General features: G+C 51.3%; 3 protein-coding genes across 4 annotated transcripts; 1 reads left to right on the forward strand and 2 right to left on the reverse strand.

The window, feature by feature from the left end:
- Positions 1-2560: 2560 nt before the first annotated feature.
- Positions 2561-51587, reverse strand: LOC140915541 (proton-coupled amino acid transporter 1-like). Of its 2 annotated transcripts, XM_073355303.1 has the most exons (11): positions 51482-51587; positions 41423-41570; positions 40288-40378; positions 38566-38654; positions 36832-36927; positions 35000-35084; positions 31915-32133; positions 31143-31241; positions 25969-26135; positions 19381-19550; positions 2561-8153 (listed from the first exon to the last, which is right to left on the reverse strand). In XM_073355303.1, exons 2-11 carry the CDS (start codon positions 41563-41565, stop codon positions 7894-7896), a joined length of 1419 nt encoding a protein of 472 aa, XP_073211404.1. In that variant the 5' UTR covers positions 41566-41570; positions 51482-51587; the 3' UTR covers positions 2561-7893. The 2 variants fall into 2 exon arrangements, with proteins under 2 accessions (XP_073211404.1, XP_073211405.1); XM_073355304.1 differs by lacking the exon at positions 31143-31241.
- A 2134-nt stretch (positions 51588-53721) lies between these two features.
- On the reverse strand, positions 53722-66996 carry GM2A (ganglioside GM2 activator). Its single transcript, XM_073355305.1, has 4 exons — positions 66554-66996; positions 61852-62004; positions 58731-58913; positions 53722-57450 (listed from the first exon to the last, which is right to left on the reverse strand). The coding sequence occupies exons 1-4, from the start codon at positions 66665-66667 to the stop codon at positions 57295-57297; spliced, it is 606 nt and encodes a 201-aa protein (XP_073211406.1). The 5' UTR covers positions 66668-66996; the 3' UTR covers positions 53722-57294.
- Positions 66997-78192: 11196 nt separating this feature from the next.
- CCDC69 (coiled-coil domain containing 69) lies at positions 78193-108845 on the forward strand. The gene is made up of 9 exons (XM_073355306.1): positions 78193-78347; positions 90024-90096; positions 98580-98749; positions 99820-99907; positions 100863-100936; positions 102123-102224; positions 102811-102930; positions 103412-103509; positions 104066-108845. The coding sequence occupies exons 1-9, from the start codon at positions 78300-78302 to the stop codon at positions 104232-104234; spliced, it is 942 nt and encodes a 313-aa protein (XP_073211407.1). The 5' UTR covers positions 78193-78299; the 3' UTR covers positions 104235-108845.
- The last annotated feature ends 4070 nt before the right edge of the window (positions 108846-112915 follow it).

Raw genomic sequence — 112915 nt, forward strand, 5'->3', positions numbered from 1 at the left:
TTCTTATGCTTAGAAGCCAAGCATCTTTCAAACGCAGAGACTCATTTCTTGAGAGTTGATTTTCCAAATGGCCCTGATAATGACATACAGCAGCAACATGAATTAGTATCATCATCATGATGAATTAATTATTCAGCAGTACCTGAAGCTAATTCAAGTTACAACCTTGTTGCTGTACTTTCCAAATGAGTAACTATCAGAGAGTACAGGTTGAATATCAGTTACTCGGTGAGTCATATCACTCTGTTGGGTGGATCGGGTACAACTATGCATCCAGGTGGCCATAGACAGACTCATATATACAGGAGGTGGATCTACAGACCTTTCCTGATTATATTGATACTTTCTGAAAACCCATAGCTCCATCTGCAGTTTAGAAAGAAAACACCCTGTCTGTACTGTAGAAAGGTTGATATGTCCCATACTTAGAGCCCTGCAAATCTGCGGATATCTGCTTTATGTGAGTAGACAGCGGATGAATGCGGAAAGGAGTTTTGCGTCCGCACAGGTCTCTTCTGTCACTGATGGGAAGAGCAAATTAATTTCAATTGATAAGTCACAACCATTGGAGCCACAAGCTTGACCTGCTAATTGACGATCAAACTTCTGCTTTGCACACAGGGACCAGCAGTAAAGATTCTGTAACAAGCATTTAGGCAGCAATTATGTTGATCATGCAGGAGGCTAATAGAACACAGCTGGCTTTCCTGCAATCCCTGTAGGAAAACATTTTGACCAACACTAGACAGCGAAAGGAACAAACCCAGGTCTTCCACACAGATGCAGAATTAAGGCATCATTTTAGTCACTGTTCTTACAAGGAGGTTACAAAGTGAGGTGATGGTCAGAACTTATTACAGTAGAAACAGAAAATGTAAAACTGAATACTAGTAAGTTGGGCCGTTTACTAGAGAGGAAAAATCATTTTATGGTGCAGGCACAAAAGGAGGAGCCAGGATGCTTAAGTCCTAGTGACAGCTCTGCTGCAACTTCCTACATGACCTTGAGCAAATCACTTACTTTCTCCCTGCCTCAGTTTTCCCACCCATAAAATGGGGATATATGAATTAACTGGCATGTTAGTTCATTGGTGTTTGGAAGGGGAAGTACTATACAAGTGCAAAATCAATTCACTGGGTGTACTGTGTAGCTTATCCTTCCAGCACAGACTGTTGAACCCTTTGCACTTCCCTCCTCTTTGGCTGAATGCTTGTCTACACTGGGAAGCGACATTGTGGAGTTATGGTAACAGTGTTAAACAGAACTTAGCATTCGGTGCTCACCACTCGCTGACACAACGTCAAATGATAGTCCTTGCTTGCAATTCCCCAGCATAACAAGTCCCTTGGAAGAAAATAAAAAGGAAGGTCATGCTTGCCATATAAGGGCAAACAGGCTGGGGTATTTTAATAAAGCATTTGTTTAGCATACTGCCCAGTAAAATTAGCAGTTTCTGTTGCTCCCATTTGCATCTCTTGGGTGCACCAAGCTGCACCTATTCAATAATCCACTCCCGACCATCTCCCATTGAGGGAGTATAATTTCTTGCAGATCAAGCCCTGTGAATTCTCCTATGCCGTAGAAGTCTACACGTTTCGATACAGTGCTTGGAACAGAGGGATTACAGAGTCTGCATGCCCGCTGCAGATGGGCTGGCTTCGCTCTCTCTCAAAAGCAACATATTAGAAAGTGCTAGGAGGGAAGGGAGGAGAGAGGTAGGAGTTGTAGGCATCAATTTTCAAAGCTCATGGCAATCAGGTGTCTGGGTCAATGAGAAATACATGGGAGCTGGACAGCTATTTCCCCTGGTGGCTTTGAAACCCCTTCTCCCACAATACAGATTTATAGTCATCATGACCTCTCCTTTCCTGGTCAGGGAAGAAGTAAGCAATTTGCACAAGTCTGGGATACTTTAGAACCAGTCAGACTTGTTCATTTTATGTTGCACCTGCAACCTCCATACCCTTATTCCCCTGCCAGCTGCCTTCTCTTTTGTTTTTCCCTTCCTGCGTCATCGTCATGACCCACGTGTCTAAAACCCAGGCCCACAAGGTTCCTGAGGGTCAACGCTCCACCCAACAGCTTAATAGCATCAGCTAAAAGACTCCACCCCTGGGCCCTGATTGGTGGAACACCAGAGGTCTTGATTGGCCTTCTCCCCCACCTACTTAAGTCAGAAGAAGGAACAGGAAGTCATCTGTACAATTGGGCTCCACCCTGATCACCAAGTGCTAACTGCTCCTGTCCCCTGATCCTTAACAGGCTTGATTCCTAATAACCGACTCTCAGTTCCTGACCTCAGCTCCTGGACCTGACAGGCATTTCATCATTTACATGCCTAGCCCTTTGGGGCCGGGACCCATGGCTTAAGGTAACTGATAAAGCACCTTGCACATTTTGGGTGCCAAACAATATTTAACAGCGTTAAATAATTAAGAATAGCCTACTTGTTACATATAAATGATCACAGCTGGTAACTATGGACATTTAACCCAAAAGGGTAAAATTTATCCAACATCTAAAAAATAAAGTTGAGTATAAAAATCGCATCATGGAAGCCTTTAATAAAATAAAAATAGACCTTATTTATTGAATAAAACAACAGAATACATGATCCGGGTACAACACCAAATACAAATCAGTTCTTTCACTGGGCAGATATACATACTGTGTGCTGGCAGTACACACACATGCTGGCACAAAAAAAATACATCGACAGATTAGATATATTTATACACACGCTTTTCCTGGTCACTGACCTGCTGACAACGTGGAAGTCAAATGGTAGGTCTCACGGATCATCCAGACCAATGCTGGCTGTGACTACCTTATGTCACATTACACTTCGCTCCGCAATTATTCAGTCATTCCATGGATAAGTGTAACCCCAGCTAAATGCACCCTGTTCCCCACCCCTTTATTTTCATTTAAATATAGCTGAAAGGCCCAACATTTAAGCTAGTCAAAAAATTTTGAATAATGTTGTCCTGATCATAGGAATCTACAAGCACCTCAAATGCGAGGACTTCAGCACTGATTACAGTCTAAATTCACAGTTACTTAAACTGCCATGCCAACCATTCATTCTAAACACCAGGGACCAAGTGTTGTTCTCATCAGGGGTAAATCCATTGACTATGAATGGAGTTACTCCTGTTACCCAGGAGTAGATCTAAAGTGGAATTTTGTCCTGGGTTTCTTTACCATTGCAGATGGGCATGTCATGCACTCTTTCCCTCTACTCTGCCATGAAATCCCCTTTTCATTCCCTTGATTGGAGATGTGGTACCACACCCGAGTTAGAGGGACAGCATGATATGCATGTAAAATGCAAACAGGGGCTCCAAAAGTAGATGTGGCCACTTCTGTAATATCCCTCTAAACATGATCATATGGCCAAGACAGTTAGTACAAACAAAACAATTTTCCCCCTCTTCTGAACCAGCAGCAAGCTGCTAATATTCAGAGAGCAAATAATCCCGTGTTATCCAAGTGCTCTGCAAAGTTATATTTAATCTATGTTGTGTTCTGTGCAAGAGTGCCCACTGAGCCAGCCCTCAGAGCTGTACAGTGCTGTATCAGCTCAGGGCTGACAGTAGAAACAGCTTTTAAATGGAGGTGGGGGAAGAGGACACGTACTGTTGGGGGCCATAACTTATAGTTTATGTCCCATTAGCAATAATTCTGACATTAGTATTTTACATGGAGCAAGGGAGGGGAGGTTGATGGAGTGCTGGGGTTAACTTGAACGGTCACTTCTACCTGGGGAATTGGAGAAGAGACACCCCTCCACGGTCAATCAGGACTGTGTAGAGGCCAAGAGCAGCATACGTGGATGGGTGGGAGTGGGAGGGGGAGCCACACACATTAGTGTTCCATTAGATGGAATAATCCTTACGCTGGCTGGCAAGGAGAGCCTGGCTGATAACAGGAGGTAGTGGCTATCAATTGCTGCCAACTTTCCATCACGCAGAAGACAAAGCCATGAAGCCAAGAGAAACTGTTCCGAGACTCCAGCATGCAATGATGCTGGGTAGAAAAAGGTGAGGCTCAGTGAGTTGCATGTCAGTAATGAAATCAGACACCAGAGTAAGTTCTATAGGAGTCAATATAAAATGATCTTTTACATTACACTCTTTCCATATGTAGTGTGCACGTCAAGCGCCGTTCCCCAGTGCAGTTCCCGGAAATAGGGGTCTGCTGATCCTGATCTCGTTCACACTGCTCTCAGCGCAATTACTTGCAATTTACACCAAAGCAAGAGACAGCAGGATCAGGTCCTTGGTCTTAAAGGGACACTCCAGCTAGATATCAACTGGCAACTCAAGAGCTTCACCTAAGTAAACAGTAACAAGCCCTCACTGGCGGCTGGGCTTGCTATGACCTTCAGCACGAAGGCTGCAGATGGAGCAGGTTTTGTTTTGCAGATGCAGCCACCCCAATGATGAGAGTGGCAGTAAAAATGTAAAGGAGCATAAGATATAGCTACCTGCAGCTAAAAAAAGCTACATCTCTGTACAACTGGCCTGAAAATCTTGCAGGAAGACACCAGGCCTGGGCACACTGGTGTAGATAACGTATGCAATGCTGAACTGATGCTGAACTGAATGCAATTTCTATACTATGACTGCATCGTGGGGAAAGAGGCTACTTACATACAATAGGAGGGACCTGAGTGAAGTTTATGTATTGAAGCTCATCTCCAGATAGCTTCTCATCCTGGCATTTTGTCTTCTCTCAAAAAAGGTCTAAAACCCCAAAGAACGGTAAGCCCCACTGTTTCCCAGAACCAAGAAGCCAGCACACCAAATTTGCCTACATTTCCCCAAGCTCAGTTCAAACCAGTCACAGTATTCCTTGCTGAAACCAGGGCTGGCTCTTGGCCCAGATGGAACTTGTTCCTAGAGTCTGTTGACTGCACTGGGGCTGCAGAGATAGCAGGGTATCTGCGGGGTGGGAGAGGGGATCTCTAAAGGAAAGGTGTGCCCCTGGAGAGGACACACTTTGAGGCTTTGAAGGAGAGGTACTAGAGAGTGGGAAAGAAGCTTGGCCCACGCCAGGGTCTGGAGAGATGCCGATATGCATTGTTTTGGTCAGGCTGTTTTCAAGGAAATATGAACTTAATGTTCTGCTAAGAGTTTGTTTGCTTCAGGAAACAACCTGCATAACAGGAGCTGATGAAGGAAGTGAATTCTCCATTTAATGAAAACATCTGTGTTAGGAATGTACATGGAGAGAGCAGCACAGACAATGTAGGTCCACAATTGCTTCCTGAACATCTCCCTGAGGGCTCCTGGAGACAGAAGCAGCTTTTGGGAAATGCAAAAGCACAATAACCCCATTTACCAGGGTACCTTTTAAAACCAACCCTTGGTATGGCCACAGCATAAATCGACACCTTCCAGTAAAGCCCTCAGGGTCAGGTATTCACGACCCAACCTCTTGGGTGGAGCAGGACCTGCCTGCCATGTTTTGGAATTGCCATTAAAAAAAGCCTGCCTGAAAATGCCATCCTGCCATTTCACATGTGCACAGACTCCACTTCCAGGCCTGTGTTAGGGCTGCAGAGACTTGCGGCTAGGCCCTGCTAGTTACTTAAGACAGCCACTTTGTGGCCAAGGGGAAATCAAACCCTGCTCCTGTTCTAATTAAATGAAATGCTCCAGCCATTGTATAGACTGATCTTTCCATTGCTACACTAGTCCAAGAGCTCAGAGGTTTTGGATGGTTTAGAGACAGTATCAACCCTCCCTTCAGACCATTCATATTCAGCACAGGGCTTTGGGAACAAACCTCTGCTGATCACCCGCTGCAAGTTTGGCTTCCAAGCTTTGATTTCAAGATGTATATACATTGGCCATACTTGCCCCACCGTAGCAAATAAATAAATTCAGCCCAAAGCCCTTTCAGATTGTGCTTACTTTTAGACACGAGATTAACAAACCATCCTGCTGGAGTGTTGGCAACGCCTTTAAAAAAAATCAATGTAAAAAACTAAATTACAAAAAACAATCACTACAAAGTAGTCCTGGATGTGTGCTGAAAGCGTATGCTGGGACGCTATTGGATTTCCAGCCGTCGCTTTACGAACACTCCCTTCATTAGCACTTTCATTCACACTTGAGTGATCCCCTCCTCTTACACTAACCAGAAGGAAGAGATTTTTAAGTCAAACTCTGTATCTATATCCATGGATTGCTTACTCTAGTCCTTTGGTCATTGACAAACTGTTGCAAGCCACAGGAATATGAGAGAGGGTGTCGTGTCAAGCCACGCCTCACCAAAGCATGACAATGACAAAGCTTTAAACAGCTTATCGCTGCCTAGAGATCCAGCGCAAAGTAAAGGGAAATCAATGAAAGAGAAACATGAAAGAGACAGCTCCCTTCCCTCACGAATCAAACCAAGTGGATAAAACAGATAACGCTTCTTCCTACCTAGCAAGTAGTGGGACCCCCAAAGGATAGATCCAGCAGGGGAAGAAAAGAGAAACGCAGGTTCTTTATAACAATTTGCCTTCGGTTCTCATCGGCATGATTCAGCATTTGTGCTATCAGTGATTTATAACAAACAGCGAGGTAGCACCACCCAGCAGGGGCATAGCTACGGTGGGTGTAAACACAAGACATCCCTTGTAGGCAGGGAGCGTTCCAGGGTGAGGTGGAGTGAGCTTAAAGAAGTACTGGCAAGGGGACATCCCTGTCCCATGCCCTTTTTTGAAAGAAAGGGGTAAAGGAAAGTGGGCTCCTAGTCCAAGAATAAAATAACTGCCTCAGCAAGGAAGTGAAGCTCCCAGACACCATCACAGGCTGCTCCGTGCGTACCTTGTTCCTAATGCTTTCGATAAACCCCACATAGTTTATACAGAGTCTACAAAGGAGGAAAAAAAAAAAAAGACAACTAAACTTAAGTCAGGGATTTAGCACAATCCCCCAACTCTTCTCTGAAACCCAAACACACACACAGACTTGCCTCATCCCATGCGACCTAGAATGGACGGAGCCTGAGATGGAGTGTGGCAGGGATCTAGGCTGAAAAAGGCCCAGACAGTTGGGTTTGTAATGTGGATTCCAATAAACAATGCCATCTAATACTTATGTGTTTGGCTCCTCAAGCTAGAGAGCGCTCTACCCACCGAGGCCCGCCTTACACACGGCGAGTGTCAAACCGGGCTGTGACTATCAGCCTGCCAGGTCAGTGCACGAAAGAGATTCTCTCTCATTGTGCAGTTTCCTGCTCCCTTTTCCCCTTGTTGCCACTGTAATTTTCCAGGTTCTACAGCTCTGAAGGATGAGGGCTCTAATGTGTCACTCACTGGCTGGAGTTGCTCTGTTGCCATGAATTAAAGTGCTGAAAAAAAAAAAAAGGGTTGGCACCAGAAAAGAGTCAGAGATTCTCTTTTTCTGGGCAGAGGGGAGTTTGGGAAGCGTAGAGGTACCCTGAGCTGTGAAGCAGTCATCTAGATCCCTGAAAGAGCCCAAGGATTTCTTCCCTCCCCTTGGTACTCTATAGTCTAGAAGCATGTCCACTTAAAACTGAAGTACCTTGGCACCTGTAGGTATGTCACCTTAATCTGCCAGAAGGATCCCGGTGGAGCAAAGGAAGGCACTCCATCCCAACCAGGGGCCGCAAGTCATCTCTGCAGGGCTCCCAGAGCCAAGCAATGAGACCCCCCCCCCCAAAGTGGGAACTGCAGACTAAGAGGAGAGGGAAAGGGAATGGGAATCGGGGTCCTGTCTTTTCCAGTTGTGCATTCACCCTCACTTCACCTGGACAAATACATTTAAAGAGAAGGAAGGGAGAGTCACTGCCTCGACCCTGATGAAAACCCAGTGAGCTGCCAAGAGGCTGTATGGCGCTGCTGGGGTGGAGTGAGGGAAGGAAAAGGGGTCACTAGACCAAGGCTCTGGTGGTGTTGGCAATGGGGGGTGTGGCCAGTGCCCAAAGGGACTCGTAGGTGCCCACCACAAACCCCGCCAAGCCCAGGATGCTGATCAGGAAGTCTTTGGCGACGGTGACGGGGTGGATGCCTTCGGCATAATAGGTGGTGATCTCCAGCAGGGGAGGGATGATGAGGGCGAGAGCACTGCTGCTCACAGAGCCCACCAGAGAGATGACGATGTCCAGGCGGGGGATCAGGATTGCCAGCAGGCCTGGGAGAGGGAGAGAGAAATACAGGGCTGTTAGTACTGGCATCTGGAGAGGGACCACTCTCCTCTGAGCAGGTGGGAACAGACAGGCCATCACAGCATAAGGTGAATAAGGCAGCAGGGGTCGGTGTATGGTCCCGTGGGTTAGATCTCTGCCTCTGCCCACCAACCAAATGAAGCTTTGCTGGAAGCCAGCAGCCTGGGTGTCTCTTCCCGCCTCCCTCCTCAAAGTCTGTTAAAGTGACAACACACATCTAGGGTACAGAACGACCCAATCCAGGCACAACTTCCCCCGCCCCCAAGGTGGGATTGTCTGTTGGATAGGGCACTCCGAAGCCCCGGGCTTTACTCCTGGCTCTGCCAATTGAGTCACTGTAACCTGGGCAAGTGAGATTCTCTCTGGAGATAGCACTTGTCTACCCATCTAAAGCGGAGAGAGCTACAGATGACAGGTGCTGGTGTCATTAACCAAAGCAAGCAGGAGCTTTTCAGGGGTTGGTCTTCCGGAACAGCCCCTTGGTGCTCGGTATTTAGAGGCCATTTGGAGCTCCACCTTGCCCCAGTTTGCACACAAGATTGGCTAGAGAGACTGTGACCAGATTGGGGGGGGGGGAGAGAAGAGGGGGAACAACTCCTCCAGGAGTGCACTAGGGTTCCACGGAGAGCCATCGTGCACAGGGATTCGGCACCATCGTTCCTGGACTCACATATCATTAAATGATGAGAAACGCATCAGAAATCCCCACAGTGGCAGCTTCACTCCAGGAATCAGTCAGGTTCACGGTCCCAAGAACTGTGGCTATTATCTTTTCCCAGAAGAAAACCGACACATGGTCATGCCTTCTCCCCTTCAGTCTGGGGAGCATGGGGTCCCCTCAGTGGCCACCAGACTGAGGTGTCTTGTTTGAGCAGGAGTCAGAAGGGCGTCGTGCTCCCAGCTGGCTAGGCCACAGAAAGGCCAGCAGCCCAAGGGGCGAGTGTCTCCTTGCAATGGGGAATACTGCTCTTCAGCAGAGGGTAGGTTCCTTCAGAGCAACAGGACATGTCAGACAGCAGCCCAGTACAAAGGAATAAGCCACAGATTCCCAAGCCGCATCCGCTGTCTCTGGACTCCCTGGACAAGGCTGGGCATACAGGGGCAAGTTATTTTTGAGTTTAAGCTTAGGCCCCCTCTACTGCCAACGTAACCCTCCCCACCTGCCATGGGTTCTGTTGCCTCTGAGGGAAGGTGGAGAGAAGATAGAGGCTGGATCATTAGTGCACAGGGCAGCTTGCAATGGAGGAGGGGAGCAGTGACCCAGCGCTCTCACCAGTCAAACATTTACACATTCAAGGCCGCCTGTGGAACAGAGGCTCACTGGTTAGGGTGAAGCAAGGGAGGGATGTGGAAAGCAGAAGGAGCAGCCCACTGGACAGGAGGAGTTCAGATCGCTATTTGGAAAATGCATTTTGAAGTGAGTCGTTAACGGCACCATGGCAATAGGACTGGGCTACTTGCAGAGCTTCAGTTTTATGAGGAGGAGGCTCATTTAACTTATTTCTATAGGGCCCACGGTTGTGGCAGTGAGACATCCACTTATAGACAGCAGGCGCATCCCCTGAGAACAAGAGCTAAAACCAGTTTGTTGCTAAAGACCCAGGCCTTTTGCATCATGCCCTGGAGGTCTGCTGGACTCTGGCTCCAACAGGCTACAGAGGGGAGTGAGAAAACCAGGCACACACAGGGCCTGACAGCCAGGGCCCCCAACCAATCTTAACAGCAGTGACAGAAAGCAGAGCTAGGCACTAACGGATAAACAAGCCTCGGGAAAATCTGGGCCTTTACAAGCCTGCCAAGGCCTTGGGCTGCATCTGGCGAGGGACAGGGAGCCAGCACACAAACCAGGTGGTATGTGCTTACCGCAGGTAAGCAGCTGCACCTGCTGCACAGGGACACCAAGACCTTTGTTATGCTGCACACAAACGGAGCTTTCCAGCTAATCCAGAGTCATGTCCCCTCCCACTGCCAAGTAAGGACCCAATTTTCAAAATCAGGGGGTTAAACTCAGATCTACATGCCCAATGTCAGGAACCCATGCTTCAGATTAGGACCAACACCAGCAGGGTTGGCTGCGTAACACGTGCTCAGATCTGTGGTTGTGCGGACCATAAGAGCAATAAAGAGGATTTTCGAGGGACACTGATCTCTTAGGGCAGAGGGAGGGTTAAATAGGCCTTCATAGCATTCCAGTTGCCAATAAGCACTGTGATAATTAGCAATGATCAAGGCAATATGCATCAAGAACATGATGCTTTAAAAAGTGAATTTGGACCATTAGAGGGGGAATTTTTACACTAGAACAAAACCTGAAAGAAAAAACGAGCATGTTCCTTGGCCAGGTGTTTTCTCTATTCGCCAACACGTGTGTCCAATATTGTGTTGAAACAGCAGCTCTCTCCTTAATCCCCCACCCAAATCACAGTCCTGAATTAGTGGAACCATTCTCTTGCTACTGAAGGTAACTGTGGTGTCACACATGGCATGGCAACTTCAACTCTTCCCACCTAAGGGCTTGGATGGTAGTTAGAAACATGCAGACTTTCGCCACACGTGTCCCATTTTCATGAGGAACCTCCCGACTTGATCAGCTAGCAGTGAAGGGCATTTACTACAGGATGCTTCTCCTGGCCATCTTCATACAACCATGAATGAGGGTCACAGCTCCGGCTCAGCCCTCACTTAGAAGATAGGAAACGTGTGTGCCAACAAGAGGGAGGAGAGGAGGGTGACTGCACAGAGCCTGAGGCAGAGAGGTGGGAACAACACAGAGCAGGAAATGACGTCAAAGGCAGCAGAGGAAGCTGGACTGCACTGCCTCGGACTTTACCACTTGGCCCGCTGAGTTGTTAAACACTGACCTCCCTGATAATGACCCGAAACGAGGACCCTGCTGCCGGGCCAAGGCCTTTCGGCCCAACTGAACTCTATCGGCAGTCCCAGCATTCCTGCACAATTCACATTCTTCACCCAGACAGTAACCGCCCAGAAAAAAACACCTAGCACCCTGCTCTACCCCAAAAAGGTGTAAATTAAAACAGAGGTCGGTGCCCATCTTCTGGCACCAGTGCCGAAGGGCCATCATCACAGCGAAGAAAGGAGCACATGACGGCAAGTCAGTCAGGGTGACAGCCAATAGACTCCACTTCCAGAAATGTGAACAACTTCCGAGACTCTGGTCTGACAAAAGGCCCTGCCAGCCATATGCTGTCATGAGACTCCTCACATCCATCTCCGCCTCTCCCCACTTTCCCAGTGTCTCAGGCCATTCCAGTGCTCCATCATAGCCACCAGAACATCTCTGCGTTTCATACCACGGTTTAAACCATTGACTCCGTGAGCTCCGAGCCCATAAATCCAAAACCCCTTGAACCACAAAGAGGAGGAAGGGGAAAAGTTGTATCCCGCTATGTCAGAATAGAGCAAAGAGATTTTTTTTGCTTACCTTCGGAAATGACACCAGCACAGATGAGCCTATCAATACATCTAGAGAGGTTTTTAGAGTTAAGAAATTCCTTAAAAAAAAACCACACAGATGGCCTAGGTTTTTTTTGTTTGACCCTACAAGTGCCCCCAAAACAGTGCCAGGTTCATTATTTTGAATTTATTCAGTTGTCGAGGAGAAGTTTTTCCAAGATGGCACACACCCCAACCCCAGGCCATTAATTTGGTGGGTGAAGCTCTTGATATGATTTGTAGAACTGGTTGAAAGTTTTTTGTTGAAGTCTTACCCAGCAACACATGGCTTTTTGATCAGGACAAAAATTGTGGAAAATTTGTTTTGGTGAAAATTTTGAAGACTGAAAACACTAGACTGACAACTGAAAAAAAAGTGGAGAATCTGGGATTCTCTGCCCCCGAGCTCCCCAATGTCCCCCTACTCTTCCAGTTGGGGTGAGATGAGAAAAAGACAACCTCAAATTTTGTTTCAAGCATTAGTTTTATTTAGTAAAAACCCACAAGATTCCATGGATAGTTTCAAATGAAAAAAATCTGTCTCCCCCCTCACACACCCCAGCTTCAACGCTTACAGAAAATACTAACCCTGGTTTGACTGCCCCTAATGATTTCCATTACTGAAGTTGTATATTGGGCCCTGGGTGTGACACATGCTCTGCTACACAGAAAGAGAGAGAGAGAAACTCCAAGCTAGTTGTGGGATGTTCTCTCAGCTGCCAGCCACATTAGCCTGGGTGTATGCTGCTTCACTCTTTGTAACCCTAAACAGAACGATGACCCTACAACACTGAAGAGAGATGGCCCAGTAGTTAGGGCACTAGACTGGGACACTAGAGAGCAGAGTACAATCCACTGCTCCGCCACAGATGTCCTGTGTGACCTTGGGTGAGTCACTTAGCTTTATAATGCCTCAGCTTCCCATCCGCAAAATGGTAATACCACCACTTACCTCCCTCACAGGACTGTTGTGAAGATTAGTGCATTAAAGACTGAGGCACTCCAGCACTACAGTAGTGGGGCCGGATAAGTACCACAGAGAGCAGTTCAATAAAATAAATCAATTTAAAAAAATTGTAAGAGCCAAAGCCCCAGACAGCTAACTTATTAAGAAAGGAAAAGACAAGGTGGGCAGCCCTCTTCATCGTCGGTGCTCAATGGCATTGTTAAGGCTTTTCAGTACACAAAACCTTAAGGACGAAGGCAACCGGATTCTGCACAACAAAAAAAAGATTCTCGGCAATGGAAGTAGGGCACTTCAAAGCATAATCACCACAGAGAAAAGGAAATTGGTTGATTGCTTTGAAAACAAGGCCTGTCAAAAAAAAAATACTGTCTGCTACACACTCGGGGGGGGAAGAATCCAACTCCTCGAGCCCAGGATATAGGAAAAAAACATTGCATTTTTGCACCCAGAGCTTATTTATTTTAATATGGGTCACCAGAAAACAGATCTCTTGTGCAACGGAACAAGAAATGTGCCTGGAAAGAAACGTGGCTCTGTTCAGCTTGCATCACAGCGCCCCCGACAACAAGGTCTTCAGTCCAGGGGTCATTCTGCCAACACAGCTCCAGTGTGAGGGCTAGGGGCAGCCAGGTAAGATGGCAACTCAACTCTATGACAGCCACTGGAGCCGCAGGTTCTGACACACCTAGTTCGGTGGCTACGCTGCCCCGTGACACTCAGACAGCGAAGTACACGGCCGCCGCTGCAAGCAACTTGCTTAGGTTAGCGCCTCTGACAGAGCTTTCTAATCACATCACAAGATCAGGGCCTTGAAACTAACAGCCATCTAATTCAACAGCACCGGCAAGCCTGGCTGGTTAGCTCAAGACTGGCCACGGTGGAACCTCAGGGAAGGGCTGAGGGGTTGCAGCAGAAATCTGTTCTCAATCGAGTTTTGCTGGAATTAAACACAATGTCACAACACAGGCAGCAACTCCTAAGTTAAGGCCAACTTGCCCTTCTGTGGCCCCGCTCTGCTTAGACAGCGCAGGACCTGCTGTAGCATAGGATTTTGCAGCTGTGTGCTGCGGTCAGTCTCCAAGTAAGGTTACAGCAGCGCGAGACCGACTGGATGCCGAGCTCATCCTACCCCTGTCCGCTGTAAAGGTGACCTGAGAAAACAAATCCGATGTGTGCTCCTGGCTGTCTTTGGAGCATATGCGAAAGGGGCGGGGAAGTAGTCTCAGGGTTTGTCTACCCCATACGGCATTGAGCTCTTGTGGCACTTAGTGAAGATGCTATTTATGCAGATAGGAGAGCTTCTCCCATCGGGGTAGGAACTCCACCTCCCCGAGAGGCAGTAGCTATGGTGACAGGAGAAGCCCTCCCATCGATATAGTGCTGTCTACACCAGGAGTTCAGCCGGTATAAGTGCATCAGCGGGGGGGGGGGGGGGGGATTTTCCACACCCCTGAGCAATGCAGTTATGCCAACATACGTCTGTAGTGTAGCCCAGGGCTTGGTGTCAAGTCTGGTCTTCCCTGTTCTGCTGCAAGTCTCCCTGGAAAGCCCAGGAGCACCGGAGCTGACAATTGTCTCAGACTGATCAGAGGCACAGAGGACTATGGCTCTTATGGTTTGGAGCAAGTAATCACAACTCACTCCACCGGCTGGAAAAAGCAGCGTAGGCACCAGGGTTCTGGCACATTACAGTGCTTTCCTCAATGAGGCGTTTTGCATGCCAGGTAGCAGGAGCCAGCCCGCTAGGAGGCATGCAGTACCTAGCAAAGGAGGCCACCCGTTCACGGATTAAGAAGCAACGAGGATAGGAGAGAGGATCACAATCAAGCCAGCAAGCAGCTCACCCTTTGAGTGCTGGAGTGAGATTCCTGCTACAACCTGTTCATAATGCAGCATCCTCTAACGCCAACAGGGGGCACCTTTGAGCAATTTATGGCCTTGTAGCATTCTGTGTAACTTTTCCTATATTACTACCCCAGCTCTGTCTGCCTGGAGTCCTGCGCTTTGCTCTAGACAGACATCTGGGCACTGAACTTTCGTGTCTAAAGCTAGTAAATTAGCCTCTGTAAGCAGGTTGCTGCTTGCACAAGACAGCCACAGATGATTGGACGTTATTCCTCTGATCACAGGATCAAGATGCTCATTTGAGTAGCACAAGGGGCAACCTGCAGACATGGAATGGCATTTCAAATGGAAAGGATTCAGTGTAATAACTCTGCCAGAATCACTGTCCCCCTCCCCATTCTTCTCTCCAGTAGCAACAATAGCTGAGAGAAGGGGCCGTAGTGCAAGAAAAGCTCTTCGTGAAGAGCTCTCGGGCATTGAAAGATCTCAACAGCTGGACTGAGGGCACTTTTGCAACTGTTTCTTCTATCACCTCCAGATCTTCCTTTACAAGAGCTACTGGCCGTCCATGAGGACCATGTTAGAATTTGCCTCAATCTAAGGAATTGTGTACGTGGGCAATTTGTTGTCACAACACCTGCTGGATTCAAAATCCTGACTCAGGTAACTAATTCAACGGGGTTTGATAGTCTCACTGCAGTCTTCCATGGGCCTTTTTGTCCCTATCCCAACACCGCGGTTTGCCACAGTTCAGCTGGACTGAGAGCTGTGGGCTTAATGGAGAACAGACCCGCACAGTCTTGCTGCCATCATCAGCTTCTCATTTATGCATACTAAAGCCACAAAGCAAGAAAGGCCTACAATTGTGCCAAGGAAAAAGGGAGAAATCTTGGTTTTCCCACTTTTGATGGTTTTGCACCCAAATATTATTGGCAGGGGGTAAACAGAGAACCTTAAAAGCCTGGATATTTTACATTGGGGGGGAAAACCACATGGCTGTAGATCTTAAAAACTGAAGTGTTCTGACAATACTGGGGCCCAACTCTGCCCTCAGTTACAGGGTGTAGCTCCCACTGAAGTCAACAGGAACTGTAGCCACATAACTGATGGCAGATGCAGCCTCTCAGAATGTACACAGTCCTTTTCACCTCAAGGTGAACCACCTTGTCAGGAAGGCTGGTTAGCATCAAAGTCAAGATTAGAACTCAGGTCTTTGGCTCCCAGGCCTCAAAAGCAGGCTCAGAAGTGGCCCAAACACTACACCGGACAGAGTGATGGTACTGAGATACTGGCTGCTACACGGAAGCAGATATTTCACTGCCACTGAGCTGCTTCCAGGAACAGCCGGCCATCAGGCCACGGCAAGGGAGTGAAGGAAGCCTGGATCACTTACAAAGCTCCATGGAAAGAGGCTTCACCTCTTGATAAAAGCTCCGCATTCCAATGCTGCAGTTTAAAGAGGGGGCTGCCCTGCTCCACTGCTTAACTCAAGTATGGCACTTGCTCAGGTCTGGCTCAAGTTAAGGGTGTGAGCGAGATGGAAGGGAGGGATGCTGAGGAATAACAGGAGCCAGACACTTTTGCACCTCATTTTCCTCTTTCTCATCTCTCCTTCCCCCAGTCAAAATATTCCCCACCCATCTCCTGGCTCCAAAGGGCACAACCCTACAGAGACAACTCGCAGGGCAAGCAGAGTAACGGGCTGCAAAATGTGCTATCGTGTGTCCCCTACGACTCCTTTAATTGTGGTGGTTCAAAGTAAACACAATTAAAACCCCACTGAAAACAAGCAGCAAAAGTAAATCACCGGCTGCAGTCCCTCAGCCTCAGGGGACAACCATTGAGCTTTCCACAGATATTAATTCAAAGGGCTTTTAACGGTGTAGGTTTAGAAGTGCTAAGCTAAAACAAATCCAAACTGCATCCTCTCTTGGGCCACCGAAGCTCTGACAGAGGCTTAGTCCAAGGTCATGAGATCATTCCAATGAATATTCATGCCAACCACTTAATGGCTTTTATCCTCTGAGAGCCCGTGATCTCACTCCCCTCTGAGTGAACTCACACTCACTCCCCTCTGAGTGCACAAACCCAGCAGGGATATGCGTGACAAAGGAATCCATGCCTGTCCCCTTAGCACATCTGGGACTATTTTTAATCCACCATCTGTGGGCTCGCTGCAGTCACACACGGATGGCTACCAAAACCCATCTCCTTTAACCCTTTGTTCTTTCCCAGCCTCTTGATGTATCCGCTCGGGGAGTCCATTTCTAGTAGTAGATACTACTGTTAGTACAAACTCTGGATGCAGGAAAATTGAAGTTGTGGTTTATTTGTAGTACTTACTGGCCATGAGTTGTTTGGAAAGGGGGTGGCACTGATGGGTTCCCCCTGCATCCATCCTCCTTGGCATCAGAGAAAGGCTCTGGCGTCAGCCATGCATAGGGACCATCTACACAGCAATTCTCACTGATTCAGTAACTCCGTTTGATCCTATCAACACAGGCCCCACACAAACCCAACCTGGTGAGAATTTCTTGGTGCCCAGGTTCTTCGTCTGTTGCTCACCACTGTGGTATCTAAGAGGACAGCACTGGAACAGTCTTATTAGCAGCATAGCCCCTGCACCCCCAGCATGGAAGGCTATTTGGCGGCTTCCAGTCTTTCGGAGAAGACCTGCATACAGAAGCATGACCTGCTTCATCCTCTGGCGTGATCCAAGCTCAGCAAAATCTGTGGCAGAGCGCTCCTTAGGCAAAGGCCCTCCACCAAGAGCTCCCCAGTCCACAACTGGCTCTAGGTCCCGTCAGCCTCTGAATCTGTGTTGCCTTGCACAGAGAGGTAGCCCAGAGGTAACTGGCATACCGAAAGCTTTGATGAGGGCCAGGATGTTGAAGATGCTGGATTGGACGGGGAGCAGCAATACAACAAGCTTTTGATTGGTCTGGCCTAGCCTAGGAGACCGGCAGTAGCCAGTTGTCCCTTGCAGCCTTCTAAGTCAGTGTCTGGCGACGTGCGTTGCAGTGACTCGAGAAAGGTGATACAGCAGATTACAATGGTTAGGTCGGCATTGAGGGGAAGGAGCGCAGTCTTCCCACTAGCCAGAGATGGAATGAGGCATCTCTGGCTGCAGTGAACTGAATATCCAGGGACAGCAATAAGCCCAGACTCCAAATCTTTACCTACTCACGATGCTCCCTACAGAGGATGCAATCATCTCAACCAATTCCTTGGTACACAGGTTTCAGAGTAACAGCCGTGTTAGTCTGTATTTGCAAAAAGAACAGGAGGACATGTGGCACCTTAGAGATGAACCAATTTATTTGAGCTTAAGCTTTCGTGAGCTACAGCTCACTTCATCGGATGCACAGTATGCATCCAATGAAGTGAGCTGTAGCTCACAAAAGCTTATGCTCAATTGGTTAGTCTCTAAGGTGCCACAAGTCCTCCTTTTCTTTTTGGTATACAGGTCGTCTGCATTGCTTCCAGGCAAGACCAACGCTAAACACCTGCTGCTACAGCCACTCTATCAGCCTTCAAAGTTCTTCGAGGTTAGGGCTTCCCTTTGGGCTATTCAGCTTCCATGGAGTAGACTTATTTGAGCCTCTCGCCCTGCTCAGAAGATTGTTCTGTTTCATTTTGCCAGTTCTCCATTCATATACTGTGATTCGGGCATGTGCGCTCTCAGCAGTTGGGACAAAGAACAGAGAGCAGGAACAGATTAAGTTACCCTTTCACGGTAGGAGTGACCCATCCACTCTAGAGTAAGGGTGAGTTCCCCCAGCAGAGGAAGCATTGGGGTCAGATTGGGGAAGCCCATATTGCTACTGGCTACGCTGCACCTGTTCTATAGATAACCATGATTTCAGCCTCCTGGCCTACTACATTAGAACTTCTTTCCAAGAACTACCCTCTTGGCAGGGGAAGATGGGCAATTTCAGATTTTCTGTGTCCATCCGGCACAGCAGCCCTGGGATGTGCAGTTGGCAGGAGGCCCAATGCTCACGCCAGAGTTTGATTATAAACCATCTATGTATTGTCTCCAGTTGTTTACCTTCCGCTTTCCTGCATGCGGCACTTAAGTGCGGGCTTTTAAGAGAGCTCCCGTGGCGGGAACAAGGGAGATGGAGATTCTCTGTGACAACTGAAGAGATTTGCTTTCAAAACAGAGTCCACAGAATGCAAAAGACAAAGGCCTGGTAAAGTAGGTCAGTTATATATGAAAGCGTGGTTGGCCGATTTAACATGCTCCCCCTCCCTGTCTTGCCTCCTCCCATCCAGCTACTGTATTAGCCAGCAACTTCTGAGTCACTGGAGGAAGTTGCCTGTTTGTGAGCTGCTCACAAGCCTTAAAGCAAGGAAGAGCAGCCAGAAACCGTCTGCAGAGTGTGTAACTGTCCAATACAAACATACATGAGCCCTACGCAAGTGGACAGGGAAGGCACCACACTGCGTACTCAGTGCACCGGGAGGTTTGCCCCATGCTTTGCATTCTGAAAGGGATTTCCTCGCCCAACAGCCGGCACTTTGGGAAGGAGTCCCTGATACGTGACCTAACACAGGCAAGCGTTGTGCATGGTTCCTATGTGCTGCTCCAACACACAGACCACCTGCAGCACCTACTCTGGGTGCATGCAGAGCCAAGCATGACCGCCTCCGAGTACAGCCAGGGAAGGGATAAATGCTGGGCAAGTCCTAACCAGCAATACGTCCGATCCCAGTACCCGGGCTCTCCTCGGCAGGGTCTAACGATTGTGCCAAAGGGCGTCAGACTGCATGGAGGTTTCGTAATGCAAATGAGTGACCGCTAAGCACCGGGGGAGATTCCGGGATACGCTGCCAACACTTTCACAAGGGTTCCCACACCGCTGGGCCCCCATCCCCCCCCGAGAAGGCGAGCAAACCGAACGGGTTTGGCTCCTACTCACATGTCACGCAGACGAGGCACGTCCTGAGGAGCAGGTTGACCCACAGCGCCCAGCGCTCTGGCACCTGGGAAACAGCCCCGGGCACAATGATTTCAGCCGGGACATAGAACTGCAGCGCGTAGGTGAAGAAGATCCCAATGGAGTAGAGCAGCTTGACAGATTGGTACAGCCTGCAAAGGGAACAGGGAGAAATCCAGTCATCTCCACTCACATCCCAGCTCCCTCAGAGGCAGAGTTAATCAAAACAAAATAAAAATAGCTATGTGACAAGAGCGAATTTAGAAGGGAAAGAGAGCTGTCTTAATCCCCATGTCTGTGAAGCCTGGCCCGGGATCCCTAGTTAAGGGGTAAGCGAGCATCCCCCTCCCAAGACAGGGCAGCACAAGCCCTAAGCCCACAGCTGAAAGGCACTTGCTCTGACCAGGTGACTGTATCCACAAGGAGAGAGATCTCAGTGTGGGTGGGTGCCCTAGGAGTCGAACGGACCGGAGTTATCGACGATGAGTGCTTCGAGCGCTCTGACCCCGCCCCGACCGTCGTGAAGGTATGAAGGGCCAGACTGACACAGGTGCTTAAAGACGCAGCTGGGTGCCTGGGGGAATTTACAGAACTGCCTAAGGGAAGTGCCTGCCATTGAAAACAATGGGAATTAGGCGCCTAAGCTACTTTGGATGTTTGGAAAATCCCACTAGATGCCTCGCTGCGTCTCTGGGCACTAAATACCTCTGGCTTCCGTGGAAGCTCCTCAGACCATACATTCAGCCCCTGGCTTAAAGCAGGTTGCTGCTAGCCAGTTCCAGGGCTTTGCTGCTTGCATATGGGTCTTCTCCCACCTCTCAGAAAATGGGACATTTCATTCCCTAGTCAGGGTGGATCGCAGGGGCCAGGGATTTGAACTTGTGAGCACGTGCACACACAGCATGACACCGTCCACCAAGCTCCTGCCAACTGGAGTCCGAAGGCCTTTGCTCAGCTGCTGAACGGGCACTGTCCCAGCAGCACAAGCTCCCTGACCGCCTTCCCCAGCCGGAACTGCAGGGGCCACCTTTAAGGAATGCAGGGAGGCTAATCCCTATGAGGGCACTACCCACTGGGGCGCCTGACCACCCATCCACCCGGAAATGGACAGAGACCACAGGTCGCCTCACTGAGGAGCCAGCTGATCAGACTTCAGTAGCCACCAGCAACCCACGCTGGCTGTCAGCCAGTGAGCTAGAATTACAGAAGTTGTCTCTTATTACTTGCTCCCTGAGCTCTCTCTCTCATCCCTACCTTTGCTAGCAAAATTTGGGTTCTTCGCAGGAGGAAGAAAAAGCTACATTTCGCCTTGCTCTGCAGCGAGCCCGATTCTACTCTGTGCCTTAAAATAAAAAGATCAAGGCTACCTTCAAAGTGGTTTATCAGCTTTCAACATGAATATTTCACAGTTTTCGATTTCTGCCCCCCTCCGCCCCCCAGCCAAGGGGAACTACCAGGATTAGCACAGGCTTCGGAAGTTAAAAGCAATGCAGACGTCACCACCGCCTGCACTTTAACCTGCTCGATAAAAAAAAAAAAAAAAAAACACACACCAGACTATTTTTGGAGCTCGACACAGAGGGTTTGGGGGAAGGGACTGTTAAAATAGCAATGCTGGGCAGGTTGTGTGTCCTGGTAGAGCCCCTTGCTAAGTCCTCAAGTCAGCAGGGGGCTCGCTAGGTATTCATTCTACAGTGACAGACACCAGCAATCCAAAGGGAAGGAGTTTGTCTTCTCTGTGTGAGAATGACCCCAATCTGGGACCAAGGATGGCTAGAGGATACCAATTGCTGTGCAATGTCAAGGGATCCCTGGGCAAGAGAACCGGCCTTTTAGAAAAAGAGTGTTGTATAACCTGGGCCAACCAGCTGACTAGATCCCAGCATTGCATGGGCCAATCTCGATCAGGCTTCCAGTTGGTGTACATGTGTGCACGCCTGTCTGGAGAAATAAGAACAGAACAGGGGAGCAGAGCTAGACAGAACTTGTGTGGCACGGGGGAAGACAAGTGGAAGCTGGGGATGCAAAAGCTCCAGCCAAGGAAGGAGGGGCTAGCCACCTTTTTACAATCCTTTAGTGCTGCTTCTCTGCTCCACACCGAACCTGATGGGGGTTGTGGTGAAAGGACATTCCTGCTTTGGTTTGGGAAGATCAACTCAATGGTGGCAGTGCCGGGAGAAAAGCTACACACTGCCTGAAGCAGTGATGGGGACAGGTGAGGTACAAAGTGCAAGCTATAGACAGGAGCTATTTGCTGTGCATATTGGAACAGATCTCCTTTAGATTATTCCTATGTCAATATGCCTGGAATATCTTTTATAAATTCTCTAGTCACTTTACGCAGTCTTCTTAAGATAGCAAGTAACTCAAGAATTCAGACTACATTGCCCACTGTGGCTTTACAGGACATACTAGCAACTGAAAACGCCCACACTTATCAAGGCAGGCTAATGTACAAAAAGCTACAGGCAAAATTTTCATGTTGGCGAGAGACTAATTTAAGGGTGTAAATACCCTGACGCCTGTTGTGCAAGTTGGGGTTTGGGGCATAAGCTACATCCAGGTATGGGGGTGAGTTTCTGAACATCTGACCATAAGTCACCTGTTCCTGTGTTTGGTTGGTTATATTCCTACTGTGTCACACTAAGTGACCACCAAAGATGGGAAAAGGCTACACAGAACTAGCTCCTAAAGCAAGAAGTTTGTATGAATGTAATGCACGTCTTCAAAGATCCAGAGCAGGGCTGGCCCAGGAGTCTCTGCAGGTCACAAGGAGTCAGCAACTTCGCCCCCTGCTCCCCTAGGTGGGGGCAAAGCACAATGTCACTTAAGAGTTTGGAAAAAGCCATTGATGTTTTAGAAAGTGGATGATGCTGCACAGAGGAAGGATGGTCTTGTGGTTAAGGCACTGCAGAGAGCTGGGTTAAATTCTTAGCTCTGTCAGATTCCTTGTGTGACTTTGGGCAAGCTACTTTGTTCCTCTGCCCTTCAGTTCACCATCTGTAAAAATGGGGATAGTAATATTCCACTCTCCTACCCTGTGTCTTGCCTGTTTAGACTGTAAACTCAGACAGTTAGTTCTGGCTGTGTTCTCTATTTATATGGCCATTAAAGGTCAATATCGGGGAAGTCCAATGATTCAGGATGTACGAGTTTTACTGTAACCTTTATCACGCAAGGGTAAGGAATGGCAAGTCGGGTCACATGACAAGTCAAGACACTTTCCACTAGAGGGAAAGGGTAGGGCTAGCAGGGAACAAGCCAAGATTAAGCACTGCTATCTGGTTCATAAGCCACCTTGGGACACGCAGGGTTCCAGGCCAATGAAGGCAAAGAAACTGCACACTTTTAAACTTTGAATAGTTTCCCAGACCTCTCTTGCCAATAGCACCCTGGCTCATCCTCTTTGGCAAACATTTTCTCTCCATCAGCCACCAAACATCCTGAAGACCTCAGCCTCGAGAGACTGGGCATAGCTATTCCACTACAAGTCAGTGCACAAGAGCAGTGTCACAGTTTCTGTACGAGGCACACCCATTCTCGCACATGGCCAGTGAGTGGAAAGATGGCAAAGGGGCAGCCACAGAGCCAGACAGAGGGCTTTCCTCATGGGCTGGTGTTCACATGGTTTCCCCTTTCACCAGGCAAGGAGAAGAGACCCAGCTTCAATTCCCTGATCCACCAGACTCCCTGTGATCCATTAGGCAAGCCTGTGCCTCAGTTTCCCTTCCGTGCAATGTGGATAACAGCCACGCCCTACATCCCTGGGGAGTTGTGAGGTACTCAGATACCATGGTAATAGGGGGACGCAGAAGTACTAAGACAGGAGAAATGTCATCCATTGTTCTCCAGGGCTACACTGTATTTCACAGAGCCACATGCTTCCTACAGACAGGCTAGTCAGACTCCGCGTAGCTCACAGATTTCTAAAGCATTCTTCCATCAGAGAGACTCGGCAGCACCCGAGACTCAACATGTCTCTTACGTAGAGAAACACAGCTAGCGCTGGGAGCAGGACACGTAGCCAGTCTGTGCCCCCAGTCCAACATGCTTTTTTTTTTTTTTTTTTTTTTAATTAAAGAAAACCAAAGGGCAGTGAATAGCTTGTCCAGCTGGAGTTACCAAAGAGGACAAGAGCAAGCGAAATATTCTGACACATTGGACAATGACCAGGGCGCCCAGGATAAGAGGCGAGACAGATGCCGTGGATTCTCCAAGCTCCTGGACACCCAGTGGCTCGGCTGGGTCTCCCCTGGGTGGGGATGTGCCATCTTTCCAAGCCATCCTAGGGTACTGGTTCAACACCAGCTTGGTCAAGGGCTAGTTAGTGACCCAATATCCCTTCCAAGAAGACCCATGTCTGAAACTTACTCAAAGTGTTTGAGGAGAGAGAGGAGGCAAATCAGATTCTTGTCTGTTACTTCTGTCCATTGCTCGAAGTGCTGTACACGAGCAGAGCACACCCGTTCCAATCAGAGGCCTTCCCGTGAACTGTTATAAAGCACGGCAGCCCGCCGGGGAGGGAGGGACTCATGATTTGTCCCATTCTGAGAAGCTCGTGGCTTTCCAAACACCTAAACCGGGGCAGGCTGGAGAAACAGAGCACACTGGGCAAGTCCTTACATCTAAGCATCTTACTGTATCAACGACACGCCTCCCCCTGTCAAAGCATATGGTTTTCCACCATTTCTTGTCGTGATGCCAGGGGAGACGGGGAAGGAGGAACAGAGCTGAGCTGACACAAGGAGCGGAGAGATGTTCCACTTTTAGAGACCAGAAGTTGGAGTCACTCTGCATCCTAGTAAAAGGCCAGGAAGCGGGGGCCCACTTAAATCCTCCCCTACAACCACCTTCCTGAGTGGCGGAGGTGGAAATCAACGTCAGGAAGTTGAGACAAAAAGAGAGTTACACAACATGCCTTCTCCTGGACTTAGGCTGGCAAATGTTAAACCTCAAACAAACAGTTTCAAAAGCCTTACATCTGTGTGCCTCATTGAATCGATCATCACAGCCTTCACGTTCCAAACAAGCTGCAAAATACAGCCCCTAGGTGCTAGCGGACAGCACTGGGCTTTTAGTTAGTTCCTGCTGTCCTGCCTGCCCGCTACCTTAGTTCCTCAGAGTCCTTTGAAACCTGCCTCTTGCCACAACAGAGAAGGCAGCTCTGTAGCTGGAGGGTTTCAATTGGAGCAGCTGCTAGCACCTTTGTCTGGGCCCCCTGGGGGCCGAGCAATTTTGTTTTTAATCTTCTCTATGACAAGGCTAGGGTGTGAAACACTGGGACGGGGTGGGCGGCGTAATAGGTGCCTATATAAGACAAAGCCCCTAATATCGTGACCTCTGGTCACCCTAAACAAGGCACTCCCCAACATCAGCCTATTAGTCAGTTTTTATTTAGATGAAATTCCTATTTGGTAAAGCGGAAGGCAGCGCCAGGCAGCACAGGCTGCCGATTGACACCTGTCAGTTAGAATGCCACAAACAAACCATTCCTGTAAGCACCCTGCTTGAATTGTAGCTATGTGTTGCCCTATGCTATGAAGTGTGTGTTGGGCTGAAACGCACCTGGCACTTCTCATCCTCAAACCCCATTACTTCTCACGGCCATATCACCCAAACTTCAAAGACAGGGAAACTACGGCAGCAAAATTAAGTGATTTACCCAACGTCAAAAGAGAGCCCTGTTTACAATCTGACTCCCACTCACACCTTTCCCAGTAACCTACAGGTCAGTCACCCTGCAGACACTGAATAACTCTCCTTGGCTCCCTAATGAAGGAGAAGTTATATATATAACTCTGGGGCAGTCTGGTCCAAAGGGGTGGAGATAGATATCTATCTTTGCAGCAGGATTGGAGACAGGTAGACACCCTCCTCCGTATTGTGTGTGATGAATCAGAAACCCCAGCAAGGTTTCCACTTACAAAGGAAGACTCACAGCAGAGAGGTACAGTATCTCAAGGAAAAGGGCAGAAGTAGCACTGAACCAGTACCAGACGTGACCCCGGAGGGAAAAGCTCTGCAATCTAAGCACCTGCTCTGGAGCTACATGTTCAAGTGTGGTCAAGCTACACTCATCCCCTCAGCAGCCCTGCACTGAGAAGAGCTATTGCACCCACCAATTTCCTTTCTGCATCATGTGAAATGCAAGCGCCCCACACAGAGAATGTAAGAACGGGCCATACTGGCTCAGACCAGTGGTCCATCTAGCCAAGTATCCAGCCTTCCAAGTAGCTGGTGCTACAGAGGCAATGAACAGAAAAGGGCAATTGATTGAGTGATCCAGAACATTGTACAGCGCCAGCTCCTGGCAGTTAGAAGTTTAGGGAGACACAGAACATAGGACTGCATCCCTGGCCATCTTAGCTAATAGCCATTGATGGATCTATCCTCCATGAACTCATCTCATTCTTTTGCTATATTTTGGCAATGAGTTCCACAGGCTTTCTGTGCGCTGTGGGAAGTAGTACTTCCTCATGTTAGTTTTAAACTGCTGCCTATTCGTGTCACCTGGTGACCCCCAGTTCTTGTGTTACGGGAAGTGGTAAATAGCATTGACCAGAGACTCACCAGCAGTCAGGCAGGTTGAGAGTAATGCTGGCCTGGATGTTGGCTCCAAATCGCAGGTATCCCAAGGTCCCCAGGCTGATGTACAAGACAGTGACTATGGCCATTCCCACATACAGAATCACTGGGAAGTGCCGGGGATTCTTCATTTTATTTTCCAGGGGGAGCACCTAGGAGGAAAAGGAGAAGGAAAACCAAACTGAATTCGTTTCCCTACCCGTCACCTCCATGGGTTTGGAGTCTAGCACGCCACCTCTAAGCCAGCATCTTCCTGGATGTGGCTCGCTCAAGAAGACTCTTTGGGTCTGTGCCCCATAGTCAGAGGAGACCCTAAGCAGCAGTGAGTAGCAGCCATGGCACACAGCTGACTGTTGCTGTTTAGCCATTTGCCAGCAGTGCAGCAGCTGAACAGGACGAGATGCTCCCTGGATCATGGGTAACCTCCCCAACCCATGCCATGCTGCAACAAGACCCAAGGAAAAGGAGCAGGGAATCATGTGACTGCGGACACTACCCAAGTCGCTCCACTGTAGAGGAGTTAAGGAGGTGGGACGGTAACAGTAGGGTGAATGCAGGTCCGGGGGTGGATTACACCGTTTAAGACTCTGGTATGAGGTAGCCAGGCTCCTAGGAATCATGTGGTCAAATCCTAATGGGGTCAGCTCATCCCTTCAACCTTTCAAAAGAAGAGGAGAGTGCTACACAATGTACCGTAGCACCGAAAGTCCTGCCGCTATTTCCTCTGTGCGGTTAGACGCCCCTGCCCTTAAATCCTGCTCTTGGGCAAGATTTCCCCTGTTGCGTGCTGCACCAGCTGCTCACCACACTCCACTCCAGAGGGGGGGCATTATCACCATCTCCCTGTCCAACCCAGTCTCCCTGCACTGCTGGCTTTCAGAGAACTACTGGGGGAGGGGAGGGGAGGGGAGGGGAGGGGAGAAAATACTATGCATGGGTGGGACTAGTCTATACTGGGATGATAAAGTTATATTTTAGTTTGTCCTACATCTAGCACTGCTAACTGGCTTCACTACCTCTGTGCATCCTGAAGGTTTCCATTCCCCCCCTTCACAATAAACTGTTTCAAAAGACCCCCTTCTCCCCTTAATAGAGAAAAGAATCGCTCCCTCCCATTCTTCCTCATTCCTTAAGACTAACTGGCTTTACCATGTCATCTCCTGCTGAAAGTACCAGCATTGCATCCCTGTAAGGGATACGTGAACTTCATTCAGGATGTACCAGAATGCCATTAAACTCATGTACTTTCTCCGTACAGCCTCATCCGCTATTCTCATGCTTGGGCCATAGGTAATGTAGCTGCTAAAGGAGTTGTGTAGGAGTTAGCCAGTGTCAGGTATAATTTACAGGAAGCTACTATGCCTTCTCTTCTTTGTAAACACAGTGCTGGCAGCAGTCCCCAATCATTTCAACCAGACAGTGAGGGATTAGAAAAAGCCACAGGTTTAAGCTTATTTCAACTTTTCCACAAAATACTGAAAAACAACGAAGCAGCAATGCCTCATAGGAATTGTAGTTTGGGTGCCTTATGCTCCCAATCTCCTCAAAGGGCTGGGTTTGCTAGCTGGACTACATCTCCCATGATGCCTCCTCCCCTTTTGGAGAAGGGAATTCATTATAGGAGTCACTGACTTTATGCAAAGAAAAGTCCAGCCAGCGAGCCCTCCTATACAAGAGAATGGGAGCACAGAACCCCCAAATTGCACCATTTTGAATCGAAATACTTCAGGTTTTGTGCTTTCAACAACATATCAAAGTTTGTGCTTTGTGCTTATTTGGTTTTCAACAACATATCAAAGTTTTCCATGGAAATCAGACTTTTTGAACAATTTCATTCCACTGAAAATACAATTTTTTGTAAGCTGCTGAGAAACAATTTTCAAGAAGCCCTAGTAATCAAAAGTAACAGGAGAGACAAAAGACGACACTTTTCTGGGGGGGTGGTAGGAGTGCATTGTGAAGTTTGCAGCATGTTGCTTTACCTCTACTCAAGACTATGGCCACTGTGCTTAAGAACGGCCATACTGGGTCAGACCAGTGGTTCATCTAGCCCAGTAGCCTATCCATGACAGTGGCCAGTGCCAGATGGTTCTGGCAGTTGGTTAAGGAGAACCCAGAGCATTGGATTGCGTCCCTGACCATCTTGTTAGGATGGGTAATAGCCATTGATGGAGCCATCCTCCATGAACTTACCCAATTCTTTTTTGAACTCTTTATACTTTTGGCCTTTACAACATCCTTTGGCAATGAGTTCCACAGGTTGACAGTGCATTGTGTGAAGTAGTACATCCTTATGTTTGTTTTAAACCTGCTGCCTATTCATTTCATTAGGTGACGCTTAGTTCTTGTGTTACGTGAAGGGTTAAACAACACTCTTGTTCACTTTCTCCACACCATTCATGCTTTTATAGACTTCTGTCATATCCCTTCCTCCCCCTTCCTTGTCTATTTTCTTAGCTGTTTTCAGTCTTTTTAATCTTTCCTCATATGGAAGCTGTTCCATACTCCTAATCATTGTCTTGCCCTTCTCTGCCATCCTTTCCAATTCTAATAGATCTTTATTGATATGGGGCAACAGAACTGTACACAGTATTCAAGGTGTAGGCAGACCATGGATTTATATAGTGACATTATGTATTTTCTGTTTTATTATCTAGCCCTTTCCTAATGATTCCTACCATTGTTAGACTGCTGCTGCACAAAGAGCGGATGCTTTCAAAAAATTCTCCACAATGACTAAATGATTGCTTTCTGGAGTATTAACAGCTAATTTAGACCCCATCATTTCGTATGTATAGTTGGCATTATGTTTTCCAATGCACTTACTTTGTATTTATCAACACTGAATTTCATCTGCCATTTTGTTAGACCCCTTTGTAACTTCACAGTAGGCTATGGGCTTAACTATCTTGAGTATTTTTGTATCATCTGAAAATTTTGCCACCTCACTGTTCACCCCTTTTCCAGATCATTTATGAATATATGTTGAACAGCACAGGTCCCAGGACAGATCTTTGGGGGACCCCACTATTTACCTCTCTTCATTGTGAAAACTGGCAATTTATTCCTACCCTTAGTTTCTTATCTTTTAACCAGATACTGATCCATGAGAGGACCTTCCCTCTTAACCCATGACTGCTTACTTTGCTTAAGAGCCTTTGGTAAGTGACCTTGTCAAAGGCTTTCTTAAAAGTCCAATTTCCTTTTCCCACTGGATCACCCTTGTTATTAGCTTGTTGACACCCTCAAAGAATTGTAATAGATTTGTAAAGTGAAATCTTGCCTCACCAAAGCCGTGTTGCCTGTTGCCCGTTGCCCAACAAATCATGTTCATCTGCGGGACTGATAATTCTGTTCTCTACTATAGTTTCAACCCATTTGCCAAAGTTAGGTTTTCCAGCCTTTAATTTCCAGGATCGCTTCTGCCATGGAGCCTTTTTCAAAAATAGGCATAACATTAGCTGTCGTCCCATCATCTAGTACAGAGGCTAATTTAAGCCACAGGCTACATACCATTAGTAGTTTTGCAATTTCATATTTGAGCTCCTTCAGAACTCTTGGGTGAATACCATCTGGTCTTGGGGACTTACTGCTGTTTAATTGATCAATTTGTTCCAAAAGCCCCTCTACTGACACCTCAGTCTGGGAGAGTTCCTCAGGTTTGTCACCTAAAATGAATGGCTCGGGTGTGAGGATCTTCCCCACGTCCTCGGCCATGAAAACTAACACAAAGAATTCATTTAGCTTCTCCGCAATAGCCTGGTCTTCCTTGAGGGCTTCTTTAGCACCTCGATCATCCAGTGGCCCCTCAGACTGTTTGGCAGGTTTCCTGCTTCTGATGTACTTACATTTTTGCTGTTAGAATTTGAAGAGCAACTAGCTCAGGACACAAATACTTTCTTGGCCAGTCTTATTCTTTTACAGTTGACTTGTCAGTGGTGCTTTTGGGTCTTCAAATATAGACTTTTGTGAGATCCTGTGATAGCTGCTATGTGTCTTAGACTGCACTGGGTTTTAAAGAGGGAGCATCAACAGGTCACAGAAGCACAGCTGTTGGAGTAGAGGACTGTGAGAGAAGCAAATTAAGCCAAAGAAAAAGCTTTTATTCCCACCGCTCCATGCTTGCTTTGTGAACACGGCTGGGGAGAGAGGGCTTGTACACAGTCTTTACAGTTCTGTGCAGTGCATTTTTCAATACTCTGGTGTCTTTGATAAGAACTAGATAAGTTCCTGGAGGATAGCTCCATCAATAGCTACTAGCCAAGATGGTCAGGGATGCAACCCTATGCTCTGGGTGTCCCAAGCCTCTGACTGCCAGAAGCTGGGAATGGGCGACAGGGAATGGATCATTTGATGATCACCTGTTCTGTTCATTCTCTCTGAAGACCAGTGCTTTGGCTACTGTCGGAAGACAGGTTACTAGGTTAGAGGGACCACTGGTCTGACCCAGTCTGGCCATTCTCATGTTCTTAATGGACTTGGTGCTTCCAGCTCATGTGTTTACGCAGCCAGGTAACACAAAGACATGAAACCAGCTGTCCCCTTAGAAAGGGAGCTCTGGGAAATCCCCTATAAGGTTTAACCAAGATAATAAAAGTGCTCCACCCCTTCCTTTTTCACATCAGCATGCTGCTCTATTTACAGCACCTACTAGAAAGTAGGCAAACATAATTGGCACCACCGGAAATTGAACCGAAACTGCTGCAAGATAGCAGGCTACTCAAGTGGAGGGACTAGACCAAGCACTCCAATCCTCATGTCACTTTGTCTTTCCTGTCTCTAGCAAGGCAGCTTTAAAACCCAGCGAAGTTCACTCCTATAGGCCACACTTATCTGTGCCACACAGGTAGACCAAGGTCTTTAAGTCAGAACGCCAGCTTTGAAAGTATTAGATCTGAAGAGGAAGGAATTGAACAATTGCTGCTTTAGTGTAAAGGTCTTTCAAGATTTCTTTAAAGGGCTCGATACCCCTCCATTCTCCTAGTAGCAGCGAGGTTTGACAGAGGGAAGCTGTGTCTGTGTAGTGGATGCACAACAAATACCAGTCACCCAAGTCAAACATTTGGCTTACAAGAAGAGAGATCAGCACATACAGAACAGATGCTGCAGAGAGCGTGAATAGCAGCCGATTCTTGCACCGCTGACAAGCCGACACTTACCACTCCGATACCTTCAAAAGCAAAGATCGCCGTGCCAAAAAACAGAGGATAGGTCTTCCAGCCCGCTACAAGAGGCAGGTTGCTGGGATCTGGAATGCTCTAGAAAAGAGCAATTTGGATTTAAATGCAAGAGAGAAACCAAGGCCTGGTTCAAAGGTTCTTTTCTGTCGCACTTGCTCACCACTCAGTCAAAACATGGACTCAAATGCTCCTGAAAGCAGGTGTGCATCCAGCACTGCAAGAGCTGGGCAAGTTTCTCCCTGTACAGTGCACCTAATGCTTTACCTACCGTCCCCCACCGACTCTAGTGTACGCCCTCCCCCAACCACACACCCACTCCTCTAACCGTCTTGACCGGCAGCAATCCCTAAGAGTAGCTCATATAATGCAGAGGTAGCCAAACTGTGACTCTTTTACAGTTAAAGTGCGGCTAAAAGCCCTCCATGCCTCCACTTACTCCACCTACCAGACTTGGGGTAGTGGGGAGGTTTGGGCTCCTGCTCTGCGGCAGGGCGGTGGGTCTCAGGGCTTATGGCCTGTGAGAGCAGGGCTCTTGGGGCGTCAGCCCCACTCCTGATCCCCAAGACACACCCCTCCCCTCCGGGCCAGGCAGACTCCCCAAGACCCCCTCCTTCTCCGCCAGGCTGAAGCTCCAAGCCCCAGCAGGCATGCCCGGCTCTCAAACTTCTGAAGATCATCATATGCAGTCCCTGAGTGAGGTCTGGAAGGTCTCTAGATTGGCGAGGCATTCGGCTTTGCTCTTTGCACGTACCGTGATGATATACCAGTTTATCATGATGAGACTGCTCAGCATGGCGAGGTTGGCCAGCATGGAAAAGATGGACAGGAACTTGAGATTCCGTATGTACACGAGCAGCACCAGGAACGGCAGTAAGGAGAGGATGAACAACCGGGAGTCCATAGTGGGAGTCAGCACCGTGGTTTTGTTGGAATGGCAGTCATTGGTGGTGCCATTTGCTGCAGAGATCACCTGGAGGGAGGAGCCAAAAAAAAAATAAACAAAACCCTGGATCCTGAACTGTTCCCTGTCATAACCTGAACTTGGCAACCGAGTTGCGTGGCTGATGGCGAGTCCTAGCCACACAGTTATGGTCTCACAATTTAAGAGCCACACAACCTTTATCTTTTAGAGATAGGCTGCATTTGCAAACTTAAAATACTGCAAGTTCTTTTAATAACCCAACAGACGGCTGTAGGGCAGGGAGGGAGGGGACATTTAACATGGCTTTGCTATGCAAACACTTTGAACTTCTATAGCAGCTTCCATATGAATTTTACAGAGCTTTGTAAACACCAAATGAAACTCAGACTCCCAAGCGAGAAGTGTTAGGGTCCCTAGATGGGGAAAGCGAGGCATAGCAACTCAGACTTGCATTGAGGTCACACAGCATGCCCGATGAAAAGCTAGGAATAGAGCCCAGTCCTGTGCTTTAGACACAACAGCATCCGCCCCCTGCCATAGTCACAGATCCTGGGTACTCAAAGACACTCTTACAGTTAAAGTGCGGCTTTACACCTCGCCTATCACATCAAGTGCAAATCCGTCAAATTGCTGGACAGCTGAGCTAGGATTTCCGAACAAGTTGCAAATAACCCTTTTTAGCCAAACCATAACTAGTCTATTAAAGAGACAGTACAGTATATTTTTACAGAACTCAGTGTGCACACACGCTCTGCATAAAGCGGGAACAGCCGGTTTCTTTTTTTGCCGCATCATGATTGGATTAAAGGCACTTTGGTGCTAGTATACAATGTATTACCCAAGCCGTAACCACTCCTGGGGCGGCGAAGCACAGCACAAAATATAAACACATATTGTGCAAAGACTTAATGTTCCAGATTTCACAGGAGGATTTACTTTACGATCATGTAAAATAATGCCCCCAAATATGGGCTTCTGAAACCAGCAAGGGGCTTTTCCCCACCCTCAGCTAGTAAAGAAGCAAACGAACATCTGATCTCCATTTCTAATGGTCGGCTTCTTTGTAGCTCAGCCAGCACTGGAATGTCGAGATCGCTCCATTATTAAAGCAACATGAAGGGTTCCCATGGCAGGAAGCCTGCCTTGAAACAGCAGTGACAGTCAGCCAATGCAGTCAGCGAACTAACAGCTGGCTGCATTTGTCCACCTGCCCTCTAGTCGTGACTGACTATGACAGGGTCTGTGAGGTGAAAGAAAAACAGCCCATCATACAAAGAGAGCACTGATGCAGAGCAGCCACTTCACACGAATTCACTGCCCTGTGGAAACCGACAGGACACCCCCAAAAGACAGAAGGCAATGTAATGCTGGGAAGGACATGAAATACAACTCCGGTGTATTCCCGAGTGTGGTGACTGGAAGATCCCCTCCCTGCTCTCTTCACCTCCTGAGGCTATTGGTTTTCATGACATTATGGCCCAGTTCTTTGGAGCAACCTGAGGTGTCCTCTCTTCTCCCCCCTACATCTCCACCCTTTCCCAGGTGAGTAAGAATTTCCACTGATCTGAATAAAACCCAACTAAGCAGGTTTCCAGCGTTCTCAGACTTCCACCAGCATCCGACAGATCAAACCACTCGCTGAGCTGGCTCGCGTCTGTGGATTTCTCACAGTGACTAAGCTCCCTGCAGAGTGTTTATTAAGTAGATATGATTGCGGATGCAGTCTTCTTTCCAGCCACTTATTTAAAAAAGATCCATCACAGCGTCAAGGGAGCTGCCCCAGAAAAGCTCCCCTCATGCTGGGCAAGCAGGTGGGCAGGGTTTCCTCTGATGCTCCGTGGGACACTTGGCAGCCCCTTTCCCATCCGGCTCCCCCTGTGCACGGCCTGGCTCAGAGCCCCAGAGCGTGGAACACTGTCAGATCTTCAATGCCCAGTGTGCCCTTGATTCCCTCCTACATACTGTCCCTCGAGAGGCATCAGCACAAAGGGAATCTCCTTGGCCATTATTTATTTAAAAGCTACAGCGCTTTCATTTTATACCCTGCCTGCTATATTCCAGCCATTTAAAAGGAAAGGAGTGACTGGCATGGGGAGGCATGCAGGGGACTCCCAGCTTGCTCTGAAGTTTTGCAAATGCCTGTTTCTAGGCTGTAATATTTTGGTCTAATTTCAGTTGCTGGGCTTAGGGTGTAGGTGCCGGGCGGTAACATGTGATATACAGGAGCTCAGCCTACATGATCTGATGGTCCCTGCCCTGGAAGTTTGCAGTCCAGAGAAGAGAGACCTAATTCATTTGGTTCTGTTTAAAAGAGCTCTCACTGGCATCATTCTACAACAGGAACCCCCCCTTGAAATTGAGCTGGTCTCAATAGGAGCGTCTAGGTGTTACCGTACTGTCTAGTTCAATATCCCATCGGACTGTGGCCAGTACCAACTGCTTTGAAGGAAGGTGCAAGATTCCCCACAATACGCAATGTGGGATAATCCCCTTCCTCTCTTAATCCCGGAGGCTTGGAAGCATCCACAGACAAAAGATGTGGCAGGCAAGTATTATCTAGTGCTGATTTTTTTTTTCCAGATCCTGCCTTTAGTTCCCTCTGTGAGTGTGGAAGACAAGAGGTCTAGCAGCCATTTATCACCTGTGACAAATACATGATAGGGGGAGGTTATATCTGTCACTTTCCCACTTTGCACAAATGCGGCCAGGATATTGATCGCTGCCTTTGGTCTGAAGGGTTATATTTTCCTGTACCGCTCTAGTTATGGAAGCAAGTCTCTTCTCCCTGGGTTTGGGTTTTAGTTTGCGGGAGGAGGAACAACCTGAGCTCCTCCCTCACCCCAAATCTGGAGAGAATTTTTAAACAAAAACTCCCCTCCCCACCCCCTTATCGCCAAAAAAGCTGAAGTCTTACCTGTTTCAGATTGTCAGCCAGAAATACGAAATAAACACAGCAGAACCCCAGCTGGGTGAGAATCAAGAAAAATCCCACTATGTATCTGGGGGTGGGGGGGAAAGAAAGTATTTAAAAAAGAAACAAATGCTAAAAGACACAGACTCATGCTAGAGGTGCATCCTTTGATCCTAATGCTACACCAACAGTGTGAGTGATTCCTCAGCTAGGAGACCGCAATACAGAGCTAGAGGTCAAAGGGTGATCTGGATTGCTTGCTTTTGCTGATGGTAGGAGGGAGCGTTGCCGGAGGAAGAAGCTTCCCCTCTCCCTCCCTTTCACCAGGAAGCTCACACAGCAGAAGGCCCTTTGAGTACTCTGACCTTTTTAAGGTGGAAGCTCTCAACTCGGAGACAAGCCAATACCTGGAACAGGCCCATCAGAAGCAGCAGCAAGCAGAGAAATGTGCGTGAACAGATCTGTTACACGAGGGTGGTTTCCAACCACTGTCTCAGCAAAGGGATAAGATGGGATCCTGCATCTTATGCTTAAAAATGCCTAGCTCTCTGTTCACCTTCTCCACCCCATCTCCCATTTTAGAAGGGGCTCAGTGTCCTGTGCTAGACGTGGGTAAGTCTGACATCGTGGCCTCTAGAGATTTAGCCCAAGAGTGCCGTAAAGGCATCTCAAATATTGTGACCAAGGAGGGGACCTTATCTTGCAGTTTGGCGAGGTGCAGAAGCACAGAGTTTACACTGGGTGGGGGTGAAGATCTGGACCCCCAAAATTCATAGATTCCAAGGCCAGACAGGACCATTGTGCTCATCTAGTCTGATCTCCTGTAGAGCACAAGCCACAGAACTGCTCCCAAGTAATTCTGCAAGCAGATCGGTTAGGAAAACATCCAGTCTTGATGTTAAAATTGTCAGTGATGGAGAATCCACCCCAAGCCTGGGGTAAGTGGTTTCAATGGTTAATTACCCTCGCTGTCAATTGAAGAGGGTCCCTCCCCACCCCCAGGAGTTTGGATTGCCCGTTCCGCGGAAGGGACCAGCACCACCCCCGTAAGGAAAGCCTTGCCATCTGGGAGACTCAGCTATGCTCATCCTTTTTTGCTTTAAAAGTTTTCTCCCTGCTGCATTCAAGGAGACCAGTCCCAGCAAGAGAGGTTACAGGCTCTTGTTGCACCGGAGAGGCCCCGAGCCACAGAAGCCCCGCTTCACATATGGATTGTCAGTGTGTGTAACAGGCACACTGCTAACGTACGGACTTGGGCAACACCTGCCAGGCAGCGGAGTTACTGAAACGGATGGGAAGCCTCTGACCAGCGGTTAAGCTTCCTCGGTGTCCAGCGGCTGACAGGAATTTGTGCCAACATGCAATGAGGTAATTAGCGTCACCTGTCCCTTCCTTGCTCAGCTGCGGAGCAAATGAGTTTCCTTTTCCCACCCAGATACGTGCAGTCAAGTACCACATTTCCCCTACAGCACCACAGCTGAGCACACGGGGATGACCTCCAGCATTTCAAGGCAATAAACACAGCGAGACAGAGTCCAGCATCCAGGGGCATAGACAAGCAACTGCAGAGCACACAACAGTTGTGTTTGCCTAGAGCCTGGTCAGACCCTAGGGCTTTGCGTTGTGCAGCCTCTCTCAGGGTAAAAAAGGTGCTCTGCACAAAGCCAGGCTCCCCTCAGACTGGGACAAGGCTGAGAAGGCAGATGTGGCATTCCCCTGAACTGGAAGAACTGCTTAAGTCTCTTATTTTGCTCACTATTTGATTAGCATGTTTTAGAGCCCAGCCAGCCCTTCCTCTCCCAATCCAAACCCAAAGCAAGAAGAGAACATGGTACCTTCCCCAGATGGCGTGGGTCCGAAGCCAGGCACTAGGGCTGGCTTCCAGCCCGTACATCACGGCATCTCCATAGTCCACAAAAGGCCTTTGATATCTGAAGGCAGAGAGAAAAGCGACAATGGTGGCCCAATCTACCTTCTAGTTTCAGAGGCACAAACCAGGGGAATAACACAAGATTGCTGGTATTAGATGCAAGGCTGAAGATATTTCTGATTGGCAAATTTTGGGCCAGGGTCCCCAAACTTTTTACATTATGTCTCCCCCCCCACCCATACCACTTGCCTGTGCCCCCTGGGCCGCAGTCGTGAGCCAGGGCCGGAGCCATGTCTGGGAGCAGAACTGCAGCCGGGCTGTGGCTAGGGTCAGAGGCTGTGGCTGAGAGAGCAGCAGTTGGGGGCAGGCCAAGAGCAGAGGCACGGTCGGGGCCGGCAGCAGGGGCCGAGTGCCGAGGCCAGGGCTGCATGTGACCCTGCAGCCGGGAGTCAGGGCCACAGCTGCGGGCAGAGCAAGGCTGGGTGGTGCTCCTGTGGAGACTGGCCCAGGCCCTGTTGCGCCTCCCCAAACATTCCTCCACATCCCCTAGGGGTGCGCGCCCCATAGTTCGGGGACCACTCTGCTTGGCCACTGTAATAACTCTTGTCATGCTTCTCTGTTGAACCCAGGTACCATATAATGGAGATGGAACCGTCAAGCTTGTGTAACCACAAGCAGTAACCCCACAGTATCTGCTCAGAGGAAGATGGGAATCCACCCAGGACAGGTGTGAGCTGGGGACTTGAACCAACAGACAAGGAGAGCTCTTGGATACACTAGTGCAAGCAGGGAGACAACCCCAAATCAATCAGGGGCCATGGGAAGTGAAAACGACCTCCATTTTCTATTTCATTCTTTCATACTTTCCCCCTCTGCGGCTCTTCCCAGTCAGTGATCTCCAGGCACATCACAGGTGTGAGTGACGTGCACCTCCCAAGGCCCCTGGGAGGTAGGGAGGCGTCGCCACCCCCATTTTACAGGTGGGGAAGCAAAGGTGGAGAGAGATTAAGTGATTCACAAAGGAGTCTGAAGAAACAGGAGAGCTTTGATTCACTGCATCATGGTGGTAGTTTGAGAGATCAAGGACTGGGACAACAAATACAGGGCTGTCAGGTGCACTGCCAGGCTCAGCACTGGGAAAAGGGGGCGTAGTGCGAAATCAGGACCGAGGAACACACCTGTAGCACACTGTGTGACTGACTCTGAGGGCCAGGCACAGCACAATCACATGCTGTACACAATCGCCTTTATAATAGCCTCTCTCCTTACCCAGGGTGTAAGTGTTCCTCCCCATCAGCTCCCTCTCTCTAATAGAAACTGACCAAGCCCTTGAAAAATCTGTGTAACTTACCTAACCTGGTAGCTTGCAAAAAGCTTCTTCCCAATAGGAGGAACTTGGTGCAACGCTCTGCAGATCTGGTTACAATATTACAAAGGCAACATCCTCTCCAACCCTCTACGTCCACCATGCACCACACCCAGGGATTCAGGAAGGAGAGCTTTCTGTCCACAGGTTGCACAAGGGCTTTCAGCACTTTGGCAGACTTCCACGGATAGAATGCTGCCTGCGGACTTTAAAGGATGTGCCACCAAAGAACCCCATTTCTAATGAGCTCCATAAAACTCGGGCAAGGGGAGTGCTGGGAAGGGGATAGGAGGCCAACACTTCAGGCATGACAGCTGTGGGGGTTTCTCTTACTTGTTGCAGAAGTGGTGAGCGCATTTAACCAGGATGCCCATACAATGCACTGCGGCGATTCCCATCACCAGCAAACTGAGAGGGCCCAGCTAGACAGCAGGAGAGGAGAGAGAAAGGAGAGAGAGAGAGAAGAGTGCACTCTGATGGTTAAAACGAGAACTGCAAGACTGGGTTTACATTAGACAGCAATGTATAGAGAGCTGAGAACACAAGCACAGTCCTGCCTGCATTAGAAGAGCGTACCAAGGAACCGAGGCAAAACTCCTAACACAGTGGGAATCAGAACTGTGAGGGGGAAAAGCTCTGTAGGATTCAGGCTCTGCCTTTCCAAATCCTGGATTGTTCCCTGCAGTCCAACACAGTCCCAGGTCTGGGGCCACCTCGCAACTGCGGACTGGTGGAGAGTATCAGAGTAACAGCCGTGTTAGTCTGTATTTGCAAAAAGAAAAGGAGTACTTGTGGCACCTTAGAGACTAACCAATTTATTTGAGCATGAGCTTTCGTGAGCTACAGCTCACTTCATCGGATGAAGTAGCTCACGAAAGCTCATGCTCAAATAAATTGGTTAGTCTCTAAGGTGCCACAAGTACTCCTTTTCTTTTTGGTGGAGAGTAGCGGAAGCCCCAAGCGAGGTATGTTGGCTTCGTCTGATGCCAAAGCACCTCAAGGAGCTTTATAGAAGATGGACGATATTTAAACAGCGCATGGCACCAGATTAGTAACAAAGTCATGGGGGAAATGGAACCGTTGGGGTTGGACTCAGTGTCAGGATCCCCAACATCCCTGGAGCTCCATGGGAATGGGCAGAAGGGCCGCCTGCTCCCTCCACAGATGCTGAAGCGATGCACTGTATGGCCTATTATAGATACTGGCGAGACGAATACGCCCGTATCAGTGCCTGAGGGTTGCAGGAGCAGCTAGATACACAAGAATGTTAATCAGCAGGAAGGCTCAGCAGCATCTGATGGCTAAGGAATGCAGTTCAGCACTAGGTGCTTCTGGGACAGCGTTAACGCCCAAGTTCTACCGCCTGGGCTCGGCGGACGGGATGTTGTCACACTGCAAAGTTTTGTTTTAGGTCACAATTTACATGTGTACTTAATTGCTAGGAGCGGAGAAGAGACCGCCTGATGTTTCACAATGTGTTTTCTCAGTCTAGGTAAGGGGGTGAGAGGACACCTTCTAGCAGCCAGAGGCTTTACAGTCACTGGTCTAACTGCAGCATTGGAAAGAGACCCACACGAGGCTAAGGGTCGCTGTACGATCAGCAAAAAGGGCCTGCCCCACAGCTCTGGAGTCTGCAGCCCTCGGTTTGTCTACAGGATACAGCACAGTGACCTCAGTGCATGGGCAAACCTTCCCCAACGCCCTGCTTCAAGCCCGGGCAGAGGAAATGGCACCAAGAGGAACCCAGCACCAAAGCCCTGCTGATACCTTCCCCCAAGAAACCAGCCCAACGCCGCAGCTCTTCGCTGGGGCTTCTGAACAGCCAGCCATTAGCCGAGCAGTCGCTACTGACCTAGCAGGGAGTGGAACCGATGACGTAGGCCTGGATGCTTTCTAGCCTATGACCAACCCCAGCAGCCATCTAAGCAGGAGATGTTAGACACACAGAAGGCCTGAGTCCAAGCCATCAACATGCCACTGTCTAGAAACCAAGCAGAAGCCCCCGCCGCAATTGGAATGGGTGCCTGCGTGCTAGGAGGGAAGACACGATCTTACCACGATGCCAGCATTTTTCACAGCCAGGGGCAGTCCCAGCAGGCCAGTGCCAATATTCCCTTTCACCAGGTGGATCAAGGTTTGAAACCATCTGCAGATGAGAAGATACAGAGACGGTCAGGAGTGCCACAAGATATTCAAGCCCCATCCCCAAGCCCCAGTGCAAACCTGACAGTGTACTTCAGCCCCAGCCTCCCCGCCACACAGCCACTCGAGTCCTAGGCTGCCCTTGAACAGAGATTAGCAGTGGTTGGGAACAGAAAATACCCTTGCAGGATCTCTGAGCAGCAGATGCGTCTGCCGGAGCAGCAAGCAGAGCTTAGCACCTGCAGGTCTTCGTAAGCCCAGCCGCACCAGCAAGTGACAACGCAGTCAGAAGCGACTGATACTGAATGGGTCCATGAGTTCAAGCATCTTGCACTGCCATTCAGGGAGATGTTGGGTAGCCCTGAGCAAACTCTGCAGGTCAGGAGCTTCCCCGTTCGGAGGCCTGGGTGCCCACGGTGTGAAATCATTTTTGATTACAGCTGCTTCAATGCTAGCTGCCCCGGCATGTACCCTTTCGCTTGAACTGGGAGCAAGGAAGATGCTGAGACATTACTGCAAGCACGCTACTGATTGCTCTGGATCCGGGCAAGTCATTTGCCTTCCACATCCCCAAGTCAGAGCTGGCTGGGGAAAAAAAGGTGGCGGGAGAATGCAGGCGGGGAGAGGGCAATCCAAAGCTGGTTTCAAAAAAAAAAATTTAAAAATGCTGTCTGAGTCAGGCTTCGTGGGGGAAATAAACTGCTGGAAAAAATTTCTGCCAAGACCCGGCATCTGTGCCAAATACCCAGTCTATCCACGCCCAGACTGAGCTTACAGCAACCCTGGCGGGTGGAGCCCTTGCTCCCGGAGACCTGTACGGACAGGCACGAGAGAGTCTGCAAAGCCAGCTGCCTCCCCCTCACCCTGAAAGGGGGCTAGTGCTTTCCCGGTTACACAGCACATGGCCAGCGCACAGGGTGCCAGAGCATCCTCCGAGGAGTACCGGGGGGTCGCGGCGGCCAGCAGCTGAATGCAGAGCCCACCACCAGCCACACCCAGGCAGTCTGCGGCAGCGGAGACAAGAGGTGGTTCTGAACCAGTCACTCACGTTGTCCCGTTGCTCTCCCCAAACCGCTGGTAGGACTCAGGAGATGCAAAGCCATTTATGCCTTCAGTGGGGCTCCCGTCAGGCGTAGCCTCTGTGGAGCTGTAGTCCTTGTAGTCCTCGCTCCGCAGCCTCCTGGTGGACATAGTGGCTGTGGAAACAATCACATCAGAAACTGCTACTGCTGCTAACTCTACACTCCCTGCCCGAGTCACTTCTGTGCTCCCTGCCTGGGCTTTCTTTGGTTCACCCATGGTCACAGGACCAGCTCCCTGTGCAATTACCAGAGCAGGCTCTCCCTGGCAGGCTATTATAGGGCCTCCAGACCAACCGGAGGAGAGCCTAGGCCTGTGCAGGGGTCAATATAAGTCCTGCACTCCTCCCCAAAGCAAGACACACCCACCCGGGATGCACCCAGCAATTCCTGCGGGGACAGATCACTCGGAGGTGACCTGCCCAGATACTTAACACCAGATGACACGGACGTCTTTACCGCTTCTCCCAAACAGGCCGGGTACACAGAGCAACCAGCGCCCGTGCAAGCTGGCAGCACACGGCCCCGGAGCTCTCCACCTACTTGCAGGTCACCTTTACGGAAGGCTGTTGACAGCTGCTCAGAACGGAAGGTTCTGTACAGGCTAGATAGCGGCTGTAATACGCCACCAAGGAGTGGATACACTCAGGGCTGACAGGCACCCAAAGGACTCCCAGTGAAGAGACACGGACTGTCTGTTAAGTGACTTTCGCTGCAGGTGAGCAACTGCCCCACACGCAGCCAGCAGAGTTCCCAACCGTCTTTCATCCTGGTATTTTGAGATCCGTGTTTACAACAAGCAGGTCCCAACCCCACTGCCAGGGCCAGCTCCAGGAATCTTTACCCAGGGTTCAGGACTTCCTGTCCCTCCCCCGCCCCCACCATGAAATCAGACTGATCAAGTTGGATTAGGGGTTTAAACTGCTTCCTGGATAAGATCTGACAAGAGAAAACAAAGGAGAGGCTTTCAGGAGCCTTTCTACTCAGTCAGCAATTGTGTAGAAAGAATAGTAAATATGGCAGGCGACCAGCTTGGCTTAACAGTGAAATCCTTGCTGATCTTAAACACAAAAAAGAAGCTTACAAGTAGAAGATTGGACAAATGACCAGGGAAGAGTATAAAAATATTGCTCGGGCATGCAGGAGTAAAATCAGGAAGGCCAAATCATACCTGGAGTTGCAGCTAGCAAGAGATGTTAAGAGTAACATGAAGGGTTTCTTCAGGTATGTTAGCAACAAGAAGAAAGTCAAGGAAAGTGTGGGCCCCTTCCTGAATGAGGGAGGCAACCTAGTGACAGAGGATGTGGAAAAAGCTAATGTACTCAGTGCTTTTTTTGCCTCTGTCTTTACGAACAAGATCAGCTCCCAGACTGCTACACTGGGCAGCACAGCATGGGGAGGAGGTGACAAGCCCTCTGTGGAGAAAGAAGTGGTTCGGGACTATTTAGAAAAGCTGGACGAGCACAAGTCCATGGGGCTGGATGCACTGCATCCAAGAGTGCTAAAGGAGTGGGCGGATGTGATTGCAGAGCCATTGGATTTTTAAAACCTCACGGTTTTAAAACCTCACGGATCTTTAAAACCTCACGGTGATTGGGGGAAGTCCCAGATGACTGGAAAAAGGCTAATGTAGTGCCCATCTTTAAAAAAGGGAAGGAGGAGGATCCTGGGAACTACAGGCCAGTCAGCCTCAGCTCAGTCCCTGGAAAAATCATGGAGCACGTCCTCAAGGAATCAATTCTGAAGCACTTAGAGGAGAGGAAAGTGATCAGGAATAGTCAGCATGGATTCACCAAAGGGCAAGTCATGCCTGACTAATCTAATTGCCTTCTATGACGAGATAACTGGCTCTGTGGATGAGGGGAAAGCAGTGGATGTGTTGTTCCTTGACTTTAGCAAAGCTTTTGACACGGTCTCCCACAGTATTCTTGCCAGCAAGTTAAAGAAGTATGGGCTGGATGAATGGACTATCAGGTGGATAGAAAGTTGGCTAGATTGTCAGGCTCAACGGGTAGTGATCAATGGCTCCATGTCTAGTCGGCAGCCGGTATCAAGTGGAGTGCCCCAAGGGTTGGTCCTCAGGCCGGTTTTGTTCAATATCTTCATTAATGATCTGGAGGATGGCGTGGATTGTACTCTCAGCAAGTTTGCAGATAACACTAAACTGGGAGGAGAGGTAGATACGCTGGAGGGTAGGGATAGGACACAGAGGGCCCTAGACAAATTAGAGGATTGGGCCAAAAGAAATACGATGAGGTTCAACGAGGACAAGTGCAGAGTCCTGCACTTTAGGACGGAAGAATTACATGCACGGCTACAGACTAGGGACCAAATGGCTCGGCAGCAGTTCTGCAGAAAAGGACCCAGGGGTTACAGTGGACGAGAAGCTGGATATGAGTCAACAGCGTGCCCTTGTTGCCAAGAAGGCCAATGGCATTTTGGGATGTATAAGTAGGGGCATTGCCAGGAGATCGAGGGACGTAATCGCTCCCCTTTATTCAACATTGGTGAGGCCTCATCTGGAGTACTGTGTCCAGTTTTGGGCCCCACACTGCAAGAAGGATGTGGAAAAATTGGAAAACGACCAGCGGAGGGCAACAAAAATGATTAGAGGACTGGAACACATGACTTATGAGGAGAGGCTGAGGGAACTGGGATTGTTTAGTCTGTGGAAGAGAAGAATGAGGTGGGATTTGATAGCTGCTTTCAACTACCTGAAAGGGGGTTCCAAAGAGGATGGATCTAGACTGTTCTCAGTGGTGGCAGATGACAGAACAAGGAGTAATGGTCTCAAGTTGCAGTGGGGGAGGTTTAGGTTGAATATTAGGAAAAACTTTTTCTCTAGGAGGGTGGTGAAACACTGGAATGCGTTACCTAGGGAGGTGGTGGAATCTCCTTCCTTAGAAGTTTTTAAGGTCAGACTTGACAAAGCCCTGGCTGGGATGATTTAGTTGGGGATTGGTCCTGCCTTGAGCAGGGGGTTGGACTAGATGACCTCCTGAGGTCCCTTCCAATCCTGATATTCTATGATTCTATGAGTGCTCTAGCAACTGGGCATCCTACGGAACCTATAGGTTATCATTTCAAAGGAAGGCCTCTTTCTCCTGGGGGCAAGCCAAGAAGCAATTAGATGCTTAATTCCAAGATTAAGCCTGGAGAGTTTCCAGATGCCTTTGCCCCCTGCATGCTGACTGCAGGCCCATGCACTATTCCTCCCAAGTATGATGTTTGCTGTGTCTTAACATAATAAACGTTCAAAGCCTCTAAATGGAACAAAGAGGCTTCGGAGGTTTGCAGGAGGATTGGGAGGGAAGGCATGGAAATCCACCCAGCATCTAGTTTCACTGCTCTTGGCCCGGCCTCGGTGCAACAGATCCACTTGGGCTGAAAACATCAGGCAAGCCGAGAGACAAGTCTGCTGCTGGGGTGACCAATGGTTGCAGCCCCACAGGCACTATTAGCAACTGGCTGGAAACCTGTCGTTAATTTGCAGAGACACGAAGAGAGAAATATGCTCTAATGACTGCTAAGCTGATCCAGGCTCAGTTTCCATTTCCTACCACAGGAGTGTCACAATTCACCTTTAAGTAACAAACCACCACAAGCAGAACCAGCAAGCATCACAGCCTCGGAGATATGCAATATATATGCATGGAAGTGCGTGGCACCATGCAGCTTTGAGTCATTCCCCTGGGCACAAGGGGCCTGCTTCTGCTCCGACTGAAGCAATTGTGAGACAGCAATGAAAGCGGGATTGGGCCCAGCGCAAACTGCCATTCTCCCTGCACAACAGGCACTCAAATATTTGCTACAGCTTGCGGGCTGGTCGAGGAGACAACACTGCAGAGAGGGAGAGAACAGAATGGGGAAAAAGGAGCACGTGGTGGAGGGAATTGGTAGAGAGAAGCAGCTAGGAGTGAAAACAGAAAGCAAGGCCAGGAGAGAGATAGGACACACAAAACAAGGGATGGAAAGATGGATGGATGCCTGGCCTTGGGGTTACACCACTGGACGGGGACTCAGGGGTCCTGGGTTCATGTTTCTGGCTCTGCAACACTGTCATGTGACTTGCCCAAAATGTGACTTGACTAGGGATCTCTAGGCATTACTCTAATGCAAATAATAAAAGGACAGAGGGAGAACAGACAAAAGCCAGTGGAGACAGGCAACAGAGTCAGATACAACACATGGGGCACGGCAGGCCAGAGAGGACAGTTTGCTGCCCCAGTGCCAGAAAGATCAGACAAGGGTGGAAGGTATCCTGAAGAACGCTAGGGAATTCCCACCAAACATAACCCTCTAGGCTTCTAGGGCACTGAGCTCTTCCAGCTCCCCTCCCACCTGTCCAGCCACTTCCCAGCATTCCCTTCAGGATGCCCACCTGCAGCTGTGTGTGTGTTCCGCTCCTGGCCCCTCCTCTTCTTCCATACTCTCCCCCAAAGTAACCTCCTGGCTCCAACTCTGCCTCCTCTCCCCAGCCTGTGGTCTGCCTTTCCAACACTGGTCAGCTGGCACTAAATGGCGAGCAACTGAACTCCCAGTAGTCACCTTGCCCCAAAACATTTCTTTGCCACTACGATGAGTTCACTGTCCTCCTCCTCCTTGCTCAGGCCCAGATGCTCCATCATCTTCAACTCTTCATTTTCCTTCTGAACATCCCAGCTGCTCTCAATAGCCACTGCAGTACAGAAACTAAGGGCTGTCTGGAAACATGCCACATTTGCTTTTTTGGGATGGGAGCTACGGCAGGAGGAAGGGGAAAGGAGAAGAGAGGCATAGAAACAATCTTACCTCAAGAGCCTCGCGCAATATGTCTGAGAAGAGCTTGCACGTCAAGAACACCAAGAAACAGGGACAGCAGACCATAGCATCTTCCACCCCTACTATTATCTAGAGAGATCTTTGATGTCAAGCTTTAAGACCCCCATTGTAAGAAATCCAGCAAGCAGCGTCCTTAGTTTAGTAACTTCCCCTGTACCTCTAAAATCTATTCTCTGAAGTTTGGCAGCTTAGTTGACCAGGGAATGGAGGGAGTCATTGCTCCGTCTGGAGCCAAACATAGCACAGACAGAAGTCACACTAGCTTCCTCCTACATAGCCCTGCCCACTGCTATTAAATCCTGACCTTAAAAGTATAACCCCTGCTGTTCCTCTCCTGGCTCCCCACACTGCTGGGAGGGCACCCCACTCCCAGCTGACTGCTAGCCCAATATATGTTGGACCATAAACATTCTCTCTCCAAATGCTCTCAGCAAGCGATTGGCAGATCTGTTAGAATTGTAGCTGAAGGAAAGCAAGGCTCTGCATACAGACTATCTGGATAAAGCACATGTGTTAACCTGCTCCTCCACTACCTGAGACAGCTGTCACGCTTAAGAGGTTCATTTCAACCCAGAACCCTTTGCTCCAAGGCAATCAATCTTATCCCGTTGCAGTCTCCCTGTGGTTAGAGCCAAGTCCACACTCCTCCTGCTGTTAAAAGTTGTACAGCCACGGAAAGTACCTACTAGAATGATCAGGCAGCACTGCTCTCAGCACTGGGGAGCTCAGGTTCCAGCAGTCCTTCAAGCTACTTTTCTCCTTCCTTAGTCAGCAAGGCACCTACTTCTCTCTCACCTGCAGTTAGTTTACAACAACCTCTCCCGTCCTGGAAGCCCAAGTGATTTCCTTCTCATTCAGAAAAGGCCCCCTTCAGATAAGCAGTGTTGGGGGGGGGGGGGGAGAGGAAACAGGTTTCTCACCACCCTCCTCCACACTGTGTCCTCTCCTGGGCCTGCTCTTATTTCTGAGCAAGCTTTAACCCGAAAGCAGCTGACACAGAACACGTCTTGTGGGTCCCCACAGTGGCCTACAGGAAGTCCATTGCACCAAGCAGCAGGGAAGGCAGGTTTGAATTGAGGGCAGGCAGTCACGTAAGGCCAGCACAGTCCTGCTTCTAGTTTCCATGATAAAGGCAAGATCTACTGCTCCATAGCAGCATCTAAGGAAGCTGGATGATCCCCCTTCTCAATGGGGAGGGGAGTTTTGCTGAAAAGAGATGTGAGCCAGGTTATCAGGATGGGGGCAGGAGGGCTCCTCCTAGACGTGAGAGGAGAGATGTAAGCATTTTGAAATTAACATCATAGTTTGGAGTAGAGGTCTCAAACTCAAATAACCATGAGGGCCACATGAGGACTAGTACAGTGGCCTAGGGCTGCACCACTGACCAACCCCATGCTGCCCTGGCCCTGCCCTACTCCACCCCTTCCGTGAGGCCCCCACCCCTGCCCCACCTCTTCCCATCCCTTCCCTGCACCCGTTCCAACCCCTTCCCTGAATCTCCACCCCTTCCCTGCCCCCAGGGGGAGCAAGAGGGGTGCAGGGTGCATCAGGGGGCTCAGGGCAGGGGGTCAGGGTGCAGGAGGGGTGTGGGGTGTAGCAGGGGGCTCAGGGCAGAGGGTTCAGCTGCAGGAGGGGTTCGGGTCCACCAGGCAGGCTCCCTGCCTGTCTGCCCTGCCCCCATGCCGCCTGCCCTCCAGGTACCTCCCACGAAGCTCACATTGGCCGGGAATGGGGAACCGTGGCCAATGGGAGCTTTGGGGGAGGTACCTGGAGGTGCAGCCAGGGCAACACACAGACCCCTGTGCTGCCCTTCCCCCAGGTCCCAGCTGCTTTCCGGAGCAGCGCCGGGGGGCAGGGCAGGCAGGCAGGGAGCCTGCCCTGCCCCCAGTGCGCACTGGGACGGAGCCACTCTAGGTGAATGCTGGAGGGGGCGGGGGACCGCAGGGAGCTGGCGGGCCAAAGAAAATAACCCCGCGAGCCACGTGTTTGAGATCCCTGGTTTAGAGGGCCAATATCCACTGAAGTCCGTCATTTAAGCTTTTGGCATTAGGTGAATGAAGGAGAGAGGCTTCCACAGAAAAGGAAGTAGGAATGATATTCTGCAAGGCTTCGAGAAGGGACAGCATGGGGGCACGGCAGAAGATAACTGGAGAGAGAAAGTGAAGCCTTTGGGAAGATGCAGGCTTGCGCCAGACCCCACCATCCCTAACCCAAATAATTACCTGCCCCGTCTAGAAAGAAGGAAGTGAGCGAAAAACAGGTGCCCAATACAAGAGCAACACGCAATCTCCTTCATGCGTAGCTCGGCTTCCGACAAGCCATTAAAATGGGGTCCTGACCAAAAGGCAATTAGCATAATCTCAAATCCAGTCAGTAATGCAGATCGATCCCACCCCCAGCTTTCTGGCAGATTCACTTCCAAATTCTACCCATGCCCCCCAAAACAATTGGTGATATTTTTACAAGCAGCATCCTCCTCACTCTCAGAGCAGGAAGATGTAAATGGCAGTGGAGAGTGAATTGTTGGTGTATGTACTGTGAACACTAAAGACAATTGTCAGCCTGGGGATCAAAGAGAAACTCTTCCAACAAAGCAATCTGACTGTAATTACACAGCAACCAGCTGCTCCACCTACTCTGCATGGTGCATCTAGAAACAAACCATTAGTGGAGCAGGAGCCTGACATGCTATTTGAGGCTCACATCAGTGATGTTCTCTATACAAGAAACAACATAGTTATGTTATATTCTCTCCAGTCAGCACTCAATTCCTCCCTCGAATTTTCCCAGAGCACACCTAACTGCTCTTCTCTTTTGAAACCCAGGCAGATCTGCCCATCGTGACTTGACATCTTCCTTTCTGAATTAAAGATTGCACAATAGCAGGAAGCACAAGTGGTCATTTTCCACACAATCAGCAAGAAGGAGAACCACTAAAACAGGGCTTGGAAAAGTACTGAGGGGAGAAAGAGGGTTTCAGTCTCATCCATGCAGAGAACATTCTCAGCCAAAAGCAAAACCCACCTAGTTATTTCCTCATCGCTTACAGAGAGTCGAGACAAGAACACTCAGTCCCTCCTCTGACCACGAAGACAAGTTTACCCAAGAAAGCCCCACTGAAGTCACTGGGGCTACCAAGTGCCTAAAGATAAGCGTGTGTGTAAGCATCTGCAGAGTCTAGCCCTTTGAGATCAGGATTCTACCTCCCAAATTGGGGTGGAGGAGCCATTTCCGCCATTATTATGGGTTTCCTCCTTGTCTGGTTTGGAGATGAAAGGTTGGGGTGCTGCTATTCCTTTCAAAAGTAAGGTGATGTTCAGACCTCCGGAAAGACCCTCACAATTTGAGCTTTGTGTCAGATGTCAGGGCTCTTTTCTGCCAGTATTCATTTACTCTTACTTTCCAATGCCTGCAGAGATGACGAGCAGCACCAGCGCTCTGAATGCCCCTCCACATTGCTAAATACAAAATTCCTGGGGAGGACAAGTAAACTGCCCTCATGACTCCAGCTTGCCCACATGTGGGTGGCACTGAGGCACTGACAAACATTTCCCTGTAGCCGCTCTGACTGTTAGGTAGTTTTTTTGGCCCTGCCTGACACACATGACCCCACTTCTCATTGCTCCACAGCATCTTCAGGACAGATGATACTTAGCGCAACTCCCGCTAACAGACATTCCCACTACTTACCCTTGTTCCCCCTCCCGCCGTACACCATAGACATGGGTCACCGAGGTGTATGGTCAGCTTTAACTGGCACTACTAAAAACAGCCTCTATGCTGGGCACATGCCACCTGGTTCACACTTCCCTCAACATAATCCTCCCCTTGCACAATACAACTCCCCCCCACCCCGAACTCATTGCGCCCGTTTTGCTGCATGCGCCTGCAGCTCCAGATTTACCCCCACCCTGGAGGTGGCTACCCCTGGGCTTTAAATCCCCAACGCAGCTTCTGCCCCCGCCCCGGGGCATACAGACACCTGCTACCCCCTCCATACAACTAACACTGCAGAGGGCTCCCGAGGGCTCCAGCCCCCATACAGGCATCCATACCCATCCCCCCAGGGCAATGCCCCCCACACACACACACCCCTCTCCCCACCAGGCAATGCACCCTCCATTTACACCCACCGGAGCAATGCCCCCATGCAGGTGCCCCTAATCCCCGGGCAATACCTCCCCTCATTCACATACCCCCTACCGGGCCATGCCCCCCATGCAGGGGCCCCCAGTCCCCAGGCAATGCCCCCCCCATTCACATACCCCCTACCGGGCCATGCCCCCCATGCAGGGGCCCCCAGTCCCCGGGCAATGCCCCCCCCATTCACATACCCCCTACCGGGCCATGCCCCCCATGCAGGGGCCCCCAGTCCCCGGGCAATGCCCCCCCCATTCACATACCCCCTACCGGGCCATGCCCCCCATGCAGGGGCCCCCAGTCCCCGGGCAATGCCCCCCCCATTCACATACCCCCTACCGGGCCATGCCCCCCATGCAGGGGCCCCCAGTCCCCGGGCAATGCCCCCCCCATTCACATACCCCCTACCGGGCCATGCCCCCCATGCAGGGGCCCCCAGTCCCCGGGCAATGCCCCCCCCCATTCACATACCCCCTACCGGGCCATGCCCCCCATGCAGGGGCCCCCAGTCCCCGGGCAATGCCCCCCCCATTCACATACCCCCTACCGGGCCATGCCCCCCATGCAGGGGCCCCCAGTCCCCGGGCAATGCCCCCCCATTCACATACCCCCTACCGGGCCATGCCCCCCATGCAGGGGCCCCCAGTCCCCGGGCAATGCCCCCCCCATTCACATACCCCCTACCGGGCCATGCCCCCCATGCAGGGGCCCCAGCCCCCGGGCAATGCCCCCCCCATTCACATACCCCCTACCGGGCCATGCCCCCCATGCAGGGGCCCCCAGTCCCCGGGCAATGCCCCCCCCATTCACATACCCCCTACCGGGCCATGCCCCCCATGCAGGGGCCCCAGCCCCCAGGCAATGCCCCCCCCATTCACATACCCCCTACCGGGCCATGCCCCCCATGCAGGGGCCCCCAGTCCCCGGGCAATGCCCCCCCCATTCACATACCCCCTACCGGGCCATGCCCCCCATGCAGGGGCCCCCAGTCCCCGGGCAATGCCCCCCCGTGCACGTGCACGTGCACATACCCCCCACCGGCCACGCGCCCCCAGCTCGGCGCTCACCGACAGCTGCCCGGGGCTCACCGGCCCCGCCCCTCCATCTTTCCGGCTGCCGGTCACCCGACGCCCAGTCACGTGACGCCCGGCTCAGCCGACTCCCTCGCCCGGCGTCTCCAGCCTGCGCGTGCGCAGTAGGGGCGGCGGCGGAGGAGTCGGGAGGGGGGGGCGGTGTTGCTGCGCCCCCTGGCGGCCGGAGCTGGCGCTGCGCAGGCCGAGCTCGCAGGGCTGGACCCAGCCGCGCGAGGGGTGCAGGGGCAGAGCCCAGGCCCGCTCCAGGCTGCTGCACGCTGCTGGGCCGGCTCAGGGCTCCCCCTGCTGGTTCCCCTGCTTGGGGGGTGCTTGCAGGGGGGCTCCCTGGCCGGGCCGGTGCTGGGGGGCTGCTCCCCGGCCTGGCCCCTAACCCAGCCCTCCCTGCAGTCAGTGGGAAAGGCACCTGTAGCCTGCTCCCCTGGCCCACATGGCCTCCCCACGCCCGCAAGGAACAGTCAGGCCTCAGCCCGTCAGCAGACCGGCTGCTCGGGGCCCGGGTTCATCGCTTTGCAGTTCTGGGTCGTTGCCCGCTGGGGTTTGGCAACCTCCAGGCTTCCCCGTTCCAAGATTTTCCCCACACCCAGGGGTAGGGGGGATGAGAAGCAGCCTTTGTTTGGCAAGGAAAAGCTGAGATCCCGTGGGGCGTTGGTGGGACTCCAGGACCTGGCCCCACAGAGTCAAGAGTTGGTGATGCTGCCCCCAAACCCCACCCACCCCCACCGTGGGGAAGCAGATCCGGGTGCAGCGTGGAGTCAGAACCCAGGAGGAGAAATGCCCGCTGACAACATCAGGGATGTTTCCAGGCGCTGCAGGTTTAGCGGCCTGGCCTTACGAATCCTGTGTCAGCCTCTCACATAAATGTGATGCTCTGTCACCTCCGCGCTCACGTGGGTGTAACAAAAGCCACCACTACACTGGGCATGTTTCACTGTCAAGGACTCAGAGAAAGGAGCGTGCACCGCTCGCGGGGCCAGAGGGGGGAAGCATGCACCAGGGATAGGCTGGGGCCTGTGTCTAAGCAATACCAGTGATGGATTATGGGGAGGAAAGCATGCACAGGGCAGCCTGGCACGTTCTGGGCAATGCTGGTCAGAGCATTGCATGAGCACTTCAGAGTTGTGTGAAGTGACATCTGAATCGGAGAGTCCGTGGAGCAACGACCCTGGGGCATAGTGGTCTGGGAAATATCTAGTGAGAGTAGCTGCTGGGAAATGCTTGCCTCTGCTGCCCACATATGGGGAAGCTGGGGGAAAATTCCTCCAGGCAGTCTGATAAATGCAAATTGCCTGACATGCAGGGCCCTTCCAAGCCCAGCAATGTATCAAGAGGGGGATTTTGCACCTCTTTACTGAGATCCTTTGATACAGCTGTGTGAGTGCCCAGGCCGAGGGAACGCTGCAGGTTCAGCGTCAGATGCACTGACAGCAGCCTGGGATAGGACGGGTGGGCAAACTTTTTGGCCCGAGGGCCACATCTGGGTATGGAAATTGTATGGTGGGCCATGTATGCTCACAAAATTGGGGGTTAGGGTGCGGGAGGGGGTGAGGGCTCTGGGGTGGGGCTGGGGTGAGGGGTTCGGAGTTCAGGAGGGTGCTCCAGGCTGAGGGGTTTGGAGGGTGGGAGCAGGATCAGGGCTGGGGCAGGAGGCTGGGGCGCGGGAGCGGGTCAGGGGTGCAGGTTCTGGGCAGCGTTTACCTCAAGCACCTCCCAGAAGCAGCAGCATGTCCCCCCTCCGGCTCCTACGCAGAGGTGCGGTCAGGCAGCTCTGTGCAATGCCTGCACAGCCAATGGACGCTGCAGGGGCAGCGCTTGGGGCGGAGGCAGCGTGCAGAGCCCCCTGGCTACCCCTACGCATAGGAGCCAGAGGGGGGACATGCCGCTGCTTCCGGGAGCCACGCAGAGTGAGGCAACGCCCAGACCCCACTTCCTGACTGGAGAGGGGAACACCCCAGACTCTGCTCCCCGGCGGGAGCTCGAGGGCCAGAGTAAAACATCTGGGGGGCCAGATGCAGCCCCTGGGCCGTCGTTTGCCCACCCCTGGGATAGGAGCTCAGACCAGCTGGGGAATCCACTATCACTCGCTCCAGCCAGTGCTGTCAGACCATCACGGGCAACAAACCAACTCACCAGATTTTCATTTACATTTAAAATAAAGAAAATCACAGGTTCCAAAGTTACCGACGGGCCAAGAACCACTGCGAAGGACTCAACCCTCCAGTTAAAAAGATTTATTAAGCACTCGTTGTGGCCCCAGCACTAAGGGCCGCTGCCTCCCAAGAAACCAGCAGGCTTCAGCTAAGCAGTAAGGATGCAGGAATCGGCAGGATAGTTAGTGCTTCTCCACACAGAACAGAGCAGAGCAAAACCCACTGTCAGTTAGGATGTCGCTATAAAGCGTAGCAAGTTTAGAAAGCAGAAAGGTGACCAAAGGCCTTTGTCTCTTAAACCTGTCATGGGCACACAGACTGTGCAAAACATTGTGCGTTAGCCCAATGCTAATCACTATCACACCAGCCCATGGACTGCGGGCATTCAGTAGTTAAGGCTTCTAAAGTGCTTTGAAGATCAGCCCTACACAGCTGCTAAGTAGTATTATTAGGGTGTCATACACATGCATCACAGATGTAATACAGAGCAGAGTGAGCAGTGGCTGTCACATGTGCACGCTCAGAGGGTAGTAATGGAAGACAGAGGACGTGGTGATGTACCGCAACAGCACAGGACAGGTGTGCACTGATGAGGTCATATACACCTGTCTTGCACAAAATAATACAGGAGAGGGCGTGCAGTGAGAGTGTCTTATCCACACAAATCGATGGTAACAATACAGGGTACAAGGTAGGGATTGCATGGCACACACATGCACCTCAGCTGCAATAGCAGGTGTGCAGTGATGGTGTGAATCCACTCACACCTCAGGTGTGCTAACACAGCGACAGTTGTATACATAAAAACAACGAGGAGTCCGGTGGCACCTTAAAGACTTAACAGATTTATTTGGGCATAAGCTTTCGTGGGTAAAAAACCCACTTCTTCAGATGCCTAGAAGAAGTTCTCCATACATCTGAAGAAGTGGGGTTTTCTACCCACGAAAGCTTATGCCCAAATAAATGTGTTAGTCTTTAAGGTGCCACCGGACTCCTCATTGTTTCTGTGGATATAGACTAACACAGCTACCTCTCTGATGATTGTATACATATAGCTCCAGTGCACTAATACGGGACGGGGTGTGCAGTGATTGGGTTATGTATTCTACACACATCTTAGGGTTAGCTGCACTGAACTGGATCTGCAGGTGCAATGACAGCCCAGTATGTGAATTGGGAGGCAGGGACTTACAGTGCTGAAAAAACACCTCCCAAGCAATTTGATCCTATACCCATTGAAATCAATGGCAAAGCTCCCATTAACGGTGCAGAATCGCACCCAAAGTGAACAAATCAACAGCTCACGGTACACCGGATTAGAGTCCTGACTCTCTATTTCCAGGGCCACATCCTGAGCTACAACAATTTATGCCAAACAGAGACTCTTCTCCCTAAAGCCTGTCAAGACCGACGAACGTCCTTGAACCACGTCCTGTAGAAAGAGTCTGATCAGCACATTTTGAGTTGCACCATTCCTTTGCTGTAGCTGCTAAATATGCTGGCTGCAAACTCACGAGGTTCTAAATTCATTTGTTCCTCTGCCCAGGATATGGCAGTGTGACGGCCTGCCTCACCATGGGTTAGCACATTTATGAAATGGTCACTTTAACACTGTGGTCGAGAAGTTCACAGTCGGGTGATTTTCAGTTTCGTAATTACACTGCTTGGAATCCTCACCAGCCAACCAAATTGTTCCTTTGGTTCAAGCTGTGACAACCACATCCTTTTTAGAGTAACAGAAGCCCAGAGCAGAATGAGTCATTTGGTCCTCTGGTAGTGAGAATGAGTACATTGTTTTCTTGTTCTATCCCTCTTTTAATTTTTTAATGCAGACATGGGAGAGAGATAATGTCCATGCTGTTGAAGATCTGCCTCTTTGGCTGGCAATGCCCACCCTCCTGGCTCTCCTTACATTACCATAAGCAATGACTTCTTCGGAATGGATCGGTCCAGCGTGGTCCCGTTTAGGAAGCTTATTTGTTGTCAGAGAATTCAGTGCTAGCTGGACAGCTCTTACTGTTGACAGGTCTCCTGCTGCTACTGCCCAGGTTGACTCAGAAACATAAGAAGTGCCACCCCAAGATAGACCATGGTCCATCTAGCCCAGTATCCTGTCTCCAGCAGTGGCCAGTAAGAATGAACGTATCAGTCTACCTGCGCGTGCATCTCTCCAGTCAAGTGTCGGGGCACACCTTCCTGGAGGGGGCTTACACCCTCAAAGTATATAAGATGGCACTCGTGACCAGCAGTCGAACCCCACATTGCAGAGAGGGGCGGCCAGCTCTAAGCCTCTCTTTTCCTTTTTCCAACTGATTGTTTAAAAGAACTATTTATTTCTGCTTTCTTCTTTCAATTTTTTTTTCTAAAATTCCCTGTGTGATATTTTTAAAAAACCCAGACAAACAAAAACAGCCCCACACCCTAGCCAACAGATGGCAAAAACCCCTAGGACGGTCAAGGTTAACTAGGACACTCAACGTGTGGAATATTGTGACACCCCATTTTGTTTTAAGCCAGTCAGCTGGAGGGCTTACGGGCCCTCCCACTGTTACTGACTGGAGGGGGGGAGAAGGGAGCGTTAAGCAACACGAAGAATGCAATTTCATTACATATGTGGGAAAATAATCAAACTAGACCCCCCTCCATAAGGCTGGCTTGTAGCACAGCGATACAACTCTCTCAAGGTGAGAGAGTGCATGGGGGACATTCTGGCCTGGAACGGAGCTCCTGAAAGCTAGAGCCACCACTAGGATATGACGAGAAAGACTCGGCATTAGACCTGAGCCAGCAGTTTAACCTGATATTTCCTAGGATCAGAGAAGTCGGGCAGAAGAGACCCATATGGCCATCCAGCACATTGCGCTGCAGTGCAGGGCATTCCCCAGCAAAGCGCAGCTGGGAATCAAACAGCAACTGCGATGGGAAGTTCTGTTTAGTGCCATGTGCCTCCCTATGGGCCTGATCCATACGGGCCTGAAATCAACAGGGGCTGGGGGGAGGGTTTCTATTGACTTCAGTGGATCAGCCCAAAGCTGGCATGGGGAATGGTGCACAGCCGACCTGGACCAGGAGAGGGACGCTGCTCTACAGAACAGCATGGACAGGGGTGGAGGGAAGGGATCGAAGCCCCACTGGGAAATGCAACAAGTGGGGCTGCAATTGTAGGGACTGTGATGAAGACTCTCTCAAGTCTTTAATCTCATGATTTAATTGAGAATTGGTCCTGCTTTGAGCAGGGGGTTGGACTAGATGACCTCCTGAGGTCCCTTCCAACCCTGATATTCTGTGATTCTATGATTCTAAGTCTCCTCACTAGGGGCCAGAGCCCTTGGAAAGGCTCCTATTGACTTCAACAGGCTTTGAATCAGGATCAGGAGGGACCCAACCCATTTGCCAACCTTGCCCACCTCTAAGTCCACCCTGCACAGAAGACAAAGGCCTCTCTCCCGCGCCATCCCCCCTTCCATTGGCCCCTTTTCTGAGAGGGAAAAGGGCAAAGAGAGGCGGGAAAGGGGAAGCAGCAGCTGTGTGAGGGCAGATGGCAGCAAGAGGCAGCAGAAGGAGGAAGAGAGCTGTCAACCGGCTCCAGCGTGTGTCTCAGCACGGGGCGGGCTTGTGGTCGGGCAGGGCTGGCCAGCCTCACTCAGAGTGGAGGGACAAGGCCACCTTGACACAGGCGAGCTGCTTGGCACCGTTGCTCAGGACAACCTGGACGCGGTAGTCGCCATTAGTCAGCCAGGAGGGCAGCTGTATGACAGGCAAGTAGAACTCACTGGCTGGCAGGGAGTAGGAGCCCTAAGGAGGGAAACAGATGCCAAAACGTTAGCACACAGAAGCTCCCGCCTCACCCCACCACTGGCTTCCCCTGCCCCAAAGTACAAGCCCACTGAGGGGCGACTCCACCAAGCTTTCGGATTCTACCCCCATCCGCTCCCTGCCCTGCACCTCTTGTGGAGTTTCAGTCATGATCAAGATGAACAAATCAAGCATGTTCGAATATCCATAATTACTCATCACTAATTACTCCCCCAGTGGTGTCTTTTGCTGCCCACCCATCCCCGGGGGCGCCCTGCAGCCCACTGCCCAGTGATTTCCAGCTCAGCCTCTCTGCTTCTCAGCCACCTGCCTGGTGCAGAGACCTCTGCATCTGTGGGTTTCTGCCTGTATTCCCGGGCCCCCTTTCCACGGTCCGGGCGAGCTCAGTACGACTGGCTCTGGCAGTGTCTGGAAGGTGACTTTCTCCATTCCAGCCAGCTTCACCACTGCAGGCAAGTTACTCCCTGCCCCTGATCAGGGAGATTTTCCCAGGCCGGACCGAGTCCAGCTACCTTTGGGGCAGCGTTTCCCAGCAACGTTACAAGGAACCCCCAGGTGGCAACAGCGATCAAAGCGAGCTGACACCCAATCAAATCCGTCTGGAACCATCCTTCTTAGGCCAGTCGAAGCACAAGAAGATCCAGTGATCACACAGCGACTGAGACAGTCCTCAGGGACTCCCTCGCCCCCAGCCTAGCCCACAACGCCGGGGGCCTTCCTGCGCTGCTGACCCACAAAGGCTACAGAATGCCCCCAGGGATGGGGAGGCAAAGCCCCAGACCTCCCTGGCGTGGGCCTGCTGGACCCAGACTCTGCCTGATTCCCCACTGCCTTGCACCGTGTGTGCAAAGTGGGTGCTTCAGATTGGGTCAGAGCAGATCAGAACAGGTCCATCTAGTTCAGGACCCGGTCTCCAACAACGGCCAGTTCCTCTGACCTGACCCACGGGCTGCAAGGCAATGCTGAATCCAGCCAACAGACAGGATGCCCTCTAACTACCCCTTCTCTCAGCAGCTGGTTTCTATTCTCTCTCTTCCAAGTGCTCACAAAGCCCCTTCCCCAGCACACAGACAGCTGACTCAGAGGGCAAGGGGAGAGGAGGGCTGCCATGCTGAGCAGGGGTCTTGGGCTTAGGGGTTGTGACCACCCTGCCCTTTCCATGTCACTATGTGACAGGAGGTTCCCTGCTGGCTCTTGGCTAGACGGGAAGCAGGGGTCCTGACAAGGAACATGAGGAGAACAGCTGGCTTAGCACTTACCTGTTTGAAGGGGCAGTGACAGGGGATGCCATAGCTGAGCAGGGGCTCGGGGCATGGAGTTCCGGGGGGGATGACGTTGTCCAGGATTCCGCAAAGGCCATTGTACGTGCAGCTCCCGATCTCATCCAGACAGGGGACCTTTATCCATATGTCAACTACCTTCTTTTCCACAGTAAACACCGCCTGGGACAAAGGATTGCACACTTCACATACCAGAGAATCCCAGCTGGTACGGTCTCCCCTCCAACCTTCCCCTCCTCCAGGAAGCCTTCCTCTGTAACCTTACCATACACCAGCTTTCCTGACAGGTTGGCCCATGTCTTGGTTTCTCTTGGTGGTTTTAGACTGTAAGCTCTTCCAGGCAGGAAATGCACCTTCCTAAACTGAAGGAACTGGTGCTACTCCAGACTGACAGATCGGAAACCAGCCCTGTGTCTGCAAAGTGCTGAGTACTTAGGGCACAATGCAAGAGACATTTAGGATCAACAATACCTGAGAAAGCCATCACTGGGCTGTAGGTTTCCTATTCAGAACAGCTCAACGGAGACCCATCTTCCTCTTTAATTCTGTTCCCGAAAAAACACATGACTTTACCTAGATTGTAAACCCTCACTATCTCTCTGCAGAGCCCCTAACACAGCAGGACATGGATCTAGGCAACTTCCAAGCATTACCACAACACAAACATGAAATAACAGCACTGGGAACAGCAGTAAAGGCTGCAAAGTCTTGCCCTTGGAGATGCCGGCACACAGCTCCCTCCAAACTCCAGGGCAGAATTTGACCCGCTCTGATTCTTTGGCATGAGCAGCAGCGTGCTAAAACACCACAAGGAGCTGCAGAAAGTTGATCCAGAGCCACATACCACTAAATAAAAGAAGCGGAACAGAAATGTACCGTCCTGGGCAGCAATTCCCCTTTCGCCTTGCTGGGTGTTTGTTACCCTTGCAGCTGCTCGGCTGAGGGACAGGAGGCACTTGGTAAACAGGGGTGAAACAGGCGGGCTAGTTCTTCTGTAACTTCTGCAATTGCAGCTGTGGCCTTGAGTTGGCCCTGGTTTCGTCCTGCCCTAGCATCCCCAGTGAAGCCCAGCAGTCGTCCCTCTGCCGGCTGCAGCCAGGACAGGGCCACAGCAGCGTCACACCCCGCGTCCTCGTTTATGCCAGAGGTAGTTGGGTGTGCCATGCTAGCAAAGGGGAATTCCCACTGGCTCAGCCCAGCGCTGGCAGTGATCGTGCCCAGATGTCAAGGGCAGGGGAGAATCAGGCCTGCTATCACTCGCTACGCACCCTCTTGGGAAATGATCATAACATCGCCCCGTCAGCACTGGCTCTGCAGGCGGGGCTGCCTGCTGGTTAACACCCTGCATCAGAGACCGGATGGGAGAGTCCTGCCCCTGCAGATCAGGGCCCAGGGCACAGCAGGTGTAACTGCCCTCATCTAGCCAAGCCCTCGCCCGCCTCACTGACACGGAAAAAGGGTGGGCCGGGGCTCACAGTGTCACTGATGGGAAGGGAGCCCTGTAGCGAGGCCTGCCGCCCCTTGCCGCCCACACCATCATATGATCCAGCTTGCATGGTTGGGGAACTTGCCACCAGCTGCCCTTCCGCTTTCAGCCCTTGCCACCAGCAGCCCTTCCGCTTTCAGCCCTTGCCACCAGCAGCCCTTCCGCTTTCAGCCCTTGCCACCAGCAGCCCTTCGCCATAGCAATCCCGCCCCTGCAAGGGGCAGACGCCCTGCAATGCCCACCTCTCAGCTGTGTTTGCTGCCTGGGCGGTGCGTGTCACTAATCTCTAAAGGCCAGACCCTCTGCCGTGGGTCCCAGGAAGGCGTGTGGGCTCAGGAGGCCCCCAGCCTCCCAGCTGCAGTGGGTGCTGTGCACATGGGGAGGAGCTTTAAGGAAGTGATTATGTTCGTTATCGGCGTCTCCGCAATCAGGAGCCTAGCCTGGCAGTTGGGGGTGGATAATAGGTCTGCTCCCCATGTCCCATGTTCTGGGGCGGGCGGGCGGGGGAGGGGGAGGTTGCCTGGTAGAAAGGTATCTCCCACCTGCCTCTCCGCATCTCCTGGAGTCCTATCCCTCCCCCACCCCTTCCTCTTCTCTCACTTCATCTTCCAATGAAGGTTTCCCCTTGTCTCTTCCCCTCCTCCTGACCTTAATCTGACTCCCCCAAACAGGGTCTCCCATCTCTCTGCTCCCCCCGCCCGCATCCCCCTTCTCATTGCTTCTGTGTTCCCTCCCTCTCTCTCCCTCCCCATGTTGCCTCATTCTTTTCTTTCTCTGAACACCCCTTTGTGGCCTTTAGCTCGGTGAAATCGTTCCCCACCTGGGCGAGGAAAGATCAAGGAAACAGCCCCCATTGGAGCTCTCCACATCTAAAACCCTTATTCTCAAAGGTGCTGAGCGCTCAGCAGCTCCCGCTGGCTTCGCTGGGATCTGCGGGTGTCCAGGATTTGCCAATCAGGCCGCGGCAGTTTCGGTGCCCGTCTTCCTCAGACTTGGCTGCGTTCCCTCAGCGGCGAGTCCAAGACTCATTCATCACCCCAGCCTAACACAGACACCGCCAGGTTGCTCCAGGGAGCAGGAGGTGGGAGCAGCTTGGATCTTACCTAGTTCCACTTCCCAGGCTGGGCCCGGGGGGCCGCGGAGAGGGGCTGGGAAGTCACAAGGGAGTGACTCCACACAAATAAATGGGCTGCTTTAACTTTCCTGAAGGGAAGGGGAATAGCTATTGTGGTACGAGCACCTTTCTGCCGCTGTAACTGCATCCATCCTAGGGGTTGCACTGATCCATTTTAGTAAAAAGCTGCAGCTCAACAGACAGACCGTGCACAGACCAAGCCAGCCTTCGGTCCCCCAGCAGCAAATATTGCTAGGAATAAGAAACTCTGGGCCCTGGAAACTGACTGCAGCAGTGGAAGGTCTGGGGCCGGAAACCCGCCCCAGGTCTACAATCCCCGTTTATTCACACCTCTTGGGCATTGCGGAGAATTGAAAGGCCACCGGGGACAGGTGTTATGGTTGCTTTTGGCACGTTCTTTCCCAACACTCCACAGCACGTTAATGGACAGATCCTGTGTCTGAACAGGCCTCTCTGGCGGGCTTGCCCTTTTCACATACCTTCAGAGGTGAGACGATGTCAACACCACTGGAAACCGCCACGCTGACTTTCAGGTCCCCGGGGATGTGGATCGGGTCCGGGGTTACGGACAGACTCTTAATCACAAAGGGATCGGTCCCATTGCCACAGTTCTCCCAGGAGAAGCCACCAACCTACAGGATTCAGAGAAGGAAAGGGTTAAACAGTCTCTGCACTCAGCTGGGCTGGCTGGCCTGGGAGCAGCACTCTGAGCTGGCATGCCAAGGAGACTCAGTTGTCATGTTCCCCAGAAACACCATAGGCTGCCGCAGGAGGGAAGGTGCTCCAGTGGGTTCTTGAGGGGATCTGAAAGGAGTCCCCTCCAGCCCTTCACAGCAGGAGAGACGGCAGCTGCACTTCAGAGTTCTGGAGTGTGACAGCCCCTCAGAATTCTATTGTGGGGGCAGAGAACTCCATCCATTTCACACACACACACACACACTTACTGATGACATTCACGGGGGGGGGAAAGGAGCTTTTAAAGCATGCAGTCAAAGGCTGAAGAAATAGTAACACTGTACTAACATTTCAGGAGAGATTTTCAAAAGCTCCCAAGGGATTTAGGAGCACAAATGCTATTGCTTCTGGGATCCTAAATCCATCAGGCATTTTAGAAACTCTCCACCTCAGGCAATAATTATAAAGTCTTTTAATACATTTGAGCCCAGCACATGCGCCTCTATCTGGCATTTCCAAGCTTCCTCTTGAATAATGCTTAATAATGCTTGAAAAACGTGCATCTCCCAGATTTAACATGTGTCTAGAAATAGCACATTTGCCAGTGACGTCACCAACAAACACTAGACTCTGAAACTCAGAAGGCTTGTTTTATTAACAGGTTCTGAACTGAGTATGTATGGCCTAGTCTACACACACAGTAGCACCAGTGTAATTGAAGGTGTGGTTTCATACTGATTTAGTTAAACCAGTGCAGTTTTGTGTGTGGACAGTCTTAAACTGATTTAAATCTGGTTTAATACCAGGTTAGCTGGTGTCGGTAAATTAACAGGTGCAAGCTAAACCACCAGAAGAGTATCTACAGTGGTTTGCCGTACGGGTTTATCTACACACAGACGTACCAGTGTCACTTAAATCAGTTTTGTTACACCAATGCACCAACTTTTGTGCACAGACTCTTATATTAGATTAAAACTGGTTCGATCAGTTCAGCTTGTACCTGTAAATTTACCAACACAAATTACACCAATATAAGGCAGATTTAAGATGGTATAAGAGCATCCATGCACAAAACTGCACTGGTTTAACTGAACTGGTATAAAGTCACACCTCCAGTTCAAACCAACACAACTTTGTGTGCACGACTGGGGCTAAATCAAATTAAAACCAATTTAATTCAAACCAGTGCAACTTGTATGTGTAGACAAACCATTCGAAACCAACGTCTATTTATCCACAGGCAGCTACAGCAGAGGCAACAACAGCTGCATTGGGCATCCCCTCCCATGGACTCACCAGCATACCTTGCTCCCGTAATGGGACAGACTGGTTCTGTGGGGGCAACCCCTCTGATTTACTGTCGGTGCCATCCCACTAATGTCAGTGGGATTGCCAACATGTCACCAAGAGGAGAACTTGTCCCAGTAGCTCACCTCTGTCTAGTCCTAGTAAATTTCAGCATGTGGCATTCTGCTGGAGTGGGTGTATTTCTATAGATTCACACCTCCAATATAAGAACATAAGAATGGCCACACTGGGTCAAACCAATGGTCAGTCTAGGCCAGTATCCTATCTTCTGACCGTGGCTGGTGCCAGATGTGTCAGAGGGAATGAACAGAATGGGGCAATTATTAAGTGGTCCATCTCCAGCCATTCAGGCCCAGGTTCTGGCAGTCAGAGGTGTACGGCCACCCAGATCATGGGCTGCTTAGCATTTCCATGGAACATCTTGTGCTGCCGACTCAGAGTGCCTAAGTCTGAGTCATGGATAACTCTGCTACTTCTAAATAACATTTCTCCAGCCATATCAAAGGCACATGTCCCCGGGAAGGGACAAAAGCCCAGGTCCAGTCTGAAACTTTATCACTAAAGCCGTTTACTTAGTTTGAGTGCAAACACACGTCTGAACAAGCAAGAGACAAGGTTTTGTCCTCCTGGATAACTAAAACAAGCCCAGCTCCCTGGGAGGGGATAGTACTGAACTGACCAATGTGAGCTCAGAAGGAGCACAGAGTAATTGTTCTGACAGGTGGAGGCTATATGGAAAAGTACGGAAATGCTGTTTCCACCAGTTATAGCTCAGATAATGGGACACTAAAATCCCAGGCACTTACTCCCATTGAATGCCCCTTTTCACTGCCACGGCGGTGGAAAGTGGCCTCAGTATAAAAGCGAACCAGGCATCGATTCAATGTTTGCTTTGGACTAGATGCTCTTGCATAATGGTTTGCCACACACTGAAACCCCGTCCTGTGCTCACACATGGCTCAGAACCCTACTGGGCATGCTCCAAATGATAACAGCTTTTACTCTTGCTGTATTTGGCTTAGCAGAGCACCGTTTCGGAAACCCCATGGGGAGATGAAGGTCTCCTTCTTTTCAGCAGACACACCTGGTGCCCCTAGTCCTTTGGCATAAGCCAATAGCAAAATGCCCATTGCACTAGCCTGGCTTCATCTTACCAACGCCCAGCACTAGCCAACTCCCTTTCCAGGGTCCACATCCTTTCCCATCTATCTACTACAGCTTGTATGTGGCCTCTGGCTGCTTGCTGCAAGCGGATCTGTGGGACAGGAGGCAACAGTTAAAGCAAGAGCCAGACTCAGGGGTACATGACCGACACTGAGCCTTTCACCTCCAAGTCCTGCATTCGAAGGCTGGGGATCACGATGGCTCGGGAGACAGGAGCGGGAAAGGGAGCCATGCGCTGCTACGCCTCTGTCTGAATCTGGCCGAACTGAAAGCTGTCAACCCAGACTGTTCCCTGCACCCAGGTGACTTCACGCCATGCTGGCAGCCCGGAGTGGCTCTAGCCCGGGCATAGCCGGCCTGGGGGGTTCACATCAATGAGGTGTAATGCCAGCGTAGCAGCTCTTCCACACTATCGCTCCACCCTGCAAGCCAGCCCCAGCAATCCTTGCTCCTTTCTGGGCTCCTTGGGGGTCACTGCCAACCGGCGTCACTTAGAACAGGCCTAAAGCTGCCGAATTTTAGGCTGAGACAAATCCAAAGCACAGCCCCATATCAGCAGAGCATAAAGGGGGGTTACACACATCTCTGCACCTCCCTTCCCAAGCTGCACCCCTCAGCTCATGCATCCATGTCCGTTCTGCAGCCTCTGTGCAAAGAGTTACATGCTTATCTGCCTAACCTTGAGTTTTTGGACAGAGCCTCTGGCTCTGGGGAGATCTCTCACACCCACAGAACCAGCTCCAACTTTTCATGACCTTGGCTGGTGAGGTGGTTGCTGCAAAAGCAGAACTGACATTTAAAAGAACAAAATGAGAACTGAAAGTTGGGCAGGGCCCAGCTAAAGCAGCTCCTGAGCCCGGCCTCTGTGCTGGCTCTCTTGCGGTCACAGGGCTGTTATTGTACAGATTCAATAACATTGCAATCTACTTCATGTCTGAGCTATGGTCCAAATGGCAAGGCAGACTCCAGGAGATGGGTAAAGAATGGGACAGCCATTAGGAACAGCTCAGGCTACAGTTATCCATAGTATGCGGGTATGGCTGAGGGACCTTGGTCCAGCTCCTGGTGGACAAGCATCCATGTCACCAAACCACCACTACTGAGACCCTCTCTGGCCATGGACACAGGCAGTGCCAGCTCACAGAAGGGCAAAGCCTTTGGGGTCTGATTCCCCACCTGGTGCCATCATTTGTACCCATGCAACAGGAGCTCGGTGCACTGCCCCATCAGGACAGCAGCAATTCACATCTGCTTGGCACAGGTGTAAACAACTCCACAAGGTGCAGAGCCACAGGGATTCGAGCTCATTGTTAGCAGCACCGGGTTACAGGCTGGCAAACAGCCCTGCTCCCACACATGGGCGGGCCGGGCAAGCAAGCAGGGTGCTACGCCCATCGGAATCCAGGCCAGCGTGCACCACTGCTCTCCTGGGGACAGGAATGGGCGTATAGCCCCATGCTGCCAAGGGTATGCAGTCCCACCCCTCACGCTGAGTCCCTGCTCCCCGTCGGCCTTCAGAAATAATAACGATACAGAGCCGGCTCTTGGAAAGGGCTTTTCATTAAAACCACACTTGACTTTTCCTTCCAAATGGTTAGTTAATTTATACCCCCAAAAAGGTATTAAACTATGTCAAAGATCAGAATCGAAACACATGGAAATGATCGAAACAAGACGTCTCCACTGACCTGATGGGAATTTTTCTCCCACTCCCTTGGTCTGCGAAACCTTTGGTGATTTAGGCTCCTGGTCCCGATGCAGGAGGGGACCCTTTCTGGAGACCTTGAAAATCCTGGCCAGGCAGGAAAACCATTTCCCACCCAGCTCTCCCGCCCTGGCTGCTGCCCAGGGCTGGGACCCCGCTCCCCCGCCCGGCTCTCCGTCCACACAGGCCAGCCCACCCCAGGCAGTCAGGACACTCGCAGGCTCCCGCACTTGGCACGTGTGGGCTAGTGCTCATGGGCCCTTAGGAACCTGCGTCTGCCCCACGCCAGAGCCCCTGACCCGTCCCCCAGTGGGGTGAAGCCCCCTTACCTTGCTCAGCCTCCGGGACGGCGGCCCCTCCACCAGGAAGGGCTGCCCCCACCGGCCGCCCCGCACGGCTGGGCACAGCTGCAGGGCACAGAGAGCCAGGACCAGGGCCAGCATCGCTGCCGGGGCAGGCTGAAGCCCCGCGGGCGGGAGCCGGGAAGGGAGGCGGAGAGGCTCCGCTCCGGAGGCCGGGGCAGCCGGGCTGCGGCGGGGTCTGGGTGCCGGAGCGGGACGGGCAGGGGGCGGCGGCGGCGGAATGCGGCTGGCTCGGCCGTTCTCGCCCCAGCCGCTGCTCGCCTCCTCGCTGCTCAGCCGCCTGTCGCTTCCTCTTTCGGGTGGGTCGGGTTCAGCCCCGGGCAGGCGGCGCAGGGCGCTGGGACGGGGAAGCAGGCGCCGCTCCGCCGGGAATGGATGCAGGGAAAGGGGCCCTGCCCTCTGCTGGCAAAGGAGGGCTGAGCTAAGGCAGCTCCCTGTCCGCCTGCCCTGCCTCCCCTACCACCGGCTCGCTTCTTGCTTCCAGCAGCGCCAGGCAGGGACCAGGGCCCCGCTCGGCGCTGTGTAGCCACAACGCCAGGCAGTCCCTGCCCCAAAGAGTTTGCAGTCTAAGTAGAAGACAAGAGACCGCAGGTGGGCACCCACAGGCACACGGGAACCAGGGCCACGGTGCCGGCACTGGTCTGGGCACAAGGGCCCCTGCCAATGATACCGGACGACACAGGTCTCCCCGAACAGTCCTACTGAGCGAGACCGATGGCCTGCCTAGCCCAGTGTCCTGTCTCTCACTGTGGCCTGCCTAGCCCAGTGTCCTGTCTCTCACCGTGGCCTGCCTAGCCCAGTGTCCTGTCTCTCACAGGGACCTGTACCCGATGCTCCAGGGGAACACGCATCATGGACACCTGCCCATACGATGTATTTTTCCTAGCCCCAGTCAATTAATGACAGGTTTCAGAGTAGCAGCCCTGTTAGTCTGTATCTGTAAAAAGAGCAGGGGGACTTGTGGCACCTTAGAGACTAACCAATTTATTAGAGCATAAGCTTTCGTGAGCTACAGCTCACTTCATTCAGTCAATTAATGGTTGCTTTATCCTATATAATGTCACTATGGATGGTGTTAGTCATCTCAATATCTAATCCTGTTTTAAATCCTGCTAAACTCTTGGTGTCAATGATATATAGTGGCAGGAGTTCCACAGGTTAACAGCGTGTTGTGTAAAAAGCTAATCCGTTTATCTACCTGAGGAGTGTTGGTATCTCCAAACCTGAGGCTTAGAACCCTTAGCCAACCCCTCCAAATCTGTCCAAAAGGGCCACAGAACTTTTCCCAGCTGTGTGGGTTTGTTCCATGCAGACAGAGGCAAAGTGTCTGGGCAGCAATATACCAGTTAGGGAAGATGTGGAGGAAAGGGAGGGGCAGGTGGTGAGGATCCATACAAAAGGCAGGTTTCCCAGAATCTGTGTGAACCGGGAGAGGATTTCAACAGGAAGGGGACAGTCCAGTTCTGTGCTGAAGAGTTTGGAGCTTTTATTTTTTTTAACTTCTCAGTGCTTGAGGTACATACAGCAAAATGCATGTCCAGAATTCCAGCAGGCCCATCGCCACTGTGGTGTCAAGGCGGGCACTCCAAGGATATCTCATTCTGAGCGGGGGGTCCAGCAGAGCCCAGCAGCAAGGAGGTTAAAATTGGCAGCGTAAGGCACTTGGTGAAGGTCAGGCAATCAGCATAGGCTCCGACTAGCTGCACCTCCATGACCTTATGTAAGAGAGGTGGGCCGGGATCTGAACACCCACAAAGTTATTTAACCCAAACACAATTATCTTTGTCTTTATATCGGGCCAAACCAAAACCCTGGGATCCAAACAGCCCCCAACTTTGAGGGGTTCATGATCCAGACTCATGTTTTGTGGCTTGGGCCCTTCTCCTTACCATAAAAGCAAGAAGAAAGTGCTCTGTGGGATGGAACATCTTCCCTTGCAACAAACCGGGGGAGTAGCTGCAATGCAAGTGCCCAGGGAATGGGTGGAAGGGATGAGAGAGTCTTACCTGACTGTAGATTGTGACGCACAGGGCACCTATTAAAGGCTTAGTCATGTCTGGGAAGTGGTTGTGATATCTTCCCTGGGGGTATGTTTAGCCGATGAATTTGGTGCAATGCTGATAACGTAATATCCATACTGGCATTGGGATGGGTGGAGGGCTCTGCAGAACCAGCTGAGCTGCGTCTCTCTCAGATGTGGGGAACACCCTCATTCTGGCGCCTGCTCACGCAGTTGAATCAACCTCTCCATGCTAAGGCAGTGGGTACCCTCTCTCCAAGGCCTCTTCCCCGATCCCTCTGGAGACAACACACCGACTGTCACCCTGCAGTGCGGACTGGCCTCCAGCTAGACGAAATGTATAGATACAGAGCTGAGGCCTGGGCGTTCCACGCGGTGTGTATGATTGCCACAAAAGCTACAGCAGCACCATGTCTCCAGCTGCGGACCCAGGTCTGGCAAATGGGGGAGAGGGGAATGGGTCAGTGGGAGTGGGCTGGAGAGTGAGCCCACCCCACACTCACCCAGCAGCAATGTCTCCCGTCCTGCAGGGCTTGGCCCCGCTCCCCGCTCCCCACTCCGGGCTTTGCGACCTGGCCCCTGGGGTCACAGCACCGTTCAGGTTTGGCTCAGCCACCCCCTGTCATGACAGAGAGGCAGCCAGGCCGAATCGTGGAGCTGCAACGCCTGGAACAGGGAGCTGGGCCCAGCCCCGTGGCCAGGACCTGAGCCGCTGCTGATGGGTGCATGCAGGGTGGGCTCACTCTGCAGCCCCCGGTACACCTTCTTTCTCAATTGCATAATGTGCTTGAAAAGGCACCACACATACACTTAAAGGTCACCCCCATTAGCTCCGCCACTGCATGTCGCAGCCAACACAGCGAGCCCGGCATGGCCTGTACAGAATGAGGCTTAGGAGCACATCTGTGTTGACTCACCTTATGTAATGCCACCGGTGGATGCAGCTACTGCCCATGTCTCTGTACAGCATAAGTCATACTCAGCAGTGACCAGTCACTGACACCCTGCTGCATTCGACTCCAGGCTTTACCATCACCAGCCCGTCACAGTCCTGCACCCAGGGGATGCTTTTCCCTGCAGCCTGATGGGTACAGAAAGATCCCTGAGAGGCGCAGTTCCCCAGTTGACACAATGTATAATAGATCCCACAACGGAAATGCAAGATTTCGGAAGGTGTTTTAAGGTTTTGGGTTAGCGCGTGTGTGCGTATCTGGTGGATCAGTGTCTGCAGTCTAAATAAAGTTCTAAAGAAAGTGACTCTTTCTGCCATTCTTTACCTTTTAAATGGCTCCAGCCACCACATAGGGATGCAGATCTCGACCATCCCTGAATTTCAGGGTGCTTGGGTTTGGGGTTGGGAATTGGGTCTATCTCTATCAGCAAAACATTTCATAGGACAAATAACAAACTCACACACATAAAGAAAAGAAAAAGAGAAAAGCCCCAGCAGCCTCCTGAAGAGCAAAATTATATCCGGAGAAAACATTGCGTTGTGCAGATAACAAAGTAAATCTAGAATGTGACAACGACAAACGAATGTTTGAGCCAACGACGCCTAGTTCACATGTCTGTCATAAAAATTACAAAGACTTTCAGAGAGAGAGAGAGAGAGACCCAGGTGAAGGAGTAGAAAGTTTACAGGAAGAAAAGAGAAAATTCAGCAATGAAAACAACATAATCCACATTTGTTCATTTGCATTATAAGTTCTTTGGGGCAGGAACCACGTTTTCCTACATTTCTATGAATCACCATGCAAAGCAAAGGCCTGGTATAAATACAATACTCTAGACGAGTACTTCACCGAAGCATCAGGGGGCTGCTTGTACACCTGATCCTGCAAATGCTTCCCCAAATAGTCCTTCCTCACTGGAATGGCCACGTAGATGTCTGAGCTAAAGCCCAGTCCAGTTCTTACACATTCTGAGAGTGCGGATGTTAGAAGGGCACATGGAGATGCTCACAGCCCTCACGATCACACAGTCTACAGCATTGTAAACGAATAGAGTAGTGGCCGGGGAACCGCCTGGTTACCAGACCAGGCTAACTGCCTTGCTCCTTGCAGCTGCTTACATGTGTTCCTGCTGGAGAAAAGGCCATTCCCTGAAGTCCCTGCCTCCTTCTCACCTTCTGCTCTGTTTGTGGGACCTACCCCGTCAGGGACCCGCTGTGCATTTCTAGGCTTCAGATAATCTGCCTGTGCTAGAGAGTGGGAGCTTCGGAGGTGGGAGATCTGGAATGACGAACCTCCCAAGAATGGGACATGCACGCACCTACACAGAGACTCTTAGTTCTTCCCGGGTGTCTCTGATGCAAGTTCGCTGTGCTCCAGCCCGACTAATGGTGGGGTTTATTTCTCACATTTAGAGGAACTCCTTGGAACTCCCAGCACCCACACACCCATCCTCTCCTTTAACTGTCCTAGCTGCTTTCCAAGGGAATGGAGCATCGTCCGGGCGGGTAGTTCAGGAAGGGGGTAAGAAACAGCACTGTGGGACTTCACATTTATTTGCTCAATAGTTGCCCCGCCCCCAGCATGCAGAACGATGCGGCGAAGAAAGAAATGAAGATAAGTGACATCCAGCCGATAGTGATCAGTGACAAATGTGCTCCGCGCTTTGCCGGTGTCGGCAGATCTGCAAGCGCGTTGAGCATTAGAATTAATCCCCACGCGTCCGAGAAACACCCCCAGGAACTGTTGGAGATGCGGGTGCAGCCACCGCTGCCCTCTCCACTCTCTGAAGGGGGGGGGGCTGGAGACTGGAGGGGAGATGCAGTTGTCCCTAGGTGCCTCCCTCCTTCCCTGGCAGATCAGCCCCAGCGCGACCGGCTGCCTGCTCTGGCTGCGGAGCTGCATGTGCGGCCGCGAGGAGGGGGAGCAATGTTCCGACGGGCCCCAGTTTACACGCCCAGTCACTGACTCCGGTAGGGGAAGGGTCCCGAAGGTCAGCAGAGCTCTTGGCGGAGCTCTATTTTTAGCAGCCCTGGGTTTGCAGCTCGTCCTTATTTAGTCATCAGCCGAACAAGCGCCTGCGTGCGGGAGCGCGGGGGGATGTGGAGGGGGGTGACCAGGGAGGGGTGCCTGGAACGTATTACCTCGCCCCACACCAGCCAGGCAACGACAACTGCTTCACTTATCATCCTACAGTGGCTTAGGGCTGAGGAATAAATAGCAGCAGGCCCAGGGACCTGTTCCTCCCACCCACCCCTTGAGGCAGCCCTGATCTTCCCATGCCCTTGGCAGGAGGGGCGAGAAAGTGTAAGCTACCCAGCATGGATCGGTTTTCATGCTCAGGGCCCAAGAGCTACCAGGGAAGCCCCTTAGCGTGCAGAGAGCTCACCTGGGAAGTGGCCCTGTGCCTGGGCCGGCCACACCCCGCAACTGACCTGTCATTAGACCGAGGCAGAAGCCACCACGGTAGGGGTTAGTCAGCCACGTCAGCGTCCTCTCCACAGGGCTCTGCCAGCGCGCCTCACCCCTGGCCTGCCATACCTGTCGGATTACAGTCCTGAGACTCCATGCGGCTCTGCCAGCGCCCCCAGTCCTGATGCACAGCACCCGCGTTCCTCTCATTCTAGGCCCCTCTTGAGCAGAGATGGAGAGTGTATGGTGGCTCCATGCTGTGACCAATTCTGTACCGGTGGCTAGGCTGAGAACACCACACTCAGTTCACTTGTGTCCAAGACCAACATTTGAAACTAGATCCCTGTCCCCAGGTTCGGGGGAGGAGGGAAGGGGGGCTGGATTTTGCCCTAAGCCTTGTGCTTTTCACCTTGTGCAAGCCTAGTTTATTGCTCTTTGTAAGCAAAGTGAATTTCATCCTCTCTTTCTTCTTCTTTTTTTTTTTACTTAATTATTTTTGTCCTTTTTGCCGTTAAAAAGAGAGAGCAGAAAAGGAACACAGGTGACTGGCTTTGGCTTTCTCCTCTCCCCACCTTTTGCAAAAACACAGCTTATTCCCCCAGAATGACAGGAAGGCTCTGAAATCACCGCCCCAGCCCAAAACCAGAGCCACACTTGCCCTGAGGCCTTAGAAGACTCCACAGTTTCCATCTGCAGGAATCTGTGGGCCTATTTCCGGTGGGCCTGAGCTCTTACTTGGGCCGACTGGCCTTCTGAAAACTCACGTGCTCAGTCAAAGTTGCAGCATCTCAGCTGGTTGGACAAAACCCATAAACATAGGCAGGCTCGGTAAGCAGCCAGCGGAGATCAGTGACAGCCTTAATATCTTGTTTATTTATAGCCTGTCAAAAAAGGCCTCACCCTGGCAAATTGTGCATGTAACCCGTCCGCATGCCCATGGGCCCCTGCTGTGCTCTCCTCACCCTCCCTCCCATTGTCTGTTGGCTTCCAGTTCAGGTCCCCGCAGAGTAAAGTCGTAGCCTTGCGAGTAATTATGCAGGGCTCCAGGCATGGTCGCACCGCCCTCGCTTGAAAGGCGCTCTGCCACAGCATCACTGCTCCGGGACCCGAGCTAGCTACTCGGGTATGTCAGCTCCAGGGGCAATCACACCTTGTGACTGCAGTACGCACATACCCATAGTGCCATGCATGATGCCATGCCCCCAGGGAGCTGAGAGCAGGGCTGGTACAGAACCCCTGTGCCCACTCTGGAAGGCCCTTTGGGCAGAGGGCAGGGTATCCTCCAGGGGCCATCTCCAGCCACTTTTAGGTCCCTTTGCTCTGTGCAAATCTCTCCAGCCCATTTTGAATGACAGAAACATGAAAAAAACAAACCAAACCCTCTCCCCGCCTTCCCTACCAGGAGTGAATCTGACAACTCTTGTGATGCCGCGGCCACAGCTCGAGAATCAGCCCATTGTGAAACGCAGCCATTTATCAGATAGCAACAATCAAAATAAGTGAGTGCCAGATTGTGCCCTTGTGATCTGCATGGGGAGAGAACACCTCTGCTCACAGATCTCCCACCTCCCCGAAAGGGGTGTGTTCCATCTCCAAGAAACAGTCCCATGGGCCCATGAGCGAGAGGTGCTCTCTGTAGCTCTGGGGATCCTGGAGTGAGCGGGGACAGGAAGGTGTTAGAAGGTGCTTTGTGCTTCAGGGCTTCTGCTCATCTTGCTCATCTCCAACTATTAGAGACCATGATGAGGCCTAATGTGGGGGAGGAGAGGGAACAGATTACCCCACATCTGCTACCATAGGGTTCTTACGCCTTCCCCTGCAGCATCTGGTCCTGACCAGCGTCAGAGACAGGATATGGGACTGGATGAATCTTGGATCTGACCCATCTGGCAATTCCTATGTTCCTAAAGTGACTGTTTCCCTGCACCAAAATGCATGCACCGAAAGACACTGAATCCCCTTTAAATGGCTGTCTGAGGAAGGAGTAAACTCCAAGTACATTGGACCAGGGGAAGCCACATAGGAAACAGACCTGAAAAGCGAAATCTCGCCAGTGAGGACACATCCTGTGTAGCCCGCACAGGCGAGGTTTCATAATGATTTACTGCCAGTGAAATGCAGAGATCTTTGGTGCAGCAAAGTTACACTGCGAACCAGCTCTCCACCAGGCACCAGTGCAGAGCCAACCGCCTCGCTGAGGGGAGGGCCTGCGGGGATGTAACCTAATCTGGCCCAAGGCCCCTGATTTAAATGGCAGTATTTTAAAAGCAAACATGTGTTGTAACTGCACTCAGTAACCATAACACTCCCTGCCATGCTGCTGCCCAACACAGGAAGCCTGGCCTATCAGCACATCCAACATAGTTATCGTATTACAACGAGTAGCGTGCGCCGAGCAGCAGGCGAGAGCAGCCCAGAGAACGAGAGCCAAACATGGATCCAAGCCCGCATTCACCGCAAAACCGTTGCCGGGTCACCATGAATCCTGACCGACGGGGTGAGACCAGCCCTCCAGCTCCACAAGCCGTGAGGTGGGAACGGACACGCTGGGAAGCTGGGAACTGACCAGGGATCGGCGCTAAGCAGCAGATGGCATCTGCTTACAGATTCTGCGGGCAAGGAGGATGGAGCCTTAATTGAGTCAGAGTTGTTAGAGCTGGTCGTTTAGTGCACTTCCCTGCCAAGGTAAAGGTGTTCCCGACAGTACAGATCAATGCCCAGATACAGACCTTGCATGAGACAGTCAGTTCCAAAGACCACTTTTGTGTTCATGAGAGCAGTAGGGACTCTTTCTTCTCCTGTGACCAGCCACTCTGCCGGTACTCCACTCTGTCCTCTAATGCCCTACTGCACGCCCCCCGGTCCTCCAACAGCTCTTGCCACACATCATCCCTCCTCTTCCCATAAGCCAGACAGCCTACACCTGGACTTCCATTTTGCATCTGGGTTCTTGAAGCCAGACATGCCTGAATTTGGGGGAAGTTTGATCTGGATCTATACTGTGTGGTTTAGACTTATGTCTTGTACAGACTACCAGCCCCCCTGCCCCACTCTGCTAAAATCAGAGGCATTTATGGAACGAGTCCCCAGCAGGGGGGGGTCTCAAATACCCATCATCCTGCACAACCATTGACATCACATGGCACATGAGCGCTCATTTAAAAGGTGACTGGCAAAGCCCTATAGAATGTAATAAGGTTCTAGAGAAATCACTCTAAAAAGCTACCGAAGCTATAGGATTTTTTAAAATGTCTTACAGAATGATTTAGCAGCCAGAAATTATTTTCTATTTCAGGCCAAAAAAAACCATAGAAGAGTTATCGTTTCCTAATAATTAAGTTCTGTAGGATTTTCCATGAGCAAAGGGGCGTGGGATTGTGTCTGTGCCTTTTTATGGTATTTAAAGAAATATTGGGCCAGATTTCCAAAAGACCTCCGGCTGCATTTAGGAACACTGGACAGTTCTTCAGCAGCTGCCATGGAGAATTTTGGGAGTTGTTGGGTGCAGAGCACTTCTGAAAATCTGGCCCATCAGATCTGGTCCTTCTGGGGGCCTCCTTGCGTACAATGTCCACTCCGCTATCCCTTTTCATGTTATATTTAAAAGGCAGTAAGACCAGAACGGTGCCTGGGATTTCTTCTTCTTTTTTTAATATGTAAGTTAAAGATGCCTCTGAATATCCTAGCCCACCAGTGATCTTAGCCTGGCAGTCTGAGAACTGGCATCTCAAAAAATGTACATGCACAAAATTGTGTGCAGATTTGGGCACTCCGTTTGTGGACACAATTACCAATAATGCACATGCGATTGCCATCATTTCAAGTGCCAGTGACCAGTTAGAAACATAACTGGTCAGTTGCCCATGCAATTAATTCCCATGTTTCTGTGCACCATCACAGCAACCTTGTGTGCAAATTAGACACAGAAACGTGCATGTATTTTTGCATTTCCATTTTGCATGCCTTAAATTTTGAAAACCTGGGCCAGTATTTTTAATTAACTCTTAATCATCATTGAGTCCAGTTCCTTGTGCTGATTGAACTTTTGCCCGCCAAATGGTATATTAGGCACATCCAGCAAACACCCTCAGCTGATGAACCAGTCTTGCCCAGTATATTTAATGTTCCCAAGGAAAGCACTGCCAGGACCTGCTTCCCTTATGGCAGCCATGGCAGAGTTCAGAACACTGGCCTTATCTGTGGCTCCCACATCACCTTGGCAAAGGAGAAGCTGGTGACAGCTGAATGCTGGGAGGCAAAAGTGCCTCACAAGCTGAGCTCAGAGCTAATTTGCAGCAGAAGATAAAGATTATGCAGCATCGGACCCAAAAGAGAATAGGCAAAGCTGGCTGTACCAGTCCCAAGAAGACTTCTCTGATGTACAGAACTGCAGATTGACTGGCTTGCTGCAGTGTGTCCACCCCCACCCTGTTATCAAACCAACCTTTCACAATTCTCTGGGCTTTTTCCTCCTGTGGTTGTGACAAAGCGAGCTCTGGCATGCGTCAGCCAGGAAAACTACCCACAAGCCACGCTGTTCTTACTAGGAGCACTTCTTGGGTCTCTCCATTCACAGCAGGAGCAGGAAAAAAATTAGTCTAGTGCCTTCCCAAAGGCCTTGTCTATGCTAGAAAATGTTTGGCAATAGAGCTATCCATACCTGTAAACCCTCGTAGTGTTATGGAGCGAGTGGTGGTTGGAAATATTCCTGCGGCATGGGTTTCCATTAGCAAATGCTGTTTCATTTATATCGGGGTGGCCAAACTGCGGCTTGCGAGCCACATGCGGCTCTTTTACATTAAAGTGTGGCTCACAGAGCCCCCCAGGCCACCGACCATTCTCCACCTACCAGACTGCGGGGGAGGTTGGGGCTCCTGCCCTGTGGTAGAGTGGTGGAGCTAGTGGCTTCTGCCCCATGGGGAGGGAAGAAGGGGGTCGGGGCCTCAGCCCCACTGGGGACGCCTGCCGGGACTCGGGGCTTCAGCAGGAGCGTGGCTGAAGCCCCGAGCCCCAGCAGACACACCCCGTCTCTCAAACTTCAGAAGATTGTCGTACGCGGCTCGGAGGGTCAGAAAGTTTGGCCACCCCTGATTTATATGGAAACTTGCCGTGGGAACATATTCGTTCTGACGACATTTTGTGGCGTGGGGGAAAAAAGCGTTTCAACAAGGTTGAAACATTCTGTTTCGACATTTTCAGAGGGGAACGTTTTGATTTTTCTGCTCACAACAATCTTTCATTTGGGCATTTCTTTTATTTTATGTTGAAAGCATTTCAAATGTTGAAATCAAAACGAAATGTTTCCGTTGACACAAAATGATTTTTTCCCCCTGAAAATGTCATGGTGCGGGAAATTTTTAAATTCCAGTCCAATTCGGAACAAAACAAATAAACCAACAGCAGCATGGAATTTCCTGCGAACCGGAAAGTCCAGTCCCGCACAGCCCAAGCCACAGCTTATACGGCAAAAGTGTTTCCCAGTGTCAGGTATGCTGCTTCCCTGAGTGAAAGAAAGGATGCCAGTGCACTTTTATGCCGTACAGCTGCATCTACACCAAGACTTTTGCTGGTTTAAAAATGTAAAAACATCACTGGTCACCACAAAGATTGGCAAAAGTTTCTGGCCTAGACCTGACCTGCCAGAACAGCTGGGGCTGCCCTCTGCCCAGAGGGATATGGGACGCTCTGGCTCTTTCCCCATCTGTTCCTTAACACATGAAGCCAGCGACTCCTGGGGGGTAAATGTGCAGGGCAAACATGCCAGTATTTTGCTTTGTGACTCCCACTGGACTCTTCCGAAAAGCTCCCCGAGCAGTTATGGGCTTGATGCAGGGATCACTGGCTGGGAGGGTGTCCTCTGGCCTGGGGGAGGGCAGAGTGGATGGCCATAATGGTCCCCTCTGGCCTTAAAACCTAGTAACCGCTTCCTCCCTCGGGGGTGGGGGCACGTGCGGCCCCGAGACAGAGAATTGAGACCCCGAAGCTGCCCGGGGGGACCAGCTGTACGTTGGGGGCTCAGGCAGGTGGCTGTGTCCCGCCACCCCAGTTTGGAAGAGCAGGTTCCCTGCGGCGCTGGGCTCCGGAGAGGGCTCCGGCCTCCCCTGGCCATGCCAACACGTGTTATCAAACGGGCGCCTGGTATGCCGCCAGGCTCAGCCCTGCCAGCTGGGGATGTGGTTTTTTGCAGGGGGGCTTCTGCTCGGGTATTTACGGCGCGCGGCGGTCCCAGCAGAAGTTCAAGCAGACGGCTCGCGCTTCGCTCGCGGGCTCGCAGCTGCAGCGCCGGGCACGGAGCGCTCCGCGCCCCGCGGCGGGTCCCGACCGCCCGGCCATGGGCTGCACATGCAGCACGACCGGCCGCTGCCAAGCCAGGAGCAAGGTAACGGCGAGCGACTCCCTCCCCCAGCTGGGTTTGTGATGGGTTCCGCTTTGACAGCGATCCCAGCGCCGGGGAAGGGTGGCGGCCCCCAGAGCCTGCCCCTGCTGGGGTGCCCCCCTGCCAGCGCCCCGCTGGGACCGAGCTTACCAGCAAACCCCAGGGCTCTGCCCTTGCCCAGCTCGCTGCCGGGCTGCCTGCCCTCTAGCATGCGGCCCCATGGAGTGCGCTGATGAACCGCAGTTAGTGACCCCGGGGGCGGGGTGGGGGGGGGGCTGGGCGTCTGTTCTCCCTCTGCTTTAGATAAAGCCCCTTCCCCAAAACCATGAGCAGGAGAAGAGGTGCTGGCCCACTGCTGGGGAGAGTACCAGGCTGTAAAGGGGTGACGCTGTTGTTCCTGAAAACTGCAGGGCCTGTGTTGATTGTAGAGTTGTGTGTATGGTGAAGAGGGTCTAGGAGTTCCTTCTCTAGTAATGTGGGGGGGGGAGGGTCTTGAGAGAGGCTAGGGGTTCCTTCCACTGTACTGGGTATATATAATTATTCACAACATGAGTAAACTGTGGTGAATCCCAAAGGCACAACAAAAAACTTCCTGTCCGAAGGGTCTCCCTGACTCTCAGCAAAACTCTCTCTGCCAGGAAAGGGTTAGCAGCAGTACCCAGAGAAGGGGTGAATTCCACCAGAGGCAGCAAAATCTGGCTGATTCTCCTTTCAGTTTAAACAAGAGCGTTCCTTCCATCCGCCCATCGCTGGTTCCTGGGGGGAGCGGGGCGGGGGGAGAGAAAGATGCTTTTAAGATTTAAGGAAACTAACTGTTCTACAGCAGGGAGGGTGGCAGCCAGGGAGAAGGAATAGGAGAGAATAACGTGAGCCTAGAAGGTTGAAACAGCACCAGAGCAGGATGTCTGCAAACCTCACCCTCAAGCATCTGATGGTTAGAGTCTTCCTTGTCTTGCTTTGCTACCTGAGCTGCTAAGCAGGAAGTGCAATAGCTGATATTCTAAGGGTGCTAACTACATTTAAGCAAAGTACTCTGGGTGAACTATTTATTCTATGGCTTTAGCCTGTCTCCAGTTCTGGAATTATCTGCCAACAGATTGATCTTTACAAGCGTGTTCATTATTTGACTGAAACGTCACATGTTCATTGTCAGTTTCTGGGTTGTTTGTGAACTATTGGTTTCCCTTGTGCTTACAGTTATTCGCTATTTGTTATTCGGGGCCTGTGATTGGTCAGCTGAGCCAGGCAGTGCACCCTGCGTGGATGATTTTAAAAGGAGGAGGGAAATCACAGAGATTGCAAGATGGCTGCACAAAGCTTTGCACAAATTAATATTTGCACGAGGGAGTAGTTCTGAGACTTCCGGGAACACTGAGACAGAAAAAAAACCACTTGTACAGATACTCAGGGGAAACGGAAACAAAAGGACACACCTAATGTCCAAGAGAATTCACAGTGGAGTTGCAGACAAAGGTCTGTGAATATTCTTTTTCAGCCCCATGCACATGAATAGCTGAATATTAAAGAAATGTACTCATCTCTTATGCACAAGGTCAAACACTTCTAGGCCAGTCCATGCTTCTGAGGGCTCCCTGTGCAAAAGAGACACTGGGTGAGAAATGCTGCATACAAAAGGCCCCAGGAATTGAGACAAGGGCATTTCGTTGACATGAGATGGAGTCATTTGGAGACTCTTCCCTTGATTCCGATATGTCCAGTAAATACCATAAACTTAGCTGGGGCAAGGAAGGGGATACAGCCTTTGCTGGCCACATCTTTAAATCAAGATTGGATGCCTTTCTCAATTGTATCCCTAGCTCAGCCAGAATGTATGGGCTTGATGCAGAAAGCACTGAGTGAAACGCTGTGGCTTGAGTTAAGCAGTCGGTGAGACTAAATGCTCACAGTGGTCGCTTCTGGTTTAAAACCTCTGGCACAAGGATAGATCAGAAAGCCTGAAAGGGGGAGTGTAAAAGGGATTGAAGGTGGGGGAAATTCAGAGAGTCACAAGGAAGTAGAAGACGAATCCTCAATGCTAGGATTTGAGAAAAATAAAGTTGGATGCTACAGGCCTGATTCCATTCATGTTTAGTGACTTCTCAGGCTGGGAAAAGTCCCTTGGACACCAGTGGTTCTGATGTTTTAATGGGAGTGGATGTTTTAATTGCTGTGATTCTTTCACCATTGCATGGGGTTAAACCTGATTGCCAGAACTGGGGATGGGAAGGATTTTTTTTCCCGGACCCGTGTTGGAAATGACCTTGGGGAGTCGTCACCTTTCTCAAGGGTACGAACCAGGGATCATCTATTCAGATCAAGTGGGCGTATCACATCTTCTGAGTGCAGGGAGAAGGGCATTGCCAGGACTCAGTCCTTCGTGTCATTCTATTTCTGTCTCTTAGAAGAGCAAAAAGATAAGAAAGTGATTGTGTAGGTGCCAAGTGCAAGAACCCAGCTGGGATCTTGTAGCCATAAGACCACTGGAATGTGATCAGCTCTGAAACTCCGCTGCTTGAAGTAGCAGGATGCAACCTGCATTTCATCTGACATCCAACCAGGAGAGGTGCTGAGAGGTCTTCTTGAAAGATCAGGGCTCAGGTCTGACATCATTCCAACAGCGGGTTAACACACACACACACACACACACACACACACACACAGAGTAGAACTTCAGAGTTACGAATACCAGAGTTACAAACTGACTGGTCAATCGCACACCTCATTTGGAACCAGAAATACACAATCAGTCAGCAGCAGAGACAAAAGAAGAAAAAAAAAAGCAAATGCAGTACAGTATTGTGTTCCACGTAAACGACTAAAAAAAAGGAAAAAATTAAAAAAAGATTTGACAAGGTAAGGAAACTGGTTCTGTGCTTGTTTCATTTAAACTAAGATGGTTAAAAGCAGCATTTTTCTTCTGCGTAGTACAGTTTCAAAACTGGATTAAGTCAATGTTCAGTTGCAAACTTGAAAGAACAACGATAACGTTTTGTTCAGAGTTAGGAACATTTCAGAGTTACAAACAAGCTCCATTCTCAAGGTGTTTATTCTTTATTCACTTAGAATCAGAAAGGGTCAGAAATTAAGATGCTAACAAGACAGTTAACTCAGCCACAAATCTCAGTTTGTATGTTTATGGTGCAGATTTAATTGCACGAACGGTAGTATGTTAAAAGCCATGAATAGACAATGGGGTTTAAGTGGACCACGCCTCTGCAGACACTGCTCTTGAAGTACTGAGCATCTGCTCCCATTGAAGTTATTGGCCTAACCTTCCTCCCATTGACGTCAACAGCAGTCACAGAGCAAAGCTCCTGGTGACTTTAGGGAGAGCAGTGTCAGGATTTAAACACACATTCCTTGGTTTTTGGTGATTTCATTCTGCAACACGAAGATTGCATTATGCATTAAAAATGCAATTTTAGAAAAAAATCTTGCTCTAAAATCTAAGGCCCGGATCCTGCACATTGACTGCTCCTGGGTGCATCTCTCTACCCACACCAAGACTCACTGGCTCCACAGGGCAGCTCAATAGCAGGACTGCAGGGGTCATTCAGTCAAAGGCCGACTGGTGCCTCTTCAGTTCGTGAGGAGTAGAGTAGAGTAACAAAGGGACACAAATACTCACTGAGCAGGTGCACAGGCTCCAAGTATCTCTGCCAACATGCCAGTGCTCCGTAGGCACGTCCAAAACGTTCTTCGTTTTCAGCCAGCTTTTGTTTTGAGGCTTGGTTATGAGCCTTCTCCCCACTTAGGTTGAACGGACACCTAAGAATCAAGTTTCCAAGCTTCAGACAGCCTGGCGTTACCTCTAGGGGGTGCGGAACATGACAGTAATTTTTGACGTTGGGGAAAATGGTTTGCTTTTCTTCGGCCCACGCTCCTCATCCGAAACTAGTGAAAGGCATTTGGACCAAGCTGCAAAATAATTCACCTTGGGACAGACACCCACTTTAAGGCCTCTTTACATGGCTGGAGCAGTGGGCTCGTGAAACACAGCTTGCTTGCGCTGCTGGACATCCTGCTGTGCTATTTATTTGGACGGTCGTTCCACCAGAAACTGCAGCCAGGGGCATGTGCTCACTCTGGCCCCTGTGAAGCAGTGAATGGTCTCTATGGGATACTCCGAGAGAGACTATCACGGAAACGGAGAGAGATTATTAGCACATGTGGAATACTCCGACTTTTCTTCCCATTGTAAGCCTCAGGCCCTATTCCCCCGTCGCAGGGCGTGAGTCGTGTAACCTCCCTGGTTTGGTATTTGGACACAGGGACAGCAGCACAATCCAGGAGCTTCCAACAAACAGCCCTTTACTGCAGCTTGCTCAGAGATTGCCCTGCATAGATCCAGCCACTTGCACCTCCTGGGGGGTGCCACAACTGGGACTGACAAAGGCGCAGTCCGCTCCAGACAACACCCATTGCATTCCATGGAAGTTACTCCTCTCCTGTGCGGAGTCGGGAGAATAGACCCCCATCACTTGTGTACAGCGTCATGTCAGAGAGAGGGGATCAGATCTAGATGTGATGGACACAAATGCAGCAGGCCAGAAAGAGCTGAAAAGAAGAATAAATCAAACCAGATTTTCTTCTATTTCCCAGGTTCCCATTTCCTTTCACCAGGGAGGGGAATCCAAATGGCAATAGGGCATCAGTCTCTGTGTTAGGTTTGCGCCAGGGGAAAGGCCTTTGGGGCCTGCCTATCATTGCCCAGCTCTAGCTAATGGGCCCGACCATCCCCTCAAGACTATCAAAGTGCACAGGGATAAGAGAGGCTCTGTCCGGGAATCCCAGACTGGACAGCCCATTCTGCCACCAGGATCAGGAGCAGCAGCTGGCAGGCATGGTGCCAGGGAGAGCGGCTGTTCTCGTTGAGGAAGAAGCCTTGTTTACCCGCACGCTCTGCAGCCTGTGCAGGCCCCCTCCTGCTTTTAGGCAGGGGTGGGGGTCTATGGTGGCCTGACCAATGCTGAGGATGGGAGGTAGCTGCTCTGTGGTCAGGACCCTCGCAAGCCCAAGAGGGCACCAGGAGCTCATGCAAATGCCCCCTCCACCAGGCTTCTGCAGAGCCTGACCGCTAGGTCTCCCTTAGGCAGGAGCCCTGGAAGCTGCTGCTGCCTGAGGGCAGAAGTGGGCCCTCGGGAGCCATCTCTATGAGGGTGGGAAGAAGGCACCTGGGATTGAGGGGAGCCTAGTGCAAACCCACCAAGAGCAGCTGCCTTTGGGGAGAGTGGAGTAATCCTGGGAGCTGAGCTGCCACCTCCTTTTCCCTGGGGGCTGATATGGCCTGATGGGCTCCCATCCTTACAGTACATCAGCTGGTTCCAGGGCTAGGTAGGGACTGAGGGGCCTGATCAGATCCCTCCCTGCCTATGCCACACACATACATCTCCGCCCCACACACACACACTGTGTCCCTGTGCAGGGGGATGCACTGTTTCACCATGGCTTAAGATGAGGTGTGTTCCTGGGAAGGTGCGGCCAGCCCCTGGAGAAGGTGCGGCCAGCCCCTGGAGAAGGCAGGCAGCTAGACAGAGAAGGGTCCATCCCCTGCTGAGGTTTCATCAGGTGCCACTTTCTGATCTGAACCCTGCTGCACACTTCGAAAGGCTGTTGCCACACAGGGCATGGCTGGGAGAAGATCGCTCCCCTGACTGCTCCTTTGGGGTGTGGGCTGGGAACGGGTTGTAGCACTTCTGGCTCTCAGCTGTGATCGGGGAAGTTTGCCTGGAGTCAGGGGCCCGATTTAAGGTTTGCCCATGATTTGTTACAGCCCCCGAGTCCTCTCTTTGCAGCTCAAGAGCCAGCCATAAAGGGACGCTGGGGTGGCAAACGGCAGCCAGCCTGGCCAGAGGTGCCATGGGGAACCTTGAGGTGCTCTGCCATGGGTTCAGGTTTCCCCCGTGTTGGCCTTTGTCGCTGTGCTTTCAAGTCTGTGATTAATTCAGCAAAACTTTCATGCAGCTTCACAAATCGCTGCTGGGAGAGACTGAGGCACTTGGGAACACCCCGGCTTTTACAGCGTGCAGCCGATACCAACCAACAGGTTGCCTCCCAAACATACCTGGGGTCCAGGCAGCAATTACACGCCCCTCCCCTTGATCTGATGTTGTAATGCCTCTCCCAGGGCCGGAGGTGCCACTCCCTCCTGCCAGCCCCTACGGCACACAGACACAGGAGCTGGCTGGTTTGCCTCTGACAGAATTCGGTACAGGTTCGTGTGCCCCGCCCCTACATCACCATCGCCATAGTATCTGAGCAGCTTCCAATAGTGCATTAAGTGATGAGGCTGACATCTGCCACGTGTGGCACGTTCCCTGTGTCGTGCTCCATGCCGGAAGAGACGCATGCGCAGGGGAGGGTTTTGTCTGAGAGGGTTTTTTTTTTAAGTGTACGTGCAGCTTTGTGTTTATTTTAGAGGAGTCCAGTTAACTAAATATGCCTCGGCGCTGGGGTCAGAAGGTGGGAAGATTTGTGATGGGCCTTTGTTCCTGGGCGAGTTTGCTCCAAGCGGCCCCTGAAACAGCTCTGCCTCCTGCATGGAAAACTTTACTCTGATGGTAGAAGGGTCCATTGTCCTTGAGGAGCAGAGCTGTCCACTGTGGTTCTCAGGCCAGAGCGTTTGGTGATCTTTTATTGTTCCAGACCTAGTAGGAGCATATGATCCTGCTGTAAAAAGCAGTCCCTGTGCCTACGAGGATCACTCCTTTCGGGGTAATTTACTGCTTGGAGAAGAGGTGGACAGTTTATTTCAGGGTTTTCAGGCTCCTGGCTGTCTCCTTGTCTGTCACTCATTCCCCACCCCCAGGGACTCAGTGATGCAGTGACAGTAACCTCTTTGATCTTTCCCTGTCCTGGGAAATCATGCACAAAACCCTGCTGTCCTTCCTTTCACCACTCTCTAAATGTGGCTATCACACTTCACAGGTTGTAAAGTAGCAGCCCCTGTAGCTGTTTGATATTTCTGGACTGCGCTCAGTCTCTCTCTTGCACATGCTGTGGCTTGGAGGTCGGGAGCATTCCAGCCCAGTGTTCAGAATTCAGGGAGGTCCTGCAGCTTTTAGGAAAGGTGGCACTGCCCTAATCTGTTTTGCAGCACTGGGCACCCCCCCCCTTAAGTTTTCAGTCTCTTTTCCAGCCTGCGTCCTCTCTAATCCATCCCCTACAAGCACCCTCCAGGAGAGCATGGCAGTGAGCAGAAAACGACTCTCCTTGTCTCCTCTCTCTTTCCGTAGTTGTTGCTGTGAGATAAGAGTGCTTGCTGCAAAGTCCTTCTAGGGATGTTCTGGGGAGGATGCAGGCCCCAGCTTGGGCTTTGGACAGGCTTTATTAGCTTTGTGCTGCTGCTTCAGATGAAACTTGGCTCCTTCTCGCATTCTGTATGTTTTGGTGGCATGGAGCCTCCTGGCCCAAGTGAACAAGCCATGTGCTTCCAGCACATAAACACTGAGAACCTGGGGCCAAAATCCTCCTAGCAAGGGTAGCTAGAGCAGGAGGGATCTCATAAAACATAGGGGACTGTGACCACTTTTGACCCGTTTCCAAGTCTTCTATTCTTGAACCCATCTCTCCTCCCTCCCATTCTGGCATGGAGTCATTGTCAGTACAATTCAGATAATTTTCAGAGCTTTGTTTTCTTGGCTCTCAAGTTCCTAGTGCAGATGGGAGGTCTATGTCAGTTAAAGGCCCCTGTTTTGCCCAGATCTGTGTCCTGAGCAGCTGTCAGTTTCCATTCAGTAAGTGGTGTCTGCATACCTCTGTCTGTTAGTCTCTAAGGTGCCACAAGTACTCCTTTTCTTTTTGCGAATACAGACTAACACGGCTGCTACGCTGAAATCTGTCTGCATGGGAGGAGCTGGGCACAGATCACCCCTGAGGTGTCTTTACCTATGCGACTATTATGCCTTTGTTTTCTGTGTACTGCACCTTTCAATCTGTAGGGACCCTCCTGTCTGCAGGGAAAGGCAGGCAGCCAGTTTGGGTTCAGTTCACCACAGCCTATTTGATTTCCAGGGCAGAGCCCACTAGGGCAACGACAAGTCCTTTTGGGCCACAGATCCCAGCAAATCAGCTAAATACCCGGAACCGAGAATGAAAAAACCAGGGACAGGGGTGCAGGGCACAAGGTCAAAACAAGGGATGCAGAGAGGGACCCGGAGCAGAGAACCCCACGGGTTACCCACTAATCCAAGGAGGAGTCTGTGAATGCCAAATTTATGATGGAAGGCAGTTTACAATGCAGGGATCACTGGGTGGAATTCTCTGTGTTATGAAGTCAGACTAGAAGATCACCATGGTCCTTTCTGGCCTTGAAAATCTATGGTATAAGCCCTCTTCAGACTTCCATGAGCTGAATGTTCTGTTGTGGTGGGAGGGGATCTGCATCTGCACGCATTACACATGTCTGCACCTGCCCTGTTCTGGGAACTGTTTCCTGCCCATAGCAGCAGGTGTGCCAGGTTGGGAATATTTCATTCCTGATTTTGCACATGCTACTTCCCTGGGAATCTTTCATTTCCAGATGTGCATCTCCACCGTGCACGAGGTGTAGATAAGCTACAGAATTTTAATGCAGATGCTGCCCATAGGGCGATCTGCTCTCACTCTAAATAAGAGGGCAGGCGGTTGATGGTGGTTGGTTTGTTAGACACGAGGTTCAGATTTTAAAAAAATTAGAGGTGATTTACACACTGTTACAACAGATTACTTCCTTACAGCTTTTCTGATTTAAACTGTCATTGCCCTTGCTATAAATGGAGTCAGTCTGAAGCTTCTGGGACATAAAATAATAAAAACACTAGGCAAGTATTGATTGCCTTTCAGCTGGGGCAGGGACTGGCGACATTTCTGTTCTCTGTATGTACAGCTCCTAGCACAACGGAGTCCTGCTCTACAAGTGGCGCTCTGGGCACAGCCACCTCGCTGCAAGCAATAGTAAGACTCCCAAAGCACTTTACAAAACCACCCTTGGTTCCTAATCTCCTATCTCCACTTTTCAGAGAGGGGTGCTGCGGCAGAGACATTGACCCAGGGCTTTGCTTAACTCACACAGCAAATTGGTGTCAGTCAGGAACAGAACCCAGATGGCTGGACTCACATTCGTCTGCTCTATTAGAGACTGGGACAGGAAAGCACAACAAGCCAGTCTAAGGTGCTGTCTATAACAAGGCATAACTCCATCAGTGTGGTTACACTGGGACGAATTTCCCGAATGTGGACAGGGCCTCCCCTGGTGTGACTTGCGCCTCCTTCGGCATGTGCACTAAGTTACACACCCTTGCCCGCGTGCTGCCCTCCATTCAGCCAGGCTCCGTGGGCCCAGTTCAGAGGTGGTCGGCGAAGGTGTGAGATACACGTTGGGCAGTGGGTGTGAATTTTCAGGAGTCTGACTGAGGCCGAGAGCGGCAGAGCCGGTGGAAGAAAGCGTAAGTGGCACCAGCTGGATTCCTTCACGTTCCTTGACGCGACAGAGTTAGGCTGACCCTGCTTCATCACGGCAGGGGGTGAAAATCTGCACCTTTGCGTGACATGGGGAAGCCCGCCTAACCCCGGGTGTAGACCGCGCCAGGTCAGTGGAAGAATTCTCCCGTTGTCCGGAGCTGCAGCGTTTCTAGTGAAGGCCGCCCCAGAGCACGGAGGTCAGTTCTCTTCATTCCACTCCACACGGGTGTAAACGCCGCTGGTGTCAGTGGGGCCGTTCCTGATGGACACCAGTCGGATCCGCACAGGGCTTTGAGGCAGGGGGGTTGGGGGGGGGCAGAGCTGCCCTTTGGCAGTTGAACAATCGCTAAAAATAATTTAGTTTTTTCTTCCAGTGCTATTAATGCAACTAAACTAAACTGCTCCGGGGCTGGAACGTGGCCTGCTGCGACTGTATCTCCTAAGCAAGCTCCTAAATCTGAGTTCTATAAACCCTGTTAAACAGGGAGGCTAGGATGGAAACTGTGACAGGACCTCCGCACTCGCTCAGCCGGGGCTGGGTGCAGGAGTTAATGCTATAGCAAAGCATTCCTCTGATGATGATGTAATTGTTTGAGCTGGAGGGAAAGGGAGAGCTTTGCTGGTGCCAGATATTCTGAGGCGTTGTTAGAACTGGGCTTTATCCCTGTAATTGCCTTTGGTTTAGTGTTGTTTTTCATCTTTCATTCCGGCACAGGCTCCGTGCTCAGAGCCCTATTTCTAGGCTCTGAGCCTGGCTGTCAAAAGCATCAGTTGAGCTACAAGTTTGTGGGTGTTGCTAAAAGACCTGTACCCACTGTCTGAGCCTGGGCTCTGACTGGCTAGTCAGCTGTCCGGGGTCCTGGGCATGCACCCGTGGCATGAAGATGGGGTTAAGGGAGGGGCACAGCAAGAGCCCTGGGAAATGTTTCCAGCCCTCTAGCTCACGTGGACTGGTTGCTGGACAGATTTGTACGTGTCCATCACATTGTCCAGTGCTCCCATCCCAGACGCCCTTTAAGGGAGTGTGGAGCTGATAATGATACTAAGGAAAAGTGGAGATTTGGACCTCGAGCCAGGAGGGTCCTGGTAAGCAGAAAGGCCTGCTGGTGAGACTGACAGGGCCCCCCACAAAAAAGGTGGAAGGGCAGTAAATCTTCTAGCCTATCCGTGTGGCTGGGCGGCTGCACAGGAAGAGTGTGTGTTTGTGTGTGTGGGGAGGGGGGTGTATTTGTGTGCAGCAGGGAGTGTGAAGGGAGGGGTGTGGGTGTCTCCTCCCTTCGCTGGTACATGCCTTCTCTACGGAGCACTTCTGCAAACAGAAATCCAAGGCCAAGTGGGAACGTGAGTAACCAGGAGTGAGGAGGGAGAGAAAACGAGCGGGCACATGTGACCCGGTCTCGCCTCCCTGTGCTGGGATTTCTCACCAGAACGGCCCTTTACATGCCACAGGATATCTCCACTATAATGGGGGCAGGGCCCCTCTGCATGGGAGCTCCCAGGTCACACGTTCCCCCCTCGTGTGCTGTACCATGTTAGCAATAAGGCCAGCCAACGTGTCACTTTCCATCATACCCAGAGGAGAGAGAGATGGCAGAAGGGCAGAGTGGGCTAAGTGGAGATGGAACAGCCTAAAATCGGAGGCCAAAGGTGGAGATAGCAGAGATACTGAGCTCCCTAGGAGAACTGGCACAGATTCAGAGCTGGCTAAACAGGATAGAGTGTGACAGAGGCTTGTGGTCGCTGGCTGGGGCTGCAGGTTGAACTATCCCTGGATAAATACAAGGTGCTGAGTACATTTCAGCAGTGCTCTGGATTGGACGGGACCTAGCGGAGCTGCTGGGTTCTTAATGTTGCGGCAGCTCTTTCATTTAGAGGGCCTGCTAAATAACTCCACCTCATAGGGACCCATTTAAAAATGTCCTTCTCTTAGGGGGACTAATTTCAGGGTGTATCATCCATGACACGATTCCCTTCGGGTCTCAGCTCTGCCACAAACCCGCGTGGTTTTACATTTTCCCAAGGGGTCCCACTCTTCCTTAAGGCAGGCCATGCAGTGCCTTCAAAACTGAGCCTCTGGGCTTCAGCACTCCTGAGTCACAACGTGAGCTCTGCCCAGCGAGTCCCACTGAGATAGACCACTGGTCAGAGTCTTGGACACACTTCAGGGACCAATGCACCTCAGCAAGTACATTTTCTTCCCGGCATTTCATGACTCCAGTCTTCTTATTTTCCCCACAGAAACGACTAAGAGCTCAGCAGCCAAAGGGGCAGGTTTCCCGGGAGCTGACGGCCTTGAAGACAGAGAATCATGGTGAGGTGTAAATCTTTTCCCTCACAGGGCTTTTCAATGCCCTTACCCCTTTAAAAGCATTAAGCTAAGACAGGGGTCCAAACAGATGGGCCAGTGTGTTCCACGCACAGATGCACCCGGTACCTTCTGCAGCACTGTGAACTCTGATGCGGCCAAAGTGGCACTGTGACTAGTGAGTCTTCTATTCTGGTCCATGCCCAGGTCATCTCACCTGTGTCTGTTCAGAAGGCTCCTCCGGATGGGGAGGCGATGTGTATGAGGATCACTGGGCTAAAGGGGCTTTACTGACTTGAGTTAAATCAGAGTGGATTCTCTCACTCCAATTTCCTAGGGGGTCTTGGCATGAGTCCCACCTGAGATGGTGTCACAGAGCCACAGGATTGGTGCTACACGCCAGCTTTTAAACAGCCCCTTGGAGGGTCCCCTTCTGTGTGGCAGACCTGAAAGGGGTCCCACTCTTCCTTAAGGTAGGCCACGCAGTGCCTCCAAAACTGAGCCTCTGGGCTTCAACACTCCTGAGTCACACCGTGAGCTCTGCCCAACGTATCCCACTGAGCTAGACCGCTGGTCAGAGCCTTGGACACACTTCAGGGACCAGGGCACCTCAGCAAGTGTTGGCAGAGACACCAGGCAGCCTTTTCAGAACAGAGGCAGATGGAACCCAGCACTGGGAAGGCCTGAGATTAGCATAGAGGAATAAAGGTTAAAACACCATCTCTTCTGGCCACACCAGCCTTCCCTCTAGTGTCCTTTTCTGGCTCTGGCTTTCCATGTCCCTGTGTCACGCCCAGGTGAGAGCTGCCGAGACACTCCAAAAGCCAGCTCTTATCCCAGCCACCTGAAACCTTTCGATCCAGTGTCTACCTCCTGCAGACACGTGCTGCGTTCACACGGCTCCACCTGCAGGAGATTCCCATGTATAAATGTCAGCTGCTCAGTGTTTGGGGCTTCCGTTGTCTTTGTGGACCCTCCATTTATATGGGTCGGTTTCAGCCAGTACTTGACAGTCCCATTTATTTCACCCCAAACAGATACGTGACACAACAGCTCATGTCTCTTTCTCTGCCCCATGAGCAGATTTAACCCTTTTGCACCCCCTGGGGAGCAGTGCAGAGTACAGAGAAACTGAGGCATGCAGGGGAATCATAAAATATTACAGAAGATTCCCACTTCATCACGGATGGTTCCTTAGAAATTGACAGAGTATTTGGCGTACGTTCCTGGAAATGCATCCTTGTTCTAGTGGAAATATTGCAAACTTGTATGAGACAAACCGCACAATGCAGAGCCAGGCTAGAAATAAAGATATGTATCCTCATCTGGCATAAATTAGCCTGTCAGTGATGCTGATTTACATCAGCTGGGGATCTAATGCTAAAAGTCCAACTCATGCTGACGAAGAGTGTAATGCTGCCATCACAGAAGCCCCTCTACCCACGGAGCAGGCTCGGTATTGGCAGGGCATCAGTGTAAGTTTTCCCTGTGCTGCCCAGGAATGAGAATCAGAGATTCACAAGCAGTTTCCAAAATGAACAGCAAATTCCACATGCTGCTGTTCATGGACTGACCCTATTAGTCACTCTCGAATGCCTGGGTGACAACACTGCTCGTGAAAATCTGAGCAAATTCTAAAAATGTCATGAATTCATAAGGGAAGCAAGTAAAAAAACAAAGCTCCTTGCCCAAGGGAAGTGGGTAGGTAGAATTCTAGGAAGCTGCCTTAGTGTTTATTCATGGACAGAGAAATCGATGACTGAAGTCTAGTAATATGTATGACCAGGCGAACACCACAGATGGCCAGCTCAAAAACTGCACTAGCTGACCAAAACGTCCCACCAGACGAACAATCCCACCCCTAAGGAAGCAGTCAGTGCAGTAGTGAGGAGGACATTGCATGGAGCTAGAGAGGATGGTGTCTGAATGCTAGTGAGATGAATTACCTTATGGGTATGTGTCTTGTTGCTCTGTTCAGAGTTGACACACTCTAGCCCTTATGTGAAGGGCTGGTTCAGGCAGAGAACTACAGACAAGCTCAGAGATAAGTGCTCTCTACCAGCTGAGTTATTCAGCAGGCAGTGTTTGTCATTCGTCAAAGTCCCGTTTAAATAGCTTCAGTCACCCCATCAGGAAGTGGATACGATACCATGTGACCACTCCCACACACCAAATTGTGACCAGCAGTCAGCTGTAGCAGACTGTTTGCAAAGCACCCGTGGCTGGAAATGATTCGCTCAAACCAGTCGTTGAGCAATGAATGCACTCGCAGAAACTGGGAACGATTGACAGGAAACAAAGACCTAAATGAGACAGTGCAGGGAGAAATAACTGAGCTGGAAGGGTCATCCCCAGGACTGAGAGGCCAAGGTTGTCTCCTGTCTCTATTCAAAACTTGTCCCCATTGCGGAGACTGCCAACACGTTGCCCATTGGTGCTAATTAGTGCCAGGGGTAGTGTGGGTAATTGTCCAATAGGAACTAGACTGAGATCATATTTTATGTGGGCCACCAAATCACCCCCAAGTGATAATGAGTTGACCAGGCCTCAATTCAAACTGGTGACCTGTTAGGTTATAGATATTCAGGCCTATCTGTAAAGGCCTATACTCTAAGAATTTAGGTGCATTCTTATCACTTGGCTAGTTAGAGGTATAAAAGGAAGAATCAAAATCACTGTCTGCCAGTGTAAGGGCCTTCTCTTAGGGTATGTCTACACTACGAAATTAGGTCGAATTTATAGAAGTCGGTTTTTTAGAAATCGGTTTTATATATTCGAGTGTGTGTGTCCCCACAGAAAATGCTCTAAGTGCATTAAGTGCAGTAACTCGGCGGAGCGCTTCCACAGTACCGAGGCAAGCGTCGACTTCCGGAGCGTTGCACTGTGGGTAGCTATCCCACAGTTCCCGCAGTCTCCGCTGCCCATTGGAATTCTGGGTTGAGATCCCAATGCCTGATGGGGCTAAAACATTGTCGCGGGTGGTTCTGGGTACATATCGTCAGGCCCCCGTTCCCTCCCTCCCCCCGTGAAAGCAAGGGCAGACAATCATTTTGCGCCTTTTTTCCTGAGTTACCTGTGCAGACGCCATACCACGGCAAGCATGGAGCCCGCTCAGGTAACCGTCACCCTATGTCTCCTGGGTGCTGGCAGATGCGGTACGGCATTGCTACACAGTAGCAGCAACCCCTTGCCTTGTGGCAGCAGACGGTACAGTACGACTGGTAGCCGTCATCGTCATGTCTGAGGTGCTCCTGGTCGCCTCTGTGAGGTTGATCAGGAGCGCCTGGGCAGACATGGGCGCAGGGACTAAATTTGGAGTGACTTGAGCAGGTCATTCTCTTTAGTCCTGCAGTCAGTCCTATTGAACTGTCTTATGGTGAGCGGGCAGGCGATACGGACTGCTAGCAGTCGTACTGTACCATCTTCTGCCAGGCAGGCAAGAGATGAGGATTGCTAGCAGTCGTATTGTACCATCTTATGCCAGGCAGGCAAGAGATGAAGATGGCTAGCAGTTGTACTGTACCATCTTCTGCCGAGCAGCCATGACATGTGGATGGCATGCAGTCCTTCTGCACCGTCTGCTGCCAGCCAAAGATGTAAAAGATAGATGGAGTGGGTCAGAACAAGAAATAGACCAGATTTGTTTTGTACTCATTTGCCTCCTCCCCTGTCTAGATCACACTGCAGTCACTCACAGAGAAGGTGCAGCGAGGTAAATCTAGCCATGTATCAATCAGAGGCCAGGCTAACCTCCTTGTTCCAATAACAACGATAACTTAGGTGCACCATTTCTTATTGGAACCCTCCGTGCAGTCCTGCCTGAAATACTCCTTGATGTACAGGCACACCCTTTGTTGATTTTAGCTCCCTGAAGCCAACCCTGTAAGCCGTGTCGTCAGTCGCCCCTCCCTCCGTCAGAGCAACGGCAGACAATCGTTCCGCGCCTTTTTTCTGTGCGGACGCCATACCAAGGCAAGCATGGAGGCCGCTGAGCTCATTTTGGCAATTAGGAGCACATTAAACACCACACGCATTATCCAGCAGTATATGCAGCACCAGAACATGGCAACGCGATACCGGGCGAGGAGGCGACGTCAGCGCGGTCACGTGAGTGATCAGGACATGGACACAGATTTCTCTGAAAGCACGGGCCCTGACAATGCATGCATCATGGTGCTAATGGGGCAGGTTCATGCTGTGGAACGCCGATTCTGGGCTCGGGAAACAAGCACAGACTGGTGGGACCGCATAGTGTTGCAGGTCTGGGACGATTCCCAGTGGCTGCGAAACTTTCGCATGCGTAGGGGCACTTTCATGGAACTTTGTGACTTGCTTTCCCCTGCCCTGAAGCGCATGAATACCAAGATGAGAGCAGCCCTCACAGTTGAGAAGCGAGTGGCGATAGCCCTGTGGAAGCTTGCAACGCCAGACAGCTACCGGTCAGTTGGGAATCAATTTGGAGTGGGCAAATCTACTGTGGGGGCTGCTGTGATGCAAGTAGCCCACGCAATCAAAGATCTGCTGATGTCAAGGGTAGTGACCCTGGGAAATGTGCAGGTCATAGTGGATGGCTTTGCTGCAATGGGATTCCCTAACTGTGGTGGGGCTATAGACGGAACCCATATCCCTATCTTGGCACCGGAGCACCAAGCCGCCAAGTACATAAACCGCAAGGGGTACTTTTCGATAGTGCTGCAAGCTCTGGTGGATCACAAGGGACGTTTCACCAACATCAACGTGGGATGGCCGGGAAAGGTGCATGATGCTCGCATCTTCAGGAACTCTGGTCTGTTTCAAAAGCTGCAGGAAGGGACTTTATTCCCAGACCAGAAAATAACTGTTGGGGATGTTGAAATGCCTATATGTATCCTTGGGGACCCAGCCTACCCCTTAATGCCATGGCTCATGAAGCCGTACACAGGCAGCCTGGACAGTAGTCAGGAGCTGTTCAACTACAGGCTGAGCAAGTGCAGAATGGTGGTAGAATGTGCATTTGGACGTTTAAAGGCGCGCTGGCGCAGTTTACTGACTCGCTTAGACCTCAGCGAAACCAATATTCCCACTGTTATTACTGCTTGCTGTGTGCTCCACAATATCTGTAAGAGTAAGGGGGAGATGTTTATGGCGGGGTGGGAGGTTGAGGCAAATCGCCTGGCTGCTGGTTACGCGCAGCCAGACACCAGGGTGGTTAGAAGAGCAAAGGAGGACGCGGTACGCATCAGAGAAGCTTTGAAAACCAGTTTCATGACTGGCCAGGCTATGGTGTGAAAGTTCTGTTTGTTTCTCCTTGATGAAACCCCCCGCCCCTTGGTTCACTCTACTTCCCTATAAGCTAACCACCCGCCCCTCCTCCCTTCAATCACCGCTTGCAGAGGCAATAAAGTCATTGCTGCTTTACATTCATGCATTCGTTATTCATTCATCACACAAATAGGGAGATGACTACCAACGTATCCCAGGAGGGGTGGTGGAGGAGGGAAGGAAAATGCCACACAGCACTTTAAGCACAGCACTTTAAAAGTTTACAACTTTAAAATTTATTGAATGACAGCCTTCTTTTTTTTGGGCAATCCTCTGTGGTGGAGTGGCTGGTTGGCCGGAGGCCCCCCCACCGCGTTCTTGGGCGTCTGGGTGTGGAGGCTATGGAACTTGGGGAGGAGGGCGGTTGGTTACAGAGGGGCAGCAGTGGCAGTCTGTGCTCCAGCTGCCTTTGCTGCAGCTCAACCATACACTGGAGCATACTGGTTTGGTCCTGCAGCAGCCTCAGCATTGAATCCTGCCTCCTCTCATCACGCTGCCGCCACATTTGAGCTTCAGCCATGTCTTCAGCCCGCCACTTACTCTCTTCAGCCCGCCACCTCTCCTCCCGGTCATTTTGTGCTTTCCTGCACTCTGACATTATTTGCCTCCACGCATTCGTCTGTGCTCTGTCAGTGTGGGAGGACAGCATGAGCTCGGAGAACATTTCATCGCGAGTGCGTTTTTTTTTCTTTCTAAGCTTCACTAGCCTCTGGGAAGGAGAAGATCCTGTGATCATTGAAACACATGCAGCTGGTGGAGAAAAAAAAAGGGACAGCGGTATTTAAAAAGACACATTTTATAAAACAGTCGCTACACTCTTTCAGGGTAAACCTTGCTGTTAACATTACATACATAGCACATGTGCTTTCGTTACAAGGTCGCATTTTGCCTCCTCCCACCGCGTGACTACCCCCTCAACCTTCCCCCCTCCCTGTGGCTAACAGCGGGGAACATTTCTGTTTAGCCACAGGCAAACAGCCCAGCAGGAATGGGCTCCTCTGAGTGTCCCCTGAAGAAAAGCACTCTATTTCAACCAGGTGACCATGAATTATATCTCACTCTCCTGAGGATAACACAGAGAGATAAAGAACGGATTTTGGTTGAATGCCAGCAAACATACACTGCAATGCTTTGTTCTACAGTGATTCCCGAGTACGTGTTACTGGCCTGGAGTGGTAAAGTATCCTACCATGAAGGACGAAATAAGGCTGCCCTCCCCAGAAACCTTTTGCAAAGGCTTTAGGACTACATCTAGGAGAACCGCAAATGCCAGGGCAAAGTAATCCTTTCACGTGCTTGCTTTTAAACCATGTATAGCATTTTAAAAGGTACACTCACCAGAGGTCCCTTCTCCGCCTGCTGGGTCCAGGAGGCAGCCTTGGGAGGGTTCGGGGGGTACTGGCTCCAGGTCTAGGGTGAGAAACAGTTCCTGGCTGTCGGGAAAACCGGTTTCTCCGCTTGCTTGCTGTGAGCTATCTACAACCTCCTCATCATCATCATCTTCTTCGTCCCCAAAACTACTTCCGTACTGCCTCCATCTCCATTGAAGGAGTCAAACAACACCGCTGGGGTAGTGGTGGCTGAACCCCCTAAAATGGCATGCAGCTCATCATAGAAGCGGCATGTTTGGGGCTCTGACCCAGAGCGGCTGTTCGCCTCTCTGGTTTTCTGGTAGGCTTGCCTCAGCTCCTTCAGTTTCACGTGGCACTGCTTCGGGTCCCTGTTATGGCCTCTGTCCTTCATGCCCTGGGAGATTTTCACAAAGGTTTTGGCATTTCGAAAACTGGAACGGAGTTCTGATAGCACAGATTCCTCTCCCCAAACAGCGATCAGATCCCGTACCTCCCGTTCGGTCCATGCTGGAGCTCTTTTGCGATTCTGGGACTCCATCATGGTCACCTCTGCTGATGAGCTCTGCATGGTCACCTGCAGCTTGCCACGCTGGCCAAACAGGAAATGAGATTCAAAAGTTCGCGGTTCTTTTCCTGTCTACCTGGCCAGTGCATCTGAGTTGAGAGTGCTGTCCAGAGCGGTCAGAATGGAGCACTCTGGGATAGTTCCCGGAGGCCAATACTGTCAAATTGTGTCCACAGTACCCCAAATTCGAGCCGGCAAGGCCGATTTAAGCACTAATCCACTTGTCAGGGGTGGAGTAAGGAAATCGATTTTAAGAGCCCTTTAAGTCGAAATAAAGGGCTTCATTGTGTGGACGGGTGCAGGTTTAAATCGATTTAACGCTGCTAAATTCGACCTAAAGTCCTAGTGTAGACCAGGGCTTACTGTGACAGTCTGAGGCCCTGTTCTTAGGCTAAGGCCTTTGGCTAAGCAACAGAGGCAGCCATAAGCTGGGAAGCGACGGGTCACCTCCTCATATCCCAAACTAGTCACATTGAAATAAGGTGCTATTGGGCTGTTAGGAATACAGTCCTGTCCTGAGAATGCCTATCGCCTCCAGAGAAAGGGAAGTGCCTAGAAGATGTAAAAGGAAACTTAGTTTGATAACATCCTGTCTGGCAAGAACTCACTTATCAATAGCTGGGATGTGAAATCCTCACTTCTGTATTGTTTTGTCATTATAGTTCCCACTTTGCCATTGTTTGTCTGTATAATCTCTGTCTGGTTCTGTGATTGTTTCTGTCTGCTGTATAATTAATTTTGCTGGGTATAAACTAATTAAGGTAGTGGGATATAATTGGTTAAATAATCATGTTACAATATGTTAGGATTGGTTAGTTAAATTTCAGGAAAATGATTGGTTAAGGTATAGCTAAGCAGAACTCAAGTTTTACTACATAGTCTGCAGTCAGTCAGGAAGTGGGTGGGGGTGTGTCGGGGGGGGAAATGGAAACAGGGAATGGGGGTGGGGACATTGGAATCATGTTTTGCTAAAGGGGGAAATGGGAACAGGGACACAGGTAAGCCTCTGTGGTGTCAGAGCTGGGAAGGGGGACACTAAGGAAGGAAACTGGAATCATGCTTGCTGGAAGTTCATCCCAATAAAAATCAAATTGTTTGCACCTTTGGACTTCGGGTATTGTTGCTCTCTGTTCATGCGAGAAGGACCAGGGAAGTAAGTGGGTGAAGGAATAAGCCCCCTAACATGACCGAGTGGAGAACAGCCCCAGAAATTCTAATCCTGTCAGCAAAACCAGCTGGCCATGGTCTAGCCATTTATGTTTAATTTGCAGTCACCGCAGCTCCCTTGCACGAGGATGTGGAGAAGAAGAAGGCGCTGCTGCTGGAGGATCAGAAGAGTGAGATTGCGAGGCTCCTGCAAGGACATCAGGAGGAAACGGAGAGGCTGAAGGAAGCCCACCAGGCAGAGACCCAGAGACTGACCCAAGACATTAAAATCCAGGTTGGGTCAAAGTGGCTTCCCCACCCCAGGAGTGTCTGTGTAGTGTCCCAGCACAGTCACCTCAGTTCTGGGCATTCATGCTTCTGCTTACTGACATTCGAACTGCACCACTATTATTGGTTCAGAGCTAGGCAGTAGTATACAGCAGGACCTTGATGACCTGATGGTCTCCAAAGACACCAGACAGCATGAGATCCTTTGGTGGTCAGCTAGCAGGCTTTGACATTCCCCTTTCAGCCCTGATCTCACATTCAGAGCCAGCTGGCCTGCTCCCCCAGTTATAGACACCTGTCTGCCTTCCCCAGGGTTAGCAGACTCCGTATGGTTGGTTAGTGTCCTCAGATTTCACCTCTAGACACCTAAGGCCATGAGTAAGGCTACAGTTTTGTCATGAAGGTCACGGAAATCGTGAATTTGAATAAAGTCCATGAAATCTCAGAAATGGCTGTAAAAACACATTTGACCTGGTGCACTGGGGTCACGGCATTATTCAGGTTTGGCCCCTCCAGCCCCACCTATGGCGGGGTAGACAGACCCAACCTGAGAGGGGCTGTGACCCATTCCCCAGCTCGGAATGCCCAGAGCAGGAGGCTGTGCCTAATCTCACCTGCTGCAAGGTGAGCTCGCTCTCCAACTTCTCCCCCTTCTCTGACTTGTTTTTTCCCCCCGGCACTCTGTTGTGAAATTTACGTGCCAAAATCATAGCCTTAGCTGTGAGTGAAACTGAGCTCAGTGGTTCACTCCTCCTTGTCCCCCTTTTACTGATACCACAGAGCTCAGCAAAAAGGGCAGTTGTCCAGGAAATCCTGGAAAAGTCCAGGGTGTTGCAGGTCAGCTGTCCTAGCAGAGCTGTGTGTGATGCTCTCCCCCTCCCTTCCCCCCCACATATTGTTGCCAGTGATATTAACCCCTCACTGTCATAAGTACCAAAGTTAAATTAATTCATAAAAATAGCACCAGGAAACTGGATCTGCCGCCCAGGAGATAAATAGGAGACTGCACAGGCAGGTACACTTCAATTTCTCTGAATTCCCCAGATACTTAGGGCTTGTTGTTCACTTTGTTTCTAGGTGGAAAAGGAAAGAGATTTAGAGCTTAAAAAGCAGCTCTCAGAGCAGTTCGACACACTGAAGAGAGAGCATGAAGAGAACCTCCGAGGTAAGGCCCGAGTCTCTCCTTTGCTAGGCGCTGGCTTCCCTCTATGCCACCACCGCTATGGTTTAAACTTCTCACAGGGCTGTTCTTGCATCTCTTCTCCTCTCCAGCCTCCGTGGCTCTCTTGAGCAGAGGCTGATCACTCCTGTAATGAATATTCAGCATTGTCATTAGATGTTATGTGTCCGAGAGATCTGCCCATGTTTTGACTGGCCCCGTTGGCAATCACCTACCATGCCCTCTGGATTACCGTACTGTCCCCTGTCATGCTCTCAGAGGTGCGATGGTGCTCGCTTACTGTCCTGTGGCCTGCACCTCTTCAAGCCAAGAGGGAGGGTACCCTAGGAAGGGCATGGAGAAATGCTGGCAGGAGGTATTACTCTGTAGTTCATTAGCTAGCATGGAGCGTTTGTAGAAACCCAGCCCAACGTTTGGAAAATTGACCCCACTGAGGTATTACACTTGCAATGCCAGTGCCTCTGAAATAAACCTAAAATGCTTCAAAAAAGAGACCCCTTCCATCGGAGCAGGAGGCGTCCCAGGGAGCTTGTGGGCTGGTAGCGTTTACACTGCAGCCAACAACGCGAGATCTGCTCACCCAGTCTCAGCAGTAAGGCTGGGAATGGTGATGGGGTCATTCCCTCTCTTTCTCCTTTCGCTACGGCTGGCATACTGCCTCTCTCCTTAGCGTGGCAATCACTTAGCTAGTAGCCCTGTGGCTTTAGCTGAGCGAGTCCTCCAGGGAGCTCCCAGCTGCAAGGCTGCTCCAAGAAACTGCATTTCCTCTGTTTACAGTCCCAAGCCTCTGCTGACTCTTAGCCCAGAGTAACTCTGGTCCCCCCTGTGGCAGGGCCATCTACTGCCATTCTGTGCAGGTAAGGGGCTTGGGCAGGGCTTGCTTTCCTGTCTTTTGACACTGTCTCCTGCTTTTGACACTGATTTTATGTTTCCCTTGCAGAACTCCAGAGGGTCCATGACCAGGAGACGATGCTCTTAAGGGAATCCTACCAAAGGTCCCAGTCTTCCTTACAGGTGCTGGTCCCCTTGCTTTGGCTTGCTGAGAAATTCCCTGTGGAGCAGAGCTCTCCAGATTCAGTGCACAGGTCTGAGGGCACTGGGGGAAGCTTCCAAGGGACCTGCCTGAACTACCCCTGAGGCAAAACAGCACTGGCTGCCCCTTACTTTTCATGAGAGCCAAATTGAGAAAGCAAAGGTTGTTCGAGCTGCTCGGAGTCCACCACCCTTGGGTAATCCAGGCTGGCTGTTTGTGGGAATGACTGGCTCACCTGAGTCCAGAGGGGCCTCTCACAAAGTGAGCGTGCCTTAATTTTGCAGCAGTCAAAGAGAGATTTAAATCGAAATGGCCACCTGGGCTTTCAGTTCCAAAGTATAAAACAGTCCTTCACTGGCTCAATCAAAAAAGTGCAGAGTTCCCTGCAGCCCCAGCACCTTCTTCGCCCTCGCCTCCACGTGCCAGTCCTAGCAGCCAGCCGGGCGCTCCCCTGTTCCTGCCCTGCTCTGTCCAGGGTGCTAGCTTCCCTCCACCTGCAAGGCACCCAGTCCTCCCTCCTTGAGTTGCAGGGAGTCAGGGACCCTGCTCACAGTCCCTCTCCTATTGGCTGCTTCCAGCGTAGCCTCCCGAGAGCTTATTAACCCCTTGCATGCCAGTGTGGGGCAGACACGCCATCACACCACTACTGACACGGGACAGGTGGCTTGCGTTTGGAATGGCTCCATGTTGTTAATGGCGCTCAGAGCTCAGGTTTTGGTTGGGGCACATCTCTGCTGGCAGGCAAGCCTGTAGCCTGAACACTCCAGACGTGAAACGGGTGCGAACAAGCTGCCTAACTGCCTTACTGTGGCTCATAGCAGAAGTGGCAGAGTCAGGGAGTCTGTTCTTATACGAGCAACCCAGGAAGTGCTGATTATAAAGAGATCTCTCCCATGGTTACCGATTGACCCATTGTAACCAAGGAAGCCAGGATGGCAGAAGGCATTACAGTGGGAACTGCTCCCTGCTGCCATTAAATACTGTATTAGGGAATTGCTGCATGGGGCTTCGTTAGTCATTGTGAAATGTCTTGCCATTTGACTCCTGCCACCTCCGTACAATGCAGTAGGTCATTTTCTTTCCTTATATGAACAGTGCCCCTGCTGGAGGGGAGGTCATAAAACAGGACTCATAATCACATCCCTCTTCCTTTCTCTTCTGCCCTAGGAGATGATTGACAGGTTGAATTCCCAGCTGAAATCCTTCCAGGAGAAAATGAAACGGGTGGAGGAATCAATCTTGAGCAGAGACTATAAGAAACATATTCAGGTGCAGGAAATAAGTGAACTGTGGCGTCCTGGGAGGATATTTCTTTAACCCATCATTTGCCAGGGTCTCCGAGCAAGCCTGTTAGATTCACAGTAGTGGCAATGGACAGCTCAAACTTACAGAGTCATAGAAGCATCTGTATGCTATAAATGCTTTGTCACCAAAATAAAAGCCAAAGAGAGGCCTCCCTGGAAAACTCCCCATCACTGGATCTGGAGAGGGTAGTGTTCATGGTGCCTGGTAAACCTGTAGTACGGTTGAAGTAAGCAAAGGGATAGGAAGTAGATCATAAGAAAATTAAGGGTACATATTCTGTGCATTATAAAGGTAGTTCAAGCTCCTTGCACTCAGGTGGCTAATGCAAATGCCGTAAAGACATGCATGTAGGCACTGAATGAACACTAGTAAGCACATTTTGGGGGGTAAGAATCCTATCAACCCAGGACTGAGAACACATGCCTACTAACGGTCATCATCTTTGGCTCACCTCCGTTGGAATGAAGAACCAAACCAGAACCATGCATTAGCCCGCCCCCAACCTCTCCAGTCAGTGGGGGACTCATGCATTTTCTTTCTCCCCTTCTAGGATTATGGGAGCCCCAGCCAGTTCTGGGAGCAAGAACTGGAGAGTCTGCATTTTGTCATAGAGATGAAGAACGAACGCATCCATGACCTGGACAAGAAGCTGCTGAACTTGGAAACAGTGGTGGGTTTGATGTTCTTCTTCCAAAAAGTCCATGGACTCCTTTCCAGGGGCAGAGATGGAAAAGCACAGTCTACAGGAGAGCGCGCCACCTACCTGAATGCAAACAGCGTTCTCCAGGCGCATTCCCCTCTGGCTCACCTGCTACCTGTGGGCAGCTCTATGTCCTGGCTGGCCTCTCAGCCGAGCTAGCGTGTAGGACGCGGACACAGTGAGGGCAGCCAGCAGATGGAGGGCTGCACTAATTGGACCAGGCTGCTACAGTGCTGGGTGTTTGCTGGCATACACAGCAGGTTGCTGCTATGCATCACTAACCTCGCATAGAGGCAACTTTTGTCAGTAACCATCAATGTTCTGACGTTGGCCCTTAGGCAGGACCTCATGAACCAGCATAGGGGATCGTCTTTTGCCAAATTCATATCACTTCTGACCCTTGACCTCTCCTTTGAATCCTCCCTTCCCCAACCCTTCTGGGATGTCACAGATGGAGAAGAACCTGCTTCTGGAGGAGAAAGTGAAAACCCTTCAGCAGGAGAATGAGGATCTGCACGTTCGGACACAGAACCACTTGACAATGACAAGGTAACATGTGTAGCGTAGTGCAGTACAACCTACCTGCTGCCATTGTCAGAGCTCACGGGAGCTGAGCGCTGGGCTAGGTATGAATTGCACTCAAGAGAGGCTGTTTTCTGAATGCAAGGCTGATAACTAGATGCTGGGACAGGACACAAACAGCAGGTATGATGGCATCAAAGCGAGCACAGAGGCTGCAGGTCAGGGGGAGATAGCTGAGAAGAGCTATGAGAGTAGGGGTGCCGCATGATAGGGCTGAGGTGCACTAGCCAGGCCTCCTGTGGGTACGTGACTTTACACGGCACTGACCTAGTTCGGGTGAATATGTGGGGTGTATGTGCATTCACGAACTTGGGCGTGCATTGCACCCATCTGGCTCTGGTGAGAGTGTATGTGTGAGGCAGACCATGACCTGGCACAGCACCATCCCCTTTTCAAGCCCATTTCATGTCCCCACTGCCCTGGCCTCCTTTGGCAGTGATCAGAACAGCTGGCAGGGCCCTGATCGCCATCTCACTCCGGGATTCTTACCGGCTCAGCTTCGTCACCTGCTGTTTCTTTGCAGGCAACTGTCTGACGAGCTCCTGGTGGTTCGGGAGGCCCTGGACAAGGAGTCCCAGCTGCGGGAGCAGGCGCACCGGGAGAAGGAAGAGCTGCTGTACAGGGTCCTGAATGGTGCCTCCTCCTCTACCTTCCCCATCCCCTCCAGTGAGGTGCCGCTCATTGCCACGTAGTGCTCTGGGAAGTGGCGACGGAGGCTGCTGGGATGAGGAAGCAAGCGAGGGGCACCAGAGACTCTTCCACCCCTCGTTTTAGCGCTTCCTTTATTGCACAGGTCCAAAGCTGCTGTCATGGGGACTCTGTCCAGTAGAAGGGGAGCTCCTCAGACTTCCAACCCTGGGACGGCCTCCCTCTAAGGGGACAGTGCAGTATTTCTTGGAACCTTTTCAATGTGCTTTTAACCCTCCTGTGTGTCCCCCTGCCTGACTCTGAACATGGGGGAGCTTACGAGACACCCCAGAACCTAGACACATGTGGTGTGAGGTATCCTGGCTGCCCCTGGCTTCACATCTCAATCAGTAGCTGTGATTACAAGGGGAACAAGCTAGCAAAGCTAAGGAGCTCTCCGGTGCGTTCAGGAAGGAGAGGCCTGTTTCACGCACTGGTTTGCCCAGGTGAAGCTGAACCGGAGCCCTGCATCTGAACAACCTCAGCTTTTGGGGAAGTTTGGATCAGGCTCCGGGGCTGAAGTTCGCAGCTCGGGTCCATCTCTAACCAGAAACAAAGTGAAGGATGCTCATCTCAGATGGAGCTGTTTAAAACAGCAACTAGCTGAGTCCAGCATCAGCCACGGGTGGCTTTATGGTGTACACTGGCAGGCAGCGACCCCTCTCTCTCTGGTATTCTTCAAGAACAACCCCACAAGGAAAGTTTGAGAGTCTTGGAGCTGGAACATGCTGCTCTGTGTGACCCAGGCTCAGGGCTGGCACTGGCTTCCAGAAGACTGTGCCTGCTGCTGGCCAAGAAGCAATACCAGCTTCAGAAGAAGCAGCAAGCCTGCTGTTCCCAGCTGGAGAAACGGCCCCGATGGCCCGTAGCAGCCACCCGAAGTGGTGCCCGAGGTGGCAAACAGGGGGGAATGTCTGCTGGGCCAAGTGAGGATGGGGAAAGGTAACACAGTGAGCGAGAGGTGGACAGAGCTTGTCTCTCCCTGGTGCGCTCACTGCTCAGGCTTTCTGGGAGCAGATGGTTCCAGCTCCATAGGGTTGCCCACGCACCCCCTGTCCCTGGAAACCACCTGGCAGTGGCAACCAGAGCTGGACCAATGAGCGCCTTCAGCAGGAGTTTGGGGAGCAGCAGACGGGAAGATGGACAGCTGCATGCCCCTGTCTCAGAAATCCCAGACCTGCCTGCAGATGGAACATGTGGTCCAGTAACACCTCTGGGGAGGAGATGGGGTGCCTAGAGCTCCTGGTGCCCAATGACTAGGTTACATGGGCCCATGGAGGGTGACTGGAAAGTTTGCTCCTGTGAGCGGGGCTGCTTGTCTAGTCCCGCTGAGCTCCCAGTACTTTCCTGAACCCTGTGCTGGGCTCACCCTGGCCAGACCCCTTGTCTCCTGCCGTGCTGGTCCTTTCTGGTTCCCAGCTCCATAGTGAACCTTCCTTGGGGCTGCTGCAGTGAGAATCACCATCTCCTGTAGCCTTCGCCTTTTGATTGTCCATGGCCCTGGTGGCTTTCCCTGACAGACTCGGCTTCTCTTCCAGGTCCCATGCCCTCCTTCCTGTTGGCTTCTTGCCAGAGTTCAGCCCACGGCCTGCCAAGTTCTCTCTTGCTTTTGTTTCAGAGCACTGCCTCCCAGGGCTTCCCTCCCTGGAATCTCCCCTTCTTTGGGTCTGCCACAGGTGCCTGTCCCCTTCTGCAGCTCCTCTTCACAGTCTTCCAAGCTTCAGTCCAAATCCCCCTTAGATTTTGCTGTCACTGCCTTCTGCTTCCTCCTGGCTCAGGACAATAGTCCTATTGCCCCAGGCTTCCTCCTGGGCCAGCCCCTTCTAGTTCTGGCTCTAGCCTCCTCTCTGCCCTTAGCCCAAGAGAGAACAGTCCTGGATCTACCTCTCTCCTGGGTCTCCTCCCTGGCCTTTCTTTCTGCTGTGCTCCTTCCCTTATGAAGGCCCACCTCCAGTTACACTTAACACTGCTCCAGGTGCCACCCAGTGGCCTAACGGGTCTCAGGCTGGGTTAACCAAGCTGGAGGTTTATACGCCATCACAGGGCCTGATCTCCTCTTACACTAAGGCTCCTTTACACCGCTCTGGCAGGGCAAAAGGGCCAGAAAGAGGGCACAAATGTAATTTATTCCCCCTTTAAGACCCCTTTCCTCTTGCCAGTGTGGTGTCAGGGAGCCTGTTTGTAAATAAGACTCTGGCCCCTTGATGTCATATCAGATTTGTTCTGTACAATAAGCCCCTGATGCCTCCGGTCATTTGCAAAGCATTGTCCACTGCACTCTAGACTCACCCCCTCGCTCTCTGATAGCTACAGGACACCTCCTGGAAAAGAACATTTGTTCCTTGCGAGCTCACCTGCTCCTGCTGTTTACTCCCCACATGAACCTTTAATCCTCCCCACCGTCGCTATGGAAATGACGGTGACCCTGGAAGAACACATGATGGCTGCAAACAAGCAGCTGTGCACTCTGAAAACCCCACGCTCACTTCACACTGGAGTCACTGGTAACACAAAGCACCAGGCATCTTGTCAGCTGGGTCCCATACACCACTGAACTCTGAAAATTCTCTGCCAATGAACAGTGCTGCTTCTGGCTCCATTGTCCTGTTTGTCAAGTGGAAAGAGTTTTTTCTCACGCAACCTGACTGCCAGGCTGGGCAGACCCACCCGTCGGCCTGGCCGTGATTCACCTGGGAGAATGGCTGTTTCTTTGGTGAGAGTTTGGCCGACGCTGAAATCTTGTCATTTGTGTGCTAGCAGGCAGCACTTGGAGAGTCACAAGATCCCGTTCAGCCCCCTAAGAAACCTGGGCAATTTGCTTCAGGTGAAAATTGGCCATTTTCCCAAAGAAGGGTCACCATTTTCACAGTGAAATGAGGCCTTTCTGTGTCTGGGAGCCGCCTGTTTCCATGGGTGTGGGAAATTCAAGATCGTTCCCACCCTTCCCTGCCCCTTCTCTTCCTCGTTATCTTTCCATTTTCTCATTCTCTTCTGTGCCTCTTTCCTTTATAAACCTCAGGCCCCAGGAGAGATTTTTAGACATTGCACAAAAATGCTCCAGATCACTGACACCACAACTAACAAGCAGTTCTCCTCGACCATCTTTGAGAGCAAATGGGGCGGGGGGAAGCTGTGTCTAGAATGTGAACTGCAACAGGGTCAATCCTCGCTGAGAGCCGAGTGTCTGCACAGTGCCTATGTTGGCACAACGGGGCTGGGGAGAAACCAGTCTGTTCTGCTCTGCATAGCTCAGTCTATGAGAGGAGTAGACAAGATCCCCTGAAGATGTCTCAAACCTTTGACAGTCTTTCTAGAACCCCCACAAGCCCGGGGGCCTGAGTGAAGGGAACTTAGCAGGGCTCTTGAGAACAATGGAGAAGTCATTGCTCACTCAGTACTGACTAATTACAACTCCCCGGCTTCCCCATCCTGTACCTTTCCTTGCGGCCCCATTTCTTACAAAGCCCAGGGCACTCTGAGTGGCACTCTAGGGTTGGCCTAGAAAGAGACTGTACATAGCAGCAGACAGGAGCAGCTCTGGTGGGCTCCATTCTCCTTTCGCCTACACTGACGTGACATGAGCAACTGCCTTAGAGTTACACCAGCCTAAGGGAGCGCTGAAGTAGGCTTAAGAACTAGGTAGAGATGCACCTGTCTAGGAGCTCAGACTAGGCCACCACAGTGGTCCCTTCTGGCCTTGAAGTCTACAAATCTTGGCTCTGAGAAGCACGACGGTCATAGGATGCATCACGACAACGTGGCCCCCTGAATTGTGTGCTCCTACTTCCCTCGCCGAGGGCTCAGAGCCCTGAGACTCTCCCAGGGCCTGTCTTAGCTGAGGAACCAGCCGTTAGCAAAGTCTGCGCTGGTGGCAGTGAGTTAATCCACACGCCGCGGACTTAGAACTTGAACCGTGTTTGGGTGCCACCCTACAACTTGCTCAGAGTACAGTGGCCGGGAAGAGAACACCTGGGCCTGCGCTCTGCTAGGGATGGTGCTCTGTCCAGTCGTCACAGGGCATGGCATCCATCTTAAGACTTGGCTGCTGTCCTCTTGCCACAGAGATACCAGCTCCAGCTCCTGCTGTGGAAGCCGAACAGAGGCTGCTAACTTTGGGGTATCTGTTACTCCTCTAGGGGTGGCTTCTTTCTAAGTCCCCGTTGTGTTTGTAGTGGTATGTGTAAAGCCAGCCCCGTCGCTGGCTGTCTTCTCTTTCCTTCCCCCCTCCTCCGTGCCCTAATGTGCCCACGCAGACAGGTAAATCAGGGTGAGAGGAGACGGCGGCCCAGTGTGGCGTGGCTGGGGAGCTGACGCGCACTAATTGGATGCACGCAAGCACTTTCCACTGGGCGTGCGAATGCTTTCAGGAGAGACCAAGAGGAGCGTTAGCTAGTGCCACAGACTGCCCCTGAGCTTTGCACCAGGAGCGTGGAGCCGTGCGTGCGTGTGTGTGAAACAGACCTGTGTGCTAAAGGCTGTAACAATACAGTTCTGGAAGGGGAAGATACCCAAAAAATGAAATGTCAGTATTTTCCAGGTGGCGGCGTGTGCCTTTCCTTGGCTCATGGCACGGATTGCTTCAGCAGCTCCTTCGGGGGGTTGCAATGGGACGGTGTCGACGGTTGTGTCTTGATGTCGCCCCCCTTGGGGTCAGGGCAGGCAGCTACTCACCTCATAGATCGTTCCCTGGGCAGCAGCAGTCCTATGGCCTGGCCCTCTGGCTGCACCCCTTACAGTCCACCCTTTTCCCGGGGTATAAAACAGTCCAGACAAAAAAGAAAGTAGTTCCAGGGCCCCTGGCCCCTCCCGCACACAAAGGAGGGAAGCGGTCTCTCCGGCTCCGGACGAAACGCTGGCCCCCCACCCTCCGCGTGGCTAAAGGCCAAGGCTTTTCAACAAAAGAAACAAACCGGCCCATCTTCTCCCCTCAGGTTGGCGGCGCTCCCAAGCTGCTCCTCAGCTGCTCCTCAGCATGTGAGCCAGGGCCCTGGTCCCAGAGCTCGAGCTGGGCTGGGTCTCAGGAGGGCCCAGCCCCAGGGCTGACAAGCCGCACAGGTGCGGCCGGTTGGGGCTGATCGTGACCACAGGAGTTCTTTAGCCTTTTCTTGACTGCTGGGAGGGTTATAACTAGCTGCCCCACCACAGATGGGGTGCAGAGAACCTGCCCTGTGTTTGGGAGGGAGGCCGTTAAACCGTCGTCCCAGAACAGAGGAGAAGCTGCAGAACCCAGCCTGCACCCTCCCTGAAACTGGGAGAGAGGGGAAGACGCCAGCTACCAAGACCTTACGATACGGGGAGACTGGCTGCAAGGGTCCCTTTCCGGTGTTGTGTATAAGTGCGGTCGGTGAGAAGCCCTTTCCTGTATGAGAACAGAGCTCAGATTCCCGCTGTGAGTCACCCGTGCCTTGCCTACGCTACAATGTATGCGGTGCAAGCATGGGCCCTTTGGAAGCAGAGGGTGTTTCAGGGCTGGCCTGTGTTTTTCTCTTTAGCTGCCCCAGAGATCCCATTGGAGCTGGCTGAAGTTTTTCTAGTGCTCACATTCAGATGGGAGGGGAAGGGATCCTGGGTGGGATTCTCCCTGGAGCAGAGGTCAGTGTGGACTCGTGTTCCTAATGCACTTAGTACTGCAGAAATTCCCACCCTCCGCCAGCATCCTGGGTGGGCTTGGATGGCCCCGAGGGCCACCTCCCCGCAGAAAGGAGCTGTTGAGTGTCAGGTCTGTGGCTAGCACACAGATCTCCATAGGAAGCACCCCCACAATTTGCTTTCCTTGTCAGCGGTCTTGGCAGAGAAGCCAAAGACTGACTGAGCTACCGTCTTACCCATCTCCTGCCCTTCCCTGTTAGGACAGAGACACACAGGCAGCTCAGTGTGTGTGGGTGGGGGGGGGCAACGAGAGTTCGCACCCATTGTTTTCTAGCTACAGATCTGGCCCCCATCATGACAGTATGTTAGCCCCTCGAGCACTGGTGAAATTATCCCAGGTGGGAGGGGGACTACAGTTTTATCCCCATTGTACAGATGGGGAACTGCAGCACTGAGGCTAAGGATGTTCGGAAGAACGCAGCAGGTTGGGAGTCTATGGGGTGCTGAAAGCTTGAAAACCTGGCCACCGGTGTTGCAATGGGAGCTTCTGGCTGCTGAGCACTTTAGAAACTCTGCCCCTTATCGACCCACCTAAAAGACACCCCTTATTCCCCAATCAAAGTAAACCCTGAAATGAAGCAGCCTAAATAAACCCCACTACAGAGAGAAATTAACCCTTGTTTTTAAAAAATCCTTCCTGCAAGCAGTTGACAGAGATGCCAAGAAGTTCATGCGAGCCTTTCTGTTGCCACTGATTGTACATGGAAGGAACTGAGAGCACATGGGGATGGGCAGAACGAACCCCCGAGATAGAATAGGGAGCTGAGCTCTTTGGAAAACCTGGCCCTCCATGACTTTGCCAAGGGCATCAGTGGCAGAGTTGGGAACCAAATCCTGATCTCCTGAGTCCTATGCCATTGTGCTAACCACAAGAACCTACCCCAGTTCCGCAGAGACCCTGAGAACGTGGCTCCCCAGAGCTGTCAATCAGGCAATTGTCACTTGCACTAAACTCATTTTAAAAGGAAACAGCTTCCACAGAGAGAAGTCTCAGCTCCTTGTGGGCCAGGAGACAGGAAAGTATGGGCAGGGGCGGAAAGGCAGCTTGAGTCCTGCTGTTGCGGCTGTCACAGCCATGGAAAGACTCTGCTGGGCATCCAGCACTGACCCTCAGGACAGCAGCACTCACATGCATCGGGGCAACATGAGTGACCCCATCCACAGGAGAGTTGGCTGGAAGAGCAAACCTTCACAGAGGCTGCCTCTGCTGGTCTCTGACCAAGAGGATCTCTGGAGTCTGGCCAGCCGTTCTGTCATGCCTCCAGCTCTCCCCAATGCCTGGGACCAATTAGGCTGCGGGGTGTTCTGCACAGCTCACTCGTTCTCTCCCACATTGGTATTTTGCTAATATCTTTTCAGCCTGCTCGGTCAGGAAGGAGTCAGGGGAGGTAGGGGGAGACGAGGCCTTCAGCCATCAGTCATTCTCAGGGGTGGCAGATGACAGAACAAGGAGCAGTGGTCTCAAGTTGCAGTGGGGGAGGTCTAGGTTGGATATTAGGAAACATTATTTCACTAGGAGGGTGGTGAAGCACTGGAATGGGTTACCTAGGGAGGTGGTGGAATCTCCATCCTTAGAGGCTTTTAAGGTCAGGCTTGACAAAGCCCTGGCTGGGATGATTTAGTTGGGGTTGGTCCTGCTTTGAGCAGGGGGTTGGACTGGATGACCTCTGAGGTCTCTTCCAACCCTAATCTTCTATGATACATTTCTCTGGCCTGATATAAAAGGGGGTATTTGTCACCTCCTGGAGGTACAATCCTTAGTGTAAGAATTGCAGGCAGGGCCCCTACTGGGTGTTAAAAACAGATGTAGGCAATAAGATAGGGTGTATTTCTATATCATGGCTGTCCCCCCTTGGGCTGTCCCCGTGAAATGGTTCCACGAGGGAGGGCAGCGTGACTGGTGCCATGTTAGAATTAAAGTTTATGGCTGCTAGGAAATACATACGATGGTCCCTGTTCAGGACTGCACATGGGAAAGCATGCTCCTGTGTGGGTACCCGCGTGCTCTGCACATATACATGCATGCACAGGGGTGTACATGCACATGGAGGCATGTGCCTATACAGATGTGTAGGCGAGCACACATAAATGCATGCACAAACACATGCACAGCTGAATAGGCGGACACACACACGCACACATACTCTGCATGCCCTCATGAGCCTACACATATGCACAGGGCCGTCCCTAGAAGATTGTGGGGCCCAGGACAAATCAGCCTGTATGGGGCCCCCATAACATTTTTTTATACAGGTGAAATCTGGTGTGGGGAGGGGACCCTAGTGGTGGGGGGTGAGGGATGATGGAGAGTCACAGGGTGGCAACTGTGCTAGGGGCAAGGGGCCCCCCTGTGCTGGGGGGTCCCGGGAAAGGATGGAAGGGCAATGGATAGGGTGAGCCTGGCGCTGGCGTGTTCTGGCGGTGCTAGGATGCTGGTGGCCAGTGCGGCGGAGGGCAACACCAGGAGCCATGGGGGGGGCGTTGCAGTTGCTGCTGCTGGAGCCTGAGCCCGAGCCCCGCGATGTCAAGCAAGTCAAAGAAATACAAGGCACCCCTAGCCCCACCCCACCCCCAGGCTGGCCTAGCACCCCCCGCAAGACACATGCATTCTGAAGTGTGGGGCCCCCCAAAGCGCAGGGCCTGGAGCGGTCGCCCCGATTTGCCATACCCAAGGGACTGCTCTGCATATGCCCGCGCAGGCTCCCATACGCTGCACACCCACGCACAAAAGTGATCACGCACGGTACACGGGTGACTACAATGATATGATCATCTGCTGGCCTGAACTAGAGCTGGGCCTGACCCAAAATCCTGGATCCAACCAGCCCTGAACTTTGGGATAGGTTGGGCCCACAGTTCTGAACATTGCTGTTGATCCCGCTATGTCCAATGAGCCCTGGGAAGAATCCCAGACCCAGGTGGCCCTGAACCTGGCAGAAGTTCAGACCCCACTCTGGATTGGACCGTAACAGCTTAGACCACCCATCTCTCTCTTCGCCTCGGAGAGCTTTGCCCAGATCTAGTTTCTTTCCCAGCA

Source organism: Lepidochelys kempii, chromosome 8 (genome assembly GCF_965140265.1).
Source record: "Lepidochelys kempii isolate rLepKem1 chromosome 8, rLepKem1.hap2, whole genome shotgun sequence".
Classification (NCBI taxonomy): domain Eukaryota; kingdom Metazoa; phylum Chordata; order Testudines; family Cheloniidae; genus Lepidochelys; species Lepidochelys kempii.

Excerpts from the sequence above, each read along its gene's own strand:
- LOC140915541 (XM_073355303.1), bottom strand. The coding sequence starts at position 41,565 with ATGTCCACCAGGAGGCTGCGGAGCGAGGACTACAAGGACTACAGCTCC. Across the intron at positions 38,655-40,287 it reads TGAAAAATGCTGGCATCGTG|CTGGGCCCTCTCAGTTTGCT; the intron begins GTAAGATCGTGT and ends CCTGCTGTCTAG. Across the intron at positions 26,136-31,142 it reads CTTTTGAAGGTATCGGAGTG|GTGCTCCCCCTGGAAAATAA; the intron begins GTAAGTGTCGGC and ends TTTTCCTCCTAG.
- GM2A (XM_073355305.1), bottom strand. The coding sequence starts at position 66,667 with ATGCTGGCCCTGGTCCTGGCTCTCTGTGCCCTGCAGCTGTGCCCAGCC. Across the intron at positions 58,914-61,851 it reads ACATCGTCTCACCTCTGAAG|GCGGTGTTTACTGTGGAAAA; the intron begins GTATGTGAAAAG and ends CCTTTGTCCCAG. Across the intron at positions 57,451-58,730 it reads GTCACTGCCCCTTCAAACAG|GGCTCCTACTCCCTGCCAGC; the intron begins GTAAGTGCTAAG and ends TTCCCTCCTTAG.
- CCDC69 (XM_073355306.1), top strand. The coding sequence starts at position 78,300 with ATGGGCTGCACATGCAGCACGACCGGCCGCTGCCAAGCCAGGAGCAAG. Across the intron at positions 78,348-90,023 it reads GCTGCCAAGCCAGGAGCAAG|AAACGACTAAGAGCTCAGCA; the intron begins GTAACGGCGAGC and ends TTTTCCCCACAG. Across the intron at positions 100,937-102,122 it reads GGTCCCAGTCTTCCTTACAG|GAGATGATTGACAGGTTGAA; the intron begins GTGCTGGTCCCC and ends CTTCTGCCCTAG.